This window comes from Pholis gunnellus, assembly GCF_910591455.1.
Source record: "Pholis gunnellus genome assembly, chromosome: 8".
In the NCBI taxonomy this organism is placed as follows: Eukaryota; Metazoa; Chordata; class Actinopteri; order Perciformes; family Pholidae; genus Pholis; species Pholis gunnellus.
The window spans coordinates 17,250,584-17,368,377 of NC_136534.1; the positions used below are offsets into that span (position 1 = coordinate 17,250,584).

Below are 117,794 nucleotides of genomic sequence, written 5' to 3' on the forward strand. Positions count from 1 at the left end.
AATCACATCACGGGTATAATTGAAAATATGAAATAAGCGCTCTTAATAGTACGGTTGAATATAGCAGTAACCAACAAGGACAGACAATGAGAGTGCAGCCACTCTGAACTAATGACACCCAGTCTGCCAGCTCAACAACACTGTCAGGTCAAAAGATGGAGGCTAAGTCGAGATTAAACGGAGAGATGATTATTGACCACTTCTACTTCATTAAGTTGTAATTATTGAGTCCTGTTACAATTTCCATACTGAATCCACCTGCAGTTTATCAAGTCAATAAAAGCCATAGCAGCATGCACAAAAGGAGTGACAAAACAAAGGAAGCAGAGAGAGGTGAATAGATCTCTTACATGTTGAAGACTTACATTGAACCCCACTCCTCTCTTACAGCACAGGCAGGTCAGGAGCAGCAGGACAAAAGAGACGAGCCCAGAGCAAGAGATGAGGATGACGACGTAGGGTGGAGGAGAGAGGGATGCAGCTCTGGTCTGAGAAACTGAAGACAGAGAAGAAGAATACAAGGGAGGAAAGGGTTTAACACAGAAATGTAAGGGTACGCACTGTTAGGTTTGAGTCAGTGAGAAGGACAAGAGAGACTTCACTGAATCAGAAAAGTGTAAAATGTTATTACACAGGTGTTTTGTTAAGAGGGAAACCATTGGAGCGTTTTCTTAGCAGCAGGTTTGGGGAAACAGTGGAGAACCCCAATGGACAGCTTGCATCAGGGATTTGGGAGGAAAAAGCAGGAAAAGAAACTAACTTGAAGATAAAAAACGATTGGCTGAATCATTAAAGGAAAGTAGAGACTTGAATTAAAATTTGAAACTGGGATAATATACCATTCCAGTAAGGAAAAAAGCACGGGGAAAGGGGAAATCTTGGAAATGGCATTCCACTCAGGAAACAGTTAAGAAGCAGGGGAGGGATGGCTGGTTGCCATTTAGGTAAAAAGGAGCGCTAATTGGGAAGGGTTGGAAACTGGAAAAGAGTTACTCAAATCAGGAAGGTTTACTACTCAGGTGAGAGAGGGAGGAATCGGGACATTTTGATTTTTGTACCTCAACGTAGTCGATTGAGAGAAGTGAACCATCTGTAGAAAAGAAAAGGGGCAGGGCAGGGTGGTTAAATACCCTTCAGGTATTTTCTTTCTGTTTCATTTAAATACTGCAGCCAAAAAACGTCAAACATGATATCACTTATGAAAGATGACAAGAGAGAGGAACAATGACACCTTGAAACAGTCAGGTGACCAACTCATGCCAAAGTGAAGGACTTATATATTAAATATAAACAGTAATATTCAAACCATAACTTAGCCTATCTTGTCTAAGTCAGTGTAAATATAGCAGCATCTCAGGCATTATATAACATAACATTCGCACGGTATTTAGTAGGAAGTTTACTGTGTGTACTCTCCAAACAAACCTTTAAAGCTGTGTTCACTGATATTAAAACACATACATTTTAAACAGTTGTCAACACTACAAAGAAACTAAACAATCACAAATAAATACAACCAAGTGAAATTAAAAAATGCCTTGAGGAAATAATAACAATAACCCAGGGGGTTACATAAACAATGATATTGAAACCATACCTTGAAATGTATGACTTAGCTTATGTTTTATAAGCCTGTGCTGTCTTAAAATATCCCAATTTCATTCTGTGTCCCTCATACAAATCCAAAAATACATTCATTCACAAGGTCATGATACTGTAAACACTGCATACATACATTTCAAAGTATATTTAATAATTTACCAACTTAATAAATATAGTAAAAAGAGGATCAGCATTCTACTAAAAATATAACACATGAAGGGGTGTTTATTTTCTTTGCAAGATAAACATGTAGGCCTCATTTTGATGAACACTTTTTTTTCTTGTATTTCTAGTGTTTACAAAAAGTTACGACACAGATAGAAGAGGATTTCACTTGTTTCACACATCCTGCGCAAAGGTATAAGTACAGATGTGTTCAGCATATAAATCCACCTTCGTATCAAATTGTAGGCTGGTGAATGGTCCAATCTGTTGCTAATTAAAAGAAAATTAGTACTCTTGCATTCCAAAAAATTGTAGACAATCAGTCGTGAGTTTTAGCCCATGAAACAAAGAAATAAAGCTAATTGTTGGTCAATATTCTTGATCATTGCACCTGCCAAACAGGGGCTAAATATGAAAACTAAATGACTCTTTTGGCAATGCCTTCCCCTAAATATGCACCACAAACAAATGACCGGTGGCTTCAATCCTGATGAACAATTCCTGTGCAGTGCTATTCTTTCACCTTTCCCTAGACAGATGTCCAGACAGACACTGCATATAAATAGGGAACCTAACACAGGGCCCTTTCCACCAGCCCCGGTGCCAGCAGCTCTTATCAAAACAATACACCACAATACAATGACTGCACACATTACACAAACACAACACTCTGCCAGATCTTGGGGGGGGAGGAAGGCACATTCAAATTGAGGAAAAATAAAGATGCCAGCAGTGGGTAATAGGCTAAATAATCTCCAGTGCCAAAGCGGAGGCTATTTATAGACGATATCTCGCACTGACCCACGGTTTTAGCTTGCAATTCATACAGTATACGCTGCTTTTAAATGCCATCGATGTGAGGCCCGAAATCGACCCCCCTCTTCCCTAATATTTTCATCACTGCATGCAAATGTGGTACCCTACCCATCACCAAATCAGCCTCGCTCCTATTTTGATTAAGCCAGCCACGTAGACTACTGCAACAATAATTCGCATTATGTCTCAGTCATACTGGCTGATAACACAGTACCCCCCCCCCCCCCCTCCTATGTAGAGAGGCCTTTTCATAACTGACTGCATCCCCCCCCTCTCTCTCTCTCTCTCTTCCTTTCTCCAGCAGCATCACTGACAGGTTTTTCAAACCCCCTTCTCCGCTCACCTTCCCTCTGCGGGGCTCCGAGGGCTCTCTCCGGGCTGAAGTACGACATGATCCCCGCCAGCGCTACCATCACCCAGCAGTGTGGCCGCATCGTCGCCGCGTCCGGAGCAACAACAACAACACCATCCGAGCGACGCTGCCGACTGTCGGTGTTGGTGTCCTCCTCTCTCCCGTCACCCCCGCCACGGTCTGTGCTGTCTCCGGGCTCACGCTGTCTGTGTCTCCCCCCCCCTCCCGGTCCGCTTTTCTCCCAAATAATAAAGAGCGTCTCCTTGCGTTCCTCGGTGCTCTCTCCCCTCCTCCTGCTCTAATCCGCAATTAAACACGGTGTGCGCGATGCTCTATTGTGCGTCTTCAGGCCACCGCTCGCTGCACATACATCACTGCTTCACCTCCATCTGTGTGTGGAGCATTGCTGAAAACAACCGCTCTATATACACATATAGGCTATATATTTAATTATTTCTTCCTCCCTCTATCTCTCGGTGTTGTCTGTGTTTTTTCTCCTCCGCCAGCCTACGTCAGACACACACGGCGCGCATTGTCATGGTCCAGTTTGATCATCACAATGATGCCCCAAAAGACGTGTGATAATATTCCCTCAGGGAGGTAATAGTGTGTGATGTGGTGCTCAGTGGTGGGTTTATATCGATCTCATATTGGATTTGTAATCTTTTAAAACATCACTTCGGTATTCGGTATATGAGGATTTTGGTGTGTGATATTATTTGACTACCATTGCAAATATTGAACAATATGATAAAATACGTGTTAATTGACCACGCCTACAAAGAGTGCAAGCCCTCTTCATTTTATAAACAAAACCAAAAAAAAGAAATAATAATTTGTCTCCGGGTATATATTTAATGCTCATAACTGTACGAAATTAAAAATATTTTTTAGACCCACTTCCGGCAAAAAAAGAAAGACGAGGCTGTCATGGATAATTTAATCAATTGCAAGTTTATGAGGTACACTAACTAATGCAGTTTAATACAACAGCCCTGAAATAAATGCTACACAGAGGTTATAATGTTCAGCTTTTGTTGAAAGCATTGATTTAACTTGATGGCCAATTTGGAGACTGCAGGACAACATCAAATAAATAATTGTGTGTATAATATACAACTTACCACAAAAAACTTAACATATCAGTCATGAAAGTATTTATTTCAGCTGTGTGTATTTTCACATGTATTTGTAAAATAATTTACAGCGATGAAAAAACAAGTAAATTGCATTTGACAACAGCAGACATTTTGACTTGTCATTGCAGAAAAAGAGCACAGGTGTTACAAATAAAATGTATTCCAGCCAGCATGCAAAATACTAGGACTAAATAGAATTCAGCCGTTATTTTTGTATTTATACCTGTGCTTTTCCTACAACTTAAACTGTGTTTGTGAAAACATTTATATGGCAGCAAAAGATCAGAAAAATGTGTTATGAAACCAGCCCCCCCCCCCCGTGGTGACAACCATCTGCCCCGCTGACGTGATCACGAGCGATACGCTGCAGGTAGCTGTGACTGACCTCTGACCTTCTGGGTGAACAAAAATAGATAAAGTGTCCTACGAGCTATGTTGTAGTATGCTCTTAATGTGGCTCTAAACCTACTTTGGCACACTTTCCATCTTACCCTCTTTCCTCTGGACATTTTACATTTGCTTCATCTTTGGGAAAACTGGAGTCAATATTTGTCCACTAACCAGCACGGATCAAACCCGACCAACAAAGATAGTTTATGATTTTAATATCTCATCTCTCCAGCTGTCTCGATCCCGCCTTTGACGCTTTCGAGCCAATTCTGGGAAATAGGCGCTGTTGTACGGCCTCTCCCTCTCATTTGCGTCCTTCCCTGGCTCCTTCCCTTTGCCGTTCCTCTGGTCGAGCAGGGCCTGTGTTCTCCTCCTTTCTTCAGCCTCCCTCTGCAAGCGCTCAGCACGCAACTGTTCTATGGAGCTGGAAAAGAAAGACAGATTTTTACAACATTTTATTCACACCGTGACATTCCCCAATACCTTAATTATCAGGGAACTGACACGTGACTAACTGTCTCCCTGGACAGAGCCAGGCTAGCTTCTTCCCCTTGATTCTGGTCGTTAAGCTATGCTAAGCTAACTCTAGGCTAGCTTCAGTTACACATTTAGTGTACGGACGTGAGAGTGGTATCATTTTCTCATCTAACTCTCAAAAATAAAGTGAATATTTCCCAAAATGTTGAAGTATCACTTTAAAACCGGTGAACTAAACAGAAAAACAGAATCATACAAACTGTGCTGCAATGAATCTACTAAATTATCACATATCAGATACGTCACGATTTACACTTAGTTATAATAATATTATAATATAAGATAAGTTGACTTTCTTACCTCTCTCCACTGCTCCTCCTTTCCCCTTTGTCTCTTCTTTCCCTTTTCTTGCTGCTGTTGTATTTCCTGTCCTTTACAGCCAGAGCTTTCTTCATTTCTTTCAATGGGTCTAAACTATCTTTCAATCTGCGATCTCTTTTCTCTCTCTCCTCTTCACTTATTCCCTTCTTCTTATCTTTTTCTTTTCTCTCTTTTTCTTTCCTTTCTTCTTCTTCTTCGCCAGTTTTCATGTACCACGGGGTGACTTCGGACCCCGGTTGGGGTCCTAGAGACACCAGCAAGCCAATCGCTCGTTCCTGCTTCTCCTGGAAAAGACACAAAGAAAAACAGCAGCAATTACAACGTGTTGTGTGGTGACAGCTGTCCCACAAGATGCTAATATAGTAAAAGTATTCACTTTTCCTTTTTGGCTAATCTCTTGACTGAGATTTGATTATAAAACTGGATCACATCCTTGTGTTTTACACTTTGCCCTGAAATAGCAGTTTTGTTTCTCTCGTGGTGTTATTAGTTTCCCCCACTCTCACGCTCCATCTGTTTGCACTGCTTGTATGCATAATGAGGCTGGGCTGCGTCCAGAATATATAATGAGTTTTGTCTACAACAAGAAAGTGACTGCTTCTCCTGATTTTAAATATCCAATTCAATATGCCAGCATCTTCACATGAATAAATGATTACGGTATTATGGGCTGTAACTGTCGCCCAAACATCTTGATGACTAAAACGGGCCACAACAGGCTCACTGATTATTCAAAATGTTGTGATCACGAGCTCAATTCCTGTGGTACAATATTTCACAGGCAAACCCAACACAAGATCAATGTGTGTTTGACCGTTCATAGCTTATTAATACATGATTACTGCATGAGAGTGACAGAAGAAGTAGCACCATCACCTGTTCATCTTTCTTTTCCTTGAGATACTCCTCATTCCCCTTCTTCTCCGAGGACTCCTCGAGGGGGAAAAGATTAAGATGCTCCAGAACTCCACTTCCTCCACTCCGTTCGTCACCAACAGCTTCATCATCTTCATCCCTCTTTTCTCCTGCTGAAGGGAGAGCAGCTCGGGATTTCCTTCTCAGATACTCTGTACGAGCCTGTGAGGGAGGAAGAGTCGTTATTCCAAACTAAATATATAAAGGTTTCTTTATAATGCATCATATCATAGCCAGTCCACAGGCTGGGCGTTATTGATTTTCTGTAACTAAAGCCCTTCATCCTAATTGTGGTATTTTACTACGATACTATACAAATACTGCAGCACAAGAGTAAGTCTGTAGAGTTATTATAGCATGATACCATTGAGGATAAAGGAATATGACATGAAGACTAAGTTAACTACAAACTTAGTTCTGATTTCCAAAGAAACACGTTATAGTCCTTTAAGGATTACTTTTATAAATATTACCAACGTTTAGTACAATTAGTTAGAGCCCTGAGGACTTATTTCAATATATAAAGTAAATAGCAGAACCTCACAATGTCGTTTAGAGAATTATATTTGAGTTAACATGTGATGATAAAAGGGTTCGTGGTGTTGGAGGTGGACTTAGACTTTTGGACAGCTCAGTATGACACACTGTAGGTCACCTCTTGCTCGGCACGCTCCACGCGACGCTTGGCCTCGCGCTCCTCATCTGCTGCTTGGGCTTCGTCCTTCCGCACGCGAGCGACGTTGTCTTTGTTGCGGACATGCCAGCTCTTCTTCGGGAGGATGTTCATTGTTGCCTTGGTGACTGTTGATACTGTAGGTTAGCAGTCAGCTAGCTGCGCAGGCTAGCTCCGACTGTAAGTGTGAATAAACACGGTTAAACACTGACGTTGTTAATAAAACCGTAACGCTTGTAGAAAGAGGAAGAGGGAGAAGGAGTAGGGCTGACAATTAGCCGAATTTTAAGTCAGAAAAAAAAAGAAATGCCACCGTGTTGGTGCTGCTGTTCAGTTGACTTCCATTTTAGCAATTAAGCTAACGTTAGACAAGGTTTGCCACTTCCCAACTTAACTCAACACGTTAATGACACCGCTGCGAGGTGAGACATTTAACTCGCTCCCTCACAATAAACTCATCTTTTCATCAGTTTAACATGAACAAAAAGGACTAATGTACTATCACTGACTTGATGGGATAAGAGCTGCTCTTGCTGACGGCTGCAGTAGCCCACAGGAACTAGTAGTCACAAACAGGAAGTAAACATTAGACAAAAAACACCACAATTTTGACACTAGAGGGAGCTATACGTCCTCTCATTTTATTAACGTTATGTAAAAGGAAAAAAAATACAGTATATCTCAATTTACATGGAAAAACAAAAGTTTACATTTATAATAAAGACCATCATTTATACCTGCTTTATGTAAATAATACATACCACTTACTTAGGTAGGTTAATAATGAATAAGTTTACATGTTACTAGAAAACGATCTCTGACTGATCTGTCACATCTTTTTTTAAATAATCTTGCTGCAGGATCATCTGCTAAACCCCAGCCAGCATTATATGACACTGATTTTATACATATAGGGTGCATACAGTCCTTTCAGGCGCCTCGTCATATTGTATCATGTTTAAAAGGTCGTAAAACAGAAACGTGTTCCTGATGATATGATCACTCATATGCTCCTGCAGTATGTTTTAGTATCTGATGTTGTCGACTCAGCTTCTCAATCTGCTTCACCAAGAACTGCTTGTCACGGCCCTCCTGTAAGCCAAACACCCACTTTTGTATTAGTAAACTAAATGCTTGTAAGCAATCGGAAATAATATATTCAATGCCATGTAAGTCTTTGCCATTACAATACACCATTCAGGTAAATGCCAACAACTTACCAGTTTAAGCTGAGCTCTTAGCAGGGCAACACTTTTCCCATAAACAGAGGCTAAGGCTACGAAATAGCACATCACCACACTGCCAAGGAGAAAGGAGCCATGATTATACATAAAACAGTTACACTTACTATGCAGGTACAATATAGGCTGCCTTCTATATTTAGCTTTAAGTGCAGTACTGTATATGCCAGAATAATAATCTTACAGAAAGCACAAGTTCACTCACCAAGATAACGCAAACAGGGGGATGGAGAATGACTGGGAACCAATGAAGAAGAGAAAGTCCTGTGTAATTGTAGAGAGGCGGTCGAAAGATGTTGGAACAATCGACCACATGCTGGGGAAGAAACGGAAAGGACCGCAACCCATAGAAGGTTGGATCCTGGGTGGAAAGAGGGACACACTTGTCTTTAACAATCTAATATAACATTGAAAACATTACTATCCAAACCTTATGATTGTTACTGGGGAGAAGGCAGCAATCAGCACTCACTCAGCAAGACTGTAGATCATGACCAGTGTGGCCAGCCACCAGCCAATCGTGAGTACCACCAGGAAAAAGAAGGTGGAGGTGGTGGAGCGAAACGTCTTCAGTGCCGGCCGACAATTATAGAAGAGTGTGACCTGCGGAGGAAAGTGTCATTGTAGACAGGGTTAGGAACAAAATCAAAGCAGAGTGTTGGCGAATAACTTTCTCCTTACTCGACCAACAAACTGGCATTGTGTGAAATGTTGGCCGTGTTGAAGCAACATCTTCACCTTCTTGAAGTAGAAGAGGAGGATAAACTTGATGGTGTTGATGAGCGGCAGCAGAGGGCAAAAAAGAGTTCCAGTCCAAACCACAGTCTGACCATAAACTAGTCCAAGCACGTTGGCGGGAACTACAAACTCCTGTCGACCCACCCACTGAGCCAGCTTACTGGACCAGTTGTCCACCACCATCCTGACACACACACACACACAAAAACACAGCACAATTACCAAAATCTTCATGTACTGTATTCATTTGAAAAATGTCCATCTAATTTAATACAGACAAAATCACACAGTGATTTGTACCTGCGTGGAAACTCCACCAGGACGAGCAAAGCAATGTTGACGAGGAGGTCGAACAGGGTCAGCTTGTACATCTCCTGTCCTACACGCGTTTCCCAGCACTGCATGATGACAGACATGAAATGATGACTCTGTCTTACAATATTTAAATGTTGACAACATCCTAAATTAACCTTCTTTTATATTCTTTGGTGTTTCACCCAAATTTATAAATAAAGACTATGTTGCTCAATGTAGGCGTATTACTTCCTTATTACACCATTGTACACATAAACTGTGACTATACTGCATGTCATACGTTATTGAGTACACAGTTGGCTGCTTCGTCTTTGTCAGTTATGACTTTGTGACAGACTCAAAACATACGTCAGGCAGAATCATGTCATAGTCTCTCTTTAATCTGGTGACTCACAGGTGTTTGGCAAAACAAAACTACCATCAATCTGTTTGTGTCTCATTCTTACAGTTATCTCCTCAGTTGCTCTAGCTAGCGTGGAGCTTTGTCTGCGTCTGCAATGATGCAAACTGCAAACTGCAAACAGACTTCTTTGCTCGTGTAAACATAGCCATAACACAGAAGTTAGATTAGAAAAACAAATATTTTGCCATCTCCTAACTGCAGAAATGTTTTGTATTCATCTCAATCCCTCTCTATTTCTTTCTTAAACTGTTGTCTAGCAGCTTGGAGACTCCTTCGATCCTGGTTGTAAAGAGGAAGCATATTTAAAAATAATTCACATGTACTCAAGAAGTATAATTACCGGGTAGACTTTATAGTTGTATTTGCACAGATTACAATCTGCACTCTCTACGTTCCCTTCGCAGGTGATCTGACGCCACAGGGTGAAGAGAAGAACACCCAGACTCACCAGACGAAGGAACACTGCCCTAAACATGGAACAGACAAGACAAATCGTTATCAAACCAACTGTGATACGGAACGACTACATGTTTTAGCTTTAGAGGTTAAACACAAAAGAGTGACTATTGACTGTGAAATTATGTTATACAGTAACTATATGCCAGGTGGTAAAGCAGTGTTTATAGAACCTGGAGTACACGTCTACATCACTGCACTACATTTCAGAATGGGATATTGTCACAGGTTGATGGGTGAGTAATCCTCTAAACCTAAATGCTTTCATTCAAAAAATAGTTTGAAACCCCAAAGAGGGAAAATTAACAAATGAACATTCATTTTTTTGTTCTTCCATGAAATCTCATGACCTCTCAAATTAATCCTGTTAGCCTCTGGAGGGGCCCCTATATGTCTCTGGACTACACTGTATATAAAGTAGCTAGTTCCACCTCAACCAGCTGCATCATAACAGCATTTTATTGATAATACACCTGTACTTTACTTAAATACACTTGAATGATGGACTGATACTTGTGATGGAGTATTGGTGCTCTTGCCTACATAAAGGTTTTGAGTATTTCTTCCAGATGACACACATTTCCATGTTTTGTAAAACATCAGAATTAGGTTTAAAGCCTTAACCCCTAACCCTTTACAAACACAAATGACTAAATGCAAATGCTCTGACGTAACAACTCTCTCACAGAAACAGCAGTGCGAACCTTAATAGTGCCACTATGACAGTAGTGCTGGGGGCGTATCGCTCTAACAGGGCGATCTGGTCACATAGCAGTGGCACCACGAAGTTTCCGGCGGTGATGACAATGGAAGGTAGATACTCGAAAAACAAACCCAGGATCCCTTCCTCACCACTCTTTGTCTGTGTGTCAGGGATGGGAAACAAAAGGTCACCGAAGGCTTTCAGACCCAAAACTACATGAAGTCATGAGGTCACCCTTTTCTATAATTTACCTGGCTGAAGTTGGTGGCCATGAAGATGCCATAGAAGGCTGCTATAATGAGCCCAAATGCAACAAAACACATGAAAACACGTAGAGAGTATAAAATTATCTTTTGAAACGAAGTCAGAGCGGCTGCCCTTTTCTTTATGCTCTCCTCCTCCAGATCCACCTGACAGAGAAAGAAAAGAGACGAGTAGGTCATCTGAACGCATGATTATGTAAAACTGTGATGTGCTGCACAGAGAAAAACTCTTTTTCCTGACTTTCTTTCATCCTGCTAAGTGGGACAGATCCCTCCTGACCTGTAGCCGGTAGTGGACGTTCTTCTGCTTCAGTTTGGTAGCTCGGTCTCCCTGGCAGCCGTAGTCCCAGCCGGTGAACACTATCATGCTGTAGTTGCCCACGGCGCTGCCTCCCGTTGCCACCGCAACTCGAGCTGCGGTCCCCATGCTGCACGTTAAGAGGGAAGAGGAGACAGATGACTGAACTCTCGATTCAGGCTTTTAAATGTCATTCTGTTTAAAACCCTCACTGAGACGGCTGAACACACATACACACAGGCTGCACTTTGATTGTTAATATTGAACCTTTGTTTGTTCGGCGACTGACCGTGCAATGATACAAATGAGACAAAAGACGAAGTAGAAGACGGCGGTGAAGAGGTAGGCCAGGGGGATGTTGTAGGAGAAGTTCCTGTCCTCCACCATTGTGTTGTTGTAGTAGCCGTAAAACAGGTATGAATACTCCATGAAACCCTGAACAGAGAGGAGAGGACAGTCACCAAGCATGTCTGATGTACTAAATGTTCATGGGTGGTGGTTTGCATCCACGTTTATCAGGACAGAATATAGTAGGAGCATGTGGAAGCAGTACTATTAATCACTGAGGCACACTTTATTTCATGTTACTTTCAGTTTTGTTGAACATTTTGATTTAAGGCCTCAGCCGTAGACCATGTAGCCATAAGGGCCTCAGCTCCAATATGTTACATTCTGTCATGTATATGACCGTTTTAAATGTCTAACTTTCCCCTCCCCCATCTTTTCATGATGTATTAAGGAGTTCGGCACCACCTTGTTTTGTTTTTTAGTCTAGAGGTGCCAGTAGTTGGATATTGTTTGGGCGGAGCCAGGCTAGCTGTTTCCCCCTGTTTTCAGTTTTTATGCTAAGCTAACTGACTGCAGGCTGTTGCTTAACATTTATACTGAATATAAACAGGCATGAGAGTCACCAAGCTTCTCATCTAACTCTTGGCAACTAATGAGACCTCAAGTCAGCGTGTACAAGTATGTCTAGAAATGAAGTATTATCCCAAAAAGGCCACATGTAGGACTCATGACCTCAGTACTTCTAACGCCCTGGCTACGGTCTCGTCTCAGAGAGTTTAGGCATAGAAAGCCGAAGGTTTAAAGAATCACAATGTCCAATAATGAACAACACTAATATCTGTCTCTGTATACATTCTGCACGTCTCTTATCTTTGAAGGTCAGTGCGGTGCAGCAGTTTCTCACCGTTCCCGAAAGTAAATCAAGGAAGTAATTATAGAACTCGACCAAGCCTTGAGGATTAGGGTCATAAACCATGCATTCATCTGGACCTGGAAAACATAGCAAAGAAAAAGCTTTATCATTTCTGCATACATTCTCATAAATTACAGCATATCTGAAACTTTCTGAACATATAGGTCATGTAGTTGTTGTTTTAAGAGTAACAGAAAGAGAAGAAGAGGAGGAGAGTTAAAGCCTCAGTGGTGATTAGATGCAGGCCTGTAGCTCACTTGATAGCAGAGGCAGAGGGTCTTAATCCCTAAACTGTCATCTCGATAACGCACATAAAACAGCTTTAAAAAAATCGAAGGGTTTTATCAAATAAAAAGAGAAATTGTGACACATGCTCTTGTGAAAATGACTGAGGGCAAACATGATAAAAAAAAAACTACTTTAAGCTTTGGAAAGAAGCTTAAGTTCTTGGCAGTGCATGATACAACATTTCCACATTATATCTTTTATATTTTACACAAACTTATAGATGAACCTCAGGTAATTACATTTTAATTTAGAGATCATTTTGGGAATATATCTTCTGCTCATGCACCGGTGACTATGGCTGGTACTGCTGTAATGCCTCTAAGCCCCTGTTGCCTGGAAACTGTTGCATCGATTGTGCTGAAATGTCAGAATGCAGGAAAGAAGAAGAAATGAAGAACCATGAAAACAAAGTGCCATGTGTTACCCTCAAGGAAATGTTGTGAGCTAACAAAGACATTACCAGTGCTGTTAACAAGGCTGGCCACGGCAGATCTGAAGACAATGCTGGGGATGAGGACAAATCCAGCAATCAGCAAAAAGGAAACAAAATTGAGCACCACCAAGAATCGCAGGAACAGGAAGTAAGACTGGACGCCACCTCCGAAGTTCCCTGGGGGGTAAAGGGCCAAAAAGTTTATTAAAAATGCAAAAATGTGACAATATTATACATGTGGCATACAGTAAACGGTAGTCCTGAAATGAGTAATTAAAGGTTTACCTCCAATCTTTTGCAAAGACTTTCTCCACAGTGTGAAAAAGTCGAGAGATTCTCTGGCTTTTTCTTTGAGTTTATGCAAAGATTTGGTCCTTTTCCGCCTCCAGGACTGCCTGCTGGAAACCACAGGCACCTGCATCTGCTGCACCTGCCTGTAATAGACACGTTACACTTAAATGACTGGAGTAAATACTGTGTGATATAATTATTGGTAACACTTTATATTATGGCTCTGTACTCTCCAAATAAGTTTTCCTCAAAATAAATCTGTAATTTAGTTTTTATAGGAAAACTAGCGATAGCATTCAGTTGGTACATTTCTAATGAATTATTCCAATTAATTAAGGTGTGTGACATTCTGTCACATTAATATTCCCTGTTTTAAGCTGTGTACCATTTAAATTATTAAAGTTAAATTATCCCCTCCACTAAAAATTAACACATCACAGCTAGTTTTGGCAGCTAATTGTGGTCCAGTATGCAACTTAAGTGTGGAAACTTGAAGCCTCTAACACACATACAGCGCACTAAGAACTGAAGATAAGGTTTGACTTGAACCTGCAATAACAGATTTTTGGCCACTTGGGGGCATCTGAACTGACACATCATCACCTTTTAAATTGAAATGGGAATTTGGCAGCAAACTGATGCTTTAAACACATCCAGCTGTTACAATGAAACATTATCATTAATGTGGAGTCAAGTTTTAAGTCAAGTTAGTTATTTCTATGGTTTATTTTTATAGCACATATACAAACAACAGGTGTTGAGCCAAAGGTCCAGCAGAGGTGATCGAGTTAGTCTCAATACAGGTATAAACACAATTAAAGACATAAATGGTGCATAAAAGGCAATAACACATAATTTAATACGATGAAATAATAAAAGGAAAGTAAGAAGGACTGGAATTTCAGGCCACCTGATCCAATATTTACTTTGTATTGGGTCTCTACCAATTTCTAAAGGAAATATTCAGCTGCTGAATGCTCCACTAACTGTGTCTGTCTGCTGTTCGGTGCTGACTACGTAGCTTACAGTCGGTTTTTAGAGCTTTCTTGCTGAAAGCAGCAGCGGGGTTCATCTGAAAGAGACGTTTAAAGAGCTGTAAGAGTGAACCATTAAAGTTGAACTGAAACTCACTATAAAGCTCCATATAAATCGTTCTCTAGATTCAGAACTACAAACGACTCCTTTTACATTGAATCATTGTTTTTCACTTTATCTTTTGATATGTTGTTATAAAAAATATGGATTATAGTCCCGTTACATTATATTTTCAAAGTGTTTTACGATATAAACCATGTTTGGACGGGATCTTTAACCAAAACATTTAAAGTACACCACCAAACTCTCAGCAGTATGTTTCATACCTCACAGCTCTTTTCAGGGCCATGGGCAGAGGAATGGCCCTGAGGTCCCGAGGCGGTCCACTGTTGTCCTCTTCATTCTCCTCTGCGGGGGTCGAGCTCAAGTCGTGCTGAGGATAGTTTTGATTGGACACTCGAGATGAAACCCGTCGTAACCTTATTGTATGCTGTTCACTGGGGTAACCATTCCCTGTGAGTGGTTGAGGGAAAAAAATGATCAAAGCAATATGAGTCAACACAATTCAGTCAAATTAGAAGATGATTCCACATCAGCAGAGATATTATTCAGATATTTAGACGGTTGAAATAAGTGTTTTAAAATGAACAAATATAGAGGTAAGAAAAGACACACCTTCATTGTAGTCATACGCCTCCCTGGAGCCTTGTCTCTGTGGTTCACTGGACATTTCTCTAACGTAGTTTAACACAACGAGTATTCAAGACTTTCCTCTGTAACTATACTATACTTTACCAGCAACAAATCCAGAACAAAACGAATGGTGAGCCAGCTCGTCATGAGGAAATGCTGCCTATGCAGGAACACCTTCCCTGTTGTTTTCTCTCACGGACTTCACTCCCTTTGTAAATGACCACACAGGTACTTCCTTGTATGATTTAACCCATTATTTCCATGGAGATAGTTGCCATTCATTTACAATTTGCACTGTTTAATATCCAGCCGGAGGAAAAGAAGCATACAGCAAGAAAAACAGGTTGTACTTCAATTACTTTGTGTTATTGTGGAGTTCAAAGAAGAGTGAACTTCAGGGAATATTTTGGTGAATGTAAACTATGGGAATAAATGCAATGTATCATTTAAATGTTATAAATTAATATAAAATCACTGACTACAAAATGTTTGATTTAACAAAGGTGTGCAGTTTCTCTTAGCTTAAAGAAGCTCAAAGAAAGCACTGAAACGCTGTTGTGAGGTAACTAAGCAGGTGTGTTTTTTGTTCACTAATGCAGGAGAGTTAATGATTCCCCAGTCTGACAACTGAACAAATGTGATGTATAAAAGCCTTTTTCTACAAGCATTATCCTAATGCGTAGTTTATAGACTCCATGTAATAAACAACAAATTCACAGATAATCATATAAAGTATACTTTAGAGAAAGAATAAGCGAGACGGTAACATCGATGAGGAAATGCTGATATGTATTCCACAAGTAACACTGTTACAGAGCAGGGAGTGTTACAGTTGGTGCAGCATGTGAAGCTAAAAAGGCTGAAAAATAAATAGTGTGGAGATGAGCACAAGTCACAATCATCCCTGTGCAATAATGAAAACAAAAGGGAATCACATGACAGGTAACATGTGGAGAACAAAACACAAAGGGAGACGAGACCGTTCAATTCTGCTGTGAGTCACGCTCGTATAAAACACAGACACGGTGGAGTTATTCATCAACACTCGGCGTGTTTTCCAACTGTTCACAGGTAATCACGGTTAAGAGCCGGGCGATAGGTCAATATCATTCATCAACTTTCAGCAGAAGCCTGTGATCGATATGATCACTTAATGTTATCATTGCAGACATTTCTGCTGCCCGAGCAAAAAACATTTGTCTTGTAGTATGTGAAAATGGGGCAAACAGCTGCAATATTATAAGCTTGGTCACACGTAATGCTTCACATAGGGAGCGTTTATTGAACATCAGTTTGATTATGTCATTAATGCATTGTGACATATATCAACATCGCGACAGTGACTTCCACCATATTGCCCGGCCCTAGCTGTGCTGTTTTTCATGAGTCTTTCGATTGGCAGCTTATAGTTACGTGAAACTTGCGATGTTTTGTATCAAATGTTTGGTCCCAATCCTGAATGGTCCATGATGGCAGTACAGACATTTTGGCAGTGAACGGACTGTTGCTATCTTACACATGGCACACTCGTGTACAACAGTGCTATAGAGCTGTCAGTGCAGATGCTCCTGATATGCTCACAGCTGCAGGCAGAACATAAACAAACAAAGACATTTTGGATTCACTGGATCAAGGGAGTAAAACAAAGCACTGAAATGTTCGGCAAATAAAATGAGGAACATTAATTATGCTGGAAACCAAAACCAAACACTTAAATAAGTCCTAATGTAATTAGACAGCAATACAAAGGTACTCTGGACCGTGCACAGTGAGCTTTACATTGTACTTTCTCAGCAGTTAACCATCACAAAAACATAATTCTACTAAATTTACTGTGGTCAAAAACAGTCAGAAAAAGAGCTGATCTGATTTAAGACGCCAAATGGCAGCAGAAATATTTTCTGACGTAAAATTAAGAAATTTGAAAACACACAAAAATGACATCCGAGTACTGATGATGACTCCATCATGATGTTGTTGTTTTTTTTCAATCTCAATCCATCCATTCTGTACTCCAGTATAAACGTACTGTAACATAATACTGAGCGCGGCTGGAATGTTTGGTTGGTTATGGAAACTCACATTCCCGTTTAAATATCTTTAAGACCATTGTGAGGATTTGGTTAATTATTGTTTGACAAACCATACTGCCGGTTTTTAAAAGCAGCATCTTGACATTTCAACAACCGGTAATATAGTAAGTTTACTTAAAGACTTCAAACGGGGGAAAGTATTGTGAAATAAAAGCAGTAAATGCTGTTTAACTAATAACTACACCCCAGTTGCCACTCACACTATAAAAGTAGCATTCATTAATTCCTCTCCCAGTATTCACAGTACTATTGTTTACATGTACACATATAGAATGTCTTTTACCAGATTTTTCTTGTCGCACTTTTGTCTGATTTATCTCACATTGTTAATAACTTTCAAATGTTCCCAGAATGAATCGTATTGGACCTGTGTGACATTTGTTACTAGGTAGATGAGAGTTGGTACGAATTATGTTTATAAATTCTAGTCTTAAAGTGACTCCTCCTCATGTCCCAAAAAAGTACCCACCCAGTTCTGTTCCTCCTTTCAGTCCGTTTTTTCTGCAGTTTTCAAGGTTTCTATCTTCTCTCCCTCTCTTTTCTCCTCCTTGTCCCCTCTCCTTCCTTCCCGTTTCCCTCCCTTTAGAACGTTGCCAACTATGATACAGCAAACGGCGATGATGTGTATGATAAAGTAGATGGAGGTCCAGTAGTTGATGGTGTCAGAGGCCTTCAGCAGCACGAAGCCCATGCACATGTAGTCGTAGGCCCTCATCTTCAAGAACCAGTGGATCCAGTCGAAGATGTTCTGACCAAAAGGACCCAGTTTAGCTCGGACAGAGGCCTCCATGGCAGACTCGGCTGCGATGCACAGGGGGATGGTGAGGAAGGAGAGGTAGTAACCGGCATGTAGTCCATGCCAGTAGGCGCTGATGAACATGGTCCAGCCAGCCCTGAGAGTCACAGACAAACAGGAGAGATGTTGAAGTCATGCGGACACGCCACTGTGAGGGGTTTTTCATTTATTTCAGGTAAAACAAATTGAAGATGCTGCGGCAGGATCAGGAGGGATTACGGTCAAAAGAAGTTAAAAAGGAATTATTCAAAGTGTGTGGTTATGAAATAATCACGACATGTTGTCCATCTTTCAGGGACTAAACATAACAGAAGTTGTATCTAAATTAGATGTAAGGGATAAATCTGGTGATATTCTGTATTTGAATTATTGTCAACAAATACCACAAGGAGAGCGAAACTTAAAATTATCTTATTAATCGCTCCGACAGTTTTCTAAAACAAAAAAAGCATATAAACGTGACTCTATTTTAAAGACTTGTATATTAAGTAGGACGGAGTTCTACAGAAGAACGATTTAATATTCTACTTTATCAGATAAAAGTAAAATGGAAAAAGATTTTAAAAAGTAATTTTGGTAAAATATTTGTGTAGGAGAGGGAGCTTCACAATTGAAGATCAAAGCTGATTAGAAACAAGAGAGAACCATGACTCCAAAATATCGTTTTAAATCTGGAGATGCTTGCTATAACCTCACATTCAACAGCTTTAAAATGTTATCTCATTGCACGGGTCTGTTATTTGAATGCCCAAACGCACCACACAGGGATTTAATGATGAGTTTGGGTACACGTGCCTGTGAAACAAGCAGAAACTGCAGCACACATAAAGCCTTACCTGAGAGCGTAGGCTTTGAAGGGGGCATTCGGGTAGATGTAGTGATGCAGCCACCACTGCACCGTCATGTTCCAGTAACGCATGCCATGGCGGACCTTCACACAGAAGTCTGTGTTGTAGCAGTCGATGTTTTGGATGGTTTTGAAGTCATAATTCTCTTCGGTGGTTGGATCAGGACTGGCCACAAGGCAAAAAAACAATTACACAAACAACTCAACATAAATATCAACTTTCACAACAACAATATTAACTTAATACACACTGAGGTGTTAGAGAGGAATTACATTTGACAAAATACACAAATAATGATCGTCTTTTAATATACATGTTAGTCCTGTGCTTGTGTACCTGTACTTGACGGTGGGCCCTCCTCCAGGTTTGGACAGCGCCTTTTCGGGATAGCAGCCCAGACCTGCGCTGATACACCCAGCCTCAGCTCCACACCACGCTGCATAGAAACGCATCCTAAACACGAAGAACACTGCTACCATGTAGAAAACCCTGGTGACCGAGAGAGAAAAGTACATCATTCATCTCTATCTTACCAAACAACTGTAGGGATTTTACTAAGACATCCGACCCTAAATTACTACTGGGCCCTCCACGACTATCCTAAACCACAGCACTGTTGTATTTAGCTCACTGTGAATCGTATTCTGTGCTTTCTTTTCATTCATTTGTCTCATTTCATTTGCCTTCCTCTGACAAACAGCAGCCACACCCCTGAAAAGAAATGAGTAGAGACATATGGTACAATCGTTACACTGTAGTGTAAGTTAACTGGCTACCTGCACAATTCAGCAAATAACCTGAAATATTTCTATATGTTATATTAGGATATGTCTTCATCACATTTAAATGTTCTCCATTAGATGAAAGAACCTCGTAAAAACGCATTTAAAATGTACATTTTATGCTAGATAAAGGACTTTCTTTATATTAGTTGCTTTGTTTCAGTGCGTTGTTCTCTTAGCATTGACATTCTTGTATCATATGCAGTTGCTCACATTATTAATACACATTCATTAAATTATGATATAATAAATCTACAACTCCTATTACTGACACTTGTTAGTATTATTAAAAGACTAAAAAATACCTAAAGAAAAAATGTTGGTCCAGAAACTCCTCTGTGCGAACGTAGTCCAGTGGGAAGACATAGTTGACAGCCAGGAACAAGGCGGCGTACGCAGGAACCATCTTTAAACGCTGCAGGCACGGCACCCAGCCGGGCAGAGCCTGCGGGCTCGGCTGCCTCAGCCAGTCAGCGTATGTTTGGAAGCGAAAGAACGGACCTTTCGGGAGATGGAGGGAGGAGATTAAGGAGTAAAGGCGGTGTTGAGAAGACAGTGACAGGCAAAAATGGACAATAAGGATAATGCAAGACACAAAAGGAAACAGTGGAGGACAGTGTGGTTCAAAAAGAAGAGAGGTTGGTGTTGTAGAGGAAAGGGGAGTAAACAAAAAGAGAGTAGGGGTATATTAAAACCAGAAGTCATTCTAAATAATATGAAAAACAATATGGACTCACAATATTGGACAAGTAGCGGAGAGTGAGACAAAGAGAGACAACAGTTAAAATGCGTGCAAAAGCAAATTCACAACAACAACAACAACACATGAATGTAAACAGCTTGCACACAAACACAATGTTTAATTTCTAAACGTTCACTAATAAAATCAGAACAACTTGACACAACTTGCTGCTGCCAACATTATTCAGAGAAGATCCTGAGAAGCATCAGACGTTTCCACAGCCTTACCGGTCATTATACCAGCATAGCAGTAGCTATAGGACAGAATGTCGTAGAGGGAGGGCTCCTGAGACAGACCACCAATGACGGGAGACTTGGCAAAAGAGCTCACTTCATTTTTCTTCTCCACGTGGAAGCTGTGAACCTCGTTCGCAAGACTCACCATCTGAGTTCAGAACAGAAAATGACATCAACAAAGATGCACAAAGTGTAAAGACACCGGGTAGACCTGACAACGTTTCTGTACCTTGAGAGTGAGAAGCAGCTGGATGGCGTTGGCAAAAGGTGTCGGCGATGGCAGACCGAACCATGTGACCAGACGGAAGAAGAGGAGGTAGAGAAAGGTCCAGGTGAGACTCAATGCTGGGGCATGCCTAGTAGACATAAATGTTATGAGTGAGTTTACATGTTCTGTCTGCACAGCATCTACAGTCCAGGTCACGGCGACAGATTTGTCCCCATCGCACGTATTGAACCCTGCTGTGTGACACGTGCATCAGCATTTACTGTTTATCTAATTCATGTATCTCTTTGTTTTTACTGCTCATCCCTCACCGCCAGCTGATCTTTATAATAATCCATATTCCAACCACCGTCACAAGGGAATGGAGGGTGTGGACGTGACAAGTGGCGATGGCGATAGAGAGGCCCAGAAGAAGAGCCGCCCCCTGCTTCACAGGAGGACCTGAAGTGAAAGCAAAGACAAACAATTAAGCCACATACAACCCTCTACCAAGGAGCAGCATGGGGTGGGAAAAGCACCTGAGACACAGCAGCAAAAGTCTTAAAGAATCTGTATATTTCCACATATTGCTCTCCTCTCCAGCAGCAATAAATCAGAAAAGGATTACTTGTGTTGTGGGTAACAATGTGTGGAATAAAAAATAAGATATCTCTGGTTCTGCTGATACATTTTTATCATAATATTTGTGTTGATCGGTCCATAACTGTGCATCTCCAACAATGTTATAGAAAAAAACAACGTTTTAATCTTTGTCTATCCTCTGTTTGTGAAAAGTGAAAAATTCTTGTTTGTTTTTTGTGCCGCAATGCAAAACTGTAACAACTGCAAAACCTTAGTTTATTCATCGTCAGAAGACAAATATAAATGTATTATTATTATTATTATTAATTATGTTATGTTCCAAAATACTGACTGAGGTATCGGAATAGGAATCCAACAGGGATGGAGGCAGCAAGTATTCCCAGGTACACCAGCTCATCGGGAGACATCGCTCTGCTGGCACAGAAACACAGATCAGCCCTAAACTTGCATTTATAAATGACTACACCCACATGAAACATCATTAATAGACAATCCATAATTATGAGGGAACAGCACACAGAACAACAGCAGGAAATACAACACAATCCATTCAAATACACTGAAACAATTACTACCTTGGTGAAGCTGATCTTTTCTATTTTCTATTGACAAGGCTTCACAGATATATTGATTAAATCCAACAGTAGCTTTTGAGGATTTTGTCAGAGCTTGATCACATAATATGGCAAAGTGGAGGGAATATTTCATCCAAGGGTAACATACAAAAAGTGAGTGTTTGTCACTAGGTTTGCTGTTGCCTCGTAGTCTATATGTTATTTCTTTATATCATGAATATGCCCCATCATTTCCCCTCATTTTGACATTTGTGGGCATATTTTTTTGCAGCCACAACATAGTAATTAATTCAAAATGTGTTTGTTCTAAATATGGTTATTTGTCTACCATTTATCTTGGGAATTTCAATGCCTAACTATGAAAAAATGTGCACAGAAGTCATAATAAGATTGCATTTGAACAGCAACAATACTGAGAAGTGAGAACATCTTCAGGGTGCATTTGACAACATATCCGGGGACTTATGCAAGCGCACCATGTAACTTTGTTGCAGGACCTAGGCTTGTACTATTGTTTTGCATTTTAGGTGCAATTTGCATTGCAACATAACACGGAAGTACCACGAGAACTCATCTATAGGCTAACGAAGTAGCTGCGTTTGTGACAGTAAGCTACACAGTAGATCTCGGTCATAGGAGGAAAATGGGGCAAACAGCTGCAACTTCGATCGCTTTCAGCAAGGAGTTAAAACAGATTACATGACAAGAGGTTCATTTTCTTGGCTCTTGGAAAAGCAAAACTAGACTAAAACGTGTCTACCACATACCATCAGTCTCCAGAGAGCTGCACACGTTAGCGTTAACTAAAATGGTCCAAACAATGCTCATTAGCTCAGTGGATACCTCAGCGACCGACCGTTGAAGTAGCACGCGTCAGTTTGAAAGTTGTACTCACAATTATAACTTGTTGAATCACTACGGTTCAATAACTCCGGTCTCTGGCACAGCCCGCACATTTAATCAAACCACCCATTCACACCGCTGGCAATCACAATACGTTCACTTCCTGGTGTGAGAACCGTGACGTCATGTAGGACGGTACCATTCTAATTGTAGGAGGGGGTGGGTCAACGAGTGCGACCCCAGGCGGCTTAATTTTATATAGGCCATGGAATTAACCGCAGACTTGCATAACTAATGCCCCCCAAAACCTCTGGTTTATCAAACAGGAAATTACTTCTTAGTATAATTAATAAGCTCATGTCCATTATTATGGAACAATTCAAAACTTGTACCACGTTATATGCATATAAGAAGGTTATATAATAGTATAGACTTCAGTAGAGCCACTATTCTAAGTAGCGAAAAACACAGCTCAGTTCTCTGGTCAGACCAAACGATTTTTATTGAAAATTTGACAGAACAGGTAGCATCAGAACACTTCCTGGACGACAGCCTTCTTAGTCCTCCTCCTCGTCGTCAGCTCCTCCAGCTCCACCCTGGCCCTTCTTGGCGTTCTTTCTCTTGACGCGGCCTGGGCGTCCACCACCGTATGGAGACCTCAGGGAGAAGTCGATGTGCTTCTGGCTGTCCAGGCGAACCACAAAGGAGGGGATGTTCACCACCTGCTTGCGCACACTGCCAAGACAGAAAGAGATGGACTGTAAGAAAACTTCAAATGCGGGGGGAAAAAAAAAGTTACCATTTTAGCCAAATGTGTTAATGTAGATGAGCTAGTGCCATCATTTTACAACAGGCTTTATAGAGAGGAATTTTTACACCACAGAAAATTGTAACATACAAGTTATCAGCCTGAGTATTTAGTACATTATACAAGTTGTCGGGAATACAACAATTGCCCGAGGTGCAATCCCCATATCTTACCAGACAGCCACAACACGGGCACGGTCCAAGCCCCCAGTGGCAGGATTGGCTCTGGGCAATGTCTACTGACAAGGTATACGGTTTTGATACCGAATTGACCTGTCTGAAATGTTTAATAGTTTTCAGCGGACAGCTTTACAAGTTGGTGGACCTCTGATGGAAGAGGAAGCATTGGGTTTCTGATCAGTCCCTCATAAGACTTGTGACCCCTGGATTATTTGACGTTTGTGCCCCTGGTGCCTTAGCGCTTACCGAATGTGCCTCTGGCGGATAAGGACGCGAGCATGGTGGATGCTTTTGGCAAGTCCAAGCTTGAAGACCTGGGTCTGCAGCCTCCTCTCCAAGAAATCTTCAACTTTCAGACCCAGGATGTAATCAAGCTTCATCTTACCCTCGTCCAGTACACCGATCCTCACCAGACGCCTGAGCAAAGCATTACCTGGGAAAGCACACAGGAGAGGTTTTACAATCTCAAACATGCAGGTGCTTACGGTTTATTTAGTGAAGTAGCAATATTGGCCTCATTGACGAGGAATTCTTGACACCACAGAAAGTCTGAGAAATATATTTGTTTAAATCATCGGCCAATGAAACGCTCAAAGCAGTGTTTTAATTCATTTTGCATACCTTCAAACAGACGCTTGGGGTCCTTCTCGTCAAGAGTGAGCAGCTCTCTGGCAGCTTTGCGAATCTTGGCCAGGGTGAACTTAACCCTCCACACCTCACGCTTGTTCCTCAGACCATACTCGCCTTTAAAGAAGATGAGACGGTGATCAGTCAAAGCTAAGTGATGACTAGTCTAAAAGTATATGGGGTCTGATTTAAACTGGTGTTAATGAAATCACAGCATACCAATGAGTTTCAACTCCTGGTCGAGACGGGACTTCTCGAAGGGACGACGGGGGGTGACATAAGTCTTGCGACAAACCCAACTCCTGGCAACGGGCATGGCGGCTTTTTGGTGCCTGCAACATCAGATAGAAATGAGGTTAGTTTAGGTAATCAAAAATACAAATTCTGCAACAGAGATGGGTAAATATTAACTATACACCATCTCCTTAAGTTTGCAATTAGCAGACATCCTCTATGGCTAATCCAATTCACACTGGATACTCAAAGTAGACTAATGTTACACCCTTGAAGTTGCTGTCAAATTGTTCTTTTAGAATAGTGTTCACTGCGACAACTTATATAAATTATCCAAATAAAAAAAACGAGGTATGCAACAAGCCTGTTTCATTTGTGTTTCTCCATTACATCTTACAAAATAAATCATAATTTGCTATATTTACGTTACACACTACATCACTGTAATGATTATTATTGTCGGTTAAACATGCCCAACTAAAACACAACGTTAGTTGCACAGTAAAGCTAACATGTTGCTCTGCTTTGTTATACAGGTACTAGTATGTGGAAATAAACAAACACTGCTACAGTAGAGTGGCTTCTCTAAATATATTTGTGACAAAAAATAAATACGCGTTATAACTCAACCATTAGTCAAACCTACGACTAGGCCGCAGCTGCACCGCACCACGTTGTCGGATATGACAAGCTAGCGTTAGCTTAGCTAAACTAGCTTTTCCCTTAAACAATCCATTACAAAAGTATACGTTGGTTAATTAAATGACACGTTCACCCATTAAACTAAGTTTCCTTCAAATGCCCATGCAAGTTCGTTAACCTATAATGTCCTAATGTACGGAGTTTGTATAGTGGCACGAGGCCGAAGTTATTACCTGTCTCGCTAAAGGCCAGCGCAGGAAAGAGAACGTCGAAGGAAGTTCTCATCTATTTATAGAGCCGACGAAAGCGCTACATATCCCACAATGCACCTCTGCGCCGGTCCGGAAGTAGAAATGTTGGACTTACCGCACTCTGTTGGTCAAACAGGAAAAAACAGCTGAAAACACTGACAGTATGTCTTTAGTTTTAAATCAGTGTGCGTGCTCATGCTTGCCTGCAGATATGTGTGTTATTATTACAATTAATGAAGTCACATAGGTCCACTTTAAGATTATAACAGATTTTTAGCTGGTGAAGCATAGAACTAGTGTAGCGTTACACAAGGAGTCAGATGAACTGCTTTGTAGCCTATTCAGGGTTTTCTCATACACTGTTGAAGAAGCTGTTATAAGTGTGTAACATGTGGTGTGAAATCTTGCATGACAGCATGTTTAAGAGTGAGGGTGGTAAGGTGGTAAACACGGAGAGAAGGACATGGTGGACTATTTATATAACTCTGAAATGGGACCCTCTGCATGTGTTTCTGTCTGTCAGGCTGCATGATCAACTGATGGACACAGAGGCTCACTTGCTTTCTCTTTCATTGCTCTGTATCCTGTCTAATCTGGACAGGACATCGGTTGTTTTGTGGACTTTCTTTGTGTTTTCGTCTTTGACTCATCTGTGAGGTTGAATTGAGTCTGAACTCTTCTTTCCCTCGCCCTCTTGGATCTTGTTTTCTCCTGTTGGGTTTTTTCTTATTTTTTTTCCCAGCCTGATCGCCTGCTCTCCTGTCTGCATAATATATCTTCCTTTTCCCCTGCTCTCCTTCTCCTTTTCCTCCCACCTTCTACCTTTCCCTGTCTCCTTGTGCGTGGTTTTTTGGGCCATGCTCTCCTCGCCCACTATGATTCTCCAGCCTTATGGACTCCCCGTCTACCCACAGACAGCCACTTGCTACCCCAGCATAGTTCAGGTAAAACTCTCCTTGATTTGCTCTCACATAATTGTTTGTCTTCACAACCCTGCGTCATCAAATGTCCAGTTTGTTGAGACTTTATAAGGTGACTATGGATTCAGGGGTTGGAAAAAAGACACTATGTGTCATTATATGAATACAAATTTTAATACAATCCATAGTTGAATGTGTTTGGGCTCATTAATAAATCAGCATTTCTTGGACCTCTAGTTGACATGTGATCAAAAGTGGGGAACCCAAAGGTAATCCTTTTTACTATCACAGAAAGGAATTTAAGAAATTTGCAAATGTTCACATTAAAGAAGCTGAAAACAATCAATCTCTAGCAATTTTTGCTTTAAAAATGACTGAAACAATTAATTGATACAAATATATATTATCCTTTTTTGTCTGTTGATCAACTAGTTCTTTAAGGTCTATATATAGTTGTTTATTGTAAGTTAAATGAATGTCAGTGTCGCCAATAAACCATCCAGAAAATGAGTAAGTAATTACAGGAAGCAAGTAACGTTTATTTATAGCATCTTTCATAGAACAAGATCACAAAGTGCTTCAGAAGAATAAAGAAAAGCAGTCACATGTTACATCTAATTTAGTTTAGTGTTGTATTGCTTGATAGTGACTAAACATTAGCTGAGAGATTAGAAGCTCGATGGAAGCTGGACGAAGCTCACTGATTGCGAAAAATCTTATTTATTTAACAGTAAGGACACATTAGGGTTATCTTTAGTCCACTGGTCTCAGTGATGCCAGCAGGCGGTACACGTGTGTGTGTGTGTGTGTGTGTGTGTGTCGAAGTGTCCCTGACATACCATTAATGTCACAATGCATCTGGTATCGCTCTACCTTGTCTCTGTGCTTCACACCAGCTGTATTTTTAGCCCTCCTCTCCTGAGCAGATAATCACAGAAGGAGATTCTGTCACCCTTCCTGTTTTCTGCTCTCAACTCTACTTATAATAGGCGTGAAACTTGCCTGCATTGTGAGTATTTAGCCGTTCAAGCATAATATTCACATCTATTCTTTTTAGTTTAGTTAGAACAGTTTAGATGGGTACTTTGAGAAAAGAGAAGTATTGAAGTATTGAGGTGACTGTAACCAAAAAGATAGTGTCAAGCCCTTGGGGATGAGATTATTCTCCAAAACAATCTGAACTACTATCTACTTGAAAATGTTATATTTCCGAGTTTTTTTCTGTAGAAACGTTTGCATGATTGAAGCGAAACATCTGTGCGAAGAGTTTAAGTTTAAAATCCGGTCAGGGACTTTCGTCACATGTCTTTGCCTTCTGACACTCCTCCATCTTTCCTGTCATCTGATAAAAGCCCCAAAAAATATCTTTTAGAATACTATTAAAGGAACCTTCAAGATGTCAAGAATGAATGGATGGAGAAATAGATATTTAGTTTCTCTCAATACGCTTCATGTTCACTAACATTTGTAACTTGGCCGGCACTAAAAGGCCACATCTGCAGTTTAGTGTCGTCTGTGTGTAAATCCTGTGGCAGCTGTCCCAGCAGGCACCTGGCTCAGAGCAGTTGAACTCTGACCACAACATGACAGCTGAGGAGGGAGACGAGAGAAAGAGGGAACAAATGGAAATCAAAAAAAGCCTGCAAGGAGGAGGGGGGGGGGGGGGGGACGCCGTGTCTGCTGACACTGTGATACTGAATCAGGCAGAGTGGTTACAGTCTGTGGGAATACAAAGACTGGTAGTGATATCTAAAAGATTGTTGTCTTGAACCATCTGTCTTTTCTTTCTGTGAGGAGGGTCGAGGCAGTCAGACATTAGTGGTTGGAACACAATACAGACACGGGTTAGTTAGTGTTGGCATGTTTGGAAACATGTTCCAGAACGATACTATAAATTACACACAACCTGGAGAATCCCTCATTACACTGTACTTTCCAGAATTAGAGAGAATCACAACAACAAACATGATAGCAGGGTTGGCTTTTAAAATGTGTCCATTTTAATTAATTTATATCCCAGTAGGGCTTCTGAACTTACCAAACTTTTCTAGCTCTTATATTATTTGCTTTTACCCACTTAGTCATTATACCCACATTACTGATAATTTATCATATATAAATATAAATATCTCAACAACCATTGTCGCCATAACATTTGGTACACACATCAATGAATTGATCAGGATGAATTGTTATAACTTTGGTGGTCCCTTCCTGACTTTGCTTAGTCCCTTATGACCAAAACACCTGCAAATCTAATGCCATCCCATCATCCTCCGGTGTTCTTTGTTTTTAGTGCTAATTAGCAAATGTGAGCATGCTCGCACACTAAACAAAGATTGTGAACATGATAAACATTATACCTGCTTAACTTCAGCGTTTTAACATTGTCATTGTGAGAATATTAGCATGTTGATGTTAGCATTTAGCTCGAAGCACAGCTGTGACTGACAGCCTTGTAGTCGTTAAATTGAAAGAGAACCCAGAGTCTAATTTAATGAACAGACTGAGTGAGAAACAAAGTTGTTCCGTAGTGTGTTCAGTCTAATATCTGGTAAACCAACTGTAAATATTCTGTTGGATTGCAGAAGCTGGTTTTCAAAACAGAAAACATTAAAAGGGTCTTGATGAACTGTAATGCTGCCAGCTAGAGACTTAAGTGTTTGACCCATGTTCAACCATTCTTCCTCCAATTCCTTCTTTATTGCAATGTATCTTCATATCTTTAATTTGTCACACCTCGTGAGTGCAACAGCTGATAGAGATATACATTAGAGTTTATGAAATGAGAGTGGTGAGATTTTTTAATTAAAATCCCTCTAAATCATAAAGCTGGCTGACAAACGTGTGGCTTTTTGCATGTAAGTCAACATGTGGATATAAGTTATGTTTGGATACAGAGATGCAAAGACTTCTATAAACCTTTAATGGGGTGAACATATTAATACTGCAATAGAAAAATGCTCGATTCAGGGAAAAGTTTGACCTTTAGAGAAATATGTTGACAAGAGGAAGGTGGATACCGCTTTCATGTCTGTCCATTCATTATGATGCTGCAGCCAGAATCCAGTTAGCGTAGCTTAGCAGAAATACTGGAAACAGCCCGGCACTTTCCAAAAGATAAAACTAAATCCACCTACCAACACATTTAAAGCTCACTAATCAACATATATCTCGTCATTATTCATAAAAGAAAATTGTGAAATCTGCGAGCCAGGCTAACTGTTTCCCTCTGTCTTTATGCTAAGCTAAGCTAACCAGCAAGCTGCTGGCTGTAGCTTTTACCGTATTTTTCATAGTCACTAAAAACATTGACAAGATTTTACCTGCCAACAGCCGTGCTTCATGATGTTTTTCATGTTGTTTGTAAAATCCTAAGCTGCAAAGTATTATAAGTAGTGACTAGTACTGTAACCATATCTTTTGATGTAATGTGATTATCGGAGTCGTTGTATTACTCTTTACTGCCCACAAAAGCATGGTTTGTAATTCTTAAATATTTGGGCATGAAGTCAGAATTATTACTGGGAAAAGAATGAAAGAGCTTTTTCCAATAGAGTAGTATGTGGGATATATTTTATTTAAAAATAATGTGATTGAAAGAGTAATACAACCATGTTGGCGTCTCAAACGTGGTATTCTTAGAGTCAACCTTTACCATGATCTACTGACTTGCAACTGTAGAAGCATTTACTTTCATACATACCTCATCTTTAGGGAACAGCTCTATCTGCAGAGAGAGAGAGAGAGAGAGAGTGTGTGTGTGTGTGTGTGTGTTTAAAGTGAAGTGTGGGTGGGGGATGAGGTGATTGACAGTTACAGATGACCACAGCTGGTGTGGCGTTCTGGTCCCTTATGCTCTGGAGATCATTTGATGTGATTGGTGGATGAGTAGCGTAGCTTATGTAGGCGGGTGGTCAGCTGCATTGAAAGATGCAGCAGTTGTTGGAAAATGCATCAGAGATTGAGGAATGCAGTAACGGGGTAAGACAAAGCTTTTAGCTCCTAACTTGGATAATTCACTTGTATCAATGCTGTATAAGATGGTTGTTCACCTCTGTTTCTGTGAGCGGTTTTCATTTACATTTCTCAGCTCAACTCTTTCTGTTTCTGACTGGAAGGAGCTAACATTTAGTTTTACAGTGTGATTTGACTGAAATTAGGCTGCAGTGACCAGAGTCTGAGTCAGGTTTCAGTCATTCAAAACTAAACAGAAAAATTATCTATTATTTTTTCAGTTAAGTCATTGATCATTTATTCTATATGTCAGAAAAAAGTCTAAACTCCTGTCACATTGTTTCAGGTTATCTTGTCTAAAACAAAACAAAAATATGTAAAAAAAAAAAAGTACAGTATAAACCTGAGACATTTGACAAACTTGAACCACAAAATATTTGGCATTCTGCCTGACAAATGACACATGGCACAGGGATCAATAACGATAGATAGATACTATAAAGATGTATTCCTTATTATATTTTTTATTGTAAAAGTAACCAAAGTTCTCAAATAAATGCGGTGGATTAAAAAGTACAATATTTGCCTCTGAGGTGTAGTGGAGTAGAAGTAGAAATTGAAGTAGTGGAAAATGGAAAAAAGTACTTAGGAAAAGTACACATTTTTGTTTCCACTACTGGCAGTTACAGATCCTTTTAACTGTAGTATTTGATGAAGAAGTTACAGTCATTTTGTCTGAAACAAGCATGAAGAGCTTCAGAGGTTGGGATTTTCTTTCTGTCATTCTCAACTTGGAGAGATTTGTGTTTACCTGATGTTTGTTTATGCATCATAAACTACATCCAAGCTGTTTAACAATTCCTTATTGTGAAAGCAGAAGAACAGTAACAACATGGTGGTTAGTTTGTTTACACCTCTGACATCTGATATCCTGTGAGGCTCATTCCTGCCTCCCTCTCTCTTCCTTAGGGAGGCCCCTCTCAGGAGGCCGGCCCCGGCAGCGGTGACCCCTCCCTGCCTCAGGTCTACGGCCCTCCGCCCGCCTACCCGCCGCCTGGTCAAGGTCCACCAACATCTGTGGGCAGACTGCCGCCTCTTGATTTTACCTCTGCACACCTCAGTTCAGAGTACCCCGAACATCCCCAGCTCAGAGTATATCAGGGCCCTCAGCTCGACGGGGTGGAGGTTCTGACATCCAGTAACACGGTGAGAAGAGTTTGCGAGTGGAAGCACATCATGACAAGCAATCCATGTCCCAATGAAATGTGATCTGTTACACGGAACCCTGCTGCTTCAGGTAGAGCATCCATAAGTCCTATCAGGGGAACATGGCCACATAGAGTTTCCTTCTATATTTAGAGACCCACTGCCACTGTTGTGTCCATGTACGGGAATGTCGCTCACACTCAAAGTGAGGGGCGGCAGCTGAGTGGGGAGTTGTTGATGAAAATATATCCCCACTTTTCTGTCTCCCCTGTGTCTTATTTAGCAGGCTATAAAACAGATCACCTTTCAAGATTATGGCCGTGACATTTTGTGACGATATTGACAGATAACAGTTAAGTGTGTAGAGGATGTACACGGCACAACTTTTTCTATGTTGAGTTTTTGTGGTTCATCTCAGCAAATCACACAGATTTGTGATAGAGGACACAAATATTACTGTAGTAGAAACATAGTTGTAAAATAATAGATATTTTAGTTTCTTTTGTTAAGAAAATTCAACACAGTTTGTCACGCCATTATATCTGTAATTGTGTGTCTTGCTATCTTAAATTAAGTGACGTCTGCCAGTAAGATTTATTCAACCTGTTTCCATTAAAAATCACCTTGTTTAAAATGTTTACTAAAATCACATTACATTTTTCTAGATTCCAGTGCAGCAACCTGCCTTTTTAACCGTGCTAGTGTGGCACTATGACCGGTAATGTTGGCCTGTTGGTTGGTCCAACTCTTTGGTCCCTACATAAATATCTCAACAACAATCCCTGGATTGCATTGATACTTTGTGTAGAGTCATTCATGGTTCCCAGGTGAGGTTCCCAGTTTTGGTTTTGAGTAAAATATCTTGACAGCGTTTGTCATGAAATTTGCTCCTGATATTCAAGGTCCCCAGAGGATACATTCTAACGACTTTCTTAATCTTGTGACTTTTCCTCTAATGCCATCATCAGTTCAAAATAAACTGTTGGTTAATTCAAACCCAAATACATGCAAAACTAATCACGTTCTTATGAGCCTCAGCTGCGCTTCATGTTTAGTGCAAATGTTAGCATGCTAACACAATACATTGTTATTGTTAGAAAATGTGATTTCATTTGGAAACGGGTTGAAATACTTGTTTGGCTGATTTTTCACTTTCATGAAGACAAATCGGTTTCCAGGGCTCCATTTAGACAGAAATGAGTTTTACTTACTTATTATATGGCAGCATACATTAATCAAACTTGTTCCAGGCATGAACACATCGACTATGATAAGTTCAGAGGTGTTTAGTTTGTTTGGCAGGTCGGCTCTGTGTCCTGCTGCAACACATCTCTCTTCCTCCTCTCATAAATGGTGTTTTGTGGCCCCATCTATATATTTTATTACTAGAGCCCCTGACATACTCGGGTCCGTGCTGATTTTCGGGGGGAAAGTTGAGACGTCGCCAAGGAGGGAGGGGGTCAAAGGGGGAGGCTGACCAGATGACCCCCTTTCCCCCTCTGAAATATCGCTCAGGTCCAGAAACACAATTCTGCATCGTGACATGACACCACCACCCACCTCAACCCTCTCTCCCTGTCTCCCCTCCTCTGTAGCCTGTCTGTGGTGTGGTTGTGTGTGTGTGTGTGTGTGTGTGTGGGTGGATGTGGTTGTCTGCAGTAGTTAGCCATGGCCAGCCAGTGTAGTGTAATCCAGTGGCCCGTGTGCGTTTCTGTGTGTAAAACGCTCCCGTGTGTGAATGTGTCTCTGTACCTTTTTCTGTCTATCACCAATGTATTAATTATGCCCCTTGATAAATGACCTTTAACCCTTGGCAGAAAAGCAGCACCGTGACCCCAGACTGACCCTTGTGGAACGTACAGTTTTGATCTCTTTCCCTTTCCCCCCCATCACCCTCTTCCTTCTCAAGCTGTCTGCGCACCTTCTTTGCCTTGTTTACTTTGGTTTAATGTTACTGTTCCCTGCTGCACTGAGGCCTTTTCTACTATCTGCCTCTTGGTACTAGAATGCTAATACTCAAGTCCTCACTTCTGCATACAGGACTGCAATATCAATACTCGTACAGTCATTTTTCTTTGCTTTTTAATGTTTCTTATTCTTTCCAACGCACTCCGCTCCTTCTCTGGCTCTCACTGCTGAAGCTCATTGTATTTATTTTTCCTGCATTTTCTTGCAGACTTTTTCACTCTCACTTTCTTGTTTGAACTTATTAATTTGACTTAAAAACATATATTTAACATTTATCTTCTGCAATGGTTGATGATGCTGGTTGACCAACACATACACGTGCACACACTAGCATCGTGGTGCATTGTGGGATAATGAATGTTTTGGTTTTGGCAAAAAATCATGGATTTTTCTGCATGAGGCAATTTTAATTAGTTAGATATTACCAAATGTATATTACAGATTATTACAACTGCTTAGATAATACGAGGACTAAGTTACAGTCTTTCTTGCTTTTCAGGGGAGCTTGAACTTTATTTAACTCTCTTTGCCGAAGCTTGAGTGAACATTCATAGTTTTAGTTTCAGATACAAAATCTTAATTGATATTGTACAGTGCATTAGTTTTATACTGTCCTACAGGCATGTATTCAAAGACACCTCACTAAAATGGTGCCCTTTCCTGCCTCCTCACATTTGCCTGAGAAGGATCACTGGTTGCTGAATGCTCTTTGACCTTTGGTTTGAATCACTTCATGAAAATTATCTTTGCCTAATGCCATGTGATGCTTACGCATTTACACAAACAGAACATTTCTGAAAGATGTTGCCGGATTTGTGCCCTGAATTGACTTTATTTTTATTTTTATTTTTCTCCCCTTTCTTTCTTTGCTTTTCTACTGATGCCCTCTCCCCGTTTTTTCTTCTCACCTACTCTCATCTCATTTACACTCTTTCTTTTTCTATCTTTTGTTTTCCATCTTTCTTTTTTTGTTTCCTCTTCCTTACTGTCCATTCTTCATCTATCCCTGTGCTCGTTTTCTCTCCTCCTCATCCTCCTATTTTCACACTCTCACTGTCAGGAGGACGCTTTGGCCCCTTTGACCTCTGACCCCCAGTCTCTGAGCGTGTCGGTGACATCACAGGGCGGAGCAGGAAGTGGAAGTGATGACGAGGGTTCAAATAAGGCCCAACCGAAACGCCTCCATGTCTCCAACATCCCGTTCCGCTTCAGAGACCCGGACCTCCGCCAGATGTTTGGGGTATGAATTTCGCAATATCATGCAGTGTCACAACCATTGTTGTACATATTAAATAAATTACATTTTCTTTATCTGTTCTAATATATTCACATAAAATACTTATTCTGACATGTTCAGCAATTTGGGAAGATCCTTGATGTAGAAATAATCTTCAATGAGAGGGGTTCCAAGGTGAGCGCCGCAGAGTCATAAGAGCTGAAACTTAATTTTGAATGAACAAAAAACAGAATCTAAACAAACAATATGACTTGCAGGGCTTTGGATTTGTCACCTTCGAGAGTGCTGGTGAGGCCGACCGAGCAAGAGAAAAGCTGAATGGGACGATTGTGGAGGGGAGAAAGATTGAGGTGAGGAAGAATTCCCTATTTCGGTTTCCACATTAATATCCTGCATACTTATCTTTAATCGTTGCCTTTGTTCCGCTCTCTGTCTCCCCAGGTCAATAACGCCACAGCAAGAGTAGTTACCAAAAAGCCCCAGACGCCTCTTGTGAATGGTGAAATTTCAAGTAAGACACCTCAATCACTTTTGCACATATGTGTGCTGATGGATTCTGGGAGTCTCCTGTGAAACGTATTCTCATTTTCTGCGTAGCTTCTGGATGGAAGATCAACCCTGTCATGGGGGCGATGTATGCACCTGAACTCTATACAGGTAACTTCTTCTTCATAAGGCTCATCTGTAATTGTAATGAGACCACCAGTATTGTACTATTCACTTTTTCTACTGTTTATTTTCTTCTTTAGTTGCCGGTTTCCCGTATCCCGTAGCAGCTCCCACCTTGGCCTACCGGGGCGCTGCGCTGCGCGGCCGGGGCCGAGCCGTCTACAACACGATTCGCTCTGCTGCGGCAACACCTACCGCTGTGCCCGGCTACCCTGGGTAAGACCCTGTGTCCAAGTACCAGTGTGTACATTCACTTCACTCACTGCTTTAACATCTTCATACTGTTTTCATCACTTTTATCAGGATGGTATATCAGGATGGACTGTATGGAGCAGAAGTCTATGTAAGTAGCTGTACTCGTTTCCTCCTTAAAGTCATTTTTAAGTGCTGTAGCTCTATTCATGTTATTTTATTTCTTTCTGTGCAGGGTGGCTATCCTGCAGCTTATAGAATGGCTCAGTCAGCATCTGCTGCCACAGCAACCTACAGTGATGGGTAGGCAGATAAACACCACTCACAGCACGATTACAAATCAGCTTTTACTGCTGGTGTGTCCACCTCTTTTCTACATAGTGGGATTTATTTTCTAGATCCAGACCGATTAGAGCCGTAGCACAGCAGAGTGCAAGTTTATTTTTTAACTGCATCTGGTGTTTTGAACAATCAAATATCGGTATGAATGTGAAAGTCTGCCTCAAACATCCAATCTGAAATTGGACCTTTGAGGCAGATTCTCACTTGCAGCATTTACAAACACATCTTTATCTTAAGTGCTTACAGTATACTCTATGGATCCTTAAAACTATGAAAGCAGTAAAAGGCTATCACGAGTCAAAAATATAACTGAACACATAAATAAACTAGAAGGGCCCTTGGAGAGCGCAGACCTCCACCAAGGCTGTTTCCCTCAATTAAAAATAATTTGGGTATCCGGATTCGGATCTACTCCATAAATACAATAGTTCATCCTTGGCCCGTGCGCCACCCTTCTACAGAATTTCATGAAAATTGGTCCAGTAGTTTACCCGTAATCGTGACGACAAACAAACAAAAACAAAAACAAAACCTTCTTGGAAAAGATAAATCACACACTTTCTAAATTCCCCTTTATCAGTAAATTAACAGTAAATGTATCATCCAAGGCACAGAGGTCAGGTACTTGGTTTTGTGTCTAGAAAGATACTCAACAAAAGATACGTACACCTTAACTCATGCAGTTAAAACAAACAGATACAAACTGGAATCAAAAACTTTTCCCACTGGAAATCTTTTTCCTTTACTGGCTGTACAACTTGAGTTGAGTATCTCAGTACACACCAACTACACCTCAGGTTTTGTTAAGGCTACTTCAGAATTTCTTCTAGACTAAATGTCTTTGCTAAATGAAATCCAAGTGGAGAAGGCCATGATGAAGGGAGAACTAGTAAAACAAATAATAACAGACCAGCTAACTTGATAAATAAAGAAGGTTAACCAGGAGGCTGGTTTAGCCTTTCTAGAATCCCAGCTATATGACATTTACATCTGCTTCTGATGTCTTTGACCAGATACGGACGCATTTACACGACAGCTGCGGATCCCTATCACCACTCAGTCGGACCAACAGCGACATATGGAGTTGGTACAATGGTGAGTTGAGTCCAAACACACGCCTCCTCTGTTGAGAGCTATCTTGTTACATGTGCGGTTAACAGCAGACCCTGGTCACACCTGGCACACTGCTTCTGTCAACAGGCCAGTTTGTACAGAGGAGCATATAACCGCTTCACCCCGTACTGAACCAGAGGGAGGACGTCTCTTTTGAACTCTGGGATTGGCTGATCCATGGGAACTTCAGGATCAATTGGGGGGATCATTGAAAATGTGGAAATGATTTTACTTCCTGCCTCCATCACAACCTCTCCTAAGAGAGACTAAACAGACTGTTGTAAATAGTGTAGGACCCATCGTCCATTCTACTGATGAATACTTAGCACCTGAAAGAGGATGCTGTGTATGTAATATATAGACATTTGCTGAAAACCTTTAAAGGATTATTGTTTTTTGATTTTAAAGAGTACTGATGTTGGCTAACACTACGGAAGTTGGAGATAAATACTGTGAGAATGAATTTTGTGAGCCAATAGCTGGAATTTTTCAAGTTTCACGGGTCAAACTGTATAAGAAAAAGTTTGTACAATGTTAAATGACTTATTATGTGACGATTATTTACAAAATCTCTGTTTGACTGTGTGTGTGTGGGTGTGTGCGTGTGTGTGTGTGTGTGTGTGTGCGTGTGTGTGTGTGTGTGTGTGTGAGACCATATGAGTGAGGTTACACATCAATATTGTTCAGTTTGCAGGTCAACCAAGAGACAGCCGTGACACTAGTATCAGTCTCACAAACAGCAGAACTAATGTTTGTCTGGATGTAGTTGGAATTTCATTTCTTTTTTTGTTGCATTTCTAACAATCTACCTCTCAAACATATTTCACTCTTAATATAGCGTTCATTATTAATCCTGTATCGTTTTTTTCTGTGCTTGTGATCTTTGATACTGCGGAGCTTTACTGCTAATTCAACAGCGTTTTAGTTTCTGTGGCTCTGTACCTCACGACCCAATGAGCCTGATGCCTACCGAGAGTTATTTCTCCTCTTCACACCCGGGGGAGTTGTATTTTTCTGAGCTGCTTTAAACCCAGTTTCACTATCACTCAGTTATACACATGCACATCTGGGAATTACAATACGACGCATCTGGGAATTGCAATACGATGCGGTCTTTTGCTGTTGGCTTTACCAGACAAACTAAGGTTTAAATGTTTCAGGCCAGAGGCTGCTGTTCTCATCTGAAAACTGCAGATATAACTGCTCGCTGTTAGAGTTAAAGTATCCTATTCTGCTCTATTCAAACGCTTGTTGCTTTATTTCGCTCTTTACTGTCATCTTTTTCTTTCCTGTATTTTTCTGTCTCTCCTCACTCAGAGTTGTTGAATGACTTCTTGACTTGTATTGATCATTTCTTCTTCTCTTTGTTTCTGTTGCAGTCTTGTCTGCTGTGTTTGATGGTTACCTCTAAATAAAACTGTTTTCTCTCTTTTTCTCTTCTGTCCTTTATTGATTCATAACATTTTCCAATCTTTTTTTTTTTTTCATCCGTGTCTTTGGGTTGTTTTTTTATGCTGCTCTGATGCCAAAGAAGCCTTGACTTGTGATTGATTGGAATTTCAATGTTAAAGTAACTGATAATTGAGTGAGCTTTTAAGACTTCATCACATCACAAACCTGGATAATTTCCATCGGGCCTTACACAGAAGCAGCCTCTTCCCTCTTTTCTATTTCTCGCTCTTGTATTTACCTTGTTTCCTGCTTGTACTTATTTTCTAATTTCAATTCTTACAGTGTCACTCCACTTCCTTCTTTTTCCCACCAGTCTAGCTCTTATTTATTTTCTTTCCTCTGTCCTGCTCTGGACCACTATAGAAAACACAAGCACTCTGTGTGTGTGTGTATATATATATATATACATATATATATATATATATGTATATATGTATGTGTACATGAAACTAATCTCAGTCTGTCTTCTATTTGATCTATTCTCTGCATTTTCTGACCTAAATTCAATTGTTTCATTCTTTTATTTAGTAGGTGTAGTTGTACCGGTCTGCTTGATATGTGTTTCATTTTTGCTTTTTAACTTTCATGGCTTTCTCACTTGCATGATTCATAATTCTTCTCTCCTCATTTTCTCTTCTACTCCTGCATACTACGTAGGTCTGGCTTTATTTTATTTTCATTATATTAGTTTTTCTCTCTCTGCATGTTAGTGCTTAGTTCTCTGTCTTCTGCATTTATGTTTATAATTCTCAGCTACAGTTTTGCTGCCCTACTTTTGCTCTTCTCTCTTTCATCAGCAGTTGCTGCATTTCTCTTAATAGTTTATTTTTCTTTCTTTGTAATTATTTCTCTATCTAAACAGCCAGTTGGCTAAAAGCGTATATAACAGTGTACTACATCAAGAAAAAACCCGTATCGTATTTGGAGGCATGTATAATCATGCTTTCATTGGTGGTTTATGCAGAAACGTCTTCCTGTTAATGCAATTTCTAAAGTTCTCAACTTTCTATTTTTCCCGCTGTTCTTGTTTCCTACTTGTGTAATTTTCCCTTTCAAATTTAACTGCATGAGCTCAATCTTTTGCTGTTGTTTCCTCCCTTTTAACAAATTGCATGTAGTTTTACATAGTATTCATTTCTTTTACACTAATTCTTTATCACTGCTGTGATATCTTTTTCCTGTAATTTCAACTCTTTAAAATGTTTTTAGCCCCAACATGAAACTCCAACTCTACTTTTCCAACTACTCCATTCAGTTCACTTTGATGTTGTCTTATACCTCGATAAAAATGTCAATCATGCTGTAAACATAGAAACACCTTCATTGTGTCAAGTAACCAAACTCATCTTACTTTGTCTTTCAGTCACAGGAGCTTCTCACTCGATATTTATGACATTTCTTAATAAAGTCGATCCACAACTTGACCCTTGAGTTCTTTTCTTTAACTTATGCTTTTGTTTTATCCATTCAGCTAAATATGTGAATACAATCTTCCAGAACGCTTTGTGTGATTTATAAACAATAACACTGGATGCACTTTATACTTGAAGTTTATTAGATTTTTTTTTCAAAAATATATATATATACAGTATTTACAAAATGGCAGTTTATCATGTCAGATCTGTAGATAGGGAGGAGGCATTGCAGATAAACCTTCAGCTTCAGTTGTTAGTGAGCCGCAACAGAAACTATTGAAGCATTTCAGACGCCGTATAATACTTACTAGCGAGAGTGACTAATTGCACACGGCAAACAGCCACAAACATACTCAACATAAAAGGAAAAGAGAGGAATGAGGAGAGAAGAATTACTGGTTAGAGATTTGTAGGAGAGAGCATCATGCAGGGAGGGTAAATAGGAGAAAGTGAGCACAGAGAGAAGACTAATTCAAATGACAGGAGATGAACACAGCAGAGGTGAGGGACATGGGGAGTTCTACCAGCAAATATCAAGGAAGGAGTTACAAAGACTGATGGGAGGTATACAGTAACATGGGAGCAAAAAATACTGAAAACATGACTCAGGCATCGGAGAGGAAAAACCAAACATCCAAAATGAAAATGTGTATTGTTAGTTGTCTGGGGTGAGTTTTCTACTAAAATAAAATAAATAAAAATAAATTGAACATCCTGGGCTGTATCAATGCTGAAGACCTGAGACATCAGATGTACACACTTTGACCATGTGTAAACAAATCTTTCAATGACGTAAACCAAAGGCCACAAACAACCATCGATTAAGCTTCACATTAGAAGAAACCAAAAGGTCATTTCTTAGCACGGGAGCACGCACCAGCACTTCTCAAATAAGAAACTTTGCCTGAAGACGACTGCATACTAAGGAATCGTGTTTTCTAATGATGCTAAATGTTGGTGAACTTTGAGGATAACATTCTGTATGTCCAGACACATTTTTTACACGAGGATCACGCTGTCAAATATAAGATCTACTGCAACTCTAATAAACTCAAGCTGTTCAGTCCACCAATCAAACCCCAGCCAAATTAATCCCAGATATTAATAAATAGGGTGAGAAAAAAAATAAAGAAAATCTTAAATTACAAATTTACCAGTAAACGAACGAAGGAAAATTATTTGAAAAAGTATAAATGCGTCTGAACAAACAGAAAACAGCAAAACATGAAGACTTTGTCAATCCTCAAATATGGATTTAAAAACTAAACAAGTATCACATCGCACAGAAAAACATTTCAAATATTTGGGTTAGCAGCAACATCAACATTCTCCATATTTCATTGTGTAAGGCTCCCATGTATTTCATCAGCTGTGAGGCTTCAACGTGAGTCAAACCAAGACTTGGATCGCTCACTATTCACTCTCTCCGGCTGGCGTCTGGAGGTGATTCGCCCACTTATCACTCCATGTGCTCCTGCAACGCAGCAGTGCTACGAGCTGAAGAATGAGAGGTCTGGTGACGTGTGAGAGAAAGGTTTTAGGACTGGGGGGGAGGGGGGGGGCAAAGAGGACAGGGGATCAGGTAAATGAAGGGGAAAGAAAGAAAACATGTTGAGATCGTTGTCATTACAAAATGATCTTAATTCCTTACTGAAATAATGGTCAACAACAATGGAACAGTTTTACCAACAAATCAACAAGTCAGGTTTACATGAGTATTTTGTCAATGTGATGTAAAGCTATCATTTGGCAGTAGTGCTCCCAGTATATAGATCGGCTTTGCGTTGGACAATCTGAAAACACTTTTTGTCTGAAGGGACAATTTAACAACCATATTTGTTATATCACTGGAAACTGAGCATGATATCCCGCCACACTCTGATTTAAGAGCCTGTGTGAATATGTTCAGGCTGTACTGGCAGAATCTAGCAGTTATGAACTCCACCACTACATCCTCTCTGATGACATAGCACACAACCCAATACAGACCCGTCTGCATTGAAGTTTAGTTTTCACATAAATGGTTTTAAAGAGTTTTGCAAAACCCAGAAAAAAAAAACAATATCACACTTACCCGTGTGTCAACAAAAAAGCTACCCTACGCACTAATTGAAAAGAAATCACAGCAGTATCATACAATATTTACAAAAATATACTCTGTAGACAAGTAAACATGTAACTTGTACAGCCTTAAATACCTCAAGCTCATTATTTCTACAGTGGTAATCAATACTGTTTATAGAAAACATCAGGAGGAATGACAACCTGTGTTTTCAATTTCAGCACAATTATCCTAAATGAGGACCCAAAGTATAGATAATGGTGGAGCGCAGAACAAAGTTTAGTCGGTGTGAAAAGTTCTGTTTGTTTGACACGAGCCGTCTAATCACTATTTTAAGTTTTGTCACATATTTTACCAATTATCACTTAAAATAGTGCACCACCACCTATCGCATTTTAAGTCCTGAAAAGCACAAATCTCTCCAAGATAAATGGCCAAAATCTCATCAGAAATTACGAACTACAACTCCACTGTTTTGAACTTCGGGTAAATGGACTACAATCGCAGCTTTTGTTTTAGAAAATTCTATCATAACTACTGAGAAATGGACATAAAAGCACTCAACTTTAATCTCCCTCTTTATTACATTACTGTCTAAATCAATTTGAACTACTTTAACATACGACATTCAGACAGCACAAGTACATGTGCAGTAAATTTCCAAGTATTATTGCCGCCATTTTGGGCATTTTAGGATAGTCAAATTTCTCCCTCACCTGTCCACGATCAACATGTAGATAAAAAACCTGCTTTGCAGCTCAATAATTATTTTACGAGGCCAATACTGCTGTCCAAAAACACAAGACGTATAACATTTAACAGAAGACGTGTGAGGCAACATCTCTGCTGTGCCGTCATCCACCTCCTTCCAGAGAAGTCCCTTTCGCTTACCAGCCAGATGTAGCATACAAACCACTCATTATTCCTTCTTGCAGCAGGTTTTCCACTGATGCTCCAGCACGTAGACTTCACCGTTAGCTGTATTTAAAGACGGCAGCATAGCTGCCACTGTTTCTTTGGATAAACAGCCGGTGAAGTTAAGATGGCCAACATGGATGATAGACGGGCTTCATCACTTTGCTGTGCTGATCAGGGTCTGCTGGACTCCAGGTGCTGCCGGGACTTAAACCAGAGGACGATGAAAGCAGATTCTCTGTTTGATTCTGGAGATGGAGCTCAGCTCTGACGGTACGGGGGAGTGAGGAGATGAAGAACACCTGCCTATAAAAGTCAATGCTCATCAGATTGAGACGTTTCCCGAAAAATGGCCAACCATTTCATGACTGTGACCAGCGGATGGATACCGGTTCATTAAACCAGGAACCAGACCTAAGACTTCAGTCCATTGCTCCATTACACGGGCCATTTGAGGGAACAGGATGCACAGCTAACTGTAGATACCTTGAGGAAACCAGGCGCAGGATAGGATATACAAACCACCACCTCCTCTTCTTCTTTCAGGCAAACTGCTGGCTTCTTCTCACCATGTTGTCTCACAGTCTCTAAGAGGAATATGTCGAGTTGACCTGAATCGGCAGGCTTGTTGTCAAACAGGAGCGAGCTGGATAAATGACTTGAAGAACAGCTGTTTGTATTTCCCTTTTGGTTGACAAGGCTTGATTCTTCAGGTGTTGAAGCTGTTGACTTGAGGAAGGAAAAAACATAACAGAACACTGTTAGCTTTGACATCTGATGGTGGTTACGGAACAGGAACCATGAGGGCGCCTCCCTGATCTGCTTCTGTGACTTCTGGGGCTCTAAATGCTGAGACTACATGTTGATCTCAAATCTAAACTGTTCACTCACTTCTCTGGCCATATCAATGTAGTGAGATAACATGGGCATTAGGCTAAACTACAATATTTGAGTGACAGTGTGTGTAGACTCTTACATCTGGAATCTGCAGCATGTATCTTTCTATATGGGTCTTCTACAGTTAGTTTGCCAACTTCCCTATCTGAATAGACTGAGGTATCTGAAGTGCAATACATGAAATATGTAAGGTTCCATGATAATCCCATAGCGTCTCCCTTCATGGTGCTAAGCCCCCCCCCACCCCCTCAGGACGCAGCCAAAGCGGCTGTGCTGGCCTTGCAGTCTATCTTCTGGGGGTCACAAGGGTAGAAAGTGACACCTAGCCCAGTAAGATAGGCCATACAGGAGTCTAAACAAGAGAAGCCCAGATTGGACTGCACATACTGCACCGGCAAGTCGGGCCTAAACCTGCAGAAGAAACAGAAAAATGGAAATCTTGTAAGTTATGAGGACCTGAAACGAGGACCGAAATGTGCAAACTTTCTGAAACTATACTTACGTTTTGACTATGGCCCAAAGTGCAATCTTTCTCTCCCTCTCTACAAACTTGTCAATTAGGTATGAAGCCATACGCGGGGCTTCCTTGTACAGCTTAAAGAAACGGCGATAGTTTCCCAACGCCCAGGCAGCACGGAGGGCAAGAGCATGAGCCACACACACATCCGCCCGCAGTGCTGGGGTCAAGTAAACCAACTCAGTGGTCAGATCTGGAAGGGAAGATAAATGGTGGAAGTTTAATTAGGAAGGAAGAGGAAGAGGGTGAGAATGTGTATGCGATGTGTGAATGCAGCTAAAAAGAAAACAATGCGCGCATACCTCCAGAGTTCTTAGTGAAGATGTAATAAATCAATCTATATGCTGTAAACTCTCCGATGTTTTCTGAGGGGTTGTCCTTGTACAGGGCCTTCAGCTGGGTCTGGCACTGGTTGAACTCTTCATGGTCTCCCTGAAGACAAACATTCAGCTAGTATTAAAACATGTCAACACCTTCAGCTCCTACAACGCGTAGAAAAGGAAAACAGATTCACCTTTTCCAGAGCAATGCGTGCATGACACTCGTACACTTCCACTGTGAACTCAGTACGAACTCCTTGGACCTGCATGATGGGGAAAAAAATAATCAAATTTAAAGAAATTCAAGAAACAAACCCATTGTAACATTGTTAAAATAATTCATGAACATTATATACCGTGAGGTCCTGTCGTATGGACTTCATCTGTTCACAGGCATAGGTGTATTCCTGGTGGTTTTTCCAGTGGAGTTTCACAGTCTGCAGAGACTTTCTCAGGACCTTCGGTAAAAACAAGTTTAGAAAAAGATCAACATCTGGATCTTGACCTTCTGTGACGTAGAAAGATACACAAATATACTCAAACGGCTTAATCATATGTCATCCCTTTCTTCTCCCTTGTTTTATGCAATTTGCATGGTATTAAATAAGCTAAAAAAGATGACTTTAACACAGTGACAGAGCTCAAGAAACCTAAACATCATCTTAGGACTATAAAACTGCAGTGAGCATACTTACATGCACAGGGCGCACAGTGGAGGGGTCCGGGGCACAGGTGAGCCTCAGGTAGCACTTGGTGATATCCTGGCATGTTCCCACAATGGGGCAGTCATCCCAGCTGAGGCCTTCCTGGGTTCCATCGGGCAGGTCCAGGGAATTGATGGAGAGAACGAGCGGCTCTGAGCGAAGCTGCTTGTGGAAACGAGCGGCTCTGCTCTGCTTCTTGGCTTCTCTGTTGGGGTCGTGGAAATCCAGACCAGCATTGCCCCCTTTCCTCTTCTTTCCAACGGCTGCATTGGAATCGTCCATGTTTCTGGGAGAACAAGTTAACAGGTCATTCACAAAGTATCCCTCTGTCATAGAGCAATAAAGTAGTAAGCCTTCTTCAAGAGCCGTGATCAATGAGAATAGCAGGGGCCTGATGAGAACATATTTATTTACCTCCTTCCTCTGTTTGCTTTTCCTCCTCTTCCCCGTCCTCTCTCCCCACGGCCTCTATCCCTGTCACTACCACGACCACGTGCACCTCTCTGACTGCGACGGGACAGCTGAGGTCGGAGGTCACTGGAGATGCTGCTGTCTGACTGTGAGCCGGAATCACTGATAGCATAGAGACAAAAGACATTCAATAAAAGGAAAGACAAAGGATGCCAACACTCACCAAAGAAAAGACAGGGAAATGGCGTCTTACCTGCGTTTGTGCCTTTGGTTGCTGCGTTCCCGGTGTCGGCCGTGGGATGGGGATGGGGAGCGGGAGGAGGAGCGGGAGGAACTAGAAGATGGACTCCTCTGAGAAAATATGTTCCTGTAGTGGCCCAATCTGTGTCCACCACCCCTGCCTCTTGGAGACGTACCTACTGCACTTCCACCATCTGATGTCCTCTGGGATTGAATCGATTCCCAACGAGACAGCTTGACCTTTAGTCTGCAAGAAAACATAAATAAATAAGACCCAAATCCCAATTTGCAACTATTCAGATCAAAGAAACGCATCAAGCAAGATCGTTGCAGTGGAACTTATTGAAAACAACAACTCAACTGAAACCACATAAAAATATAGTTAATTTATGTTTGATTTGCAATGTTCACGTGCATTAGTTTAAAGAAAAGTCAAAGCTCAGATACAACAGGCAAACACTAATCAACTACTAAACTCACTCTGGCAATGGCTCTCGATTCCAATCAATAGTGTAAGCAGAGCCATCCTTCAGCCGGTCCTGCAGAACTTCCTTCAGCACCTTCTCCGTACGATCTTTGTCTTCCTCCGTCTCACAGGCTGTAAAACAGCGCTGCACATATTCCTTCATGGCTTGGGGCCAGTCCTGGGGCCTGGAGAGAAAGCATTCCAAGTCAACATATCATTCACCGACTCTCTCGTCTCTTTTTAATCCGCAGTGACAGTCTAGTTCTCACCGTGTCTGAGCACCTCCGAGTGCAGCGCTGGCGGAAGATGAGGAGGAAGGATCTGGATTCACTCCTGAGGGCTGGTCGCCTGGCGGGAAAGTCTGATTGGACATCGGAGAACACTGAACCTGATAGGGCCTCTTGTGAATATTAAACTTTACTGAAGCTGACCCTGGGGACTCTGTGAGAAAGAAGACAGAAGGCATATGATTAAGAAATGAATACCAACATTTTTTCTTCTTTGTTTCCAGCCTTCTATAACTGTAACTAAATAACCACTATTAGGTTCGTACAGTAAGATACAGAAGAGTGGAACTTTACTTCTTTGTATAAAGAAATCTGGATATATCTGGTTTCAAAATGTAGAACCATAACATTGGTCCCGGGATCATCTTTTAAGCATCACAGCCCCCTCTCATATTAAGCTCCTCCTAATGGGATGCTCCTGATTGGTCAATAATCAAACACAGAGCTCACTGATTGGTATAGACAACTGTTGCTCAGTGAAACACCTGCCTACTTGTACTCGTTATGCATAGTCAGCTTCTTCACAAAAGAGCAGATCTTACGTTTCATGCGGTGCCACAGTTGCTGTCCTTGTTTTTGGTTTTTGTTTTTGTTGGCCTCTCCTCTGCCGAGCCCGGGTACATACTGGCCGGGCTGCTGTGAGGTGTTCTGAGGGGGCTGATAGGCGTTCTGGGCCTGGAAGCCCTGTCCATAGTTTGGCCTTCCCTGGGAATGATTGTAACCTTGCATTTGGTTGGGGTCACTGGGAGGGTATTGCATGGAGTTATTTGCACTGTAAGCATTTTGTGATGGAGAAGGGGGGTACTGGGAGTTGGGTGGGGGTGGAGGAGGAGGGGGTTTCTCTGAGGTGGTTGGGCTCTGGGGTGGCTGGGGAGCCGCAGGGGTAGGAGGTTGTGATTGAGATGGGTATCCAGGGGACTGATCCTCCATTCCAGGCACTGGAGGAGGCTGTAAAAAGAAAAGATGAAAAGAATAGACACTTTGGCAACTTTTATTTTATAGAAGTTACATAATTGCCTCGGAAATAAAGTTGAAATTCCTTAGATCACACATCAATTTTACCAAATGCTTACACTACTACAGTCAAACAATTACAAAATGAGTTCATTTAAACAGGTTTGATAGGGTTGCTGGTCATGTCCAGTAACCCTATGTGTCCAGGCATTAGTTTGTCAGGTGCTCAAAATTTAAAAAGAGTCAGTGTTAAAACCTCATCCATTAGGTCCGTTATGATTACAGAACAGCACGTGCATTTGTCCTGAACCTGTTCAGTTCACCCTGTGACCCGACTACACGCACGTGTGGAAAAGAAGCTATAAGCGAAGTAACCAAACCTGTGTGTTAGTTGGTGTGTACCCACAACTAAGTGTTTTTTCCTCCCCTATCTCTCTATCCTATTGACAACATGCCAGTATTTGAGTGCCTTAACTGTTGCAGTAAGAATTGTGGCCAATTAGCCACTGTTAAACATAAAAAAGGCTATTCAATGTTTCCTTGCTGTACAGAAAACTTGACCCGAAAACCGAGGTACATCCTGAACCATGAATCTTGTGTACTGTTCCACTCCTAGTTACTATACATTGTATGTAACTAAGGAGTGCATGAATAACTACAAAATGATTGTGATGTACCTGTCCATTAGAGGGGGGAGTTCCTGGGTAAGGCCCTTGGGGTACACCATACTGATTTGATGGATATGCTGCTCCTCCATACTGGAAATACAAAGAAACTCATGTTGTCATTGTAGAATCTCCTCCCAATCGCTTAGCATCAGATGTTATTTTGGGAGATACAGATGTACGTACAAGCCTTGCAGTGCACAGTGTTGAATGCAACAGATGCATTTGTATGAGATGTTAACATTTTGACCAGAACAAAATATATTTCTGTACTTACTGGACCCATGGGGTAGTTATAGTAATTATAGGGGTATGTGTATCCAGGGTAATGTTGCTGAGTCTGTTGGTACCATGGATAGTACTGTTGCTGCTGCTGCTGTTGTTGCTGCTGTTGTTGTTGTTGTTGTTGTTGCTGCTGCTGCTGTTGAATGGCAGCCGGGTCAGTCACTGTTGGCTGAAACTGACCGGCCTGAAACAAGACGCATGCACAAATAAGACTTGTTATTTCAATACAGAACAGAAGAAATCATCATTTAGATCTCAAGTTGTTATCTGATCACTGAACACAAATGTAAAATGCTAGGTGTTAAAAAGATAAAGACACACAAAGAGATAAAAGCACACCTCTGCTGTGGCTGTCCGGTTGGCTTGTGCCGTTTTAGCAGAGCTCTGACTCTTGTTAATAGACGCTAGTGCTTGTCTTGCCTTCTCCCATTCTGGGTTTTCGTGAGCCTGGCCATCTCCAGCTCCACCATAGGACCTGCCATCAACCAAAGAACAATTGTGTTTTAAATATTTATACACTTGTTAATCTATAAGCACATGCACACACTTAAAAGTCTCGAGGTTGAGTTAAACACAATTAACAAATAGATGTTAATTATAAAATAATATAAAAACAAATCAACATATTAAAGATATATTCCAAAACAGTTTCGAAAACAAATGTTTACATCTGTCTAAACGTTTGCACCACGTTGACTGTGACCTATCTAACGATAGCAGTTGGCTTGTCTTACATCTAACGGCTAACTAACGTTAATCGTTCAACGTGAATGTTAGTGTTAGTTAGTATCAAAACGTCAACGCTACGTTATTGTGTAATGTTATTAATGTTAACTTCTACGTTAATACCAAGTTAAAAACGTTAATGTAAATATAGTAACATTAAGCAGCTAACAGGTTAGCTGTGAACCAAACCAACGGCCTGTATGTAGCTAGGTAAGGTTTACGTTATGCTAACACTTGTCAACACCCTCAGCTAAACTAATTATGATTTAGAGAGTATGGATAACCAAGACATCTCTACCATACTATATATTTACGTTTTAGTCAAGCTGTAGTATATTTATTTAATGTTCCCAATTATTGTGTGTCTTCTGTAGCTCAAAATGCGACCTACCAGTTTGTTGTTGGGGTTGCTTGTGTCGTGTTGGCCGCCATTTCGCCACAGACTACTGTTAGCGTTAAGAGCTAACGCTTGGACGGTTGTTCGCTAGCTAAGCTAGCTGGCTAACGTCGTTAGCGTTAGCTCTGCTGCTAAAGCAAAAAAAGGTAAACAAGATGAAATCTGGCTCGATGATTAACTGTTTAGAAGGACAGTCAGCCGACTGCCACTAACGTCAATCTAGCCAAACAAGTCAAACTTTAATACAACGTCCTTTGATCAAAGGTGCAAATTAACAAGTGAAGAGAACATTCGCTTTCCTTCCTTCTTCGTTGACGACAAACTTGGTCTGGTCAGGCTGCGGAGATACAAAATGGCAGATAAGTAAAACTGGCTGAGTCAAGTGACGTTGTGGAAGTGATGTTTTGTTACCCAGAGTTGATCCTCTCAGGCAAAGCGTACGCCCGTGTTATCCCCACCTTCTTTATCGCCCTCTGCCGGCTCCACCAATCAAATGTCGGCTTAATGTTTCGGCCAGAGCGCCAGAGCCTTATTCATCTACTTGCCTGTCAATCTTAAGGAATGGGAAGGGATTGTAATGCCTGACAGGCTAAACACAGGGAATAAGTCTCCATAGGTTGTAACTTTGCTCAAATTGGTAGTGAAAAGGAAAATAAATTATTACTATAATAACAAATATAAATAATATTTAATATACATACATATATATTATGCATCAATTATCAGCATAACCCCAATTAATAGTATTAATATCAACATCAGGTGTTGTTAGTCCATGTGTTGCCAATATGACACCTCTGAGAAAAACATTCACTTTGATTGACTATAATTGGTTGGGCAGCTATATATCATTTTAACCGATCAACTATACAATGAATGTTTTTTTCTTTGTGTTTTTCGATAATTATAGATCTTGTACTCACATATTATGGTATATTGATTTTTCCTCTTACCTTCCTGTGAAGCACATACAGCTGCAGGATGTGTGTTTGTGTGACCTTGTGTGTGTGTGTGTGTGTGTGTGTGTGTGTGTGTGTGTGTGTGTGTGTGTGTGTGTGTGTGTGTGTGTGTGTGTGTGTGAGAAAGAGGGAGAGAGAGAGAGAGTGTATTACAGAGAGTGGAGTCATATCCTGTCGGACAGTCTCTCTCACACTGCATCCCCCAAATTCATACAAGCCTTTTTCGAAGTCTCTATGGAGTACAATTATATTTTTTATCTGGTGTATGATTCATAAATATGTCGCACCGCAATGAAAAGGAAGGCTCACATTGTATTTTTAAAGATATAATCCTCTGCCATTTATAATTTTTTTGTTATTGAAAATGAGAGAGTTGTATTGCCTTTAAAAACTGAGAATAAATACCATGATGTTGAAGAGAACTCAATACCTTCCTTTGGAATCTCCATAAAACAATGAAGAATGTCTTATTTTTGTGGGCATTATCAAACTTGATGTCAGGATGCATCGCTTTCAAATAAATAAAACATTGTATTTAGTGTAATTTCTTTTTATCACAGTAAATTATATGATGTGGCTGCTGAATGAATTATTTGTCCCCATTGTTGTTTTGTCTGCTACATCATCACGCAAATATGTCAAGCATTTGTGACAAGATCTCCCAAACAATGACTCACTACCCGGCACCATTGTGTGAATACCTGGTGTTTGGTAATGCTTCTGTTTCTTTAACCCATGACAGGAAGCTGGATAATACAGACTCTTAAATAGCATCCCTCCCCACTCCTGTTGTTGATTACAATTCAGGTTTGCTCCTTTTTAAAGTGTTACTTATTGGTTGCATGAGGAAATGAATAGGGTTAAGGTTCACTATGCAACTGTCTCACACAAATATGCTGTTGACTAAGTGGTGCAATACACAAGGTTAACTTCACTGACAGCATTCCATCATGATTTCAGTCACCTTTAAGTCAAACCCTTCATAAGAATTTCAATGTGAAATGAAATGTGTCTTTAAAATGAAGCATAACTGTGGCCCGAGAAATGTTTTTAGCATGTACTGTATATGTTATATATATATATATATATATTTTGCAATCTTGGGGGAGTTTATGTTCTACAGCAAAAAAACGTACACATACTTTAGGCTGAGTGCAGTACTTTAAACTCACAAATGCACGTTTTACTCTTGTTTGTGTATCCTTTGATAACAACTACAGTGCTCAGCTGAAAATTAAATACAAACATAATTGTGTAAAGATTCACATCTTTGAGAGGAACTAATGGGCTCGGGGCTGAGTACCACTAACATGGTGCAGTGCTGGTGTTGGTCTTTTCATGTAATTTGTTAACAATAATTAAAAAAAAAGAATATGGCTATAGCCTTATCATTTAAATAGAGATATCTGAAAATATAAGTGCACGGCTACTTGAATATATGACTTATGAAAAACCCAAATAATTAAAACATTTTAGAAAATCAAAGTGACAGGACTTTGACTCATGATCTAAGTATTTCAATTAAGCTCTATTCTTCCAGAAATACATACATTTAAAGTTGACATCATTGCAGTTACAATGTAATACTTTTTGTGTGGATATTTATCCACATAACCCTCATTCACATTGACTTCCAGTCATCTTGTTGCTTTATACATTTATAAACTATGGCTCAAAATTAGATTATATCACAACCTTAAATAAAGATTTTCTCTGTCTAGAAGCAAGTCTTCTAGTCTCAAAAGTCCGGTAAAGTCAACTGATACTTTGATCCAGCTCTCCCCAATAACTGTCGCGTCACTTCCTCACCCCATGCCCATCCCTTTGGAAAAAAAGAAAAGAAAACTCACACAGACCAACGACGGCGAGAAAAAAGAGCGAGGGAAAAGTCGAGAGGGAAGCGTAAGTCAGAAAGCCAGATGGAAAAAGTTGGATACTGAGGAGCGAGCCAACCAAAGACCAGAATATTCTCTTTAAGGTAAGTTTGATATACTTTGAATGTGTCGGTGACGCTCATTCAGGTCAATTGATTAGCGAACTTTACATTGATCCGAAAACGGTCATGCTGCTTTGTCAATAAGTGTAACCCTCGCGTGCTCTTCGTATAAGTAATACATTATATATTTAAGTAATACAATGAGTCATCTACTTTAACTATTATTGGAAAAGTCTTGAGGGTTGGGGTAGGCCTGTAAGCAAGCCCCCTCCCCTCCTAAATCTGATTCTCTCTCTCTCTCTCTCTCTCTCTCTCTCTCTCTCTCTCTCTTTCTCTCTCTCACACACACACACACACTTAAAATAATGACTTCTCAAATGTGTATTCTGGTTTGCAATATATGATGTTGATCAAGAAATTGTCATTGATTTGCCTTACTTATTCTGTAAGGCGTCATCAAATGTATGGAGTAATATTGTCTTCACCTTACTGTCATAATAATTAACTTAAAATTTGATTCTCAATTTAATAACCACCAATAGTAGCAGAGATCAATGGCTTTGGTGCTATAGATCCAGTTTAATTTTTGTGGAGAAAGTTACAGTCTTGTTTTTGTCCGCATACACACCCCTGAGGCCAGAGAAAAGTATGTGCTAGCGTTGCATGAGTGTGTTTCAAGTACAAGTCTCAGCATGGCCTTCACAGCCGCACCAGTGCCAAAACGCTCATTGGTGTCCCACAAAGTTGCACAACATGGTGAAGTGTTGACACTGCCCTGTCTTATAATTAAGCTGGACTGGGGCTCCATAATTTTCAGCTTCCTCAACAATTTCTGTATAACACTGTGGTATGTCATTTCGGGGTTACAGCTATTCACCCCTGCTATCATGTACATTTAAGAATTGTCTCCCTGTTTGTCCCTCTTTCTTCCCGTCTTCCTCAATCTGCCTACAGTCATGCCGCTGCACAAATCAACCCGGGCACCTCGCCTGGACCCCACCATGATCTCAGCCCCACTGGGTGACTTCCGCCACACCATGCACATTGGGAGGGGAGGCGATGCCTTTGGGGACACCTCCTTCCTGTCTACTCTGGGCCCGAGCTCTGCCAGCCCCGACCCTGGGAGTCCAGGGACGATGCCAGCTGCCGACCCTCAGGTGGCAGTCAACCACAGCGATCTCCATACAGACGCTCCAGGAAGCCCTCAGAACAATGAGCTTCAGCACTCTGAGTCAGTGTCTTCATTTGACCTGGACCTGGATCTAGGCCCATCTATGCTGGGAGACGTACTAGGGGTGATGGACGGTTTGGGGTTGGACTCCAATGAGGAGGATGTGTTCAATCCCAAAAGTGGCACATCCTCGGTGGAAACGAATCAGGGAAAAGGGGCCGTGGAGATGTCTGTGAACATGCAGAACGAGCTGAATGGGAAGAACTTGGTTGGGTTGGATGGAAACCAGGTGGGAGACGGCAGGATACCAGACGGGAATGGGATCAAGCAAAAGGGGTTACGACCAAAAGTGCGATTCAGTGACAAACGAGAGGAGATAATTCGGCAAGCATCTGAAGAGGAAGAGGGTCAAGGGTTCGACTTCCAGGATGAGGATCAGTTGGCATGTCGCAGTCCAACGACGGGTGAGAGCGTAGTAGGTGGAGGTGAAACCGAGGTCACAAACCACAAAGTAGATTTACCACCTAGTCCGGCCTCGTCACATAACTCAGAGTATGAAGGAGTCACCCCATTGGACAGGAGGAGGGTCGACAGCTGCCAATCAGAGACTGATTCAGAGGAGGAGGAAGAGGAAGAGGAGGAGGAGGAGGAAGGACGGGGCTATACATTTGAAGATGAGTTTGATGATGAAATTGGTCTATAGGGGATAGGTACAGTTTTCCCTTGAAAACAGATCTTTGCTGTCAAGTAAATCAAGTAAACTGTATTTTCATAAACTCATAACTTGAGTATCATTTGAATGGGAGGCAGAAATAACTGGATTTTACAAAAAAAGATTTACAGTTTGACGATGTTGCTCAACTGGAAAAAGCATTTTATGTTTTATTAGTAAGGGTAACAGATTTGCAATAGATTGTCATCTTGATCAGAAAAGGTCAGTGAAAGGTTTGTTTTGTAGCACTTTGATTTTTTTCATTGACTTGGTTGCTTTGCTATGAAATGGACTAAATGAATGCTTGTATTGTTCATTTCTACGATTTCTGCCATCTGAAGTTCACACATTGAACTTTGTTATAGTGCCTTAAAGACAGCGTTTTTCTTACATTATTGTACTATGTGCTATATAAATGTCTTAATAATTATTTCTCATATTGCATGTTTTCTTAGAATCTGTCTTCTCTTGATGTTTAATGCATTTGACGAACTTTATGGTTCCCAGAGACATTGTCAGAAAATAGTTATCATGTGTATAATTAATTACTATGAATTTCTCACATTCCAAGTCAGACAGCGTGCGTTTCTCTGGTTCACATCTGTTTAACACATCTGTTTCCATTGTGCAGTTGTTTTCAAGTAGCTAAAGCTTTTCTGTGGGGCTGGACTAATACTACAACGCTAAGACAATCATGGGATTTAAAGGTCAATTGTAAATCGGGACCAGCGGTGTATTTTGTACATGTTTGCTTGTATAATGCTTGTATTTTGAAAAAGTATTTTATTTCATAATGCTGTAAAAGGGAGATACCATTATGCTCTGTTGAAAATGCTGGTTCAAACATAATTGTTATCCTGTCGTTTAATAAGGATTACAGTGAAAACAATAAAACAATTATTGGGATTTTAAAATATTCATCAGCCTTTGCTATGACTTTTATTTTCTTTTAAAATGTGTCTGGGCCGAAAGAAACGGAACTATATAAAGTATTCAGAGTGAATCTGAAGATTATTTTACGTAGAGACACTTCCTGAAATAAAGTAGTTCTTTGCTTTCCTCGAAATACAAATAAAAAAAACCCAACAAATTCCAGAAAAAATAAAGTAAATACAGCTTCTAATACTTTATTTTAAGCACGCAATAGGAAATGCCTAAAATAGTTTGCACATCTGTGAAACATCCAAACTGAAAGATCAATAGTAAAGGTTATAACACCACATGGCAGCTATTTTGGCCAATAAATGTCCAAAAGAAGAATTATTACCTACAAAGCATTCTGTACATTATTACAAGTTCCTTAATGATGAAACGTATGAGAGATTACTGCTCATTACACATTTCATGTGTACTACTTATATAAATGCAAAAATGTCTCTTTCTCAAACACAAACACACACACACACACACACACACACACACACACACTACACAGATATTGTCCTGAACACGTTGAATCCTGACAGAGCCGTGGAGACCATCACACCAGGCATCTGTGGGTGCCAGTGGATCTCCTTGATCTCCGACTGACCCTGGTGCAGGAACAGAAGCTGTGGGGGTAAGTCCTTCACCCCCTCCACTCTGGCACCCACATCACATGACTCCACGGACAGATCCCACTGGCTGACGACGTCGTCCGCTCCCGAGGCGGCGAACACACTCGAATCCACGGGGCTCCACTCCACAGACGTGATGGGGGCGCTGTGCTGCTTGAAATTCGCCACAGGCCGCCCGGTCTACAGGTAAAGGTAAAGTATGAATCACAACATGAAGACTGGTTTATAAATATTTGTATTGTCTGCCTTTTGTTTCAACAAGACATTAACAGGGCGTATGGGAGTGTTTTTTAAAGGCAAATTAAAAATGTATTGCAGTATTAGGAGGATGGCGACTGCGGTAATGACACACTATTGTGTAACAGGCACAAAATGGAACAAATGGCATTAGTTAGGTGCGGCCACACTGTGCAGGTTTTTGATTATCTGATGGTGCAACTCTTCAACCACCGTTTGTCTTGTAGCAGTAATGGTGGGTTACTTTGTTGTGATGACACTCTTCAATCAGTAAGCAGTAAGATCTTCAATCTGTGTCATACCTAAACAAGTCATAACCCATAGCTGTGCAATAGTCAACCGAATTATCTTGCAAGAGAGAAATGGTTACTAATATTATAATGTTATTTTTTACCTTAAACTGTCGAAGGTCCCATACTTTCAGAAGCCCATCGTCCCCTCCCGACAGGATGAATGGTTCGCTCCTGTTCCAGCTGATCACATTGATGTCTGATGAGTGAGCTTCGTTGGCTGAAAGCATTGAATTGGGCGGGGAACGAATATCCCAGATACGAATAGACTGATCCACCGAACAAGATGCAAAAACCTGTGGAAAACAAGACAGTACAGATTCTGTATGTATACAAAACAAGACTTAATTAGTCTTACCAAACAAGGAACTCTGTTGTATTTCTTGCAAAACATTCTGTTTTAAGAGTGTGAGAGTTGAGAGTTCCATGTTCATAATTTGTGTTTTTGACGCTCTTTACAAACCCTTCTACATCGATAAATTAGAGCCAACACCAGTTAGGTGGCACAAAGTCCCAGTGTACACACATAGAAGCATAAAGGTAGCCTCCATGTGAGGCTGCAGGACTCACACACCACAAACTAGTTTGGTGACGAGTTGTATAAATTGTTTCTTAGTTGTAAAACTGTGATGGCACGTAGCTCCAGGGTTAACAGGTGGTGTTTTGAAAGTCAACATGGCTTCATTCATTCCTCTCACCACACCCTGTCCTTCCATCCCAACACCTGTAAAGCACCATTATACAACATGAATGAACAGTGTGGAGAAATTCATCCTCGACATTTGAATCATCCTAAATATTTAGGCTCAGTGGGGGCTACTCCAGCTCTGAGGTCAGCACTGTGGTCGGGGGGGCAAAGACGATACCAAAAACACAAGTCAAATCCTGACATGAATGTACGTATTGTTGCTTCAGGAGGAAACCCACACAAACGGATAGATCCCACTAAAGCTTCATCTGCGGTACCTCAGTCTAACCCACTACGTCAGTATTTTCCTACAAACATACTGTAGCTTCAGTCGGCGACCACTGCAGATCCTCGATAGACTTGCTGTGGGAGCTAAAAGGCCGTTGGTCGATCTGCCATGAAGTCCCTCCCTCTCGTGGCTCCCACACATGGATGTTCTTTTTGCAGTCTCCACTGACAAGACGACCTGATAATACAAGTGCAAACAGAACACTTCAGCTTTTGGTTGACAGACACACACATCTATGCTACAACACTTCACCTCATCCAATCAGAGCTGTCTGTAAAATATGACCTATATACATATTTAAAGTCCTGAGTAAAGCAAACAAAAAAAAAATATGTGCGATGTCACACCACAATTTTGAATGATTAAAAAAATAAGCAAGTGTATAAAATTAGGTTTCAAAATCTAAGCATGTAAGCAAGAGGTTTGTCTCTTTTTTTTTAACCTCCAAATTTCCTTGCAGGTCAAGGAGACACTTACCAGGTACTGTAGGTGACCAATCAAGAGCAAAGCCTTCAGCCATGTGTCCTGAGAAGCTGAAGAGGGCGGTGGCTTCCTTCTGCTGTTTGATGAAAGTTGCCATAGCAGCAGAGCTGTGGACGGCTTCCAGCTGAGGTTGGAGGTCAAATATTTCTACTTGTCCCTTCTCTGACCAGACGGCAGCCAATGACTGCTCCCCACGTCGGGTCACCTGGAAATACAGAAGCAAAATGAGTCATTAGGAAAGTCAAACAAGTTTCTGATACAGGAGTTCATGTACAAGTAGTGCCTAGAAACTGACACAACATACTCTGACTCTGTTGATCCCTCCATAGTGAGCCATCATGGCCAGCTCCATCTTTGGCTTCTTATCTTCATCCTCATCATCGTCGTCACTTTCTTCATCACTGCTTTCTTCCCCCTCTTTGTCTTTCTCTGTTCCGTGAAGGTTATGCATGCGTATGACGAGAAGTCTGCAAGAAAGTGAAGGGATGCATTTTAAGACAATGTAGATGACACATAGCCCGACACGCTTGCTATATTATTTCAGAGTATGCGGAAGATAGCAAACTACTGGAGAGATAAGTATGTTTTCTGTACTCAAGTGCTGAGTTTCAGTTTGAGACAAAATAATCTTAACAGTTCTCCAGAAAGTTTTCTCATCAACCTTTAACTGACCCTTTGAAAAGGAAAAGTCACAAGTCTTTCAATGCTGCGTGGATGATGTCAAAACAAAACTGAAAGTGTGCAACACAAAAAAACAAAGACTATTGGACTGTGAACTATGTCCTGGTGCATACACTTTCAAAACTATCTAACAAAAGCTTTCACACAATAATATGCGCTGCCAGTGACAACTGTTTTAACAGATCTGTACTGCATGTTATTTTTATATTTATAACTTTTTATCAGTATTTGTATTGTAAATACACCAAAATTATACTGACTATGAATAGGGAAGAGTGCTGATGCAATCTGCCTATATGTTTGTTTATCATGTGGGCTTTCCTGTTGATCTAGCTCTAAAGAAACAGTAACTAAGAGGCTCATTACAATGTTAAAGAGTTCCTATTAATGTGTTCTTAGATACAAAGATGTAGGTGTTGTTAGTCTGTTTTACCTCAAAGAGTGAAATTCACAACCAATCAATTCATAATTAAAATCAACAACAGTAATTAAACACTGTGCCTCTAATCATCAAAAGCCATCTAGAAACTAGTCACGTTTACAAGTTTGTATGCAGGACTACTAGGACACTACAGAATAACGTCTGTATGTATCTGTGTGTAGTTTGATCACACTGGAAAAGTGACACAATAAATTACACTTAAACCAGAAACCAAAACAGACTGCCAAAATCCAAAGACCATCAGCATAAATAAACACATTTTACATGTCTGGTGTCATATTGTCAGTGCACTGTACCCGTCTTTGTGAACGCTGTCATTAATATGGGAATTATTCCCGTCTATTTGTATGCAACCCGACCTGGACTGATAGCTACCTTTATTATTAAATATTTTTATGATCCATACTGGTAAACTTATTTTGGCATTGTATACATTTGAGGATTTGCACCTTATTGTTATCCTAACACTATTTATATTTGCATAAGTTGTATCTTATTGTATCTCTATCATCCACCTCATATGATCCACCTTTCTGATCTTGGAGTCTTTTTCCCTGTTACAGAAAGTATTGTCTTATCTTTGAATGTAGAGTCTAACAACAAGCTAAGTACTAGTCGGATAACATTGTTGTTTTTCTTTGGCACATTCACAAAATTCCTTCAGTTTCTTCCAGATATTGTTTTGCGTTTAGTTCAGTTAATTTATTTTGCACAATTTAAACAAAAATATATAAATAAACAAACGTAACAGAGATAAATAAATATCACACTGCAGGAAGAGGCAAAAAGTCAACTGGGCTTATTTGAAGCCTCCACCTATATCATAATACAATGTTACAATGTTACAGAGAACATAAAATGAATATGCATAAGATATGACTATACATAAAATATAAAACATGTTGAAATAAAGACGATTCTGGCTGTAGAGTCTCTCAAAACACCACAGAATCAGTGTTGACAACAACGTCAAATAACATTTGACGTTTATAATTGTTTTATAAGAAAGTTAGTTCAATATATTATTTAATCTTTATATTGTACATTGTTTTAGTGTGTCCTCAGTGTTTTTTTCTGACACCATTAACAACATAAATTATAGCTTCGGAACCTTGTTGCCTAGATACCATTATTGATGATACCTTCATGGAGAAGCAACACTCATAATCTCAAACGCCATGGTGGTGCTTTGGTCGAAGTTTAACTAATAATAAACAACAGCGATAACGTTGAACACGCAGTATGTTACTGAAGTTTGTCCGGAGCGTTGTACCTGTTGCTCAGAGCTGTGTCCGCCTGTGTGCCCGCACAGAGCAGCATGGACAGAGGGAACTGCTCCCTGCTTTCTCCGTCTCCATCTCTCAGGACGTCGAAGCTCAGACACGGAGCACCTGAACACAAACAGCAGTGAATACACGCAGCTCCTGCACGGTGAGAACACTAACCAGGACACACCAGCGTGGCTAACTTGTTGTTAATACATCCTGGTGGGCTACGACTTGCCTGTTTGACACTCGTGGTACATGCGGTACGCGGACCGGTCCATCTCCAGCTCCTCTCCGGGCCGAAGCGGCTCGATCCCGGGCACGTAGACTTTTCTCTCTTCTCCTCCATCTGCTCCTTCCTCTTCCATCTCTACTCCTTCATCCTCATCGCTGCCAGCCTCGTCCAGCTCCTCCATTTCGCCTCCTTCCTCGGCAAACGTGTCTTCGTCGGGCGCAGACATCTTGGCAGAGGCAGAGCGCGCTTACTTCCGGTCACGTGGCATAAACACGCTGCACTGTCAGCCCTCCCCAGCTGCCTCAGCCCCCCCCACCCCCACCCTCTCTCCCCCCGTTTACGGGAATTCAGCTGGCCCCTTTGGCGCTGGTCTCCACGCTGCCAGGAAAAATCAGACTTGCAAATATTTGTATCGGAAATTGCCCAAACTACTACGATTCTTCAACATACATTCGGCCTGATATCATGGGAGTTAAGTGGAAGTCCAGTGTTGTCTCTTCCCTACTCTTTAAACATTTGTTTAAACAATCGGATGAATCTGTCCACGTTTTGGGGTCATGTGCATTGAGTGAGATTACTGCATTTATTTCAAGAAGGCTAATGCAACATGTGTACGACCTGCAGCTGCACTACTACAGGGGGGCTACTGACACCGGGGTCAGTAGCCCCTTGTATTACAGATAGGAAGCAATTCATCTGTCTAGATATGTAAAGTGTAGAAAATAGTGTGGAAAAAATGATTTCCCCAATGAGGGATTAATAAAGTACTTTTTCTTAAGTTGCCTACTTGCCAGTGACTGATAGGCCTATTTAGAAATGAGCTGTGCACAGTCCAGAATAATAGCATTTTAGATTTTGGCTTTATTTTTGTTTTCCTTATTTGTACAACATTTTGTCTTCTAGCACGATGGTGATCTCACTCTTTCTTTAATCTGCATTCATGCTGTATTACGTTTGTCCCATTTTCAAATTCTGACTCAAATTCAGTGGAAAAAAATTCAACGAAAACTTGGGGTGCAATCCAAAAGTCAGTTTTCCCCAGTGTCCAATGTTACATACCTCTGTATTTGAAGGATTATGAAACAATGAGTATCCTGTGACGTCAGTGCACATTACATGCGTGGGTGTGTACAAGCAGGGGCAAGTGCGAGCACCAAATGGTGGACTTTTTATTTCTCGTGTAAATCCAGACAAGAGTCAGAAAACCTCTGGAGTCCTGTTGGATCCGTAGCACATTCCTCCCTCACCTGCAACTCATCTCCCAGTTCTTTTTATCAGAGTTACAAAATAGTTGTAAAGCATTTGAACACTGGGAATGAATCTTTTAAAGAGAAGGCAGTAATGGTTGAGCTCCCATGAATGTGGACTCTTAACACAAACTCTGTCATGTTGCAGGAATGCAAAGTCATAAACAAAATCTGAAGAGGAAACAGTCCTGTTTATACTGACATACAGATATTTGACTTAAGCAAAAATATCAACACCACAATGTAAATATATGTCGTTACAAGTAAAAAAAAAATCTGTATTTAAAATTGAACTGAAGTAAAAATATTCGAGTAGTTTTTGTAAAATATATTAAAGTATTAAAACTAAAAGTATATCATGCAGAAAAGTGCTCTGTGATTGTTATACTCGTTATTGTGGATGCAGTTTACTGCTGTAGTTAATGTGGCTTGTTTTAACGACTTCATAAACTGTTAGGTGGTTTCATTTCTAACAATGCAACATGTCTGTAAACCATTAACTCGGACTGTCAGCGGTGTAAAATCTACAATATTTCACTGTGAAATGTAACAGAGTAGAAGCGTAAAGTCGCATAAAAGGGACATACAGAATTGCGCAGTATTTGATTAAATGTAGTTGGCTACTTCCCATTGCTAATGACAAACTGCAAATACCACAATAAATATAGCTTACAATCCTTGGGATATTATATCAAAAACTAACAATGTATTTATATATCTAAATGTCTTTAATTTACAATTATGTACAAAAGTAGGCGCCCATAGACTGCAATATCTTACATTTACATAACATTCATTGTAAACAGTGATGAATTCCACATCAGAAGACGATGGCTTATGTGCATTGGCTTGCTCAGCATTTATCTCTGGTTAGCATGAAGAGCATAGCTAGCTGGAGCTCGTGGCTTGCTCTAGAGGGGATGGATATACGTTTACATCTGTGATATCTCTTGTTACAGTGTGCTGTTGCACAACTACGTGAACTAACTTTGGACATTAAATGCAACCGGTGCATGTCACTTCATATTAACAAAGCTTGCGGCATTAAAACGCAAAGACACAAGTATAAGAAAACAAACATTCAGTGCCAGGAAATGTCTTGCATTTTGTGTGCATCACAAAAAAAAAAAGAAAAAAAGAAGAAGATCCTTTTCAGTAACTATGGCAACAACCACCAGTAAAGTCTGAATAGCAAGGGGCTCCAGACAGAAGCGGAGTATGAAAGGGACGGAGGACCACCACTATACAGCGGCAGTGTATTGTCCATCATCTCGTCCGGCTGCTCTTCCTCCTCATTGCTGATGGCTCGGGTCGTCAAGAGTCGGGCCCTCGAGGGGCCGTAGTCCTTCCTCTCAACAGCGGGGGGGAAAGTGGGCAGGATGCAGGTCTTAATCAGAGGCAAGCAGCCGACGTCGAGCCACCGAGCGAGAAGTTCTGACGTTAACCTGAGCAGTTCTTCAGGAGACGACGATAAGGTGGAGAATTGGGTCAGGTCTGTGTCCTCCTGGAACCTCTGAGACAAGGAAAAATTAAAAATAATATATATCAGAGGACCAGAGATATTTCTGCCTTTTTCTTTTGCATTTAAGTGATTTTTAAACTTCTTTAACAAAGTAAAGCAAGCCATACAATAAGACATTATGGGACATTATTTGAAAATAGACCCTACCTCTGTATTTATGTTCTTTCTTATAATTTTATCCAGTGTCTGCTTCAGATCGAGGATTAAGGAGTGATTTAGGTGCTCATCCCAGATGTTTCCGAGAAGCACATGCCAGGACTCGAGGAGGACTACTGCAGCAGGGAACACGCAACACTGCAGGGAGAAGATAGAGCAACGCAACAACCCCAAAGTTAGTGTGCAAAACACATGTGACAAATCACCACAATAACCACATCAACTGTTCAATTACAAGCTGGCTTGAGGCTACCACATCTTAAAACAATCTTTTTGCTAAACTGCGTTTACATGCCCTTTTCTAATAGCTTTATAAAAAGACTGTAAGATCTATGACACGTTTATTGCACATCAAAACCCACTTCCCCTTTTTATCTGATAAGCAACTCACCGGATCGCTGTTACAGAGCATGTTTTTGGTGTAGCGGTGCACTACATTGTAATCTCTTGGAAATACCGTCCGCTGGAAGAGAAAACGAAAACAGAGAAAAAGATATAAATACACCCAACTATAGTAATGACTGAATTTGACATGAACGGTGTATGAATGTAGAAAAACAATCTAACTAACGACTGAGGTGAAGCTACACACTGTTTGATTCCTTTGACTTTGTTGTACTACGCATGTCAGTCGTAAGCACTGTCATCTAATGACTTTACTGGTTATCGAGGCAGAGCTGATTATTCTCATTCATTTGATTGAGATTTTCACCTTTGGCCCCCTATTTATACCAGCTGACAATACAAGTGAGAAGATAAGTCTAAGATAAGTGTATCCTTTAAAGGAAAAATAATTAATTAAATACATATTTATACAAGGAGGGAACTTCAGAAACACCAAAGGGACTACATAAATTATTAACAAAGTCCAAAGTGTTTAACTTACAAATCCAGTCGGATTAGCATCGATAGTCGTTTTTATGTTTTTCACACCTTCCAGGTCAAAGTCGCATCCACCACATCGGACAGTCAAGAGTGATAGCAACAGCAAAACTGTTACAGGCGTGAGTAAAAGAGACATATTCAGATAATTGATGGAAACTTTCTGTGGTTTTGTTGCTTGTTCAAACTGCATACCTACTCGAAAAACATGACATCATTTCCTGCCTCAATTAGCTAGTTGTGCAGAAAACTACGCAGAACATTGCTTGTTGTTGCCACAGTTCTAATTTAATAAAGACACAATACAATACAGAGTGACACAGCAAATTAGTTTCGATTCACTGATTAAAAATGACTGTATAATAACCCAGTTCAGGTGTTCCACTATTTCCCTCCAGACTTTAAAAAGAAAGTTTGCAAAAAGCAGTAACATGCAGTAAATTCTTGCTCCTCACCTGGCAGTGACATCCTTTTATCTTTCTAAGAATGGACACGTCTCCATTTCTCGTTTTGACGGCAATCCCTCTGCAGACGGGTTTCTGTGTCAGTCTGTGAAAGGCAAAGTTTCCTCCTCTGTGGTTTCCTGAGGTCTTTGACTGCTGCGTCTTCTCCTTCACCGTTTGATATTCAGTCTTCTTGTTGACATCCCTATTAAATTCCTTCCTTTTGACTCCTTTTGGTACTTTCCAATAAATGTCTCATTTATCCTCTCACGCCATCCTGCTCTCTCTCACTTTGGATTTTCCCATTTAAGCCTGACTGGCTGCAGCCCTTTCCTATGAAAGCTTTTGTTGGTTTTTATACTATATTTCCCTTTCTCCCTCTCACTACTGACCTAGAATCTCCCTGAGCAGCCTAATATGAATCACTCCCCTCTTCCTGGAAACTGGTTAATGGATAAAGCAGGAGAGTCCCTGGTCTCCTCTGCTCTGTCTCTCCCTCTGGCCACTCTGTGTGTCCTCACTGCGCTCAAAGTGAAAGTGCTCTGCTGGATTGCTAGTCTGCTCCCTTTAAGTCTCGCCCCTCCCACCGCCACACGTTTTACTTCACTATTGACTGACCCGGCCCCCTCCCCCCCTGCTCCCCACATTCCCTGACACCCAGCCACTTACCCCCATCCTCCCCCCTCCAAACCAGGCCCAAGGAGGCTTAGTCATGCAGTTGGAGCGTATGTTTTTCATTTGGACTCTCCCCCACACCTCTGTGCCTGTGGATCCCCGTCTTTATCCCTCCAGAACCAGTGCGCAATATCGTCCTATTTTATCACTTTTTTTTTTAATGAATCAAGAATCACATTCCTTACAAAAAAAAAAGAGGATTGCAACACTAACTCACTGGAACTTGCAAGTCATTCCTTATATGACAGCTTTCTGCAGTCATTTCTGTTGAATTGGGTTTCACAGAGGGGGCTGGTGTGATTGTGACGTCTAATGTTGTGCACAGCTGTCATCATCCTGTCTGTAAAGTGTTGTTTTGTCCCCTCAGGTTGTGTGAAGCGCAGAGTCATTTCGATTTCCTGTTAGACGTCACGAGAGGTGTTTATTACTAATGAAAGGAAGTAAAAAGTTTCTTCATGTCTTAGAGGAATTGTTCTTCTGTGTCCTTTTTTTGAACACGAGCCAAATTAAACAGCACAGCGTCCCAAAGTCCAATCTCTGCTGAGCGGGAAAAGGAAACTAGAGAGCAGCAGCCTCAGCACAAGAAAGTCCTTAACACTCCCAGAGGCATCATCATCACAACCTCTTCACATATACTATGCGTTTTAATGCCGGGTATAAATATCCTGTCACTGTGCCGCCTTCCTGTTTCACAAGTAAATATGTAACTAATTTGTGGCACTGCAGCAAATTATGTTTGTGCTTCTTTTATAGAAACTTGCTAAATCAAATCCAGATTTGAGTTAGTCAGAGAAATGCATAACCAAAAAAAAACCTAGTAGGACACAAAAGCACACGAGCGATGTTGAGACACAGATCCATTTTAGGAGGAAAGCTTGAGTCAAACATGTGTTTGAATATGTCTTTTTGTTACACAATTGGTACATAGGTATGGGTAAAGAAAGAAAAAAAGCAGCCCCCCCTACTTTAAACAAAGCCGTATGTTGCTGAATTTTATTGACTGAAGTCTGCAAGCTTCAGCAAAGCAACAGGCTCAAATAACTGTGGTATGAAAATAAAAAAACTCAGCCTTTTAGTGGATCAGAGAGCTACTAGCTCATTAAGAAGCTAAAGTCCTGCTGATGTGGTCGCCGTGCTGGAGCGAGGCCGTGTTATGCAACCGCTTTGTTCATTTCAGGACATCAGAAAACCTTATAAGTGTTGTCTTACACCACTTCGGGGCTGGTTGGCTGACAGCCACTGAAACAAGTGAGTGGGGGCCGGCAATGAAATCCCGCTCACCTCGTTCAACTCACTCCCTCTTTATTCTTTCAGCTCACCACAAGATGGAGCCAATCGTGGAATAAAGATATAAAAAAATACCAGAGTGACATATTCATATTCATTTATTTTCATTTTAAAACATCAGAAAAAGAGTAAACAAAGTGCAAAGTCTGTTTGTAATAAGTTAAACATATTACTATGAAGAGCTCTTCTACAATAATTCCCTTTGACAAACAAAAGAGCTCATACATTATCTAAACTGACCAAATGTGTTAATCCGTGCAGGATAATAAATCAGGGGAAGGAACCTTAGATTACTTAAAAAAACAATAACGGATGAGCCAGAGCACTTCTGTCATCCATTCACATTCCTCTTTCTTTCCACTAAAAGTCCCAAACATTTCACAAAAGTGGTGGATGACAAGACTCTTGCTTTCGCTTTCCCTTTGATAGAATTTCCCCATCTTTGATTTCCTTTACCCCCCCCCTCTCCCCTCTACCCTCTACCTCTCTCTCCTTCTCTTTTTATTGGCTGGGGCTCCTCTCCCCACCTCGGACGGCTGTCATTAAATGACTCTTGTAGGTTTTGCTGAGTCCAGTCATCCAGAACTTGAGCAGCCTGACGTTGTCCTCTTCGCCCGGCCCTGTGGCGCCGAGGAGGGCCAGAACCTTCTGGGTGTCCTCCCTCCCTCGCCCGTCCACTTTGGAGAACTTGAACAGCACTTTAACTTTACTGAAAGAGAGAGACAGCTTTGAGAATCTTACTTAAGCCTAGTTGGTCTTTTATTAGAGTGAATTCACTTTACTCACTTCATCCACTCTTCCTTCAGACACAGCAGGCAGTGAGACACGACATCCACAGACAAGTTCTCGTTGGACAGAGCCACCTCAAGCTTGTTCAATAATGCGGGACCTGGAAAAAGAGGACAAAGATTGTTGTTTGACAGTTCATTATATGATTGTTAGTTATACTATAGTTCTACGTGCAACCCTTCACGTTTTTCCTGCCAAATCCAACAAGGGGGTTGTGTTTTTGGTCTCTCTTGTCCAATAGTTAACTCATAAACTTGTTGACAGTGCTGTTTTGAATGAAAGCTGGTAGAAAAATGGGCTGTGGGCCAAGAAAAAGAAAAAAAAATCAGGCTTTGATGTGGATCCAGAGGACGGGACATGTCCTAGGACGGGACATGTCTAAATATTTTTGCTATTTGCGCTCACTTAAATGAAACAGAAATCTGGCTCACATAACTTTGATAATCATTTTTATGCAGATTTAGATCCAAATTGTGATAGAAAGTTTCAAAAACATTTTCTATGATTAATTCAAATGAATTACTATTCAAACTTAAGTGACCATGTTTTAGGGTTAAGACATGGTCACTTCCTTAAAGGCAAAGATACGCACTCTTTGCTTTTGGGGTTTAACCAAGAAGCAAAGGACTATATTGACATTGAAAGAGGCAGCAAATGTACCGTGACTATTTATAACTTCAGATATGCGCGCTCACCCCTGTCTGTGGGCTGTGTGTTGGCACTGCTGATGGTGAACTGATAAAGTGAGTAGATATCGTCTTCACTCACGGCTGACATCTGACCGCTTCTCTCTGTACTGACATCCACCAGCAATGAAAACTCTACAGGACACACAAAAGGAAGAAAAGAAATACCTGCAAGTTCAAGCGTACGACTTGTTCTAACAGTTCTCTCAGAGGTTTCATACGGCAATCTATCACAGTGCGAGTCTACAGACAGTCTTGTACCTGAGGAGCTGACGTGTGTTGGAATATTCACACCTGGGTTTAGACCCAGGAAGTTGCATTTGTAGGCCTCCTCATACTGAGCACTGTATGGCACCGAACGCACACAGCCTACTGGGAGCAAAGACTGATGGGAAACAGGACAGAGTTAATGGCCCCGCTCGCCCACTCACTTATTGTGGCTGATAGGCCTTTGTTCACAGAAGGCAGTTTGACATGGCACAGTGGGAAAAGCACAGGTGTAAATACTAAAATGAATGATCGCTGCTTCACTTTCTGGGTCCTGGTGTTGCTCATGCGGCCTCAATGTCACGCTGTCATGGTTTACTGGGACACACGAATAGAACTAAGTCATCGTCAATGACTAGGCAAACTCTCTGCTGTAAAAACACACTCAGATATCTCTCCAGAGTAAAAAGGAACAATAATTGTCAACTGACAACAGTTACAAGCTCCATCTTGTTTGTGTATCTAGCATAGAAATGTTAGGGGAGCATGTACAGGCAAAGACTGTTTCAAGGCGTGTAATGTTAACTCCAAATGTCTTCAGGGGAAGACTTGGAATTTAGAAAAAACAAAATGAATGCACAAAAGTATCTTTGTGGAGGAATAGCTGAAACCCGATCTAATCAGTTGATATCTCATCAAATATGTTTACATAACATGGAATTAATCATTTAGATTCATCATATTTCACAAGTACTTTTCAACCATGACAGGATAAAACCAAAGTCTGTTGTGTTAAATGATTATTGTAAGAGTTACAATCTTGTTACACTACACTGCATCTAAATTGAACAACGGCTAAACCGATGAGGACCCAGGTGTTATCGCTTGTCCTAATTGATATTTACCCACATCATAGTGACACGATGTCTCCTAACGAGGCAGAAAGGGATGCAGCAGCAGAGTAAACTACCTTGAGCACCGTGAAAGCTGACTGGATGAGCCCGGGGTCAGCGCCTCTCCATATGACCTGGTTTCCCATGAGCACGTGCCACACTAGCTGACGAAACTCGGCACCCCCGAGAACCTGCAGAATAAATCAGACTGAAATGTACAACGCCTCACAGATGTGTTGTGTGAGCAGATGTTAAAATGTGAATTAACTTATATGTATCAGATTAATGCCATAAAACGATAAATTCATGCAAAAACTGTGTTTGTTACAGCCAAAAAAGCCCAAAACCAAAGCTTTTTATTTCTCTATTTTCAGTTTTCTGCACAACAAAATGACAAGCTGATAAAGTTTACCTGTCTCAAATGCCTCAGCGACCTAAATTTTGGGCCGGGTAATTCATTGAATTTTTCATCATCACACAGGAAGTCGAGGCCCAGCTCACTCTCTAATTGGTGCCGCTGTGATGTCGAACAGCCTCCTTCTGCTCCCTCCCAGCAGCTCATTTCCTCCTCTTGCTCTTTTGGTAACAGAGATCGACATAAAAACAGAAATAGCAATGAACAAATGTTTTCAAGTAAAAAAAAAAACAATGCAGGGGAAATTCCACAGGAAATCTTGTAGACAGGGCTGGTTAAATGTCACTCTCCATATATAGAAGGTAATGTGAGCATGATGCTACACATGCTATTTTCAAACTAAAACCAGCACTGTACAATCTCACCGCGTATCTGTGACTAATAACTGCCATAGTAATAGATTTCCGAGTCAGAACAAGTTGAAACCGCTTCCTCTGGGGTGTAAGGGTGACTGAGTCTGTGCTCAAAGAAAAGAAACTTAACAAAAACCGTTTGTACAAATTGACATTTTGATGTGTACTACTTTAATATTGTGTAATACGGGTGACGTAATTATTTTCTTCTGTTGTATTTCATGTGTGTTTATCGATCACATGTTGACGATGAAGAGTTAAAGAAATAAAGTGGACTTACAATATTAATAAAAGGAAACGGGGTATTAAAATTCCACAACCTAAGAGCCGCGCTGGACTCGGAAATGTCTCTGAAAATCTTTTAATCACTCTCTTAATTCTTGACTAATAATTGTGTAAACACTTTCTGGAAAGGCAGTGTATTTGAGTACAATGGCTCTGTGAATAACCCTGTGTTTTTTCCATGTGTCTGCACTGACTGACCCAGTGAATCACACTTTCACAGGAGACTATTCAGACTGATGGTAAAACCATGGCCCGATGTGCAACGCACATGACATCTGCTGACATCATCCTCCAGAAAGAGGCCAGACCTTGCCTGGAAGCAACATGAAAAATATGCTGAAGCATTGCCAAGGATCCTCCTTTTTGGGATTAGCTTAATGTCAATGGAGATATTTTTTAATGAGTTACAGGCTTGAACAGGTGTTAGATCGGTAACTACAAAAGTTTAGTGAAGAAAAACTTCCTTTAACCCTCCTGTTATGTTGCGGGTCAAATTGACCCGTTTCAAAGTTTGAAAATCTAGAAAAAATATTTTAAAGTACTTTTTCTGTATGAAACTTCTTCTGCTTGCCTTAATTAGGGTAATCAACGTGAAAAAAATTAAATAAAAAATATCATGTATGTGCAACCCCCCCCTGCAGGTTTATATAACAGAGATGATGTTCGGGTTAATTTGACCCGGCAGTGAAAGTGGAGGCTATAAGGGGTCAGAAGGGTCAAGTTTAGACCATTTCTTTCTTTGAAAATGTGAGACAAAGTATCTCTTACTCCTCCCAACATGTTTCACCCCATTTCACACACACACATACACACATACACACACACACACACACACGTGCGGTCTCACTACCGCACCTGTGCGAGAAAGATACTATTTTGGCGAGAACCTTTTTTTTTCTCGCGGGAAAACTCCGCCCACACTTAGCAGGAGAGGGGAGAAACATATGAAAGGGTTGCTTGGGAGTCCGACCAACATTACACTCTGCAGATACATTACATGCAACACAGTAGCTTACTGGAGGACAACATGAGCAACAGAAACAAAAGGATGACAGGCCTGGAGGCTCTGGAGCACATCCTTGATCACGACAGTGAAATAGAGGAGGATGTGTCCGAACATGAAGACCATCTTGAGGTCAATTCAGATTACAATGTTACTGATTATGAACCATCAGATGAGGAAACTGATATACCTGATCCTCCAAGCGAGACATTTGTGTCAAAAAATTGTGAAATACAGTGTTCATCCTCACCCAACACACGTATACCGAAAATATTATAAAGACAGTGGCAACATGTATCAGCACAAAGCACACCGTGATGACATGTCACTCGTGTGCTGTGTAGACAGACACACACACACACACACACACACACACACACACACACACACACACACACACACACACACACACACACACAGACACACACATACACACACACACACCTCGTTCATTGTGTTCATATCTTGTTAATTTTTGTAAATGTCTGTTCCTTAACACTACAAGTAAACATGAGTACAGTTTAATTTCAATACAAATCCTCATGACTCATTTGGCTTGATTTTGAGTGAGCGGGTCAATATGACCCTGAACAGCAGAGGTGTCTCATCTCCATTTATCTACATCACCCCATGAAAAAAATAATGTTTCAAAATGTAAAAATAATTTAGAGAAAAATACATGTTATGGTAGACTAATGCAATTTACATCTAGGCTTTTCAAATGTACCTAAAAAATTGTTTTAACATGTATTTTTCATTAAAACGAGTGAGTTACCCTCATTGAACTATGATCTATGGAGGGGTGAATAACTTCATTCCACTAAATACTGATTGAATTGTTAGTAAGGGTGTTGGTGATGAGGTACAAACTATATTTATTAGGATTTTTTGGTTTCTGACAACTTTTGGATGATTAAACATGCACCGGGTCATATTGACCCACGAACATCATGGCTGTACCTAAGAAACGAACATAACAGAAGGGTTAATTAACGACAATGTGACTACCTGTCTGTCTCTCTATGAGCACCAGTGTGTCCTCAGTGGGGGCTCCCTCCAGTAGCTTCTCCGTCAGACGACAACCACATGCCTTCAGCAGCCTGGAGACGACGTGAAAACACAAATCCACGTCAAGGTGAGCCATTACGGACGACAGCTTGTATGTCACAGTGGGGCTGATGGTGCATCGACTCACCAGCTAAAGGACGAATGCAGGCTGGCCCATAGGTTCTGATGCTGTGTAAGTGAAGTTAGCGATCGGGCTGCGTTGCCACTCCTTTGGTGTGGGAAAACTGCTGGTGAGAAGACACTGTTCATCCTCACTGCACGCTGGGGACAAACTCCTTGTTCATTGTCAAACACCTGATGGAGAGAACAGTACCATAGTCACACACATGCAGAACAAGTCTTCATATTTGTATCTGAATAAACTGAATAAAGGTATGTCGGTATGTGTGCACCCTATACCTTGAGGGCTGTGCTTTGCAGGCTCTGTATAGTGAGTCTAAGGTGGCGTAACAGGAAAGGCCAGGAGTTGATAAGGTAGATCCTGTCCATTGCTACCATCACAATGCTGTACCAGCGCTGGAAGCCCCTGGCCAGGCTGTCTTTGATAAAAAAGGTGTGTGAGAACACAAAACCGTGTTGCTCATCTCCGAAGAAAATCGGTCCTTCACGACCGGGACACACCTGATGAAACGGACGGAGAGCAAAAGTATATGTGGTGATGGACGTTCATTTAGTGCATCAGATGTGTGACACACACACACACGTACGTACATACATACATGAAGACGTACATCACTGTTTACCTCACAGCTGAGGCTGCGTACGCAGGCCTGGCGGACCACGCTGAACAGCTGTGGCTGTCTGGGATGCTGGTGGCTCAGGAAGCGAATGCCTGTTTCATCATCAATGCTCACAAATCCCGGGTGAGATGCAGGAAGAGATCGACATCCCTATGAGGCGAGGAGAAGAGGAACATTATTACTTTGAGATAGATGACAGGACTGTGGACCAACCTGCATACACCATTGTCACATTGTCACTAGAGTGTTATAATGGAGAAGACAGGCAGGAAGAAGGGTGGCTCCGTTCAAATGGAGTTCAGGTTCTGTCCTCACCTCACACATTTCCCCTCTCTGTGTGGCCGAGCTGTTGGCCCTCATGGTCAGCCCTTCACCTTCACGGTCACCATCTCTGTCCCTGTCCCCAGGCACTGGGGCACCTGTCTGGGATGAAGGGGACGGCATTGGAGTGTGCAGTGCCTCGGTGCAAAACAACGTCCGAGGGCCATGGAGCTCACAGAAGTGACAGAGGGCAACCAGAGCATTCATCTGAAAGGGAGACAACACGTTTTTTCATGTTTATTGAGCTGAATACGTTTGAGCCTGATGTGAGCATTAACAAGCGGTTCATAACTTAACATTTGTTTCTGGTCAGTCACTTAGATCACTAAGTAACACAAGGGTGAAGACGTATTCACTACAACTGATAATATCAGATCGTCTTACCTTCAGCACAGAACAAAGTTCAACAAATGACTCAATGCCACTTCACACAGGGACATTCATTGGTCGCAGCGTAAAAAAAACCGTTATTAAAATAGCAACATTTTAAACGTGATATAAAACAAACTCAATTCTGTCCGTTTTACAAAAATCCATGATCCTCGGCGTCTCGGATTTAGATTTTCTACACTTTCTTTGTTGTGTTTTCCATCTGTGCAGCTCCTCGCTGACAACAGATCCTGTCACATGACAAGGAGTCACGCGCTCGAGAACAAATGACGCATGGCAGTTAGCTGCGCGAGCTTTTTTCGTAATTTTAACCGTTGAGTCGAAAATGTCTCAGTTATTTTTACAGCAATAAGCTAGTCTCTGCAGATAACTGATTTATCTGCAAGTACCCGGCTTTATATAACGTTAGTGCTTCCACAAAAGCATTTCTCGTCGAAAGACACATTCAAACTACATTACCCATGACTCCTTCTGCTATTACAACCTCAGGGTTAAAGGGCGATAACAAGTCAGAATCGTGTGCTCCTTCGGTTAGTATGTCTAAAAATATCTTACAGGTGATTTTTAAAGAGGTGTTTGTGTGTATATGTATTATCTAAATATACCGATTATTTTCTCAATGAGTTGTTGAGTTTTTAAAGGTGTTGTAATCATGGTTTTAACGCTAAACAACCACTTCCGCATTATTTTTTAGGAGTGTCCGGTTTTATTTTGTCACTACGTTAGGCAAAACAATAACAGCAACAAAAACAAAATTGACACAGCAAACGGGTTTGAAGTAATGTTTCGTTTTAAATCACAGATTTGAGCATGGCGTCAGACGGAGTAGGAACAGCCTCAGTTCCACCAGAGAACCAGAAGGATGAGGGGACCAACCTGACAGACACCCCCAGGCCAGAGGCAGGGGTCCCTGAAAAAGACACCCCAAAAGCCACAGCAGGTAAGTAAGCCTCATACACAGGAACTAACTTCCTTTGAGACATTACATAGCAGTAGGTAAATCCATGTAACACATATCAAAGATACTAGTATCTACTGTGTTTGTAACTATCTATCACTGAAATCAGTCTTGAGTCTTTACCAAGTAATAGACTACGTAATACAATTCCCCAGTCTTTGATATATGTCTGTGTTACTGTGAACAATTTGATTTCTGGTAAGCTCTCAGTGGTGTGGCTGGATCAAAGACTGGAAGGCGGAGATGAATGAGTTAGCTGTGAGTCAGGAGCCTGTACCGCCTGTATTACTGGGCTCAAATCCAGACAGACGTTCCAAGGAATAAAGATCTCCTTCATTTTTATTTCATCCAGTCACTTCCAGTGTTGACTCTCATGTTCTCCCCGTGACCTCGTCAACCTTTGCAAGTCGGTGCCATCTCAGTGGAAAGGAAAACATTACAGCTGATAATTAAAATATTTGGGGTGTGCGTCACATCCAGGCCTCCTATCTCGACATAGCGGCGTAGGGGGTGTGGTGTGTGTTTGAGTTTACAGGCAACTGGCTCAGATACTTGGCTGACATTTTAAATCTTCTGGGACGAGTCATTGCCACCTGTTACATGAGTTGTAGTGCTATAGTAATAGTAATATGGTGTTAAACACATCACCCTTTTCCACTTCCAGTTTTTACTCCTGGGGATTAATCACTTATTAATCCCTTAGTTGCAATATCAGACCTGTTTAGACAAGGATCATAAGGAATCTAATACAAGAGTTCAACATTTGATGGCAGATGATTGTGGATCTTATTTCCTTTGATCTGTACATTTAACATCTATGTGTGATCAGACACACACAAACATATCTCACTGACATGGAGACACAACTCAACCATGTATTGACAACGCATACAGCAGAAACAGATTACTTTCACACACTACTGCTTATCTTAATGTATCCATCCTACTGGCTTAAGTAAACAGTCAACACACACAATGTGAGGAGCTCCGGCCCACTGCGTGACTCTTATTCAGCCTGGTGGGGCCCTCTGCCTGTTCAGTAAAGGAGGTCAGGTACTCATGTCGGTGGATATTTAACTTGATAAACTCTCAACATCCTCAACATATTGGTTAAAAATTATATGGCAAGCATCACAAAACAAAGACAAGGCCGCTGGTGTTACGCGGGGCTACTTTGGGTATAATTCACCTTTTATTTATGTCGTTGCTTTGTTTCTTTAATTTAATTTAAATGCAGATTAAGAGGTTGCTCGATTTCATTACAGACTTTTATTACAGTTTTATTGCACTTTCTCTCTCTCTCTCTCTCTCTCTCTCTGTCTCTCTCTGTCTGTCTCTCTCTCTCTCTCTCTCTCTCTCTGTCGCTCTGTCTCTCTGTCTCTCTCTGTCTCTCTGTCTCTCTCTCTCTCTCTCTCTCTCTGTCTCTCTCTGTCTCTCTCTCTCTGTCTGTCTATCTCTCTCTCTCTGTCTCTCTGTCGCTCTGTCTGTCTCTCTCTCTATCTCTCTCTCTCTTTCTCTCTCTCTCTCTCGCTCTATCATTGACAGAGTCAGCAGAACGGGGTGAGAACGGAGTCAACGTGTGCCGGTTTTTCCTGATGGGAAAGTGTCATTTTGGCCACAGATGTCGTTTCTCTCACAGGTCTGCTCTGGCTTTACCTTGTTCAGCAAACTCACCGTGAAGGAGGACTTTTAATTCTAAGTTACATTCTTGACATGTACATCATTTATTTGTAGTAACACTAAATGGTTTCGCAAAATTATTGTAGAACCAAAGCGGCTCCTGTTGGATAGATGGATGCCTGCATGTTAAAGGAGAGGCTCACTTTTTTTAAAAGCCCATTTTAAAGCAACACCCACACGCCTCTATGCACACTGAGAGTATACCTGGTTGTTGTAATTGTTGCAGTATAAGTGATGAGGGACAGAATCTCAATTCTGCGACAATTTCATTCACCAATTGCTCTTTCATTGTACACGTGGGCACGTGAGTGTTGTTTTCAAGTCAGACTTGAAATGTTAACCTCTCCTTCAACGACACAATGCAAAGCTCCACCTACAGATACAGTAATTCTTCAGAAGTGTCTTTTTTTAAATGTACTTTATTCTTTATTAACTATAACAATAAAGAGGCTCAAAGTCATTGTAGCACAACAACTATTATTAAAGTGAGGGCTGCCTCAATGTGTTAATCTGTGTCAAAGGGAATTAACGACTAAGAGCATTTTTTTTCCACATGTTCATGCATTTTTTCCACGCTCGTCATCTCTTGTCTTAGTGACCCATCAATAGATGATTCAGGGGCTATGTCACCTGACCAGGATGACAAACAGGATGGCGAAAAGACGGAAAAACAGAAGAAGAAAGTGAACAAAGCAACGAAGCCAAAATACGAGGCAAAAGGTCCCTCCTTGCGTCATCAGATTTATTTTCTCACTTTTGTTTTAATGTGTTAACGTTTTTTATTTTTATCTCCTGCAGAGGTGAACAAGAAGCCTCGCATGCGCACGGCAGATGAAGTCATCTCTCGGATCCTGTGGGACTCATCGGCGGACGGGACAGACTTTGTCGTGGGGTACGTGGATCGCTTCCTTGGCGTGCTGGAGCGTCCCTTCAACGACTTCAACTGGGACACCGACCCGTGCGACTGTGATTACTCTTTAGAGCTGGCTCTGCCCAGACACAGGATCCAGTACTTCAGCTACAGAGGGCACCGGGTCTGGGACCGCCACAGCAGGACTGACAGAGTGTTTGGCTCCACCGGTCAATCTCTGGCTCCCCCCTTTGGAGGGGAGGGGGAAGTAAAAGGTGAGGTTATCGCTACCCCCACCTTACACACAACCAGATACAAACTGACATACAGTACATGTACAAAAGCCTGGACCACTCTGCAGAATTCATGCTAACCAAATGTAACAAATTATTCCAGAAGAAATGAACACAGAAGAGCAACAACAAGACGAGCCACCAATTGAGAGTCTGCACCTGCAGGAAGAGAGTGAAACAGAGGAGTGTTCTCACCCCGAGAACACACATCTGGAGGAAGAGAAGCAGAGTGAGATGAACGCTCACACCCCTGAGTCAACACAACCAGCTCCAAAGTGCCAAGGAGACACTTCTGAGGAACAACAGGAATCACGAGGAGCAAGTGTTGCGGAGGAGGCTGCAATGAGGTCTGGAGTTCGTGTTCATCGTTTAAATTTAACTGAGAACAGATAACAACTCCTCTACATGTTTCTTTTTTCACTGTGTCTATAAGACTTAACATCAAGTTGTGTGACTTGGAAAGCAATCATGCAAAATACATCCTGCCTTTCACTTTGATTTTAGACCCGAGGCTCCAAAAGACCAAATGTCCTTATCCCAAAAAGAGGAAGCAAGTGTAAGAGAGGGCGAGGAAGAGAATTTGGCAGAGTGGAAAGAAAGCTGGGAAGGCAGTAAAGATGCTCCGGTGGGTTGAATTCCAATTTGAATCACTTCTTGTTCTACTTTTACAGTTTAACACAGCGATTCTCTCTTCTATTATACACAGAGTTTTTTCCAAGCCCAGAACAAGAGCCAGAATCCATCAGCACCTCTGGAGCAGAGAGAGAAGCGTGGCGGCGGTCGCCCCGCTAAGAAACGCCCCACGCACTTCATAACCTTCAGGGCCAACACTCCGGCCATCCTCTCCTCTTTCCAGCAGTTGCAGGAGGAGGTCACCTCCCTTCTCCCCGCCTCCGCCCCTCACTGGCAGACCGCCGCCAGCCTCCACGTCACCATGTGCCTCCTGAATTTGCCCGGCCCGGCCGAGGTAGCCGCCGCCGGGGAGGTCCTCCGACGGTTCGCCCATTTGGATCGCAACCCGCCGGTGTCTCTGACCTTCCCCGTGAAGCTGAAGCACTTCAACGGGAGGGTGCTGTACCTGAGCCCCCAGCCGCAGCTTCACCTCCAGCAGCTCAACGCCGGCCTGCAGGAGGCCTACAGCAAGGAGGGCTGGCTCCACAAGGACTCCAACAACCCGCGCTACCATCTCACACTGGCCAAGGTAGAGGGCTTTGAGAAGGACAGGGTGTTTGAAGGGGTGGGGGAGCTGAAGGTGGGGAAGGGTTTAAACTTTGGCCGTCTGCCAGTAAACACCTTACACCTTTGTGCCATGGGCTTTTCTGAAGAACAGGGTTTTTATGAGACCGTGTGCACGGTAACTCTTCGGTGATAGAAGAGTGGCTCATTTCACACGCACGCACTACATACATGTATGTTAATACACCTGGTGCAATACCTGTGAGATTTGCACTAGCCATGTGGATTCATCAATCAAATCTCATGTCTGTAAGTTATTAACTTAATTTAAATAAGGTGCACTTATAAAGATAATCGGGTGAAGTACGTTTTATAGTAAGGCCTAAAGGGAGTAAATTGACAGCAAGCACACTATTTTAAATTATACTAAACTGTTTTAAGATGCCAAAGGATACAATGACCCGACTACACTTGAATTGTAATATGATTTTAAACGTATGTATTTTCCTTAATTTCCTTAGGGCCGACGTTATTTGGCCAGTTGATATTGCAAGATGAGACGTGAATGTAGTCTTCATAGAATAATAATATCGGGAATTTATGATGCAAGTTGATACAATACATCCAGTACTTGCTAAAGTCACAGATGTTTACTTTGCCTGTCTGAATAAAAGAATATAAAGACAAAAAAACAGATGAACACAAGTATATTAATTGTACTTTATGTCTATTTTTCATGTTATAGTAATGCAAAGTCTTGTAGGTTGGCTTTAGTTGATTTAAATTGAAAAATACACTATAAAGCCCACAATGGACAAAGAAAACAAAGGAAATCAGAACTAAAATGATTAGACAATCTGTTGATCAGTAGATTAATCAATTATGTCGTTCTAGCATCTCCATGGTAAGAACACGCTTCTTATCTTTGTCTTGTCTTATAAATAAAATAAAAGATTTGCTTTCTTTTGTTTGTTAAACAGCTGCAATTTGAAGACATGGACTTCAGGACTTTTTTTGCAATTTTGTTGGTCAGAATTAATAGTTTAATTAAGAAAATAATCAGATTAATTGATAATCACAATATACATTGGTTGAAGCCTTTGTAAAGAAGAACTGATTAAACATCACCTGCTGCAGATGCAGGTGATCTTAAAACAAGTAAAAAGTGTCAAATCAGGACACATGGAAATAGTTGGAAAGGATTGTTATCTTTGAACCATAAAACATCATCAAACATACGGTTTTAGTAGACTGTACATTTTTTTCCTCTATGCGCCAAATAAGTTGTTCAGGACCAACTTCTCCGTGCACTTTGAGCGTCACTGTTTTACGCAGACACGACATATGCAACTGCCATAAAGGCTTATGAGCGAGACATGAATTGTTTATGAGGGGATAAGCGTTTTCTATACAGCTATGAATCAACTATATAGTTGTATTGTGCAGCTCATTACTCCACAATTAATCTGTTTGTATAAATATTGCATGGATGGGTGTTCCACAAGAACGATGACTTTGTATGCCTTTTTGCAATGAATTATAACCGCGAGATTGTGAAGGACATTAAATATTGAATTGGTTATTTCAAATCCTGCGAGTGGTGATATTTTATCAGTGATGGATGGATGGCCTGGATGCGGTACTGTTGCCGTGGTTTAACATACAGACACGGAGGCTGCGTAAACGCTCCCTGAACAACTCTTGCATACATAATATAATGTTGTCTTCTTTCACACACACATACATACATATACATGTACTATACATAGGCTGTATGAGTCAGTGAGTATGCTCTCTGGCTCTTTACTGTTTGCTCCCTCGCTCGCATTATCTCCCCTGCCTCCCTTCCCCCACTCTCTTTCAGTGACACAGAAAAACTAACGCCGCCCCCTCCCTCTTTGCTCGCTCGCTTCTGCCCCTCTTCCTCCACTGCCAGACAAACACCGTACTCTTTTTACACCATCATATCTCCAATTTGCATTTCTCAGTCAAATCACCCATCGAGCATCTCCATCCATCAGCGTGCTCTCATCACTTCTATCACTGCCTCCTGCCTCCTCACTAAGTCAGTGTTGATGCTGTTCTGCAGCCTCCACTGAAAGCTGGTTTTGCCTAAAAACCCATTGCATGGTGCCCCTCTCACCCCCTCCCTCCCCCCCTCTATTCATTGTTCACACCGTCTCTCACCCTCCCTCCCTCTTTCTCTCAGCATCACTCCCTGGGAACCCACTTTTTTCGCCTTCCCCTGCATCTCCCCTCTTCCCAAATTCATCTTTGTGTGTTTATTCGCTTCTCTTACTCTTAATTCTATGTGCATCTCTACCTCACATTAGCTCCCGACACGTCGCAGCCTTAACAGTGCTGTCATATAGGCAGGAGTTCACTGTTTTGCACCCAACATGTGAGTGGATTTTGAAAAATTCTATTTTCACTATTATCTAGCGCGCACAGTTGGATTCCTTTTGACTCTTTCTCTCAGTAATCCGGTCAGGGTTCAGTGTGGTAGTCTGGACGGAGATTGGTCTGGTTCATGGGAGTGTGCGTGGATGGTTGGTGGGGGTCGGCAATTACAAGAGTGCCTCAGTTTGAAGTGACTGAGGGGTTAGACCCCGCTAATCCCCGTTAACAGATTCATTATCTTTGGGCAATATCGCGTTGTGAAGTCGCTTGGGCGTTAAGCTACGTAGGGCTACAATGCAACGATAAAGGGTCCCTTAGGGGTGTCTCCTCAATCTTAATCCCTCTCTCTCTCTCTCTCTCTCTCTCTCTCGCTCTCTCTCTAACTCACTCTCTCTCTCTCTCACACTCTGTCTCTCTCGCTCGCTCGTTCTCACTGAGAGCTCCTCTCTCATCCATCAACACAAGCACCTCTCCACTGTCACCAGACAACCATTCAATTATTGGCTATTTAACATTTCACTAACCGCAAGAATTATCGGCTCCTTCTTTTTACCCCCATTTTGACATATTTTTGGCATGTCTCCAAGCTACTTTTTCAGGATGATGTTTTTTCAAGAGCATCAAGCGTTGATGGCTGGCAGTATACCCCTTTGAGTGGGTTAATATTTCACGAACACCGGCGGAGTGAAGAGACGAGGAGGAGAGAGAAACCTCCCAACACAACCGACTGAGGTAAGAGACTGATCTCTCTCTTCTGTTGATTACGGCTTAATTGTTGATATGGTGGAAAGATGAATCCTCAATCCAGTGAAATATGATGAATTACACATTACACCACTTCACAGTGTATTGCTAATTAATTAATGCTTATTTATTTCAAATATGCTTGATGGATGATCATGAAACTATTACACCATATTGCCAAAATGGACTCAGGCTTATATTTTCAACTATTGCGCCTATTGGATGAATCTTCTCCCAATTATTTCCCAACCAGTTATAGTTAATTTGTCTCATATTTCCTCTAAATGTGTTGCGGACTATTTGTTTTAATCTGCAGGATAATATCTAGTTGTGCATTGGTTTGTTCGGTCAGACGTGTGGAAGCGTTTTGTCACCATCATCTTGTCACGCTGGACTCTTGCACACATCAAAGCACTGATTCGCTCTGACTTACTGACTATGAGCTGCACTCACTTACCTTCGGTCAGCTGCACTCACTTTGAAGGTTCATTGTTGCGGAGCTGAACATCAATTTTACAGATGACTGTAAAGTGAAAATGATTTTCCTCTCGCTTCACATCAGCACATAAAACTAACTTTTGCATCCTTCATAACGATGTTAATTCATTTAATTTAATTTTCGTGTGACTGTCATTTTCTCTCATAAATTACGGTCATTAAGGTTGTTGTTAAAAGGATGTTAGATGACCGCTTTGGCTGTAATGTGAATCATAACAGATTTTATGTGCATCATTGCAGCAGCAAAAGGACTACATTGATTATATATTCTGCTCAAGAGAGTTGTATTGCCATAAAAAGATGTAGGTGGAGATGAATTTCCTGTGCTAAAGATGATCCTAAATTCAGCTGACAGAGATGCCTCAGCCTTGTTCTCATTAGTTGCCTCACAAAATGGCCCTTTTCTTTACATTCAGACATCATGGAGTCTCGTCTCACGCAAGTGATTTCATTCTCTGTGTCGTCTGAGCTCCGTGCAGACTGAACGCGGCAGAATTATTCTCCTGTTTTTGTGTGTATTTTTGTGTTTTCTTTCTTCTTAAGAGCTCACAGTTGGGAGAGAGGAGGTGGTTTCTTCACCATCTCGCTCCTCGTCTGTCCCTTTATTTTTCTTTTCTTCTCCACCGACTGAACTCAAAATCACATTTGTTTGTCTTCAGTTATGCAATGGTAAAAGGCATGATAACGAGCTGGCAGGAGACGTCACATCAAGTAGAGACTTCCTATCTGTGACAACTGCTGAGTAACCGCTGCTCCACAGGACCGTGACCTGCCCCTCCCCTCACGTCCGTCAGCACCTCATTAAGTTGCTTCAATAAGTTTCTGGGTTGCAGGAGAATACCTGAACTTTGACCTGAAGTCTGTCACCGCTGTGTGTTTCCTCTACACACATCCAGAATTGATTTTGTGTGAGAAGTGATATCCCAATAAGACGGATAACCTGCTGTCATGCTGGTGATTCATATTTCTTTATCTTTAGTTGTTCCATAAAGGTGTATGCTGCCTCTTCCTCGCGGGGAAAATCGTTATTAGTGCAGTTTGTCATCAATCACAGGAAATGCTTTTCTTTATTGACCCACTTTATTGTTGGCGGTGATCACAACAGGTAGCCTGATTCTCCTTTGATTGCGGAATTATTCTCTCACTTGATTATTATGCCTCTCAAAAAGCTTTTATCGTCTCCAAAGTCTGATAAATGCACCTCATAGACTTGCCTCACAGCTCCAAAAATGCATCTAATCTAATGAATTCACTCAAGATAAATGGTCATGAAGGAATGCATAAATATTACGGCGCACAATCTGTTTGCACTGCTGATGTGCGTCGGATGGATGCGACTCTCCCAGCGTGTGAACCATTATGTTCAGCACCATTTTAATAAGGGAAATGGAGTGTTGGCAATGATTCGATTTGTGACAGTTGGGCTGCTGAAACCATTAAGGTGAACAGGCTTACTGTAATGGGCTTACAGCCGCCCTGTCTGGCCAGTGGGCGAGCTGTTAACTTGATCTGAGCCATAAACGCCCCAAATCTGAAAGGGAAATTGTCTGGCGTTGACTGTGGCTAAATCTAAACTTTATCATGCGCAGTATACACGAATCAATAGGGATAGCAAAAAGCCTCAGCAGTGTAGAATACTGTGCTGATTGAAAGTTCTATTGAATACATAACAGCTGCAAAAAAGGACAATAAAAGCCTTTAATTCAGAATCTATCTGACATTATTGGATCCTTTTCGACTCTCATGCAGAATTGTATCTGTCTGTAATATCGGCATTGAGCTGAGCTGTATAACCTTTTGTATTTAAGCATCAGTGCTGTTGTTGTGAATGGTCGTCTCTGTGCTCTCCTCTCTTGAGCTGTCTTGAAACGCTCCTTTCTTAAACAGTAAAGCGCTGACGGTCTCTTAATCTGGACAGCCGGTACCAGAAGCCGACCAGGGCTCTCGTCTCGCCCTCTGTTCCCCCTCCGCTCCGTCATTGTGATGAGGATTCCAGTGTATGTTTTGGCTAACCGGATTTGCCCTTTGTATTTACCCTACTTTCTCCCCCTTGGTCGGCTTTAGGAGGCAGTGGTTTATGATGCAGTCAAATATATCATGTTTTGTATAATGGTCCTCTTGGTGCGTATTACAGTGTTCTTCTCCTGCATATACTATGCCAGGAAGACTTCTTCAAAGACCCCCATATATCCCCTATATAATCCACGCTGCTCCTATAGCAGCTACCCTTCATAAGGTTAAGAGATAGGTCTTTGAAAAGTCACGTAATCTCCCCTGGTTCAAGGCCAAACCCCTCTGGCTGCTATAACAGTATTTATCGTTTAATCTTTTGATTACTTTTTGGATTCTTTGTGCTATGAAATATCAAAAAACATGTTTCCAGAGCACAAAATTAGTATGAAATATTGTCTTTCTTCCCAATCAACAGTCCAAAACCCAAAGATATTCAATTTAAGCTACAACATATTTGCAATGCTTTAAACAGCATGCAGGAACTTTACATGTTTGCTTGTTTAAATTACTTAAATTATCACCAAAATCGCTGTAGATTGATTTTCTGTCAATTGCCTGATTTATCAATTAATTGACAAGTTGTTTGAGCTCAGAGCGCGTTACATGCTCAACAAAAGAAAGCTATTTTCTGTTTGAAATCTTAATGCAAATAGCAGGGCGTGTAAAGCTAATAAAAAAGCTAGCTTTATTCAATCATGTTGCCATGATGAACTGATCTTAGGTCAGTGAAGCCAAACCTTGTTGTACCTGAAGGGTTACAGGCAAAAACTCACTCACCTCAGCCTCTGCTCTGAGTGATGCACTGTGATTTACACTCCCAAGAGTCTGTTTCGAGTAACTGTGGCTGACATTTTGACCCTTACTTTGCACAGGTGACCACTGGTCATAAATTGTCTCCACTGAGCCCGGATGGAGGAGGGACATAGTGGCCTTCACCCTTCCTTCCCCTCTTCCCCTCTGCTCTTACTTCACATCCTGGCTGCTCTCACCCTCCTTTCCTTCCCTCCCGCAGGGTGGAGGAGGGGGACCGGTGGCAGTAGAAAATGGCTGCCTTGGCAACGGTGCCCAGCTATGCCCCTTCCCTGTGGGTGAGAGTGTGTCATGCCCTCCCCCGGCTGGACCTCACCATGCAGATGAAGGACAACACCTTTGTCCCCGACAGCTGGGAGTACCAGCAGGTAACAGACACCTGCCACACCACATGCTGTACTGTAACTGTCCAATCTGAGGTGCCACATTGCATAATATTTACAGCGCTGTATGTAGCTATAACTCTACAGGTGCATTGTACTACAATTGAGTGACTTGAATAGGGCAATTTGTTCTACATCACACTTTAAATTGCTCCATAAACCCCACAATGTAACTGCAATCCTGCAGAGCTATAATGGCATTTGCGGTCCTTTAAAAAAAACCTTTTCATGCCAACTCATTGACCTCATCATTGGAAGATTGCACTTGTCCCCTCCAAGAGCCCCTTAGCTCACATCTAACCTTTTTTAATTTTCTACCTTGCTTTTTAGATTTCGCAGCGCTCTTCCAAACTGTCACATGCACCTCTGCCTCTGTGCATGAAAAGGGGAGATATTTTATGCAATTTGGTTTCAGGGAGTGCATGAGATTCAACATGGTCCTCTAGCAGGTTTCTGCACAGTGTAGTCTCTGTTGCAAAATGCAAGGTTTCATCCTTCTTCTCCTCCAACAGGCTCTCATACAAAAAACGCTCCAGCCGGCAGTGTCTCACAGTGGCGTGTTTGTGACTTCTCTGCGGTACAAAGAGGGGGGAGACTCAAATTATCCTGCAGAACAGGAAGACAAAAGGGACTGAAAGTGCTCCGAGAGAGAGAATGAGAGAGGGAACGAATGAGTAATGCGAGGAGGTTGCCGAACAGAAGACCGGGCAGAGAGAGAGAAACGGAGAGAGAGAGAGAGAGAGAGTTAGAGTGGGAGTGCGAGCGAGTGGCAGTGAATGTATTTAAGTAGGTCACAGATTATTAATAGAGATTCAGTGGTGTGGATAGAAAGAAAGAGAGAGGGGAGAGTGGGGGAGAGAAAGAGAGTGGGAGCGAGGGTGAGCGTGGGGAAAGAGGGGTGGAGCGATGGGGAGGGGCTTCACATAGCAGGAGGTGAGATACAGTAGAGAGAAGGTGGAGGAATGGGGAGTGACAGACGGGCAGATGGATGATGGATAATACTGTAGATATGTGCTGGAGCAAAATGCCTTTCAGTAATGTTGACTTTATGACATGGAGCCCGATCAAAAGCAAAGTCTGTTATGGCTTAGTGACATTAAAATTCACTATGATGCAGCTCAGGGATTCATGGGTTAAAGCCTTTGAATCAAGCATAGATGGTCAAGAAGCATCTCAAATTAATTGCGTTAAATCTCCAATCTATTTTAATGTGTGTTGCATGCAGCGCGTATCTGTATGCTTGATTTTTCCGGCTATTTGAAGCACACAATTTACATCCTCATACCTTTTTAATCATCATCTCCTGCTACTTAATGGGGGCGGGACCATTATGACAAGCGAGACTAGTTGGTATTTGACCATCTCAAATTGCTCTTCTCCACTTGTAAAAAATGGAATTAGAGTGACATTTTTCACATTCACTGACTCATCCTTTCTTTTCCTCCTCATCTTTTTCTCAGACTCTGCTGGTTTTGTCCAGTTTATCAGCCATAGCTCTCGTCATCTCCCTCCTGGTGGTCCTCTCCTTCCTCATACACTACTGCTGCTGTCACCGTGGTGACCGGAGCGAGGGATCAGAGGAGGAGGAGGAGGATGAAGATGCCAGCACAGGTCACGGTTACAGCGGGAAGAAGGGGCGGGGCATCTGCTGTGTCACGTGGGTGGCGGTGGCGTCTGTCACGCTGTGCTGGTGAGGAGGAGTCATTACAACCACAGAGCTGTTTTGTTTTATGGCATCATACACAAGTCGCCTTTTAGCAGTGATGGAAGAAGTCCTCAGATCCTTTAACTAACTACCAGTGAAACACTGTAAACATAAAGTATTAGTTCATTCTAGAAACCAAGTACTGGTTACTTTTTACACACCTTTAAAATATGATAAACAGTATAAGATAAAAGATAAACAACCCAGCAAAGCAATCAGTTAGCTACACTTCAACCAGCGACAACATCAAAATGGCCCTCAGACATTAATGCACCTGTAATGATAAGTCAGTATCAATACATACATAACAATATCACAATAACTTTTGATACTTAAAGCATACTTTGCTAATACTCCATGATTGAAGGCAAGACTATACCTAAAGTGGTGCATTTTCATATTGTGTTATTTCTACTTTTAGAAGAAAGTTCTGAATATTTCCTCGACTACTGATAATTACATTGTGAACACTAATGCTTCTAAGTCGCTGGTCGAAGTGCAGCTAATTAACCAAGGGGATTATTTTACCTCTTTTTTTAGCCTGAAACATTAATATAAAGTAACAACATTTTGAGAAATACATTTATTGACTTTTTTTGCAGAAAGCTAAAGATTGATACTCATGAGCCAGCAAACTGGTTAGTTTATTTTATTTAAGTTTAGCTTAGCATAAAGACTGGACACATCTAGCCTGACTGTGTCCCCCCTGTTTCAAGTCTTTATGCTAAACCAACCTAATCTGCTGCTGGCTGTAACTTCATATTTATCGTACCGACGCGAGAGTGGCATCACTCTTCTTATCTAACTTTCTGCAAGAGAGCGAATATGCTTATTTTCCAAAAAGTTGAACTATTCCTTTAATTTAAACCATCTGAGAAGTTTAAAGGGGAAATCCTTTTTTGTTGAAACTGCAAACAACTCGTAGATGTCATCAATGTGACAAGAGGCAAGAGTAGTAAGTACAAAGGGTCACAAGCCAAAAAGATTGGGAAATACTGGTTAAATCTGTAAAAATGCATTGTATTTCAAACGCTTATCTTGTGTCTTTTAGGTAGAATCTTGAAAGAATAATTAGAAACTATAGCAGATAAATCAGATAAATGCAGCAAAAAGTACAATATTTCCCTCGGAAATGTAGCCGAGTTGAAGTATAGAGTAATAAAAGCAAAAAATTCTCAAGTGCAGTACAATTACCTCAACATTTGACTTAAGTACAGTCGTTTTAACTGGAACAACAACAAGGCTGTGAATCACAAGCTGTCACCTTCTCCATCGTCATGTGCTTTTTAGTCCCTCACACAGTCACCAATGTCACTGGAGAAGAGAGGAGGCATGGCTGACAGCTGATGGTCACATTAAGTTGCTGTTTACCGACCACAGGCCTGTGACAGCACTGTGTGTGTCAGTTTGTGTGTGTGTGTGTCGGGGTGTGTGTGTGTATTTTAGTGGTTTCCTAATCGCTGTGTGTGTGAGGGTGATCTCAGCTCGCCCACCTACAGTACAGCAGTCATTTACCCGCCGGTGTTCCCCTCAGATCTGGTGACCATGCAGTCATCAAGTCAGTACACTGCCTCCGCATGGACCTTTTACAGAAATGCTGCTTGACTTCTTCCCAAAACACTCTCGTAAAGGGGAAGTCACTGAGGGGAAAGACAATTTATATCTAAAGCTACAGGCCCAGCTGTGTGCTGTCATAAAATTATAGTGCTTATTATATCCCAGTAGATTCCCTGCACGTTTTATATGCACGGGGACTGTTTTGTTACATCACAGAACATAATGTACCGGGGATCTGATTTCAGCTGTCATAATGATGTCATCATATACAGACTCTTCGGTGGATGTGGGTCGTGTCTCCCCCTCATGGACCGTAATGTAATGTAGTCCTCTCCTCCTCTGATGCTCGATGCGAGAGCTTTGTGCGCTAGACAGGATGGAAAATGAATGCTGCAGTTTAAAATATTTCATGTGGCACCCTTTCCTCCAGACGGTGGCCTTTTCTGTCACAAGCACAAAAACAGCCAATATGAAATGCAGCTGCATTAGAGAGCGTCCACATTTGGCAGCTCGAAATGCAAAGCACAGACAGACACAGACACACATTCCTCCTTTTCCTTTTCCCCCTGCTTTCTAATCTGGGTCACATACTTTGTGGGAGATTGGGTCATACCATTCCTCTCGGGTTTGAGGGGATTTGATGAACATCTGGCCCGAGCCTTAATCTGAATATTTGAATAACAGAAAGATGTGTAAACATGTCGCTCTGTTTAACCTTTCGAATATTTTCCTTGCTGAAGCTTAACGGTTGAGTGCTAAGAGTCCGTTTTTTTCCCATCATCTGTTTATTCCTTCCCTTGCGCTCCACTGTTGGTATGCTCATCCAGAGCACACACATCCCATCCGCTCCAGCTCTATCTTCTTGTGTCACATTAATTTAAAATGTACATACACACTGAATTAAACATTAGATTTATGCCTCTGCTATCTGTTCTTCTATCCCCCCCACACACACACACACACACACACACACACACACACACACACACACACACACACACACACACACATATGTATACACCTCCCACCATGTTTTCATGTTTCCTTTTTTTCCCCTCCCTGTGCAGTGTTGCCATAGGCATCGGTTTCTATGGCAACAGCGAGGCTAATGATGGGATGTATCAGTTGACCTCGTCTCTTCTCACAGCCAATTATACGCTAGCTTCCATCGATCTGCTGGTGAGTGTTGCAATTCCACAAGTAAACTGTCAGAATATCTAACCTGCGTGTGTGTGTGTGTGTGTGTGTGTGTGTGTGTGTGTGTGTGTGTGTGTGTGTGTGTGTGTGTGTGTGTGTGTGTGTGTGTGTGTGTGTGCGCTCATGTTCACATGAGGTCTGCAGACAGAGAGAAAAAATCCGATACAAACTTCTGTTTTTTATCGATTTGCCTGTAGTCAGACAGTGGTTTATGTGTCAGACTGCTAAATGTCCTCCTTCTACTGAAGGCACAGGTCAGGAGAACTGCAGTAATATAGATGATGAATAACCGAATGAGTGAGAGACAAAACACAGTTCATCTCATATCAATGCATATCAAAGAAACATATCAATAATTAAAATTAGAGCAAGATATGTGATCTGATCCTCATGAAGCAGTAGCATTAGACACAGTTCAAAGAGAGAGGGAATAGGCACGCAGACACCGCACAGAATAATATGTATAATAGAATAATTATCCTGATATTTGATATAAACATTTAATAAAACACATTTATGAAGAAACTTACTTATGCAAAAATGTAAAATAAACATGTAGTGAAACTTAATTAGAAATATACATTAAAAATGTTTATAAATAATAAACAATTGTGCCATTAACATATGTAATTAATGACAGATACATATATTTATAGTATTTGAAAAAAAACTAAATAACAGGAAGTTGGATGAAATCGAAATTAAAAGGAAACCTAACTCACCTAAAATAAATGCTGCTACTAGAAGACGAGTTATATCAGTGAAATCAAACAATAAAGAAGAAGAAACATGGACTAAAGCTAAACTATAAATAAGAACTAAGACTATACACTATGTTAATACAGGAATGTATGTGCAGGTATGTCCTATTTAGAAATGCATATACAGGTAAAAAAAAAAAAGACAAGACAGAGGCTTTCTTAAAAAGCAGTAGCTGCAAACAATAGGCTTAAACGACCCTATTCTGAATGAGACAGATAACAAATTATTCATCATGATTGCACAGTCATACAAAAACTAGTCTCAAAAGGAGTGTGCTGAATCCTGTGTCTGTACTGCTGCAATCTACGATGTTCTCTTAGCCAACTTACAAAAACCTGTCGTGTGTTTTAGAGTGTTTTCATGTAAAAGGAAATCCTTTTGTACTTTGCAAAGTAAAAGTTTAATTTGTGTTAAAATGAGGGACGTGCAGTATTGAACTTGAGGCACCGAGGTGCACATAATCTTTAGTTCTCTATCTCCATAACGAAACCACTCTAAGCTGACCACCATTTTATGACCATCATTTTTTCTACTTTGTGGTTTCCGTCCCACTTAGCTTCCCTCACATTCTGTCTTCCTCCCACTCCAAGATTTCAGACACAATTTCTGGGCTGCAGCTGTCTGTCTCTGGCCCCCTGACCTCAATGGAGGAGCTCTTTACTGGCAGTAAACCCTTCCTGGCGTCGTCGCGGAACTGCCGGAGGTTATCTGAGAACGTGATCAACCTCCTCTCCTCCATCTCCCTGGCTCGGTCCAGTGTGGACGCAGGATTGGGCAATGACAGCATCAGCGGGGCGTCCATCATACCTCTAACCCCAGTACCTCCCTCTGTGGCCCCTACAATGGTGCCTACCGGCGGCTTGATGCCCAGCCCCTTCTCTCCTGGCTGGGCGGCCAACACGCTGATGGTCAATGAGGACTACAGGTGAGGAAGTAGTCCTGACAAGCCGATATAGATTTATTTCCTAGATTGTTATTAGTAAATGATACTAAAGTGCTGCCTGGATCTGTTCTTGGATGCATATTGTATTCCAGATGATTCCGTGCATGTCTAGATACCCACAATACAAATATGATACAAATATATTTCTTCCCACATATTGCGATTAAAAGCCAATTCAATATAATTTGTTATAGCTGCATTTTAGCACTTTGTTTTATGGTTCTGTAATTTCCAAATAATTAAAACAAAATTCAAAGATGCTCCCTGTAAAGAACGACCTAATTTGGCTCTAACTGGAAGGAAAATAAAGTTAAATTGTTACCTGAACATGCAAACATTGTCAAACTTTCTTATATGAAGAAACTATTTCACTAATGAATAATGAACAATTAATGCAAAAAAAAAATTCTATAAATGGAGCAGTTTTTCAACCATAAAAACCAATGTCCCTAAAATCAGTAAACTTTTCTTTCTTGGAAACTTCCAAGGGAAACTGAGCTGTAAAATATATTGTTACCGTGATATTATACTGATTTATATATGTTTTTTGGATTATCAACAAAAAATATTGTTAATTAACTACATTTAATATTTCCTAAAAATGTTGGTTCATGCATAGAATCAGAAACGCCCCAGAAAATGGTGTCTACAGCCACAACAACAATGGTAAACAGCGATAGTCAGCTCTAGAACAGTTTGCCTGTTCGTGTCCTTTTTCTGCTGACAATCTGACCCCTGATAGGTTTGCTCATAAATGTATCTGTTGCTCTTTGTAATTGTGTAAGAAACAATAATTCCCATCGCGTTTCCAGCTAAATAGATGGCGTAACTCTATTCTTCTTATAAAACAATCTGGATTATTGTTCTTCCTATTTACAAAACTCATTATCCACTACTATTGATGGTAAATGTTGCATGTTTATCAAGATGGCTGGGTTTGTTGAGGTAATGCAATGGAAAGTTTTTTTCAAAAGGGCCAAAATGTTCTGACTCATAATGGGTCAATTGGATGCTTTGATCCGTCAGTTTTCCAATCCGGTAGTTTAACATTTTGGCTAAAAACACATAGATTTACTTAGATAGTCACAAGTATTACTTTTTACAACTTATACAGCAGAAGTATCAGGGGTTAAAATACAACCAATCCACGGATTCCCATTTTATGGGTATTAGAGTGAAAAGGATTCAATACTGTATATGCAAGGCCCATTTAATCTATCATTCAAGTGTAACCGCTTTACATCTAGCGACCAGTTCCTGTGACTTGGAGGCTGCAAACTTTAGTTGTATCCAGCGGTTGTTTCCCGTCTGCTCCTGTAACCATTTCATATTCTGACAAGTTAATGTGATAAACAGGCAGATTTGGAGGAGCATAAACTATCTGGATCAATTTCACAACTATCAACGGCTGTTTATCAACACTGTTGACAGTGTTGAGGCTGAGGAAACTATCTGAATCAGCCTTTCATAAATGTTGCATGTTTATCAAGATGGCTGGGTTTGTTGAGGTAATGCAATGGAAAGTTTTTTTCAAAAGGGCCAAAATGTTCTGGCTCATAATGGGTCAATTGGATGCGTAGTCCATAATAATAACATCATGGAAGTACTGCTTCCCATAAACTAACCACACACAGCAAACAGACAATCTTCTCATCCCTCCATTTAAACAGTGAGAGGGGAAGTAAGGTTTCAACCTCAACCTAACTTCACCACTTCCCTGATCTCATATAGTGGAGTCCTGTGTCTGCCTCATCTTCAATAGCAGATAATGCTACTCAGTCCTACCACAGACACACATTAAGGGAATGTCTCACTACTTCTGTTTAAAGAGAGATACATACATATCCCAGATCAGCACTGTTAACAGAATACAATCATCTTATTACACTTTCATGGAAAGGTGGGAAAAGATTGCAAGTTTTAATCCCAGATCAGGTGGAGAAATGGGATGAAGTGAACGCTGTATATTTCACACATCACCAAGAACATACTGGCTAGGATGCAAAGTCAAAACTAATAATAAATATGCATGGTGCCAAGCTTGAAATTGCAAATGAAAAAGGAGACATTTCAGCTGTCTTCATTGCTCTGTGAGGAGCTCTACTGCTGCCACTCTGAACTACTTTAAGACTGAACTTCACATCCAGATCGTCTCCTCCTGGATCAACTCTACTGGCAGAACAGAGATCGTAACTGGATGTACACTAAATCGTTCCCTGACTAAATCAAATCCTTCATTTGTTACTTTGCAAATTTCCAACCCACAACTTAAAACAGTTTACCAAATTAAGTCCGACCATTGTAAATGGAGGAGCAGTTGAAGGGTCAAGGTTCAATTTATTCATCAATAAACACATCAAAATGAAAGTGCTGTCGTACTAATCAACCAACTCGGAAATTAAAACCGTAGATGAAAACAACAACAACATAAAATGATAGACCATAGCATTAAATTAGAATAACAATTCCTCCTTTCAAATGTCTGGCTAGTAGTGATAAAACAGCATAACATAGCAGTTGTGCTATGATTTTGGAAACGCTTATTGTCCTCCGTACACACAGTTAAAAGCTGTGGGAAAAAAAACTCTTAAATTGACCGTGAGCTATTATTCTCTCTGTTCTAAGGTCAATAATAACCTTGCACACACACAAACATTTATCACAGTTTTTAATGTAATGCCATTCGCTGTTTGTTGTGTTCGTGTGTTTCTTTGCTAAAGGTGGCTATCATACGTGTTGTTGCTGCTGCTTGACCTCATAGTGTGTCTGTTCATCCTGCTGGGACTGGCCAAGCAAGCCCGCTGGCTGCTCATCCTGTGAGTACACACACACACACACACACACTCACACACTTTTAGTGTTAGACACGAACCATACAACGCTGGATTGATGGTCAGGGTGTCATCTTGGCTGAAGAGCTTGTGCTGTTCCCTCCACAGGATGACCGTGCTGGCATGGCTGGCTCTCTTCCTAAGCTGGGGCTCCCTTGGCTTGGAGACAGCCACTGTGGTGGTGAGTAGACCCAGAGAAACTGCTCTGGTAAGCAGAGGCCAGGGCTGAAGGGAGGGAGCGGAGAGATGAAGCGCTGGAGGAATAGGAAGTGAATGGGACTGTCATGGCAGGGATGGGCTGGCTCCAGCTGAGGGAAGAGAGTTACAGGACGCCAAAGCAACGTGTGTGTGTGCATGTGTGCGTGTGTGTGTGTGTGTGTGTGTGTGTGTGTGTGTGTGTGTGTGTGTGTGTTTTCTGTGCCCATTGTGCTAAACTGTGAAAAGATCTGCCTAGGGAACGCTGCAGTCGTGGCAGAGGACCAAAAAGGCAGGAAAATGGGGCAGAGATTAAAGATTCAATGTGCGTGTGCACAAGCGCATTTGTGAACAAATTGTGTTTGTGCATTAAAGTGCGTGTTTGTTGCGTAAGTGTGTTTGCAAGTGTGTAGGCGTTTGGCTTGGAGAAGTAAAGATGGAAGATGAAGAGAAGTGCTTTCAACACGACTGCGGAGGGGAGTGGGAGAGTGCATTGTGAGATCAGTTAAAGAGAGAGATCGAGCTAAAGTGAGAGAGAGAGAGAGAAAGAGAGGGGGAAGTGGGTAAACCATCAGCTTGCCATCAACGGTGCAAGACTTGAAGCTGTTGCTGTACTTCGGCCCTTTGGGGCTTCAGACTGAGCATGCAAGAAGGTGGAAGTGCGAGTAAATCCTGTGAAAGTAAAATTCACAAACATGCTGCTGGAGAATGTTCTGCTTTTAACGCGTGAACATGACAACACCCCCAGTGTGCTGTGTCTTACAGGCATGAATCCAGGCTGTAACATTTATCAAGAACAAAGCACAGAGAGAGTTTTTTTTTAATGTCTCAAACAGAGGAGTGTCCTTTTTGAGTTTCCTCTGTGAAGTTTGCTCGTACTCTCTGAGGAGGAGACTGTTTTGGGTGGGGGGGGGGGGGGTATTCGAAGAGGGTCAATGGTGGCTGTTTTTCTGCACTGCTGCCCACTTTAAGAGACCCAGTGTCATTTGGAGCTGGCGGGAGATGGTCCCAAGGCCTGTGGGTCCACACAGAGCCGCTCTGTTTCTGGTCACTGACAGGGAAACAATGGGCCAGCTGTGGGCCTGCCCACTTTATTCTGTCCCGGGTCGCTACTTTTCCCGTCAGCCACCGGGCTCTCTGTGTGGCTCTCACTCCCTCTTCTGGTGGGGCGACATCAAGCTGAGAGGGTTTGTGGGTGCACCGTCTCTGACCTGAGTGCATCCTCTAAAAACAATAAAGGCCAGCAGTGTATGATTTGGAAAAAACAGGTCAACAGAGGGGAGGATATGAATAAAGAGCTTATGGATAGAAAACTAGATGTCCGCGTGAAGCACAGGTTTATCCAGGTCAGCATGTGATGCAGTCAGTTCTACATCTGCCACTGTATTGTGAGCCGCCGTCAGATATCTGAGGAGGTAAGTATGTCAGTTGGTCAGTGTGTCTACTAACTTTTCCCTTGTGATCATTTTCTCTTGCCCTCCCTCTTTCACCTCATCTTGTCCCTCTCTCTCCTGCTGTGTTGTTCTTCTCCTCTTTTCCTGTCATCCTTTTCTCCATCTCCCCGTCACTCTCGCTGCTTTGCCAGGCTCTCAGTGACTTCTGCACAGATCCAAACACGTTTGTCGTCAACTCCACCCACTTCAACGCCGGGACCAGCTCAGGTACAGTATCAACCTATTTCTCAACACATTTCGAGTAGTTTCCCATTTCTGCAATGCGCTTGATTTACCTCCCAACTGTGCGTATGTCCGCGCAATTGAATATAATGACAGTGAAATGTCCCCACATCTTTTCTATTATGCACTGATCTGTTGTGCACTGGTGTTTTGCTGGCCATTCAGATGTTTTGGATTATTACCTGACCTGCAGCAGGCGCATGAACAGTCCGTTCCAGCAGGTAATGTGACCTCCTGTCAGTCACATGTCTTATGTATATAACGCATTGCTGGCATTTAGCTGACTTTCTTACCCTCATTGATTTAAGGGAACAGGTTGCGTGTCAGACTTGCTCAAGGACAAATTATTTGAGGACAGGAGCCACAGCTGTTGCTGCGTGTCCTGTCCTTAAATGATTTGCTCTCCAGATGAATAGCTCCTCGCTAAGCATAATAATGGTATATTTAAGCATTAATGCAAATTAAAAGCGCTTAACCCTACTGACTTGTGGGCTGCAGCTGCTGACCCAGTCGCAGAGGGCACTGTCAAACATCCACACACACCTCTCCAGTCTGGACAGAAATGCTCTCACGCAGTTCCCCAAAGCCGAGGTATGTCATAAGGTCCAAACATGCAGCTTAAGAAATAACATTTTCAGAGATTCTTTTTCTAACTCGTCTCAATTTTTTTCCGACATGGCAGAAGTCACTCAGGGAGATTCAGCAGATACTCAACTCCACAGAGGGCAACTTCCATCAGTTGGTGGCACTGCTGAACTGCCGAGGTCTGAATAAGGTAACACAAGGCGCAGCGCACGCAGGAACGCTAAGTACCAAGTTAATTATACTTTTTATTCATTGATATATCCGTCCATTTTCTTTCAGGACTACATTGACTCTTTGAAAGGCCTGTGCTACGATGGGATGGAGGGATTGCTCTACCTCTCCCTTTACTCTTTCCTCTCTGCTCTGGCCTTCACCGCCATCCTCTGCTCTCTGCCCGGCGCCTGGAGGAGCTTCCCCAGGTGAGAGAGAGAGAGTGGGAATATATGTCTGTGGTGCAAGGTATAGGTGCCACTTGGTTCTATCAGTTTCGAATAGAAATAGGGACAAATAGAACATTGTTATTTTCATACACTCCCACTCATTTAAACACTGAATGGCCTCGCATAACCTAAAGAACGAGACGACATAGTTGATGTGAGTTGAAGGTGCTGAAAAGCAATAAATCTATTTTGTCCCACAGTGTTGTGGGAACATTTTGTTCTCTGCTCCTCCATTCATAAAGAATAACGTGCAAAACATCCACAATCACCTCACAATTACAGAAAGTTTCTGCGTGGCATATAATGCTGCTTGGCATACAATGTGGAAACATATTGAAGTGTATGAGAGATAGTTGGTTGAAATTTACCTTTGACAATTTTCAAGTGAAAAGTCTAGCATGCTTAAAAAGGGTTATAATACAGTAATACCATGAATGAAGTTTGGCCTCCTCAACTCTATTTTAGATTTTAAACTCATTTCTTTTTTGCATGTTCAGGGGTTTGGTAGCCACGGCACAGGTTTGTTGGATCTGCTGCGATGGATATGGAGTAGATAGTTAGATCCACGTCCACTGAAATCCATGAGAATCCTCTTCAAGTGTCGTCAGCTAACAGCGAGATTAGGTAGTTTGTGATCAGTCCTGTAGATCGGTAGTTTGATCTTTTCTGTGTTAACCATTTGTGGATGAATATGTCACTTTTACCATCTGAAGCGTGCATGTTATATCTTTTTATTTTTTCTTGCAATATTAGAGTATAACTAATCATGAATAGTGACTGAGATAATCATGGAGATGTCTTGTCAGATGTCTTTTAATGGGACTATGAGAATGAATACAGCTATGAAGAGAATACGCTATAAAGGCACATTCATCGTTTCTCTGCTCACACATGCACCTCTCTGTCTCTTTCATGGACGACGACAGTGAATCAGAGGAGTACGAAGACTCGGACAGCGAGAGTGAGGACCCCTTCACCTCCCATCAGGCACGTAGACAGACGGCCTCGGGGTCTCAGCGAGGGGCCATGACCCCCTTCTATAATTACCCGGGGGCCGGGTGGACACCCCCCTTTTCTAGCGCGCCGCCCCTCCCGTGAGTAACACAGACACTCAGACACACAGACAGACAGACAGACAGAACGTCCCAGATGTTGCAGGAGGAGGAGGAGGCTGCTCGTAGATACAGTTTGGCATAAAGCTGGTGCTTCTGTGTCAATATTTGTACCTATGGGCAGCTGTTATACTGATGCCCCCCCCAGGATCAGGGATTTTAAAAAGTCCAGGATGTACACAGAGTATACTTAAACACATAGAGACTGACTGAGCACTACTAAGACGTTTTTGTGCAGACACATAGTCCTTTTGGTGAAGAATTCACAGATTTCCCTCTCAAACAGCATTCATTTTAATCATGATATACATAACAGATGTTGCAAAGTTATCTTTCCTACAGAGTAGTTGAAGTGCAGTGTAGTCAGCTAGGTTCACACACTTTTGTCTCTATATAGACATGTAGTCCAAATCCACAGAGCTGCCAGGTTAAGCACATGCATTGCAGACAGACACACAGACAGGTCAATATGGACTAGAGTGTAGGCAGAGAAACAGACACAACTCCAGAGGTCTGTCTGTCTGTCTGTGTGTCTGCCTATTCGTCTGTCGAGTGTTTCAGGACAGACGATGTAGGCCGCTCGGTCATTTTCGCAGATCTTGTCTCAAATGGCGTCCTGTCTCCTAAACAGTAGTAGACTACTGCTGTGTTGGGGGGAGGGTCATTGACGAGGCAGCGCTCGTTAAAAACTCCGGCGATGTGAGGCTCAGGTTGACAATAGGTAACCCCCAGACGCCCCCACCCCCCCGCCCCCGCCCCCCCCCCCCCCCCCAAAAAAAAACCCACCCCTCTGCATCACGCTCATCTGTCTCCTCACTGTGTTGTCCATACCTCTCAACTTATTTCTCTGGATCTGTCCTTTGCTCTTTATCATCCCTCCTTTTTTGTTCTCCCTGTTTCTCACTTTCAATTTTCTCATCTTATTTTTTTTCTCTTTCTCCCTCACTGATGTTTCCAAGCTTAGTCAGAGCTCTGAGAAACCTAATCGTTGGCTATTTAACGTCCTATTCTAATGCCAGCTGATCGTCTTGACTGCTCCCATATCTAATATTAACACTAAAATACAAGGACACTGACTAAACCAAACTGTCAAGGCTCAGAAACTCAGCAAGCACTAAAAATACAGTCCACTCCTCTTCAATAGAATCTACTCAGGACTGCTTTAAAAGCTTTCTGGGGTTTATCATGCAGATAAACAGATTCATTAGGGAAACAACATTACAGCTGAAATTGGACTGGTGAGTCACACCCAGCTCTAAATGCATGTAATTGCAGATTATTGTATAAATCCTGCAGTGCATCGTCAGTCAGGAGTGGACTTGTACGCCTGCTGCTGGTGCTCTCAGTGCCTTGCTCGAGTGCCAGTAGTACTACTACCTACTAGTTTTATTGAGTGCTGTTTTTTTTCGCACTATATTTCTAACCGCTCTCTCTCCTTCTTTCCTGTTACCTGTCCTTGGCTCCCGTCACCCCGCGGACCCCGTCCCTTCTGTCTTTCTCAATGTGTCTCACCCCTGTTTCCCTCTCTCCTTCATCCTCCGTGCCTCCTCTCCCTCCTCTCTTGTGTCCTTGTCTCTCTCTATCTCCATACAGGACTCCAAACGTTTCCTCCAATGGCAACCCTGGCTATGAGAGCTTACCCTTGACTGACAGGCAGTCCCCACCCCCCTCTGTGAGTTCCTCTGTACTTGTGACGCCATCGCAATCTGTGCCATTTTATCGTTGCTGTTCGTGCTCACGCTCGCTTAAATAATCAGTATCAAACGGTTTAACATGGTGACCTCGAAGGACCCCGGGTGCTGGCCTTTTGCTCTTTTTGGTGCTTCAAAACCTGCAGAAACAAGAACGAGATATTACACATTTTCCCTGTTCCTGATTGTATTGTACATAAACTCTTTGTTACTAACATACATTTGGGAGCTCTTCATGTTTTATTATCGCTATCTGGCCATTTAACAGAGCCCCTAACCTTGACCATAACAATTTAAATGAATATAATCAGTGTGAAATTGGCAGCTTTCAATCGCATCTGTGAAAAAAAAGGTCCCCTCACTCGCTTTTTCTGGAGCTTTCAGTCGCATTTCACAGTCTTCCTCAGCTGCCACATATTTATCGCATTACCAAACTCTGTATTGTGATGACAGTTCATCTCCATGACACGTGAGCAAACTGCACGTGTTGACGAAGACCATGAGATGCAGCTGAAATCTGGAAAAAGCTAGTTAGTGGACGTTGAGTTCATTTTTTTTTGCATTACAGTCTTCTTGACTGACTGTAAACAGTTTCTGAGGAGGTAATGAAGTAAAGTAGTAATATTTACAGCTTTACTTCTCCTCTGAGTTTTATTTGAAATAGTTGAAATTCTGCATAAACATATTAAAGCTTGTTGGTCAGATAGTGAGCTAAACATGCGCTGTCTTCTACTCTTGAGTTGAGCTCGTGTGAATAACACATGTTGTTCTCCTCTCTTTTATTTTCTCTCAATACTCCCTTGGACCATCTCAACCTCTCTCCTGTTCTGGACGTACAGTACTCTCCCAGCATGCTGACTGGTTACGGGGGAAGTCAATCACACCCCAACCCCGCCCATTCGAGGAACCTGTATTCACGTTGATTATTATTTTTTTGTTAGGAAATGTATAGAAAAAAAAATGTTTAGTTTTCATATGAATGGACACTTTACTGAAATGAAAAAGAAACTAATCTAAATAAAATGAATGCTAGGTGTGAATTCAAAGTGCGTAACGTCAGTACCACGGAATATTATTATTATTAGAAGCACTTAAAAGAAACAGGTCTAAATGGACTGTTGATATAACCGACAATGACAATGCTGGTAGGATGGTTGTGCAAATATGAACCGAGTCCACTTGGTCTAAATTGTTTCCCCTCGTCTGTCCAAACTCTGTGTAAACTGTGAACAGTGGTGAGGCAAGTCAGAATGGTATTGACGTTACTACGTTGTAGTTTTATATTCTTAAATGTATCAGTACCACCGATTTATTTTTAAGTTTTTATATAAATATTGTTGTAGAAAAACACTGGCACGTAGCAACAAGACACATTTTTTTTTCTGTGAATGGTTAATGCAGTTCCTTCACTTGGTATCTTTTTTTTTATTATTACTTTTTTTTATTGGTGGCAATTCTGTATTTTCCTTGTATGACCATATGGTATTCTGTATATCTCACTGTCTATAATATCTGAATAATCATGAACATGTGCTCTTTAAAAAAAATACTTGAGGGCTACCAAGACCCTGTTTTAATGATTGAACGGAGAACGACAACTGCCACTCGAGTCTTAAGTGGAGAACTACAAATCCCATGCAATGACAGCAGGTACATAGCAATATGATTCTTGCTACTGGTGCTGCAGTAGCCCTACCGTAACTAGCAATAATAACTATGTATAGCATTGGGTTTCTGAGATCTCTCCAAGATGTTTTGTGTATATATGGTCTGGTATGTTGGAGATTTCATTGAATCCCCCCGTCCTTGCCAACTGACCTTGTTAACCCTTGAATTGAGTTTGTATGGTTATCAATGCTCCTTTTGAATGGCATCCTTTTACACTCAAGAGTCTAATATAAATAAAAATAACTTCAATAACCTTCACCTGGTCGTCATTGTGTCTACGAGTCAATGCAACGTAGGTAACAAACAAAAAGCTTTACAAGGGATTCATACTCAAAACAAGAGGTCAAAGTTTAATATAAATAAGTTTCACTATAACGAACCTCTGAGCTTAGGTTTATGTGTGAGTTAGTCTGTGTACCAGAGACAGTGCTCCTATTGTTCTGGATATGCATAGATCAACAGGAGAGACAAAATACAAACACAAAGGCTACATACAGTCACAGAACCAGTGTTTTTGCATGTTAGTTATTTAAAACAAATTTTAAAAAAAACTTTCATTTTCGATGTAAAACCAAAACATCTTCTTTCATTCATAATAAAACTGTCAAACTCATCCTGGAGAGACTTGAGACCTGGATGAAGTGGATAAAGCCTCCTAATCAAAGTCCCGTCTGCTTACTGTGTGGATTCAGCTGCATTATCACACATCAATGACAGAGCTAAGGGGGCTCGCCATGTTCATTGTGGTGGATCAGTGATCTCAAGCACCAAACGCACTTTAGATCTCAAATTGTAAGCTAAATGAGAGGAAAACAAAGGCAGCCAGGAAGACAACAAAACACATTTTAAAATCTAAAAACCGTGGCACGCTATGAAAAATGTTTAGAGCGTAATACTTAACGGATGAAAACATGCAAAGACACTGGCGGTCCTTCAATGCCTCACCAGGTGATGCCTTCACAGTACCTGTGAGCGCACACACACACACACACACACACACACACACACGAACAGTGCTAACAAATCTAACTGCAGTGCATAGGGGGTTTACCATAATGGTCGTGGATAGAGATAGTGCTGCTTGATAATGACCATCGAGCAAAAACGACTTGATTGCAATAGTCTAGGACAGCCAAACCATTTTGACTTGGTTATGTTTTGGTACTCAAAGTAGAACAGGTGTCCTTATTGCAGATGGTTTTTCATGCACAAACACTGCGATCTCTCTACCATGAAACAGTAAAAGTTCAGTCATAAGTCACGACTCGAGTATCATCAAACAAGCCCACATTTCCTTCAAACTTTGTTAGCTTAGATACACCTTCCCCGTGTTCAAAGCAAAGGTACTAAGAGAAGGACAATGCATATACATGGGTCACATCAGAGCAAAAGCTTTTACAGCTGTTACATTCAAAACAGTTCTTTATCTCAGGAGTAAACACCGGTCTCTGCTTCTCTTTGGAATTTCCTGTGTGTAGATATCAAATGGATTTTAGTGCATTCCCTGAAGAGTTTTCTGTATTTTTTTTTTTTTTTTAAAGTCTGTCATCATCCCAGAGGATTTGTTTCCTCACACTATGTGAAGGTGTGTCCCGTCACCAGAGCATCACTTCTTGGGGGTGTCAGAGTTCAGCCATGAGCCGTCCTCCTCCACCTCCCGCCGTACGACCAGGAGCATCTCTGCCACGTCCTGAGAAAGCTGTTCGCTGAGAAATGTGCTGAAAGAGAAGCAAAGCGGGAAAACGTTAGAACAACATGAACACAGACAGAGGGCAGATTAGTGCTCTCACGCAAACAAACGGTGAGGTAAGCCCCATGTGACCCCTCATATGGGATGACTCACTCGCTGAGACAGAAATCAAGCAGCACACCAAAGCCAAGTTTTGATCTCACTCAAGGCACACATGTCTGCTCTGAAGAGACATTTTAAAGATGTGAGAGCACATTCTTACCGTAGTTCTGCTTCTCCCCCGATACAGACGGGGCTCTTCAGCTTGGAGTCCAGGTTGTAGTACTGTCCATTCACTTGCCGAACCGCGAGCCAGTGTCGCCTTCGGAGTGGGAGGGACACGATCCCCAGAGATACCCGGGATGGGACATTAAGAATGAAACCCTGGACCTTTGGCATGCAAAGGCTCTCAACCGTCCTGGATTTTTTTTTTAAAAAAAGGGAGAAATTAGCTTTTAAACACCAAACAATGAGTTACTGTATCGTTATTCGTATAGCTTCCATAGAAATAGGAGAAATGCATAACCAACTAAATAACAAGCCCAGCATATGCAAAGTACATCACAAAGTAATGTGTGTTTAGCCTTTCAGATTTCAATACGCTCGGTGTGCTTCACTCACCTGCGTTTGTCCCACCACACGGCAGCCAGTTCACGGCTCTGCAGGGCCGCCATGATGACGTTGACGTCATAGTTTCCTGTACCCAACACTGAGCGGTGAGGGTTCACCACACACTGTGGAGCCAGCCTGCAGAGGGAGCGCAGCAGAACAAATGAGCATTTAAAAAAAAAAAAAGGGAAATCCAACATGTATTTGCTGCAGCTCTGTTTTAAATTGAGCCTCTTCTTGCCAGGTCTGTTTGGGGTGTGGACAGCTCTGAGGTTTTGTTTTCTATCGGTCCTGTATCTCCACACTCTGGACTTAACTCTCAAGCTCAACATCCATAGGATACATCTATGTCTTTGTCGTCATTGCATCTTCATAATCGTATTTGTTTCTAACAAACCTGGACAAAGTTTCTGTGAGTCGATGAAATCACAGGGTTGCCCGCAGGAAATTCTTCAGCCACGGTCACAAGCTACCCAGACCATGACTCATGTCGTTTCAAGTCAATTAAGTTAGTAAAAGCAACGGCTGTGTGAAGTTGCACCACTGATGTTCTTCCCTGAAGGTTCACGTTATATGTGAGAAATCCAGAAGTCAGCGATTGGTTCATTGTCAGTTGACCCACTCCAACAACCTGAACATTTAGCCAAATAGTGTTCCCTTTCCAAACCTGTGGAGGAAATCTAAATGTATTTATCTTCACCTGTACTGGTGCAGCAGGTTAGATGTTAAAGGTTTGTTTTTGTTGTAACCCCACAGATGTCTGTGAGTCTACCTGGGATGATACAATGCTTGTCTGGGACAAAACCAGGACTGTACCTCCCTGCTCTGCTCTTCCTCTCTTGTTACTCTGGAAATGTTGCATTTAAACGTTGGTTTCACCCAGCTGCTGCATAACAGTTATGAAATAACGTTTTGTTAGGGAGGCTATGTAACGAAGCTGTGGAGTAACTTATGGAGGGCTGAGATCACAAAGGGGCCAATGTGTGTCTTACTTTGAATGTGCTTTTTGGGGGTTTATACAAAGTAGCTTAGGCTAGCTACACCGACACACGCTCTAAACGTTACCCTACCGTTTGCAGATGTCATCGGCTGTCTCCTTGGTGAACACCCGCTCCTGGAGCACGTTGTTGAGTGCATGGATCGCGCACAGCTCCAGTCGTTGCTTCTCATGAAACACGTCTCCTTCGCTCATGCTAAAAGCTCTCTACACACGAGCACAGAGATACACACGAGCTGTAACACAGTTAACGCTAGCAGCAGTTGAAGCTAACAATAACAATAACTTAAAAAGTCGTTAGCTTACCGTTAACGGCTGCTAAACCGTCACAGCCTCGTGGTTATACTCGGTGTGTGGCTGCTATGGCAGCGTTTCTAAAAACAACAACGGTGAGGTGAACTATTATTAATCGACAATGGCTCCACGAAGCCACTGACCTGCTGATAAAACCGCTTCCCCGTTACAAAAAGACACTGGAGTCTGACAGCTACATCCAGAAACCGGAAGCAGATCCGTTGTTGTTGTTGTTGTTGTTGTGATGTTGTTGTTGTGCGGTTGTCACGCCCATTTACGGTATTAATAGCACCGAGCTAGTTCGTTACTTTAACCCGGTGTGATTATGTTTCACTCATTTATATAAAATAAATGGAAAGTCTTCTGCTTTGCTCCGCACACACACACGTTGTCAGTCCACCAGGCGGTCAGACCTCGCGACTGTGGACGTTGTGTTGAAGCGCCATCTAGTGGTGAGCCATGGTATTGATCATGGTCAAGTTATAACTATTAATATTAAAAACACTGATGCTAAAATTATGGAGCTTTGGGGTTTGACTAATGGAATATAATCGTTGATCTTGGAAACCTCACACAGTTTAGGCAACATAAAGTGTTTATGAGTTGCTGTTTTTTAAATCCCCACCCCACAGGTATAATTTAAACATATGACATAAATAGCAATGTGAATTAATTTGCAGAAGGAGAAAAGAAAAACACACACAAAAGAGCTTATCTGTTACTTATACTTTAATTATATAATAAAAGATTCACAGTCTTAAAGATACAGTATATGTACATAAAACCCATGGCAAAAATGGAATAAATAAGTAAATATTTTTTTTACACATGCTCTGAAGGAATGATTGAAGGACTGGTCATCTGTCAGGGCCTATGTAGCTACATTGGAGGATATGCAAACATGAGGAGCATCATAATGTAATGAATGCACTCATTCTGATCTCATCTTATTCTACTGATTATTTTTTCCACATTAAGCCTTTGGTGGACAGAGAGAGAGAATGAGTATGAGTATGAGTATATCTTATATTCTCATTCCTTCTCTCTCTCTCTCTCTCTCTCTCTCTCTCTCTCTCTCTCTCTCTCTCTCTTATATCTTGATATGTTATAGTCTTGATATAAAATGTATTATATTTAGGTCTGGACATTAGTAGTAGAACACATACATCTCTCTATATATAAACAACATCTAACTAAATTATGGCAATGTATTGCTGCTTCTGTGAGAACGAGGCAGCGATTGGTTGTTACAAACTGGTTTATAGATATTATTGGCACTCTTGGTAAGGGAATTGCGCTGGCTGCCAGTGAAGGGGTTTCTTCATATTCCTGCACTATTACAATGTCTTTTTGGTTGTTTGTTTTGATCAATTGTGTCCAACAAACTTAACTCCTGCATCTTGCACAACATCCACGACCATAATGAAAATGTGCGTGATTTCATGTACTTCTTCTTGTAGTTTAAGCTAAACTGAATTTAACCAAATCAGACTTAGATGGTGGCCAGGTCATACCATAGGTAGATAAATTAGATATGTGTATTTTTACCATTTACATTGTACTGTCCTAAGTTTTTATGGTACATGATGTTCAACAACAATCCCATGGGTTTACTGGCACTTTAAAACAAGCAAACATCTTGTTATATGCTGATTTGTTTTCTTGTTATGCATCAGTTTTTGTTTCAGAGAGGCTGCAATTTTGAATTTAGTTTTGGATAACTTTCCCCTTACTCATCAAACACCAGTATTCTTTTATTATTGTTCTCCCACACACGCCTCTGTCTGGGTGTGAAATGCAGTGTATTTACTTGTCCATTTCATTTGAATTCCACATAACATTACTTATCTTTTCAGCACTGTTTCAGGGGTGTGGGGAATTTTCAAACAGACCTATAGCTGACTAGCATCAGTCATGTTTTGGATTCTGTGTGGCTGATAGGGCTTCCAACTGTGACGCAGAGGCATTAGTGTATCGTGATTGGCTGACGGTTTGTGACGTTTAACGTCATTAAGCAGCCCATTGGTCAGTGGTAGTAGGTTAAACTGAGGATCGTATTTTTGTTCCTGTGTCAACCAAAAGAAGAAAAGAAGAGCAGTTAGTGAGACCCAGCTAAGTTCCCATCTTAACACCGTTTTTTTTTAAAGATTGCGGAAAGGTCTCCTCACACCTGACACCAGACAGACATTCACCACCTTAGCAGAGCCCCGTTTGAAGATGGTAAGTCGGGTGACCGAGGATGTTGCTAACGGCTAACGGGAGTAGCTGCTAGCTTGATCCGATGTTTAGCCGTCGAGCTTTTAATTTGGGTTGTGACTACTTGCTGGAGTGTCCGACGTTAATTAACCGTGATCTACATTTGTGTAATGTAATACATACATGTATGTTATTATATACTGTACCACACGTGTTACAGTCATCGAGCAGCTTTAACATGAGCGTCATCTTGATGCTAGGCTAGTATAGGCTAACGGTACTGAAACACTAACGTAACGTTAAAGTTACCTAGACTGGAGCGTCCTTTATCGGACGGCACAATCACCTCTCCATCGTTGGGACGTTGCCTGGCTGTCGTGATTGTGTGAATGCCAGATTAGTTAATTTAGTTTTTTTAAACTTTTTTTAAGGTTTCTTATTCGTACGAGTTGAAATGATTGTGAATATGCTAACGTTACATGATGAAGAGCAACCAGAGATTAGTTGATGGTGGATTTGTCTTTTACCAGTTGGGGTTTTCTGATCTTTATGTTATTATTATAACACAGTAAATAGAACAATGTGTGTGGACGTCATTAACAACGTAACATTAGTTTGCTTCAGTGTTTAGTGCAAATAATTGATTACCAATAAATCCCAGAAAACTGCAATGTATAGCTTCAGCCTTAAAGGCTCAGCTATGCAAGGACTACCCTGTATGTATTAATATCACTTTTCAAAGCTGATATCTGTATTCATTATTCTCACTCACTCATTATCTTTGTTTGGTCAAAATGCAGATGCAAAAGAGGTTGCATATTGTTAGGAAATAAGACCATAATACTTTCTAGCATGGCATGTATTGGTGATGCAGCATTGCATTGGTGATGAGCTCCAGGAAAAAAGATCTCTACAGTATTTAAATAACGCTGCATTTTCTGTCCACCGAGGTGAATTCTCTCTGCATCAGTTAGTACGTCAATCGTGCCAGTAAAGCAGCTCGACCATTGTCAAAATACCTCTAACTTTTAGGATTTCTCTTGCAGTAAGTCTGTTTGTACAAATCAGGGTTCAAAGTTAATGTCTTTTTTTTTGGGTCAAGTTAGTCAGAAGACCGACTGCCTGAAGTACATTTTTACTTGGCCCACTTCAAATAGTTTTGTTCATTAGCAGGAATCAATTCACATTTGGTCCTGTGAATGTGCGACTCTCAACAGAGATGAGAAGGATGCGAGAAGGCTCGCTCCTTCTAATGTTTTATGTGCAAGTGAGTTGCTAGCTTCACCAGCTCGACGTGGCGTTTACTCGCCCCTGGTAATCGGGTATCCTTGTTGTTTGCTAAACCATCTTTCTCTCTCTACAGAACTCCAATGTGGAGAATTTGCCTCCTCAGGTTCTTCGCTTGGTCTATAAAGAAGTTTCAGCTTTAGCAGCAGACCCGCCCGAGGGTATCAAGATTTATCCCAGTGACGAAGACATAACTGAGCTACATACAGCCATCGAAGGACCGGGTAAGGATTGCAATATGGTGTCCTACCAAACTGGCATTTAGTTAAGATAACGTAAATAAAATATATAAAAATAAAAGAAATGCATTACTTTTTGTGCGTTCTCAAAATAATAAACCGTTTATTCAGCATAGAGATGGATGTAACACTCGTCTCCTCCACTATGTTTAGGTTATTTTTTACATCATTTACTCATTAGGTGAAGAACTCCTTATGACGGGTATTTCTGCGTCAGTTTTACAAAGTAGGAATTGTTTCCTTTCCACGGCTCCTTGAAAACGTAAATATTGTAAAGGAGCTTTGTGTCTGAATTTACTAGTTGTTGCTAAGAACATGTGATGCACACAACCCACTTAACCCACGCAGTGTGACACGTTGTCCGCGCTGTCTTATCACTATGACCTTATTGCTTCAGACCGTGTTATTGTTAAGTACGCCGTGAAGTGCCAGACCACATTTTGTTAACTCCTCCACAAACCAACTTCTCTGCATGTTTTATTCATTACTCTCACATTGGTATAGTTATCGGATGTTTGCAAACAAACTGTATCAGGGTTTCCGCAGCTCCTAAATATATATTTTAAAAAAACTAAATGAAGTGTTAAAAAGTTAAATCTCACTTGCATTAAGATGTAGGAACGCTCTGAATCCAAAACAGACATAAGCTTCTTTCAATCATTAGTTTCAAGTGGCAACACAGTATATTTTCTAAGGGCACATATTCCTTAGATTGTGTGTGACAGTTTTCTTCAGAGCTCAAATAGATTATGGTTTCGATGTACATTTTCTATTGCCTCTCATTGACCCTTTTTTTTGTTTTAATGGCTCGAGTTTGGCACAGTCGGGACATTACTGTTCATGAGATGAATTCTTTATGCTTTGACAGAGGGAACTCCGTTTGCCGGTGGCGTTTTCCGAATGCGTCTGGTCCTCGGGAAGGACTTCCCTGCGGTTCCACCCAAGGGGTATTTCCTGACCAAGATTTTTCACCCCAATGTGGGTCACAAGGGAGAGATCTGTGTCAACGTGCTGAAGAGGGACTGGAAGGCAGAGCTCGGCCTCAGACATGTCTTACTTGTAAGCAGAACCATCAGTCTTTGTGAGTGTCAGCCGTGTCGCCGTCACCACTTTTAACATTTTAATCTCCTTTTTTTATTTCCCCGCAGACAATCAAGTGTCTTCTCATCCATCCGAATCCAGAGTCGGCTCTGAACGAAGAGGCCGGCCGTTTGCTGTTCGAGGACTATGCAGAATACGAGTCCCGCGCTCGCCTGCTCACAGAGATCCACGCCATGGGCGGGTCCTCTGGGGAACCTCAGGACCCTAATGACGGCCCACAGCCGAAGAAGCACGCGGGCGACCCCATGAAGAGAGCGGGGCCCAGTGCGGCAGCGGTGCCAGCGGCTCTGGGTAACGGGGCCAATGGAGCCAGCACCACCAGCAGCAATAGCAACAGTAGTAGTAGCACTAATGTAGCAGGGAAAAAGAAAGCCGATAAAAAGCGTGCATTGAGGCGACTTTAATACCTCCACGGAATTCTCAGTGTGCGTGTGTACGTTTGTGAGCGCGAGAGTGTGTGTAAATATAAATATTGGAAGTGTGCTGACAATGTTTTTGTTCCCTTTTTTTTTTTTTCTGACTCTTTCTACCACCTATCCAGACTGTCCACTTTGTACTCACACCGTAACTTCTGTTTTGCCTGCAGTTTGTCCTGTCGGCATAACATGTTTGTTAATTATTCCCATACCCGAACACGCGATGGTAAAATGTTTCTTCCTCTTTTTTTAAAGGAAAGACAACACCTGCACTGCGGAGATCATGCCATCCGCTGTATTTGTGCTCTGGGCCTGTAGTGTGAATCAGTAAGACAGGGAATGGGTTTCACTGTGCAAAACATGACCTCTAATGTCTGTCCATTAATAATGAGACATAACTGCTATTGTGTCGGGCCTGGTACCGGGCTCTCTTTAAAGTGTATCCTGGTTAATGCTGCTGTGATGGTACTGTGTACTGCTCAGCCAGACTCACTCGTGAGTCCACACCAGGACGGTACTTTAATTAAAGTCAGGTTTTCAAATTAAACACGGAAATAATGGATAGAAGTTGCGAAACAATTGTGCAAGAAGTCGGTGGGTTCACTATTGGGATAGAAATATTGTAAATGTCACACAATTGTAACATCTTTTTAAATAGTATTTTTCATAATGTGATCTGAATGACGTAACGGTAAAGAGCTGGCAGTGGAGTATAAGAGGTCTGTTATGTTTTTCATGGAATCAAAATTTTTTTTTTTAACTGTTTCACTGTCCAGTATTTACAAAAGTTGTTTATAATTGACATGTTCATATTCAGCTGTCTTGTGGTTGTGTGTGAAGACCTAGATCAGTGACTGAGGGAACGGGGTAGTTTTTAAGAATACTTGATTAAAAATGAATGATCTAGTTTCTGTATTTAGCATACAGTGGTGTGACTCGCTTAAACTACCCCTGCTTCCCTACAAAGCGGTATGTGCTCTCAGATACCCGGCTCTGCGACCAGCTTACGTGGGTACCTGAGAAGACATCTCTAGTGAAAACTTCCAGGTTTGATAGAATTTGTCTCCCCACCCGTTTCACTGGCAGGCAGGGTTTCCTGGGCAGGTTTTCTCTCTGTACTAAATGCATGCCGGGCCTACATTTCCCAAGGAAACACACTGAAGCGCTGTCTTAATTAGGATGGAAAATGTGCCTCTGAATCTCCTGTCATTGTGCAGACTGTTGGCTGGATATTTTGTGTCCATTTTAAATTATTTAAATTAATAAAACATTGAAATACAAGAAGTGAAATGAAAAATGACTAATATTTGCTCTATTATTTGGAGTTCCTTTGCGTTGATCATTTATTGTGGGTGAAATCTTAGCTGTTTGTGTATCTGAATAGATACTAGCATCTGTTTTTACTGCTCAGCGATGTACAATACCACTTTATATTTATATCCTGTTCTGCTGTGATGGAATAACCATCATGAGGAAATCAGTAATTGCATCCACCCCAGCAAACCAGTGAGTGAAAGTGCACCCGGTAGAGCGTCACTGGACCGTCTAATGAAGGGCTCCACTAGCCTCTGCTGCAGACATGCAGCAGCCCACCCACCTGTGCAGAAATAGCTGCCTGCCATGCAGGTAATTATCGGGCGCCTCTTAGACACCTGGGGGTCCACATAACTCATTACATCTTTCCTAAGCCCCGTTTTGGAAGTGCGTATACGTCCATCATCTGGTATCCACCTCAATAGCATATCCATACCAACTTCTCTTGAAACAAACACTTTAAAATGATGTGAGTCAGATGTAAAGGGTATGCATGATGGTGTGTCCTGTGTCACATACAGTGAAATGGTATTCATCCTGAGGTCTAATGTGTGATCACTAAGTTCCTCAGTTAACATCATTCATGTGCTGTCGACGATGTGAAGATCGTGAGGAGGCAGGTCCTGTGTGACGTTGGCACGAGGCCAAACGAGCCAACTTCCTGTCATACATATACATCAAAAACGCATCTCCATCACTCTTCCCTCAACGCTTTGTGCATGTGCCGTCCCTGCTCGTCTCAAACTTTTGAGAGATCTCTGAATTACCAATGCAGGTCCGGGTCTAACGGACAGTTTCGTTCACGCATCAGTGTTGGAGCTTTTGCGCCAATCCTCTCCCCTTCCCCGTTTTCATAGCTTTCATAATTGCCACCAACATAATGACACAGTTGCTGTGGCAACCATCTCTCTCTCTCTATCTCTATTTCTCTCTCTCTCATTCACACACACAAAGAAAAACACACACTCTTTGGATTCTGGAGGTCTTCCACTGAATTTACCGGCTGCTTTCATTTAGTTAATTTCCCCCTTGTTGATATATTTATGTATTTTGTCTCAACCCAGCTTTTCACTTTTGTCAAAGAACAGCAGCTACATTCCTGACTGGTATTTTTTTTCTTCCCAGAGCCATGTAAATGTCGGTGTTCAGGGTCATTCAATTAAAGAGGCAAATTAAATGGAGAGGAATAAAGATGAACGCCACTAGTTGAATGGGCCTAATGACCATCAGTGCCGAGCAGCGCGGAGTTGAGAGTCTCATCAGCACCAGTCTGAGCGACCAATCACAGCGCTCCCCCACTGGCGGACCTCCGTGAAGCCAGTCGCAGTTAGGTGGTGTAACCTATCTCACTTGGAAATTATGAAGCGAACCAGCTCCAGTCGATTCTAGATGGAGAAAAGTTAAATTGGGGGATTTTTTCTCTCCAGATGACGCGTTTGTCATTTTGAGCTCCTGAATTTACTGCGTGTTCTCCAGAACAGTTGCACTATAACTTGTGCTCTTCGAGAAACGGATTTTTTTTTTTCTGATGTAGTGATAGTTGAATCGCTTTGTCACATGTATCAGAACATTTAAGAACATCTCGCGCCACTGATTCTCTCTCTCTCTGTCTCTCTCTCCCCCTCTCTCTCGCTCTCTCTCTCTCTCTCTCTCTCTTGCTTGAGTTTTTCCTCCCCTCTTTTTGCCGTGATGATGGATTATCAATAGCCTGATGGGGACACGAAAAGAACGACTGAGATCTGCAGCACTTGTGGAAGAAACGTTTAATACAGGTGACGGATCCAGCAACAGTTCAAGCTGTCCTGATCATCCTCTGCCACAATAACAGGCTGCCATCTGAGGAACGCTACAGAGATACAGTGCGCAGGCTCCCCCAGCGCTGTTCTCCAGCATCAAACCCCACAGCAGCGCACAGGTAAGACACGACATTATGCACCTTTTATTAATGCAACACCAATTACCGAATTACCCGCAGAAACTCTTCGATACCTCGTGTGTCTGTCTGTATGAAGAATGTGTTAGGCAATTTGTTTGGACGCATCAGCTGTGCTGGAGGCTGTCAAACAAAAAAACATTTGGATGAAAGCTGCGCAATAAAAACATAATTACGCTTCATGACATGCCTTTCATCATTTAAACACTTTATTCGGTAGCACATTGCGATGTATTGAACATTTTGTTACTAAGACCGACACACCGACACATCCAGCCGGACTACACACACAAACACACGCACCGGCACGGATACACCCACGCACTCTTAGCCTTCTGATGCATGCAAGTCATTTCCATTTCCCGCATGCTTGTTCATTGCAAGTTGCAACTTATTAACCTCATGAAGGATGGATTTTTTCCCCCTGAAGTGTCGATGACCAAATGCAAAGTCATTGCGCAGCATGTATTTGACTGATAAGACTAAAGCGGCGCCGCTGCTTTCACTGTAATTAAATGTATTTCGCATCAACATGACTTGAATTAAGGATTTTTTTCCCTTCATTGATACGCATTTCAGTGCGTTTTTGCAACAGCGTGTCTAAAGAAAAAAAAAAGGGGCCATTTTGTTTCATTTCCAACAACCTGTTGAAATTGTTGCATGCCCAGCCGTCTGCACGGCTTGTCAGCAACCAGCAATGAAAGTAAGGGGAGACGTTTGGCTTATTTGCGTTGATACAATTGCTTGCAATAAAATAAATCTGTGGAGATGGTTTGTTTAACCTCCAGTGGCCATGTAACTCACGAATGCATCTTCACAGTAGTGAATGTGTTGCCCTTCACCCTTCAGTTCCCATCCTCTCTATACTGCATTGCTTCAGCAGCACAATACAGAGATACCGACAGGAAAACATTTGCTTCTATTGTATGTTGAGTCACTTTGCTGGGAAAATTTGACATTGGACAATTCACGCTCTTGTGTGCAGGAGGACTGACCCTGCATGTTTTTAATTCTTTATTTTACATTCATTGGGGAGTGGTTTCGGACATGTTGGCCAGAAAATCCTCATGAAGTGAGCAGAAAAAAATCTGGTAATGGAAGTTGAGCAGCGGTGTCATCTTGTCGAGCAGGAGACGGGCACATGTGACTTTGAAATCTGGTTTGGCTAATGGGTGTAGATTGGATTCTGCCTCCCTTCTCTTTCACTGCCTCTTTCACTCACACACAGACAGAGCTGCAGTGCTATTCTGAGAGAGTTAGCGGCCTCAACCCACGCACAGAATCTGAGGAAGAGAGAAAGGCAGAACGAGGGAGAATAGAGGAGAAGGAGGGAGCAAGGGGAATAAAGGAGAGAGAGAAAGAGACTGACAAGGAAGGTTTAAAGAATTCCTACTATATTCTCTCACATGCACACAAAGCCTTTTTTACAGTTTCACATTTTTACGCCTTTAACTGCTCCAACAGCAGCTAATTTACAGTCTCGATTAGCACTCTTCTTGTGCGTGGCGTTGACTGCATTTGCAGATCTGTTTGGTGGTGCTGTTTGTGTGATGTGCTGTGTTGTATTGGTAAGTGCTGGGAGAAATGTACTTGATTCTGTGCCACCCACACACCGCCCTCCCACTCATGGTCGTCTCTGCATCTATACCTCTGGCTCTTCCCGCTCGCCACAATCTCTTTGCTCATTTAAATCCCTACCCTGCATTTATCCCTCTGCTCTCGTTCTCTCTTTCTCACATCATTGGCTTCTCAGGAGCTCCCCGCGACCAAACAGGCACACTGACACACACTCGGCCTCTCACGATGGCCACAACGCAATTAATAAAAAATGCCCGTATTGTGTCAGTGCAGGGCGTCTTTCTAATCACGCCTCTCGTTTGTCTTACAGCGGACACATTCCAGGTTGGTTCGACGTGTAAACTTGAAGACAATTCTGGAAATCAAGCAGAAGATTTAGAGACGACAGAGGAACTCTTTTGAAACGTTGGTCGGTTGGAGAACTGCTGCCTTTGTGTCTCTCGTTTTTCTTCCTCTGAACTCTCCTCAGAAGGTCAGAGGAGCATGTAACCGAAACAAGCGGAGCCCTCGGTGATTTCAGCATTCTGTCTCCCCCATCTGTGCCTACATTCTCCGCTACAGATAGGGACATTTTGATAATTACATGTAATTATAATTTCTGTGGGAGACAGATCTGCCTCTGTCTATTATTGCCAACACCTCCAACACAATAACTTCACACATTTACATATTTCTCAACAAAAGTGATATTCTTTGAACCTCGGAGACAAATCAGGAATAATTTTACTTGGAGAGACATGTCACATGGAGACGCAATGTGCCATTCAGTTCACATCTAATTAGTGATACTGTTCAATGACGGGTAACTTTTTGTGCCTAAAAGCTGAATAGAGAGCATTTAAAATCCATGACGTTTGCCTCATTTTGCAGTGCATTTCACAGGCTGGGTGTCAGTTCCTTGGTTTATGCTTACTCTTAATTTTCAGCTGTTACAGTCTTCTAGCACTTAAGCTGAGCCTCCCTCATTACCACCCCCAGCCCAATCACAGTTACAGTCCGTGCCAGACAACTCCGGATGCACATAAATCCAACGCTAGAAAAGATTGAGATAAAGTACACGGCGTGTCTGTAGATGTGACGAGTGCCTCGAACAAGTTCACATGGAGCTATATCCCTGCTCTAGAGAATCTAGGCATCACTAATGGACAGTTTTGTCTGTTAATCCCATTTGATTGTTTACAATGCCGATGAACACAAAAGATTTCATACATATTTTCAGAAAATAATTGCTTTCAGCTTATATAAGAACCAATTCTGAATGTATGTAGTGCCAGACTAAGATTCAGGAATGAACAAAACAGATACTGTTTACATTTGATAAAACACAGGCCATAGACTATTGTTCAAGTGCCATGATCAGCACAGGAATGTATAGGACTGCCATATTTTATTGAAAATCCTTGCTTCTAATTTTTACTGGCCTTTGTGGTTTCAAAAATGTATTCCATCCAGCGGTACGTCAGCTATTTGTCCTTTTGTTCTGTGTGAGGTGAAGCGTAGGACAAGGCATCAAGCACTAAAAGCATGAAGATTTTTTTTTCAATCTGTCCTTTTTTCAAAGCTGCATCAATTTTAGTGT

General features: G+C 41.5%; 14 protein-coding genes across 24 annotated transcripts; 5 read left to right on the plus strand and 9 right to left on the minus strand.

Annotated features, from left to right (window-relative positions):
- Positions 1-4,077: 4,077 nt before the first annotated feature.
- On the minus strand, positions 4,078-7,474 carry leng1 (leukocyte receptor cluster (LRC) member 1). Of its 3 annotated transcripts, none has more exons than XM_079165367.1 (5): positions 7,420-7,474; positions 6,893-7,088; positions 6,199-6,399; positions 5,302-5,606; positions 4,078-4,888 (listed from the first exon to the last, which is right to left on the minus strand). In XM_079165367.1, the coding sequence occupies exons 2-5, from the start codon at positions 7,022-7,024 to the stop codon at positions 4,669-4,671; spliced, it is 858 nt and encodes a 285-aa protein (XP_079021493.1). In that variant the 5' UTR covers positions 7,025-7,088; positions 7,420-7,474; the 3' UTR covers positions 4,078-4,668. The 3 variants fall into 3 exon arrangements, with proteins under 3 accessions (XP_079021493.1, XP_079021492.1, XP_079021491.1); XM_079165366.1 differs by lacking the exon at positions 7,420-7,474 and adding an exon at positions 7,224-7,386; XM_079165365.1 differs by lacking the exon at positions 7,420-7,474 and having other exon boundaries at positions 6,893-7,386.
- Positions 7,475-7,529: 55 nt separating this feature from the next.
- On the minus strand, positions 7,530-15,360 carry tmc4 (transmembrane channel-like 4). The gene is made up of 16 exons (XM_079165147.1): positions 15,251-15,360; positions 14,902-15,088; positions 13,535-13,683; positions 13,277-13,426; positions 12,520-12,605; positions 11,617-11,762; positions 11,310-11,457; positions 11,018-11,176; positions 10,768-10,925; positions 9,948-10,074; positions 9,190-9,287; positions 8,890-9,073; positions 8,624-8,754; positions 8,357-8,512; positions 8,131-8,209; positions 7,530-8,002 (listed from the first exon to the last, which is right to left on the minus strand). The coding sequence occupies exons 1-16, from the start codon at positions 15,303-15,305 to the stop codon at positions 7,910-7,912; spliced, it is 2,106 nt and encodes a 701-aa protein (XP_079021273.1). The 5' UTR covers positions 15,306-15,360; the 3' UTR covers positions 7,530-7,909.
- A 684-nt stretch (positions 15,361-16,044) lies between these two features.
- On the minus strand, positions 16,045-23,150 carry mboat7 (membrane bound O-acyltransferase domain containing 7). 3 transcript variants are annotated; one of them, XM_079165475.1, is made up of 9 exons: positions 23,044-23,150; positions 21,905-21,984; positions 21,303-21,432; positions 20,995-21,121; positions 20,757-20,913; positions 20,093-20,288; positions 19,342-19,494; positions 18,994-19,170; positions 16,045-18,254 (listed from the first exon to the last, which is right to left on the minus strand). In XM_079165475.1, exons 2-9 carry the CDS (start codon positions 21,978-21,980, stop codon positions 17,849-17,851), a joined length of 1,422 nt encoding a protein of 473 aa, XP_079021601.1. In that variant the 5' UTR covers positions 21,981-21,984; positions 23,044-23,150; the 3' UTR covers positions 16,045-17,848. The 3 variants fall into 3 exon arrangements, with proteins under 3 accessions (XP_079021601.1, XP_079021602.1, XP_079021603.1); XM_079165476.1 differs by having other exon boundaries at positions 21,905-21,987; positions 23,044-23,120; XM_079165477.1 differs by lacking the exon at positions 23,044-23,150 and adding an exon at positions 22,916-23,018.
- Positions 23,151-23,467: 317 nt separating this feature from the next.
- On the minus strand, positions 23,468-25,755 carry rps9 (ribosomal protein S9). 2 transcript variants are annotated; one of them, XM_079163970.1, is made up of 5 exons: positions 25,715-25,753; positions 24,825-24,937; positions 24,600-24,722; positions 24,225-24,411; positions 23,468-23,726 (listed from the first exon to the last, which is right to left on the minus strand). In XM_079163970.1, exons 2-5 carry the CDS (start codon positions 24,919-24,921, stop codon positions 23,549-23,551), a joined length of 585 nt encoding a protein of 194 aa, XP_079020096.1. In that variant the 5' UTR covers positions 24,922-24,937; positions 25,715-25,753; the 3' UTR covers positions 23,468-23,548. The 2 variants fall into 2 exon arrangements, with proteins under 2 accessions (XP_079020096.1, XP_079020097.1); XM_079163971.1 differs by lacking the exon at positions 23,468-23,726 and adding an exon at positions 23,800-24,125 and having other exon boundaries at positions 25,715-25,755.
- A 522-nt stretch (positions 25,756-26,277) lies between these two features.
- Positions 26,278-38,759, plus strand: rbfox1l (RNA binding fox-1 homolog 1, like). 2 transcript variants are annotated; one of them, XM_079164578.1, is made up of 12 exons: positions 26,278-26,676; positions 31,579-31,815; positions 34,844-35,023; positions 35,141-35,194; positions 35,278-35,370; positions 35,462-35,531; positions 35,618-35,677; positions 35,770-35,905; positions 35,993-36,032; positions 36,117-36,184; positions 37,237-37,318; positions 37,424-38,759. In XM_079164578.1, exons 1-12 carry the CDS (start codon positions 26,590-26,592, stop codon positions 37,466-37,468), a joined length of 1,152 nt encoding a protein of 383 aa, XP_079020704.1. In that variant the 5' UTR covers positions 26,278-26,589; the 3' UTR covers positions 37,469-38,759. The 2 variants fall into 2 exon arrangements, with proteins under 2 accessions (XP_079020704.1, XP_079020705.1); XM_079164579.1 differs by lacking the exon at positions 26,278-26,676 and having other exon boundaries at positions 31,691-31,815; positions 33,205-35,023.
- A 1,563-nt stretch (positions 38,760-40,322) lies between these two features.
- Positions 40,323-50,377, minus strand: leng8 (leukocyte receptor cluster (LRC) member 8). The gene is made up of 15 exons (XM_079164820.1): positions 50,044-50,377; positions 49,266-49,401; positions 48,919-49,110; positions 48,654-48,734; positions 47,565-47,970; positions 47,005-47,176; positions 46,750-46,920; positions 46,283-46,516; positions 46,033-46,191; positions 45,610-45,904; positions 45,271-45,372; positions 45,109-45,177; positions 44,897-45,026; positions 44,580-44,787; positions 40,323-44,488 (listed from the first exon to the last, which is right to left on the minus strand). The coding sequence occupies exons 1-15, from the start codon at positions 50,082-50,084 to the stop codon at positions 44,326-44,328; spliced, it is 2,559 nt and encodes an 852-aa protein (XP_079020946.1). The 5' UTR covers positions 50,085-50,377; the 3' UTR covers positions 40,323-44,325.
- A 2,470-nt stretch (positions 50,378-52,847) lies between these two features.
- Positions 52,848-55,745, plus strand: cdc42ep5 (CDC42 effector protein (Rho GTPase binding) 5). The gene is made up of 2 exons (XM_079164063.1): positions 52,848-52,986; positions 53,899-55,745. Exon 2 carries the CDS (start codon positions 53,901-53,903, stop codon positions 54,816-54,818), a length of 918 nt encoding a protein of 305 aa, XP_079020189.1. The 5' UTR covers positions 52,848-52,986; positions 53,899-53,900; the 3' UTR covers positions 54,819-55,745.
- Positions 55,746-55,958: 213 nt separating this feature from the next.
- On the minus strand, positions 55,959-61,273 carry grwd1 (glutamate-rich WD repeat containing 1). The gene is made up of 7 exons (XM_079164187.1): positions 60,997-61,273; positions 60,767-60,884; positions 58,675-58,837; positions 58,365-58,575; positions 57,919-58,064; positions 57,015-57,206; positions 55,959-56,563 (listed from the first exon to the last, which is right to left on the minus strand). The coding sequence occupies exons 1-7, from the start codon at positions 61,217-61,219 to the stop codon at positions 56,255-56,257; spliced, it is 1,362 nt and encodes a 453-aa protein (XP_079020313.1). The 5' UTR covers positions 61,220-61,273; the 3' UTR covers positions 55,959-56,254.
- Positions 61,274-61,840: 567 nt separating this feature from the next.
- Positions 61,841-65,760, minus strand: LOC306699447 (uncharacterized protein). Its single transcript, XM_079164062.1, has 5 exons — positions 65,256-65,760; positions 64,805-64,911; positions 64,310-64,381; positions 63,910-64,056; positions 61,841-63,753 (listed from the first exon to the last, which is right to left on the minus strand). The coding sequence occupies exons 1-5, from the start codon at positions 65,266-65,268 to the stop codon at positions 63,400-63,402; spliced, it is 693 nt and encodes a 230-aa protein (XP_079020188.1). The 5' UTR covers positions 65,269-65,760; the 3' UTR covers positions 61,841-63,399.
- Positions 65,761-67,285: 1,525 nt separating this feature from the next.
- On the minus strand, positions 67,286-74,587 carry flcn (folliculin). Of its 4 annotated transcripts, none has more exons than XM_079163941.1 (12): positions 74,350-74,587; positions 73,960-74,172; positions 73,648-73,794; positions 73,304-73,525; positions 73,032-73,198; positions 72,845-72,936; positions 70,193-70,356; positions 69,858-69,971; positions 68,942-69,065; positions 68,690-68,815; positions 67,992-68,094; positions 67,286-67,914 (listed from the first exon to the last, which is right to left on the minus strand). In XM_079163941.1, exons 2-12 carry the CDS (start codon positions 74,170-74,172, stop codon positions 67,707-67,709), a joined length of 1,680 nt encoding a protein of 559 aa, XP_079020067.1. In that variant the 5' UTR covers positions 74,350-74,587; the 3' UTR covers positions 67,286-67,706. The 4 variants fall into 4 exon arrangements, with proteins under 4 accessions (XP_079020067.1, XP_079020066.1, XP_079020065.1 ...); XM_079163940.1 differs by having other exon boundaries at positions 73,636-73,794; XM_079163939.1 differs by having other exon boundaries at positions 68,690-69,065.
- Positions 74,588-74,842: 255 nt separating this feature from the next.
- Positions 74,843-79,651, plus strand: leng9 (leukocyte receptor cluster (LRC) member 9). 2 transcript variants are annotated; one of them, XM_079165149.1, is made up of 8 exons: positions 74,843-74,885; positions 75,158-75,295; positions 76,859-76,952; positions 77,589-77,713; positions 77,792-78,118; positions 78,240-78,483; positions 78,641-78,761; positions 78,843-79,651. In XM_079165149.1, exons 2-8 carry the CDS (start codon positions 75,166-75,168, stop codon positions 79,503-79,505), a joined length of 1,704 nt encoding a protein of 567 aa, XP_079021275.1. In that variant the 5' UTR covers positions 74,843-74,885; positions 75,158-75,165; the 3' UTR covers positions 79,506-79,651. The 2 variants fall into 2 exon arrangements, with proteins under 2 accessions (XP_079021275.1, XP_079021276.1); XM_079165150.1 differs by having other exon boundaries at positions 78,243-78,483.
- Positions 79,652-86,010: 6,359 nt separating this feature from the next.
- On the plus strand, positions 86,011-101,777 carry ttyh1 (tweety family member 1; the record flags this gene model as incomplete). Its single annotated transcript, XM_079164944.1, has 14 exons — positions 86,011-86,145; positions 87,621-87,850; positions 90,490-90,601; positions 91,972-92,306; positions 95,045-95,140; positions 95,264-95,336; positions 96,936-97,011; positions 97,192-97,247; positions 97,525-97,617; positions 97,709-97,801; positions 97,891-98,030; positions 98,978-99,145; positions 100,757-100,835; positions 101,694-101,777. 14 exons carry the CDS (start codon positions 86,011-86,013, stop codon positions 101,775-101,777), a joined length of 1,770 nt encoding a protein of 589 aa, XP_079021070.1.
- Positions 101,778-102,851: 1,074 nt separating this feature from the next.
- josd2 (Josephin domain containing 2) lies at positions 102,852-106,453 on the minus strand. The gene is made up of 5 exons (XM_079165221.1): positions 106,164-106,453; positions 105,931-106,064; positions 104,873-104,998; positions 104,475-104,669; positions 102,852-104,240 (listed from the first exon to the last, which is right to left on the minus strand). The coding sequence occupies exons 2-5, from the start codon at positions 106,050-106,052 to the stop codon at positions 104,129-104,131; spliced, it is 555 nt and encodes a 184-aa protein (XP_079021347.1). The 5' UTR covers positions 106,053-106,064; positions 106,164-106,453; the 3' UTR covers positions 102,852-104,128.
- Positions 106,454-108,196: 1,743 nt separating this feature from the next.
- Positions 108,197-112,654, plus strand: ube2s (ubiquitin-conjugating enzyme E2S). The gene is made up of 4 exons (XM_079165568.1): positions 108,197-108,371; positions 109,711-109,858; positions 110,742-110,932; positions 111,022-112,654. The coding sequence occupies exons 1-4, from the start codon at positions 108,369-108,371 to the stop codon at positions 111,376-111,378; spliced, it is 699 nt and encodes a 232-aa protein (XP_079021694.1). The 5' UTR covers positions 108,197-108,368; the 3' UTR covers positions 111,379-112,654.
- The last annotated feature ends 5,140 nt before the right edge of the window (positions 112,655-117,794 follow it).

Bases quoted from the DNA above. Each gene is read 5' to 3' on its own strand.
- leng1 (XM_079165367.1), bottom strand. From the start codon at position 7,024: ATGAACATCCTCCCGAAGAAGAGCTGGCATGTCCGCAACAAAGACAAC. The intron at 5,607-6,198 runs GTGATGGTGCTA...TGTCTTTTCCAG, and splicing joins AGGAAAAGAAAGATGAACAG to GAGAAGCAGGAACGAGCGAT. The intron at 4,889-5,301 runs GTAAGAAAGTCA...TTTCTTTTCCAG, and splicing joins AGGAGGAGCAGTGGAGAGAG to CTCCATAGAACAGTTGCGTG.
- tmc4 (XM_079165147.1), bottom strand. From the start codon at position 15,305: ATGTCCAGTGAACCACAGAGACAAGGCTCCAGGGAGGCGTATGACTAC. The intron at 11,177-11,309 runs GTCAGGAGGGAT...TTTCTCTGTCAG, and splicing joins ACGTCCACTACCGGCTACAG to GTGGATCTGGAGGAGGAGAG. The intron at 8,003-8,130 runs GTAAGTTGTTGG...TTTGGCTTACAG, and splicing joins TAAGAGCTCAGCTTAAACTG to GAGGGCCGTGACAAGCAGTT.
- mboat7 (XM_079165475.1), bottom strand. From the start codon at position 21,980: ATGTCTCCCGATGAGCTGGTGTACCTGGGAATACTTGCTGCCTCCATC. The intron at 20,914-20,994 runs GTACAGAAACGT...TTCTGAACTCAG, and splicing joins AGCTGCTTCTCACTCTCAAG to ATGGTGAGTCTTGCGAACGA. The intron at 18,255-18,993 runs GTAAGGCTTTAT...TGTGACTCTCAG, and splicing joins TTCAAAGCCTACGCTCTCAG to GGCTGGCTGGACCATGTTCA.
- rps9 (XM_079163970.1), bottom strand. From the start codon at position 24,921: ATGCCCGTTGCCAGGAGTTGGGTTTGTCGCAAGACTTATGTCACCCCC. The intron at 24,723-24,824 runs GTATGCTGTGAT...TCTTCTTTAAAG, and splicing joins CCAGGAGTTGAAACTCATTG to GCGAGTATGGTCTGAGGAAC. The intron at 24,412-24,599 runs GTATGCAAAATG...GTGCTTTCCCAG, and splicing joins CCCCAAGCGTCTGTTTGAAG to GTAATGCTTTGCTCAGGCGT.
- rbfox1l (XM_079164578.1), top strand. From the start codon at position 26,590: ATGCTCTCCTCGCCCACTATGATTCTCCAGCCTTATGGACTCCCCGTC. The intron at 35,024-35,140 runs GTATGAATTTCG...TGACATGTTCAG, and splicing joins ACCTCCGCCAGATGTTTGGG to CAATTTGGGAAGATCCTTGA. The intron at 35,371-35,461 runs GTGAGGAAGAAT...CTGTCTCCCCAG, and splicing joins TGGAGGGGAGAAAGATTGAG to GTCAATAACGCCACAGCAAG.
- leng8 (XM_079164820.1), bottom strand. From the start codon at position 50,084: ATGGCGGCCAACACGACACAAGCAACCCCAACAACAAACTG. The intron at 49,111-49,265 runs GTGTGCTTTTAT...GTCTTGTTTCAG, and splicing joins ACCGGACAGCCACAGCAGAG to GCCGGTCAGTTTCAGCCAAC. The intron at 45,373-45,609 runs GTAAGTATGCTC...TTTTTACCGAAG, and splicing joins CCACTGTGCGCCCTGTGCAT to GTCCTGAGAAAGTCTCTGCA.
- cdc42ep5 (XM_079164063.1), top strand. From the start codon at position 53,901: ATGCCGCTGCACAAATCAACCCGGGCACCTCGCCTGGACCCCACCATG.
- grwd1 (XM_079164187.1), bottom strand. From the start codon at position 61,219: ATGTCTGCGCCCGACGAAGACACGTTTGCCGAGGAAGGAGGCGAAATG. The intron at 58,065-58,364 runs GTAAGTGTCTCC...TTGTATTATCAG, and splicing joins TTGGTCACCTACAGTACCTG to GTCGTCTTGTCAGTGGAGAC. The intron at 57,207-57,918 runs GTATGTTTGTAG...TGTTTTCCACAG, and splicing joins GGTCGCCGACTGAAGCTACA to GTTTTTGCATCTTGTTCGGT.
- LOC306699447 (XM_079164062.1), bottom strand. The intron at 64,382-64,804 runs GTAAGTTAAACA...TTTCTCTTCCAG, and splicing joins ATGCTAATCCGACTGGATTT to CGGACGGTATTTCCAAGAGA. The intron at 64,057-64,309 runs GTGAGTTGCTTA...TTCTCCCTGCAG, and splicing joins TGCTCTGTAACAGCGATCCG to TGTTGCGTGTTCCCTGCTGC.
- flcn (XM_079163938.1), bottom strand. From the start codon at position 74,172: ATGAATGCTCTGGTTGCCCTCTGTCACTTCTGTGAGCTCCATGGCCCT. The intron at 73,199-73,303 runs GTATAGGGTGCA...TCTCTCCATCAG, and splicing joins TGCAAAGCACAGCCCTCAAG to GTGTTTGACAATGAACAAGG. The intron at 68,095-68,689 runs GTGAGCGCGCAT...CTCTTTTTCCAG, and splicing joins CACACAGCCCACAGACAGGG to GTCCCGCATTATTGAACAAG.
- leng9 (XM_079165149.1), top strand. From the start codon at position 75,166: ATGGCGTCAGACGGAGTAGGAACAGCCTCAGTTCCACCAGAGAACCAG. The intron at 77,714-77,791 runs GTCCCTCCTTGC...TATCTCCTGCAG, and splicing joins GCCAAAATACGAGGCAAAAG to AGGTGAACAAGAAGCCTCGC. The intron at 78,484-78,640 runs GTCTGGAGTTCG...CTTTGATTTTAG, and splicing joins GCGGAGGAGGCTGCAATGAG to ACCCGAGGCTCCAAAAGACC.
- josd2 (XM_079165221.1), bottom strand. From the start codon at position 106,052: ATGAGCGAAGGAGACGTGTTTCATGAGAAGCAACGACTGGAGCTGTGC. The intron at 104,999-105,930 runs GTAGGGTAACGT...CTCCCTCTGCAG, and splicing joins GCCGATGACATCTGCAAACG to GCTGGCTCCACAGTGTGTGG. The intron at 104,670-104,872 runs GTGAGTGAAGCA...AAAAAAATCCAG, and splicing joins GTGTGGTGGGACAAACGCAG to GACGGTTGAGAGCCTTTGCA.
- ube2s (XM_079165568.1), top strand. The intron at 109,859-110,741 runs GTAAGGATTGCA...ATGCTTTGACAG, and splicing joins TACAGCCATCGAAGGACCGG to AGGGAACTCCGTTTGCCGGT. The intron at 110,933-111,021 runs GTAAGCAGAACC...ATTTCCCCGCAG, and splicing joins GCCTCAGACATGTCTTACTT to ACAATCAAGTGTCTTCTCAT.